Below are 121,896 nucleotides of genomic sequence, written 5' to 3' on the forward strand. Positions count from 1 at the left end.
ATCCTGTGATTTAGAGGACAGAAATCATAATGATAATATAATACCTTTTGAATTGTTAGAAAAAATATAAAAATCAAACCATTGTTTCATTGAATTCAAAAGTATTGTATTTGAAAAAAAGGTTACATCAATACATATAAAAAAACTTAAAACTATTAACTAGATACCTTAATTACATTTAGAATAAATGATACAGCATTAATTTATGATTTGCAAGGATAAGATAGCGAAAAAAAAAAACAAATAAATATCAATGAGTGAATTAAATTATACCTTATTATTACTGTCACTTTTATTTTTGTTCACTCGATCACGACGAACTAAATTAAAAACAAGTGCAGTAACTATTAGACCTGTCACTATCATTGAATATTTCACACATGATATGACTGTTGACATATCACTCACATTGTCATCAATAGAAACTAGTTCATTTGTTACATTAAAATAAATGTTATAATTACAACCAATACCATTAACATTATCATTATGATATATTTTATCAAGAGAAGTAATATCAAGCAACAAATCTGAACGGCGTATACTATGCAAAACGTCTTCACACTTAATAGGATTACCTCCGATACTTAAAATTTCCATTTCTGGAGCGTGAACGACCATATTATCTATGTCTACATATTTTATTTTATTGTAGTCTAAATAAAGTTCTTTCAACGTGCTACTTTCGTGAAAAACATGCACATCTAAAACTTCTATGAGGTTGTTTGATAAATGTAAAACTTCAAGTGAATACAACCCTTTTAAACTACCATAGCGCAGCTTCCTTAGACCATTATAGGACATGTCAAGATTACGCAAGTATTTAAGTTTCATAAATGTCCCTGGAACTAAATCCGTTATATTATTTGCATTTAAATACAATTCTCGTAAGAACTCTGGGAACATGTGGTTGGAAATAGTATTGAGTACCATATTTGATAAATTAGCGATCAAAAGATTTTCGAATTTAGCTATATTAATTAAAGAGATTGGATTGTATGATACATCTAAAATTAATAGGCTTTGGGAAGAATTTTCATCTACAATTTGTAAACTTCTAATTTGGTTATGTGATAAATGCAATCGTTTTATATTGGGTAAAGTATGTGACATATTGCTCAATAAGTCTGAAATCTTAGTTATAGTATTATTATACGCATATAAATCCTCTAAATTAGTCACGGTAACATTATCGAATTTCAAATTTAGTAAATTGTTATTAGAAACATTTAAACTGACAATATTATGCCTTTATGCCATGCCTTTAAAATTACCAAAATGAATCTGCTTTAATTTATTGCACAATAAGTCTATGCTTGTTACTTGCGACATATCAGTGAGAGCATTTTGTGCAATTGCAATAAATCCGCAATGCCTTAAATTTAGGAATCGTAATTCTTTTGCTGGGCTAAATATATTTATATCCATCACGCCTGCTATATAATTAAAATTAAAATTAAGCTATTTCAGTAAAAGTATAATTTTTGATTGTTGTTATATTTTGGCTGTTAATTAAGGTTATGCTACTTTAACATATTAGGCCGAAAACTGAGGATTTTCAAATTTCGTTCACTTTCACACAACATATGTTTAGTGTGGTTTGGAATTTTCCTTTTAGTAATTTTAAAATCTGAATCTAAAGAAACTAAATTGTAATTTATTTGTAACAATATGTTATTCATATTTAAGTTCTTGTTTTGATACAGATCCACAATTTCTAAATGTTGAGCTTTTAGAAACGAACAGGGTGAAATAAAGCTGATGGAATTGTATGATACATTTAAAATTTGCAGTTGCACAAGACTACTAAGATCACTTTCCAATAAACTTGTAAGAAAGTTGTGGGAGAGGTCGAGATTAATTAATTTGTGTAAATTTCTAAGTGAATTATTTAATTTTCTTATTTTATTTTGATTTAAATTTAATACCTCCAAAACTGTTAAATTAACAAAACAATCACGAGTCAATGAACTAATCTCATTACTTTGAAGATATAAATGAGTTAAACTAGGTGTATATAAAAATACACTATCAGTGATGTGCTGTATTTTGTTTTGAGATAAATCTAATTTATTTAAATGTGATAATGGTTTATTGTAGAACTGTGCAAATATTTTCTTTTGTAAATTGTTTATGTTATTCATCGACAGATTTAAATTTTTCAAAAAAATTAAGTTCCCAAAGGCGTTGTTGCTCAATTTTTTTATACTGTTATTAGAAAGATCGAGATGTTGACATATATCGAAATCTAAGAATAGATCAGCGGGCAGCGAAGCATTGGTCTCGGATGTAACTTTTATTATCACATTATTGATCTCGTACAAAGTAATGTAATTATTTAAATATTTTAGAACTTCAAAGTTGCTGTTAAGAATGAGAGTAATATTCTCCTTTTCAAAACAGTCACTATAGTCTAGGTTCACCTCATGGCCGGTCTCGGCCAGCATGTCTTTACGCTGTCTATCGCCACATATATGAATCAGATCGCAGGTATCCTCACCCATCTTAGTAATGCACCGCAGAGCGCCGGTCGTATTCTTCAACAGTGCAGTAATTATAAAGCCTGAAACAAAAATATTAATATATGTACATAAGAAATGTGAATTTTCTATAATTTAAGGTTAGCTTATATTTGACTATAATTCTGATAATTGATTATAATATTAAAGAAGTAGGTGAAAAGGGAAACATATCTTCAAATCTAATCATACCTATTTGTTAGTTTTGATAATGTCAAAACGCATATAAAGAACATAAAATTTAAACTACACTACGAGTAACATCTTAAGAGCATGTAAATAAGTTTGTTGATTTCATTTTTGGATGTACAAAACATTTTGAATGTATGATAGGGAGAGATTTAATTTATATTTATTTCTGCTAATAATAAATTGTTAAACTTTCTTCAAAGTAATATAATCAAAGTGATTTTTTAAGTATGCATTTGGAAAAATTTTATGCAAGGAGATACTTTTTAGAAATACGATCTTTAAATAAGCACAGTCATGAACCCATCATATTGACAAAATTAATTATTTAAGAACTCTTATAACTTAATATTTTGTAGATACATTTATTTTGTCAAATTCAAAGATACAATTTAAAAATTGAAGTAGCACAAGTTTAACCCTAAATTTGTCTTTCAGTTTAAATAATGTAGTTAATATCATCATAAAAAAAATTGTCAGTCAGCTAACAAAAATATAAAATCATCTAGTATTCATCATAGATTGCACTATAATATTTACAAGAAAAATAAATTGTAATAAAAAGTTAAAAATAGAAAAAAAAAATACTTACAGAAAATAAACAGCTTCAAGTCCATATTGATAGAACTTTTCCCGTTGTGACGTGAAGATGTATATTCGGTTTATAACTCGAGGTAACTCAGATAAATCGCGCAATTACCGAAACTTATTCAGTTTGATGTTTTTTCCATTGTCACTTTAATTTATGAGTTGGCATGAAACAGCGATTCCAAACTTCTTGCACATATAATTATGCTACAACACCGGAGCTCTATATGCGAACAAATTCGGATGCAATATGCGCTAGTTCCTACATTGTGCGATAAATTTATACCATTCTTAACGAGAATAATTTAACAGAAAACCTTTTCTTATTACAAATAGTCGATTACCTGAGTAGGTACCAAGTTAGTTGCTCACAATAAAGTAATTTAAAAATCACCAATACAACTATTAGATAATATGCCTGATAGTATGATGATCATTAAAAACAGATGCATTAGTCATTGTAATGTCATTGTATTTTATTTTGTCAAAACAAGATATCAGAATTTCTATAGGAGGCCTTAAGATAAGGAAAAAATATTACTATTATTTACTTCATACGTACGACCTACATAACTAAAATCCTATAAGCCTATTTGCCGAAGGGATAGGTAGAGGTTATTATAACTTTCTTCTTGAATTTTGGTTTCGGAAATTCCTTTACAGTAATTCGACCTTATGAACATACATACATACATACCTAAAGTCACTTCTATTGCCCTTGCGGGGTAGACAGACCCGAGAATCTTGAAAATTCTGAAAGGCCCCGTTCAACTGTATGACTTAATGATGGAATTGAGATTCAAATAGTCACAGTACAAGCTCATCGCCTAAAAGAAAAATCCAAATTAGATGAAAAAGTTTCATAAAAACTTGTTGAGTAAAAATTTGTTGATATGACTTACTGTATGAACAAAACTTATTTTAAATATAGAGTAAACAAAAATGAAGTTAGGTAATAATAAATAGGTAAGGTACGACTCGATAATTGCAATTATTTCATACATATTATCACGTTTTTTACGTGGTAGACAGAGCCAACCTTCTCGCAATGACTGAAATATTTTGTTATACAGGTTAATAATGAAATGAAATTGTGGTTCCCGGCACCGTACCGTGTGGTTCCCGGCACCAATAGAAAAAAGAATAGGACCACTCCATCTCTTTCCATATATATGTATATGGACAGAGAGTACAACTACTGGATATATATATATACTGGATATATATATATATATATATATCCAGTAGTTGATACAAGAAGACAATGTATTTAAACTCCTCAATTGTACCTACCCCTTTCAGGAATAATGTTATTCTTTACGGAACAAACTTAATACAATTTACCGAAGCCTACGAATTCCTTATAAGTTTCAGAGCTTTTCGGAAGTTTTGCACGGGTGGACAGTTTCCCCTTTGATCTCCGCTCGTGAGGGCCAACCCTTCGACCTTTTCTCCTATTTTAGTGCCGTGTGGTTCTCGACACCATTACAAATAAGAATAGGACCACTCCATCTCTTTCTCACAGATGTCGTAAAAGGCGACTAAGGGATAGGCTTATAAACTTGGGATTCCTCTTTAAGGCGATGGGCTAGCAACCTGTAACTATTTGAATCTCAATTCTATCACAAAGCCAAACAGCTGAGCGTGGCCTATCAGTCTTTTCAAGACTGGTGGCTCTGTCTACCCCGCTAGGGATATAGACGTGATCAATGTATGTATGTATATTTAACCTCATTTTGGCCATTAGAAAAGGACTACTTTGAATGTATTTATTAGATAAGTTGTACTATTTATTTACTTGTGTTTTAAATATAAGTTCCTTTACTTTTCCAATGATCTATTTCTAGAACATCTATGTGTAATAAACGTACAGCACTAACCACTGGTTCTAGAAATTTCAAATTTAGAATTTTCTATACCTAATGTGTAAATAGGTGTGTGCTAAGAGTGGATTACCCAAAATTCATGCGAAAATTTGAATTACTAGGGATTTTCATTTTGCGCACAAGACGACGTAACAAATGCTCGATTTAGGTTGCAGGTAAAAAAAATCATTTAAAATTAGACACTCATTCATTATTATTCATTGCGATAAAGACAGGCGCCCTTTTCTCCTACACCCTACACTATAAGCTAAATACTGAGTCGTTAGTCGCTCACAATTAAGTAATTTAAACAGCACAAATAAAACTATTAACTAACATGCCTGATAGTAAATGATCATAAAAACAAATGCATTAGTCATTGTAATGTTATTGTATTTTTTTTTTTTGGGATATTGAAATTACCAGTATTTTTCATTTTGCGCTCAAGACGCCGGTGACAAAAGCTCGATTTAGGTTGCAGGTAAAAAAATCATTTGAATTATACGCACTCATTCATAATATTTCACTGCGATAGAGACAGGCGACTCTTTTCCTACACGATAAGCTAAATATTGAGTCGTTAGTCGCTCACAATTAAGTAATTTAAACAGCATAAATAAAACTATTTACTAATATGCCTGATAGTAAATGATCATAAAAACAGTATATTTAGTGGATAGCTATACATATGTCTATTATCTGCATTTCTGTTAGTATATTATTATATTGTTGTCAAAAATTGTATTATTAGTATTGTTTTACTGAATTATCTAGTTCCTTTATTGTTTGCCGGTTGACTGGAAGAGATCCGTTCATGGGATAATTCCGCATTTGCAAGTGATTTGTTTTTTTCATAACTATGTACTACCTATTTTCTTGTTAATGTGTAAATTTCTATGCAATAAAGATATTACAAACAAACAGATGCATTAGTCATTGTAATATACATATATGTAATTTTATTTTTTGGAAAATTGATATTACCCGGATTTTTCATTTTGGGCAAACGACACTGCATACAATTTATGTCGCAGGAAAAAAAATACATTTAAAAATACACACTCATTCATTATATTTCAGTGCGATAGAGGCACGCACCTTTTTTGTCCTACACGCTTTGAAATTCAAAGGATCCTGTTTGATGGAATGGCGCGAAGGTACTAATGATGAATGCTTTAGCATAGTAATGAGACTGTGTAAGTGTTTGTTAGACCAGGAGCTAAACACAAATCAACGCTAGTTTATAAACAATCTTAATATATAAAGAGAGAGAGACGTGTGCTAAGCACACGCTGGCAGAAGAGAGGACGGGGCGGATGCACAACTTGTATAATGTCAGTTTATTTCTAGACGACATTTTTGGGCTGAGCTTTTAGAGGTATAAGGCGGCTCTGTTTTTGACGCGTTTGATGTGAGGACCAAACGTCATGCGACTGACTAGGGTGACTCCTAGATATTTGGCTTGTTTGGCCCAGGGTTTGGGCCTGCCATATATCTGAAGGGTGTCAACGATCGGCGTTGAGCCTCCCCAGCGGGGTATCGTGGTGATGGAGTGGTTTTTTGAAAAGTACACTGCTGTACTCTTCGTGGGATTTATTTGGATCCTCCATAGTCGAAACCAATCCTCCAGAGCCTTGATGGCCTTTTGGAGTCGTTTCACTATGGTGGCCGGTTGTCTACAGGAGGAGTAGAGTGCCTTATCGTCAGCGTAAAACGCTACTTCCACGATAGCGTATAGCGAGTATAGAGTCGGGGATAGCACGGATCCTTGCGGAACTCCTGCCCGGATGGGGCGGGGCGACGAGAGACAGCCCTCCAGATGGTAGCGGAACGAGCGGTGTGACAAGAAGTCTCGTAAGATGCGCAAGAAAGAGGATGACAGTCCCATGCGAACAAGTTTAAAAATCAAACCTTGGTGCCATACTTTGTCAAACGCCGTGGCCACGTCGAAAAAGACCGTTCCCGTTTTCCAGCCCCTGTTTTTGTTATAAAGGATGGGCTCCGTGAGGCGGTGCACCTGTTGGACGCACGAGTGTTTGGCCCTAAAGCCAAATTGCTCGTCGGGGATGAGGATTTTAGACTCTATAGTCTTTCAGCCGAGCTAGCTACGCTCGAAGATCTTGCCCATGGTGTTGAGCAAGCTGATGGGTCGGTAGGAGGATGGGTCAGCCGGGTCCTTGCCCAGCTTGGGGATCTCAATGATGGTTGCACTTTTCCATGCGTTAGGAAAAGTACAGTTTTCCAAAGCAGCATTAAAGATTTCGTTTCGAAGAGAACGTTATTCGAGATGCCGTCGACTCCGGGCGCCTATCGGGGTTTGTAGGATCTGATGATTTCCTCGACTTAGTCGAGAGTTGTGGGTCGGAGGTACTATTTCTTTGTACTCCAAAATATATAAATGCAAGATTTTTTTGTTTTGCGAACAAAGTTGTGGGCCTCAGTTATATATGGCTCTTGGGCTACAAGTTCGTGCTTACTAATGTAACAGACACGGCACTGCATTTATTTCGAGACTAATGCAAATGTAACTCTGTACATGTAAATGTAATCTTACAACTGAGAGTAAAGTATGCCCCATAATAATAAATAAAAATATTTTAATCAGAATTTGACTGCTTCTTCTTCCTAGGGTAAGGCTCCGTTACATTCTTACCTCTCAAGCCAGAGTGCGCCATTAGGTAATATTATAATCCTGGATTAGGTAAGTCAGATTTTTACACTAAGCGACTCCCGTATTACATCCGCAAATTTGGCAGTAGAACCTATAATGTTTACACATATGGTCACGTCTATATCCCTTGCGGGATAGACGGAGCCTAGACTTCAAAAGACTGAGGTCACGTTCAGCTGTAGCTTAATGATGGTATTGAGACTCAAATAGTGACAGGTTGCTAGCCCATCGCCTAAAAGAAGAATCCCAAGTTTATAAGCCTACTCCTTAGTCGCCTTTTATGACATCCATGGGAAAAAGATGGAGTGGTCCTACTTTTTTTTCTATTGGTCCACATGAGACAGGTTTGCGCAAAAAACCTAAATAACTTATTTTTTATTGTGTAACAACCAAGATTTACCTACATTACTGCTTAAAATCGATATAGTATAAAACAGTTTTTTCCATAATGCAAATAAAAATCCTTTCGGATCCAATAATCCGATTTTCATAGATTCTAATATACCTTAACCTCATACAAATACAGTTTATAATACTGGGGATATACCTGTGTTGGTATACGCAGGTCCCTTGTCAGGCATCAGGTTACTTATGAATATATCTGCTAAGTTTAAAATATGGGGCAGTAAGGTACATTTTATCTATTTTGACTTAAATAACTTGCGGAGCGGGTAATCAGATACCTACTTGTTGTGTATAAGGATGTTTTTAACATACACTACTCGCATTTTATAAAAATACATAGGTACATTATATCACACCTTTTTCCCGGAGGGGTAGGCAGAGACTACATCTTTTAAATACATATAATAATTACATACTGCAAATAAAATTCAAACAGATCGATATTTCGAGTTTTCAATCATGGCATTACTAGGGATTAAATCCAGGATCCTGTGATTTAGAGGATAGAAATTATTACGATATTACATACCTTTTGAATTGTTGGAAAAAATATAAAAATCAAACCATTGTTTTATTGAATTCAAAAGTATTATATTTGAAAAAAAAACGTTACATCAATACATACAAAAAAACTTAAAACTATTAACTAGATACCTTAATTACATTTAGAATAAATGATACAACATTAATTTACAATTTGCAAGGATAAAATAGCGAAAAAACACAAATAAATATCAATGAGTGAATTAAATTATACCTTATTAATACTGTCACTTTTATTGTTGTTCACTCGATCAAGACGAACTAAATTAATAACAAGTGCAGTAACTATTAGACCTGTCACTATCATTGAATATTTCACACATGATATGACTGTTGACATATCACTCACATTGTCGTCAATAGAAACTTGTTCATTTGTTACATTAAAATAAATGTTATAATTACAACCAATACCATTAACATTATCATTATGATATATTTTATCAAGAGAAGTAATATCAAGCAACAAATCTGAACGGCGTATACTATGCAAAACGTCTTCACACTTAATAGGATTACCTCCGATACTTAAAATTTCCATTTCTGGAGCGTGAACGACCATATTATCTATGTCTACATATTTTATTTTATTGTAGTCTAAATAAAGTTCTTTCAACGTGCTACTTTCGTGAAAAACATGCACATCTAAAACTTCTATGAGGTTGTTTGATAAATGTAAAACTTCAAGTGAATACAACCCTTTTAAACTACCATAGCGCAGCTTCCTTAGACCATTATAGGACATGTCAAGATTACGCAAGTATTTAAGTTTCATAAATGTCCCTGGAACTAAATCCGTTATATTATTTGCATTTAAATACAATTCTCGTAAGAACTCTGGGAACATGTGGTTGGAAATAGTATTGAGTACCATATTTGATAAATTAGCGATCAAAAGATTTTCGAATTTAGCTATATTAATTATAGGGATTGGATTGTATGATATATCTAAAATTAATAGGCTTTGGGAAGAATTTACATCTGCTATTTGAAAACTTCTAATTTGGTTATGTGATAAATACAATCGTTTTATATTGGGTAAAGTATGTGACATATTGCTCAATAAGTCTGAAATGTTAGTAATAGTATTTTTATACGCATATAAATCCTCTAAATTAGTCACGGTAACATTATCGAATTTCAAATTTAGTAAATTGTTATTAGAAACATTTAAACTGACAATATTATTCATACCTCTAAAATTACCAAAATGAATCTGCTTTAATTTATTGCATGATAAGTCTATGCTTGTTACTTGCGACATATCAGTGAGAGCATTTTTAGCAATTTCAATAAATCCGCAATGCCTTAAATTTAGGAATCGTAATTCTTTTGCTGGGCTAAATATATTTTTATCCATCACGCCTGCTAAATTGTTACCATGAATTTGTAAATATTGTAAATTAGATAATGGTAATGAGTTCGGTTCTATATTGGCAATCATATTCATAGATATATCTAATTTGGTTAAGTTTGTCTGATTTTCAAATGCTAAAGCAGCTAAACTTTTTATATTATTATTATTAATATAAAGTTCATTCAAGTTTGCTAAGCAATTAGCTAAAAATGAAACGTTCGATAATTTGTTGTAAGCGAGGTCTAAAATGATAATTTGCGAAGCATCAAAAAATGCGGCCGTCTCAATGTTAGAAATATAATTATTGCTGACGTTCACTGACTTTAGATTGACTATATCAGTAAAAGTATAATTTTTGATTGTTGTTATATTTTGGCTGTTAATGGTTATGCTACTTATACAAATTAGGCCACTAAATGAGGATTTTGAAAGTTCGTTCGTATTTTTATTATGATATGGAATATTCATTTTTGTAATTTTAAAATCTGAATCTAAAGAAACTAAATTGTAATTAATTTGTAACAATATGTTATTTATATTTAAGTTCTTGTTTTGATACAGATCAACAATTTCTAAATGTTGAGCTTTTGGAAACGAACAGGGTGAAATAAAGCCGATGAAGTTGTATGATACATTTAAAATTTGCAGTTGCACAAGACTACTTAGATCACTTTCCGATAAACTTGTAAGAAAGTTGTGGGAGAGGTCGAGGTTAATTAATTTGTGTAAATTACTAAGTGACTTATTTAAGTTTCTTATTTTATTATGATTTAAATTTAATACCTGCAAAACTGTTAAATTAACAAAAGAATCACGAGTCAATGAACTAATCTCATTACTTTGAAGATATAAATGAGTTAAACTAGGTGTATATAAAAATACACTATCAGTGATGTGCTGTATTTTATTTTGAGATAAATCTAATTTATTTAAATGTGATAATGGTTTATTGTAGAACTGTGCAAATATTTTCTTTTTTAAATTGTTTATGTTATTCATCGACAGGTTTAAATCTTTCAAAAAAATTAAGTTCCCAAAGGCGTTGTTGCTCAAATTATTTATACTGTTATTAGAAAGATCGAGATGTTGACATATATCGAAATCTAAGAATAGATCCGCGGGCAGCGAAACGTTGGTCTCGGATGTGACTTTTATTATCACATTATTGATCTCGTTCAAAGTAATGTAATCATTTAAATAGTTTAGAACTTCAAAATTGCTGTTAAGTATGAGAGTAATATTCTCGTTTTCAAAACAGTCACTATAGTCTAGGTTCACCTCATGGTCGGTCTCGGCCAGCATGTCTTCCCGCTGGCCAACGCCACATATATGTATCAGATCGCAGGTATCCTCACCCATCTTAGTAATGCACCGCAGATCGCCAGTCGTATTCTTCAACAGTGCAGTAATTATAAAGCCTGAAACAAAAATATTAATATATGTATGTAAGTAACGTGAATTTTCTATAATTTAAGGTTGTTGACTTAAATTCTGATACTTGATCAAATGTTTAAAAAAAGTAAGTCTAATCATACCTACTTGTTAGTTTTACTAATGTCAAAGCGCAATATAAAGAAAATTAAATTAAATCTACACTACGAGTAAAATTGTAAGAGCGGGTATATTGTCACAGAACATTTTGAATGTATGATAGGGAGAAATTTATTTTTTATTTATTTATGCTAATAATAAATTGTTTAACTTTCTTCAAAGGAATAATCTAAGTATTATTTTAAGTATCTATTTGTTAAAAATTTTATGCAAGCAGATACTATTTAAAAACACGATCTTTAAATAAGCACAATCGTGAACCCAACATATTGATAAAATTAAATTTTTAAGAACTCTTATAAGTTAATATTTTGTGGATACATTTATTTTGTAAAATTCAAAAATACAATTTATAAATTAAAATGGTACAAGTTTTCACATTTAACTAGTGTTTGCAGTTTAAATTTATAGTTAAATTCATGCATCACAAAACAAAAAAAAAAAATTCAGTCGGCTAAGAAAAAATATAAAAATTTTAGAAATCTGAAAAAATGGAAATTTTAATTCAAATATCTTTGCATTCATCTAGTATTTATAAATCTTATTTATGATCGCACTATAATATTTACAAGAAAAAAAATTGTTATAAAAAAAAAAAAAAATACTTACAGAAAATGAACAGCTTCAAGTCCATATTGACGTTGTGACGTGAAGATAGGTATATTCGGTTTGTAACTCGAGGTAATTCTGATAAATCGCGCAATAACCGAAACTTATTCAGTGTGATGATTTTTCCACTTTCACTTCAATTTATGAGTTGGCATGAAACAGCGATTCCAAACTTCTTGCACATATAATTATGCCACAACACCGGAGCTCTATATGCGAACAAATTCGGATGCAATATGCGCTATTTCCTACATTGTACGATAAATTTATACCACGCTTAACGAGAATAATTAAACAAAAAACTTACTAATAGTCGATTACCTGAGTACCAAGTTAGGCGCTCACAATTAAGATTACTTTATTGTGAGCGCCTAACTTGGTACTCAGGTAAAAATCACCAATAAAACTATTTGAAAATATACCTGATAGTATGATGATCATTAAAACAGATGCATTAGTCATTGTAATGTCATTGTATTTTTTTTTTTGTCAAAACTAAATATCAGAATTTCTATAGGAGGCCTTTAGATAAGGAGAAAATATTACTATTATTACTTCATACGTACGACCTACATAGGTAGGTACTTAGATAAAATCAGCCTCATTGCCGGAGGGATAGGCAGAGGCTACATCTTTTCACTTGACACAATCTTTGGATACTTGTTTCTTTCTTTTTTATAACTTTCTTCGTGAAAGCTAATTCCCGAAACCGGGAATTATTTTAGAGTAATTCGACCTTATGAACATATGTACATACTCGTATATGTACCCCGCAAGGGTATATACGTGATTATATATACAAATGTATGTGTCATTGTAACTATACCACTGGACCGATCTCCTTGAAATTTTGTACATATATAAGTAATGTGTACAGAGATGAAAACAGGGTACTTACTTCCCAAGCGGGTGGAGCCGCGTGCCGGATCTAGTAGTTGTTACAAAGAAGACAATGTATTTAAACTCCTCAATTGTACCCCTTTCAGGAATAATGTTATTCTTTCCGGAACAAACTTAATACAATTTACCGAAGCCTACGAATTCTTTATAAGTTTCAGAGCTTTTCGGAAGTTTTGCACGGGTGGACAGTTTCCCCTTTGATCTCCGCTCGTGAGGGCCAACCCTTCGACCTTTTCTCCTATTTTTATTTAACCTCATTTTGGCCATTAGAAAAGGACTACCTTGAATGTATTTATTAGATAAGTTGTACTATTTATTTACTTGTGTTTTAAATATAAGTTTCTAAAATTTGGCTATGATCTATTTCTAGAACATCTATGTGTAAAAACTCCTCCGTTAATGAGTAACTGACTGACAGAAAACGTACAGCTCTAACCACTGGTTCAAAACTGGTGGAAATTTCAAATTTAGAATTTTCCTAATGTGTAAACCTAGGTGTGTTAAAGAGTTGTAAGAGAGGATTACCTAAAATTCATGCGAAAATTTAAATTACTAGGGTTTTTAATTTTGCGCACAAGACGACGAGACAAACGCTCGATTCAGGTTGCAGGTAAAAAAAATCATTTAAAAATACACACTCATTCATTATATTTCATTGCGATAAAGACACGCGCCCTTTTTACCTACACGATAAGATAAATACTGAGTCGTTAGTGGCTCACAATTAGGTAATTTAAACAGCACAAATAAAACTATTAACTAACATGCCTGATAGTAAATGATCATAAAAACAGATGCATTAGTCTTTGTAATGCTATTGTAATTTTTTTTTTTTGAAAATTGAAATTACCTGTTCTTTTCATTTTGCGCTCAAAACGCCGATGACAAAAGCTCGATTCAGGTTGCAGGTAAAAAACTCATTTAAAAATACATACTCGTTCATTATTTATTTCATTGCAATAGAGTCAGGCGCCTCTTTTCCTACACGATAAGCTAAATATCTACTGAGTCGTTAGTCGCTCACAATTATTTATTTAAACAGCACTACTAAAACTATAAACTAATATGCCTAATAGTAAATGATCGTACAAACATATGCATTAGTAATTGTGAAGTTTTAGTATTTTATTTTTTGGGAAATTGAAATAACCAGGATTTTTCATTTTCGGCAAACGACGCCACATACAATTTATGTTGCAGGTAAAAAAATACATTTAAAAATACACACTCATTCATTATATTTCAGTGCGATAGAAGCACGCACCTTTTTTTCCTACACGCTTTGAAATTCAAAGGATCCTGTTTGATGGAATGGCGCGAAGGTACTAATGATGAATGCTTTAGCATAGTAATGAGACTGTGTAAGTGTTTGTTAGACCAGGAGCTAAGCACAAATCAACGCTAGTTTATAAACAATCTTAATATATAAAAGCTAATTCACTGTTTTTCTCAATTAGAGGGTTCTTATAGTTTAGCTAGACCATCATGGTTCTCCATCATATGTTCCAGTTTTCAAATCGTTTATAGCCTAATATGTTGTCCAGGACTAATAACTATGTTACAAAAAAAGATTAATTCGAATCCATCCAGTAATTCCGGAGATTAGCGTGTACAAACAAACAGACAAACAGAATGTTTTTTCATCGTAAATATATTCAAAGAACAGATTTTTAAAATTTTTATTATAATTTATGTGTTAACTAATGTCGGATCTGCCCGCGTCCAAAGTATCATTTCTTTGTACTCCAAAATATATAAATGCAAGATTTTTTGTTTCACGAACGAAGTTGTGGGCATCAGTCACATAGCTCTTGGGCTACAAGTTCGTGCTTACTAATTTAACAGACACGGCACTTGCATTTATTTCAAGACTAATGCAAATGTAACTCGGTTCGTGTGAATGTAGTCTTACAACTGAATAAATGTACCTTCTATACTTCACGTACCTCTGTATCAGACGGGAGCTTTAATTAGTAACATTTCGAAAAGGTTTTCAGAGTAAATCTTTAGAAAGATTGTGTAAATGTTATTTTAGGACAAAATGTTCGTTTGATACGAGTTGGTATAGTGGAAAAAGCGAATGGTATTGTCTTTTCAATTGATTACTTTCACGGGTTCATTATTTGACTTTTCACAAAACTAAACCTTTTTTTTTGCAAAAATAAGGTTTAGGTTTTAACATGAGGATATTCATTACATATATACATAAAATCACGTCTTTTTTCCGTGCGCAGTTGATAGAGCCTACCGTGTCAAAAATACTGAGAATCTTCAATCGGCTGTGATTCAAGTAATGACAAGTTGCTAGTCGATCGCCTAAACATCTCAAGTTAATAAGGTTTTACCTTTACTACGCCATTTTTTAAATAAAAAGAATTTGTACTTAACTAACTCTTGTCCGCAACTTCGTTCACTGACAATTTCAACACAAAAAAGCTGAGACCCTTTGAAAATCTTTTAAATTCATCTTTCGGCCATTAAGCTTAATGTGGCTTAGAAACCTCGACTTCTGTCTATCCCGTAAGGGATCAATGCGTAATATATGTGGGTTTAATAATGTGCCCATATTATGGTTATTAATTACGTCATAAGACGATGATAGATTGATTTTTTTATTGCCCTTACCTGATAACACATGTCAGCATTAAACATGCACAGATATTGTCATGTCATTATAGTGATGGCCGTGTTGTTAGCTTACATACCAAGACGTTCCGAATTCAAATCCCATCGCATAAAAAACCAATTTTTTTAAGATACTAAACTTGGCGTTATTCTTTAAGATCACAGACCTATAGAGCGAAAACTATAAAGATATACGAGTAGGAAGTAAGTCTTTTAACCGGCCAAAATAAAAAGTATTCTGCTTTACTTAGCATTTCCCTTCACCTAAGTAATTGCTGTGAGGCGTAGATCAAAGCGGGAAAAAAGCAGGGCGTTTCCACCACGTCACGTGGAAATGGGTCAGCGCGGCCGGGTAGGTATAGTTTTTAAATTCATATTAATACTGCGAATAAATAGGTGTTTCAAAACGGTATTAAGCCAGCGCAGTTGGCCTTAATCGGCCGTTGAAACAGGTCGTGTAAAACGGGTGCTGTTTCAGCTTTTGTGTTATTAGCACCATTAGGTCAAATTGGTTTTTGTAGATTTTGTTTTTGTCGTTTATTTATTAGAAATTATTATCAAGAGTATTGGCTCTGTCTACCCCGCAAGGGATATAGACGTGATTATATGTATGTATGTAAAATTGGGCAGGATTTATTAGTTGGATGGTAATCTTACATAATGAATCCTTTTCTTAGGCGATGGGCTAGCAACCTGTCACTACTTGAATCTCAATTCTATCATTAAGCCGAGTAGCTGAGCGTGGGCTATCAGTCTTTTCAAGACTGTTGGCTCTGTCTGCCCCACAAGAAATATAGACGTGACCATATGTATGTATGTGTGTTTTCCTTGAGCATTCACAACTCACAAGTTAAAATAGGCCGTATTCTGTAACCAAGCCCAAAATATTAAAATTCAAAGCCGCCTTTTGGTAACGATAAACATATTGCACGTTTACATAAAGACCCACTTTGGTGGCGTGTAATCAATCATAAGGGCTGACGTCTTTCTTAGTCCCCAATGTGAATTTTTAATATGCTGTGATACCGTGACTAACGTTTTTGCATGTTAGGAAAAGGATAGATAGGATGCGCGCTTTCCTTTCGTGTTTGAATTGCGCTTTTTTTTTAGTGAAGTTTGAGTGTGCTTTGGAATGTGTGCGAATGATGTGCGATGTTAATTTGTGTCCGATTTTCACTTTTTAAAATTAAAACGTGCATTTAAGGAATGTGCGCTGTCATTTAGTTTTCAAGTTTAAACACTTTTGTTATTATTAGTCTAACAGCAAGTTTAAATACTACGACCTAATAAGTTTTCTGTTTGGTCAGCTGGTTGACTGGTAGAGAATGCCAAACGGCATTAAGGCCACCTTTTGTACATTTTTTTGTGCAATAACGTTTCAAATAAATAAATAAACCTTCATGAGCTACATGTGTAAAAATTATATTGACTTAATACGAGACAAATTTAAAAAAGTCAATATTTGACCATGTGCGTTATATGACCTATTTCTTTTAGCGTGTTTGACCTCAAATTGCCTGATGGTAGTAAGCCAGCTCAGGTCAAATTTTAAATATGTCGTTAGTTTAGAGTCAAATTAATTTTCATAAATGCTTCACTCTGGTCATTAATTTAATAATATTAACAATTTTCCCACGAGAATTTGCTTCGAATACACTTTGTTTTTCGCTCTTTGTGTATCTATTTCATTTATGGAGCAATTAAAACATTATTTCACGAGCTAAAATTATTTGATTAGAATACATTGCAAGTTCTATTCAACGTTTGATAAAACAGTTGTTACCGTGGAAAAAAAATGAAAAAAGAGATAATAATGATAGAGAGAGATAAAATAAGAAAGAAATTGATGTGTTAATAAATTTAACGTGGTTTCGTCGAAAATTAAATCAATGTACTCGAATATCAGATGAAATATCAATTATATGAGAGAGTGAAGTTAATAAATCCAATCTGGTTTTTCTCCAATTTTGCATCAGTCTTCCCATATATAGAACTTATACATACTTTTATAGTATAAAAGCCGCCAAAATACCACGTAGGAAATTCTAGAACATAAATCAACGTATCACAGTTCTGGGCGAGTTGACTTCCGAACTTGTGAGATAATGTCGCCTTGTAACCGAAGCTTATCAGCTCTTAGCGAGTTAGTGAAAATCAGACCGCAGTGAGTAGAGCCGATCTAGGTTAGATTATTATGGACTATTGATTTATTAGACGCCGACGTAGATAGAAATATCCTGTTAGTTTCCATTCCAGAGTAAATTTCGGAAAACCCTCTCTGACTTCTAGACCAGAATCAGAAACCGTGAAGTAAAATTTCAAATCTCTAGACTCAGCGGTTCTGTGTGTTGTTTTATGATTCAAACTGTCAGTCTTCTTTAATATAATTAGGTAATTTTATAGATTATCAACGAGAGATTATGTCAATAGTATTTCAATGAAAAATATATACTAATGAAAAGTTTCAAGATCTTTTTTTTTTTAATAAGTAACCCTCTGTTTGTCTGTATATTCGTTTGTATCTTTAAAAACCTAATTCTAGGAAGCTGTATTATTCAAATCGAATCTAAACTTCTATCGCTACACCGCAACAGGGCTAAGATTATTTAAAAAAATTGGGGATCCACTCCAAGTTTTGCTGTTATTATACTTAAGACCAACCACTGAACCTTTATATTTATAACCTGGCGGCCTCTATGGTGCAGCGGTAGTACGCTTGTTTGTAACACCGGAGGTCCCTTGTTCGAATCACGGCCAGGGCACGATGAGATAAGAACTTTTTCTGATTGGTCTGGGTCTTGGATGTTTATCTATAAGAGTATCTATTATAAAATATAGCATCGTTGAGTTAGTATCTCGTATCACAAGTCTCGAATTTAATTCGAGGCCAACTCGATCTGTGTAATTTATACATACATACGGTCACGACTATATCCCTTGCGGGGTAGACAGAGCCAACAGTCTTGAAAAGACCGAATGGCCACGTACAGCTATTTGGGTTAATGATAGAATTAATAAAAGTAATTTATCCCGTATATATATATTTATTTTATTTATATTGGTCAGGTTCACTCTTATTTTGAGTAGTGCTCACACTTGTGCGATTAATCTGTCCACTATTAGAAGGAAAGAAAATCTTAACACAATCGTGGCAGAAGAACGTCGTAGAAGAACGACTGTAGAGCCTTGAACATCGCCAACTTGTAGCGAGTCTGTGCGTCTTTAACGAGCTTCAATTTGGAGCACGCACATACATACATAAATATCGCTTCTTTCCCGGAGGGATGGGCAGAGGATTTCTTTTACAATGTCACTTTAATAACATGCGAGCAAAACCTCTGATAAATTTCTGTAAAAGCATATTTCTGTGAATTTGAATGTAGAGTTACTCGTATATAACCGTCCATAGTCAAAGTACATCATGTTGTTGCCAAGTTGGAAACAGAATAGCTAAATAGGCAAGTTTGAAGCTCCAGTTAATATTAAAACACCCTCGTCTTGATCGGCCGCGTCTCAGGGAATTTGCGGGTTATGTCAGAAATTCTGTTTAACATTGTTGGAATTACAGAAATCGGAATGTGTTAGAAATGCCAAATTGTACACACGGCTCAGGCGATACCTGGATAACCCATTCTTTTTTCAAAGAGTTGGCAAATCTATCTCCTGTCCCTCGTAGCATGGCAACCGCCATTCCGTTTTTATCGCCCGAAAAACTATCGCTGTCCCGTTTCACGTCATAATGAAAAGTGAAACAGCGATATTTTCTTGCGTCTCGAGTGCGAGGCTACGGGGACTGAGCCTACCATATTTGGTACGATAGGAATTGTGCCATCGAGGAGATCAACGGACGAAGTTGAAAATCTATCTATCATCTCAGAATTGAGAAGATAGTATCGCGTGGTTCTCGGCACTTTAGGCCCACTCCATCTCTTTCCCATGGATGTCGTAAAAGGCGACTATTTGGGATTCTTCTTTTAGGCGATGGTCTAGCAACCTGTCACTACCTGATCTCAATTTCATCATTTAGCCATACAGCTGAACGTGGCCTTCCAGTCTTTTTGAATTCGTTGGCTCTTTCTATCCCATAATAAACAAAGACTCATGTATGTTTGTATGTATGCAGAGTTGAAATGGAATATAAACACGTTTGTCACCACTTAAGACGTACTTACCACTTCTATAGTTGTATGCTATTATGAATTCTATAGTCGAAGTATTTGTTATATGGATGATGTGCCTAAGGTTTTCTTTCTATTCAATTTCATTCTAAAGCTAGTTTTGGGCCTGTCAAAATTTTTGGTTACAAAAGAAATGAATTCAATAGATTTTCTCAGCTTAAAAACGAGTGAATAAATCAGATCCTTAAATTATTTGGGTGGATTAGGGTGGAAAGATATCAGTTAAGTAACGGTCTAGATCGGTGACCTTTCCACCCACAGAGCACGGAATGCCTCTTCTCTTCTTATTGACATTCTTTTCTTTGCTCTGTGTTCGTGCCAATTGTTACCTAGGTCTTGGTAAATTTATCATTCGTGTTTCTAAAGGGGGAGACCTTTCGTTTGGATATAAATGTGCTAAACTAGAAGGGGGCAATTTATTTGAGTAACGGTTTTTTTTTCAGAATAAATGTACAAAACTCAATGCTAAAAGTAATGGACTCGTAAATATACCTATACTTAGCAGTAGTAACGTAAGTAGATTAAGTAAGAACTTACTGGGGACTTATGACTCTCATCTGGATTCGTACATTAGTTTTGACTCTGGCCGTAACTCTTACGGTGATAGAGAACATCGTGAGAATGAAATTAATTAGTAATTAGTTGAGGTAGGTCATAAGGAGTTTGTGTGACTCTTGTGACTTCGATGAACAGGACGGAGTCTTCTTTGAATACATTAAGAACATTTATCTGATGTTCAAAGAAACACCTTTCTGCTTACCACGGTTCCTGCATACTACTTTTGCATCACACCAATTCATCATTATTTGATGTAGGCTCGCAATATAAGGCACTCTTTTACCAGAACGTCCCTGATGTAATTAAGGTACGTTCGTCTAGGCCTCCCGCTTCCAACGTTCAAATATCCACACTCGCAATAATGTTTACATATTTGAAATGTGCTAAGAAAGCTTTTTCACTTAATATGTCAGGAAGACTAGGATAATTAAAAAAATCTTAGAATCTCTTCATTTAGTTCCGTACTTTAAGACCCCTAGAGGGTGCTGTTATAATATAAGTTATGAGGGAACACTAGAACATCCATACATTTTTACCTATAGTCAAAAGCATAACCCTCTTTTTTCACCGTAGTCGGTTAAAAAGTAAAACAAAAACGAATATACAGCGTTTAAAGTATTGGGACATTTAGGATAACTGAAATCCAAATTCAAAAGGACGATGGATCAGCGCCAGCGCTTCAATATCTTCTAATATTCTTCAAGGATTTAAAACAGATTTGTTTAAGATTAGATAAGTACTAGAAGCGCTGTCTTTACGATTCGAGGTGTTGATTAATTTATTTATGTACTGACTGTAAAATGTAATCGGATTTCTCAATAGATTTCGTTCTCAAAGGGAGCAACCTTCGTCTGCCATTGAAGCAGACATCTTGGGTAGATATAGTCGTGTCATAGAAGTGCTAATGAACAGTGAGAACATTTTCAGATTTTAATGCTTTACCATAATTGCATCGTTTCGGAGAACATTTCGTTTTAATTTCCTTTTTTTATCATATTAGACGCAAGGTATGTAAATAGCGTCATTTATGATTCTTATAAATTATTTATAATTATTTGTTATTCTTATAAGGTAACATACCATTTGTGGTACAGTCAACCAGCTGCTACCATGAAACCCACGAACCATCAGCTTGATGTGATAGACCTCCGGTCTCTTCATACATATAATCACGTCTATATCCCTTGCGGGGTAGACAGAGCCATCAGTCTTGAAAAGATTGACAGTCCACGTTCATCTATTTGGCTTTAAGATAGAATTGAGATTCAAATAGTGATAGGTTGCTAGCCCATCGCCTAAAAGAAGAATCCCAAGTTTATAAGCCTATCCCTTAATCGCCTTTTACGACATCCATGGGAGAGAGATGGAGTGGTCCTATTCTTTTTTCTATTCGTGCCGGGAACCACACGGCACACCTATTACTTTCAGTTTATCCAAATCGTCTGACTATCAACGAGCAATGTGGCCAACGTTAAAGAAAACCGCCAGTAGCGGATAGTTGAAAGTATAGCTTTAATTTTGAGCTGTTGAATAACCTAATACAATGATAAGGAACTCAGAAAATTTACACATTTCTTGGTACATCATGGGCGCGACAAGATTAAATTTGTTCGTCAAGTTTGTGCACCGAAATAACTTAATTATTAACATTTAATTTTATTAATAATAAGATATCTGTTTTCATCTCATGTGTAAAGATAAAGTAGCATTACATCTCTAACCATACGTCTCCAAAGAATCAGGCATAATCCACGTAAGAAAGTCACTAGTCCTAATGACCTTAAAGCTCTCGATTACCAAAACTTCGTCACGACATTGAACTCCTAAATGCTGAATAATTAATGACATTCGAAAAGTAATTTGTAGTCTGATCCACGTAGATTAGACCACAAATTGAATGTTAATCAAGGCTTAGAAATATTTTTAGGCCCATAACCTATAGGTACGTGGATCATCAAACAATGTTTTTCACAATTATTAGCCATCTTTCCTTAAGATGTAATAATACAACTGAAGGTAGGCCACGTTCAGCTATAGGGTTTAATCGTCCAAACTTTGCGAGACTCCACAGACAACTTTTTTTTCACTCTATTCCACGAAGCATAGTGGCAGAGGGTGCCACTGGGAACACGCTAAGACGAGAGAGAAAGAGAGTATAAACAGTCGATGAGAGAGAAAGAGAGTATACCAGTCGCAAGAGGTTCAAAAACAATTTCAGAGCAAGAATACTTTAAAATTCTTAGCAAACTCCTACAGTGAATATTTTCAAACGCAGTGTACGATAAAATTAGGCAACTGTTATAACTAACTTGAGCTTTGGAAAGTTTCCTTTGACGGAAGTTTGCAAGCCCGAGCTTTACATCCGTAGCCTTCGCGAAGTTTCAAATTAACTCGAACTATTTATCTGCAATGTTCTTCATTTTGAAAGCTCCATTTGATTTCGTGTCATTGTTGCTTTCGTGTTGTCGAAAAAGCGAAATGTTTGTGTTTTTTTCTTTTGTACTAACACAAAAGAAAAAAATAAGGCTTTAAGATAAAATATGCTAGTTAATTTATTTTATAGCCCTTTTTTTCTTTTGCTCCTGTAAAGTGGTGATATGAGTGCCCTAAGTCATAAAAATAGGTACTCTAAACACATCCACATCACTTAGTTCTTTAGACACGAATTTAAGTTGTAACTGTACGGTGGTTAACATACACACATATAACTTTTATATCTTTTGTAAAAAGATTACCGCCTCCTTGTACTTTTTTAAAGTCAGTTATATTTTTTTCTCCTTAGTGTAACAAACACTTAAAACATTGAACTCCTAAATGCCTAGATTTCACGGTGATATAACCTATCTGTGATAGATAAGTCAACTGAATTTTCAGGAAAAATTATCTGTTCGTTCTGTAATATTCACCGAATCATCACTATTGCTTCACCATCACTTCACTGCCCCCATCACTACATATTATATAGTAAAGTCCCCAAATATTGCGTGTCCGTATGTATGTGCTATTCTCCGAAAGTAGTGGACGGATTTTATTCCTATTTGTTAAGTTGGAAAGCGGGTGTTTTAGGAGGTTTATATCTTTAAATGTATAAAAGCTACCCGTGCGAAGCCGCGGCGGGTCGCTAGTCAATGTTGAAAGATTAAAACGAATCGACAGTATTAAAGAAAAGAAAATTAAGTGTTAAATGTTTTACGGACGATACAATTGTTGGAGAGGGTGACTTGTAACGACCTTTTTGGGTTCTTTCCCCGTTTTTATGGGACCATTGTGGCCAACTTAAATCGCGGTCAAGGTGATAAGACGCAGCGATTTATGTACGTGAAATATGAACTGCTTTAGCAACTGATACTAGGATGCGCACACTGAACTAACAATTAAAAGAATCGTTTTTGTTTTTAATTGAAAACAGTATGTTGAGATGATTTGAACTTTCTTCTTCTTTTTGAGAGAATGGATGAGGACAGACTAACGGAAGGAATTTATTTATTTATTTAAGGCAGAGCTGACTGTAAAAGTGGGACAGGGCCGGCCTCGTCAAACTATCAAGGACCAAATAAGGGAGATGTTAGGAGTACCCGTAATCGTCGAATTTGCATGGAAAGAGTAATGAGTGTAGAAGAAGCGGGAGAGGTCTGTAAGGATCGTAGCAAGTGGAAATCCACAGTCTCTGCCTACTTCAATCGCCTTTCTGCGCGTCACTAAATTTAACCGGGCACCTTTTTTTCAATTCAATTCGACCATATAATTACGTTTTTATCTTTAACTGGGTAGACAGAGCCAGAGTGATCTTCAAAAAGACTGGAATATCACGTTCACTTAATGATGAAAGTGAGATTGAAGTAGAGACTATTAAACATATATTTAAACAAAAGGTAAAGGAAACCAGTTTGTCCGACGCTCTTACGGTGAGAGAAAGCATAGTAAAACTAGCAAATTTTATCACTAGTCAAGTAACGATAGTAAATTTAAACATTGAAAATACAAGAAATTGCCTTTTTAAGGAGTTCTAGCGAGCTGTTAACATTATCCCACTTTAATTACTTTAAAACCGACTCAATTAAGGACTAAGCGAGTGATCGCTATCAATTCTATCTTTCACCAAACGGCAAACTCTAAGGAATTGTTTGAAATAATTATTCCCCAGTCACTGGCGGTACATAAATCCAGAGCTGCGCCTTAACTGCGTTGTGTAGTCCCCCCTTAAGGGTGATTCAAACGAAGAATGACTCCAATTCCTTCAATGTTGCCCGTCTTTTTGATATTTTGTCCCTTCGTGTTCATTTTGTTCGAATTTTAAACGATTGCTTCTAAATTCGAATTGGGAATTCTTTTGAATACGTAGGTTTTACTTTGACAATGATTAATTTTAATTTGATGATGAATCTGCCATGCTGATTTGGTAGTTAAGAAAAAGCCTTAGTCTGTTTTCAATTTCATAAACTAAGCTATTTAGCTAACCTTTGTTCGAGTTTTGCAAATATTGACCCTGTCTACCCAATAAATGGTAAACAATAAAGTTGTTTAGATAATGTCAGTACATCGCCACAAAGATATTAAGATATTAAGAAAGACGTCAAATCGGTTTTTAGCTTTTAATTGGACTAAGTACTGTTAATAACGTAATCTATCTTAATACAAATAATAGCTTAATAACAGATGATTACGCAGATAATCTACCCCTTAGATTTTGGGGCGAGATATAACAAGTAATAAAAATAAACTACGAACATGGGGATACCTGAGCCATACGAGTTGTTTGTCGGAAATAAGGTTTTTATGGGGATGAAAACGACAAAAGTAATATAAAAAAGGAATCCGCTCCTAGATATTGGGAGTATATTTGTAAACAAAAGTTCCGAAGTGTAAGATTGAAAATATTTTTGGTGAGGACTGTTAATACCTACATACATATACACATACATATAATCACGACTATATCCCTTGCGGGGTAGAGGGAGCTAACAGTCGTGAAAAGACTGATAGGCCACGCTTGGCTGTTTGGCTTACTGATAGAATTGAGATTCATATAAAGTGACAAGTTGCTAATCCGTCGCCTAAAAGAAGAATCCCGAATGTATAAGCCTATCCTTTTCTAATTATAGGTCTCTTAATAGATGTAGGAAAATAGAATTTCTACTTTAAAGCCAAGAGCCTGAGGAGGTATCGAATCAGGAAATCGAAACCCGGTCAGGTCGTGACAGACAAGAAAATTCTTACTTACATACATACATACATATAATCACGTCTATATCCCTTGCGGGGTAGACAGAGACAACAGTCTTGAAAACACTGATCCATATTAATCGCCTTTTACGACATCTATTTAAGTCTTCTTCCTGGCGTTAGTCCCGGTAACATCCTCACCTCTCTGGACAGGAGACTGGGTTGATAATGAATAATATAAAACAAGTTTTCATATGAAGTGACTCTTGTCTGACTTCCGCATCGTTTTCAGGAGAACCTAAGAGCCTAAGAACCTCATTGTGAGAGCATCGATTAATTATGTAACTAAGGTACATAACTCATAAAAGAGCGATAGGATTTGAACCTAAACCGCCTTGGTAGGAATTCAACGACTTACCCACCGACGCTATCAAAGTTTCATATAATTTATACAATGACTAACGACCCGCCCCGGCTTCGCACGCGTAGAATTAATAGCTATATACCTTCTCAGAAAACTCTCTGTTCAACATTTTAAACAGAAATAAAACAGGGGAATTTTACTTTATAACTAGCTGTCCCCGGCTGTCTGTGAACAACCCTTACTACTAATGGGTATGAAAAATAGATGTTGGCCGATCCTCAGACCTACTCAATATGCTCACAAAATTTCATAAGAATCGGTCAAGCCGTTTCGGAGGAGTACGAAAACGAACATTTACGAGAACGAGAATTTTATATACATATAAGATGTGTAAGTGAATAGTTAAATTAGGTCTATCTCGCATTAAATTTCTCCTCATTAGCTGGCAGTCTTAATTTAATAATGAAAATTATTTCAACCAAAACACGCTTAGTATAAATATTTTAACAGCATTATCAAACAATGATAATTGCGTCGTCAGGAGGAAGCTTCAGACCAAGTATTTGCATAATTTGATGGCAGGACCCACGGCTAATGGGCCATGTTTATTTATCGATGCTTATGTTAATAAATCATTAAGGCTTATAGGCTATTAGCTCTAAGAATGTTAAATTACACTTATTACGTCTATGATATTCCTATTTTAAATATTATATACTAGCTTGTGCCCGAGGTTTTGCCCGCGTGAGGCCATTACCGTACGTTATTCTCAGGACCCCACATTATAATAAAATAAATAAATATACACGGGACAAATTACACAGATTGAGTTAGCCTCAAAGTAGGTTCGAAACTTGTGTTACGAGACTTGTGTTGCGCCACAAACGTCGTCAAAATAAATAAATAATATACATACAAAGAGAGAAAAGGCAACATCTCTTTTACATTTATAATATATTTTAGTATAAATATTACTAAGTTTATTATAAAGTCTTACAGCATCAGAAGTTTAATGGAGATGGCCGGTTAAAAAGCGTGACTTTCGAATCCTATCACGGCCACACACTTAAACAACGTTTAATTGTTAAGCGATGTTCTCACTGTGAGGGAAAACATCGGGAGGAAGTCTGCATTCAGGCAAATGGATGAGTAGCCTGACACATAAAGCTCGTGGTTGAAGGTGCACTTCGAACTCCTGTCCAAAAAGGATAAACGCAATCGGGACCAATGCATATCCCATCGAAATAATATAACCCTCAACATAATGTTTTCTTAAAAAAGAACATTTGACTTCATTTGCAAAGAAATCTCAATAACCGTAGAATAAAGAAGTGAATGTAGGGAATCATTCCTAAAATCAAATCAGTGTATCACCAGTAAACGAAAGAATGACAACAGGAATAAGGCGTCCCAATAACGAAGGATAAGGAATTACTCAATTCAATTGAACAAAAGCACAAGACAGACCTTTTGTCTCAAGAACAGTTTAAAGGGAAAATAAATTTCTTTTTTAGGCACCGGTGCCAACAAAGAAATTCTAAAGGAAAGCCGACATTTTTTTTCTTACTTTGAATTATTACTTTTGTATAGGAAACGCCTTTTTCAAAGAACGATGGAAAGTTCCGTAATTTTTTTTTTTGCTCGCTAATATAAAAATGCTTCGGATGGATCAACCTTTACTGAAATAACATTATTTTATGACATTATTTGTTCCCGCATTATAATTTCTTACGGGGTAGGCAATTTCACAATGCAGGTAAACTACTGGGTCACTAGGTTAGTGTGTTTCCAACAACACAACTTGTGATTTTTAATAATTAATATGCTTTAGACGCCTTTTACAACATAGAAAAAAATATATGAGTTCTGAAAAAAGATATATCGATACGCAATTTAATAATTCGTTCTACTTTATACTTATTTCACATCTTTATCCCTGATAGGATAGACAGAGCAAATCGCAAGTCTGAATCGGCAGTTGCGTAAAATTTAAGCATGAACATAATTAATTTATAGACCTTGCTCTGTACCAACAGCTATGACAGACTCATAAAATTATGTGCTTTTATTAAATTTACCAGATAAGCTTGTTACAACCTATAGGTACTTAAGACAACTGAGTTAGGAAACATCAAACATTCTGCCAATTTTCTCAAAAGTATCAAAGTTTGCTCTCATTAAAATTAATTTTCGACAGGAGCTGTGTAAGGGAATTATGTCGGGCGCCTCTCGGGAACGCACCACCAGCCTGGATTAAGTTTCGAGGAGAAAAAGGAACAATAAACGAATTTGCTGTGGACGAAGACCGAATAATCCTAAGTTGGGGCCGCGAAAAATGCGAGAATAAGTGGGAAAATAAATTTGTATTTTGAATATATGTGTATATTATATTTATAATGTGTATTTTGAATGAATAAAAGAAATATTAAATGAATAAAAAGCATGTCATTGTAATGGCGTCTTTAAAATAACGAGCCTATAACTTTGTATTCTTGTAATAAAATACTACATTTATACGAATTATTTCTTTAAAACGATCTTAAACAGCCAAGACTAGGTCAATCAGAAAATAAATATTTTCCATCACCTTCATTTTTAGGAATTCATTGCTTTACCAAATTGATGCTAGATTGTAATACTGTAACTGTAATATATTTATACGATAAGTTTATTATTTATACTTGTATCGTCCAAGTACAGAAATAAACTTATCGTCGACAGAAAACAGAAGTTTATTCAGCTTAGTTAGCTTAGCAATTTAGTTTAATAAAAATTAGAAATATTGTAGAACTATTAATATGCCAAACGATCGTCTAAAAACAGTTTAAAGAATAAAATTTCTAAGAATTCTCTAACTTCTCGATTCATGGCCCAACACTGGACCATTTTCGCGTCGGAACGCAGCAAACTGGATCATTAAAAGCTTAAGTCGACAGTTTTAAGTTGCTAAAACCGTGTTGCTGCAGATTAAACAGTGTTTCCCTGATAACGGCCTAACATTGTCCGTTCATTGGATCCCATTTGGTAACTGTCAAAGAAAAAAACAGAGGCTTAAATTTATATTGCCCCTAGATTCGGGGGTTGCGAGTTTTTGTTAATCCAGTTTGTTTTTATTTCACTTTGTCATATTTATTACAGCTAAGCCGGTCATGTAACGCCAATGTTGCTTACTTAGAAAATACTGTTGGACATTCAAAAAGTTACACAGTATGATCATTAATTATATACTTTGTCTCTATTTTTGTTTAACTAGACATTGAAAATTCGGCTACGGTTTAGATTAAAAATCTATCTTTGTAACGTTGACGTTAGACGTAAAAATGCTGAATTGTAGTTTGTTGCGCCGCTTCTCGTTTACTTGCGCTTTGGTTACGGTAGCAGTTATCATATTATACGATTATACTTAAGTTATGCTGACGTCATTAAGTAATACATTGTGTCCCATTAAAAAAATAATTGTCATGGGATTCTATACCAAGGTAATAGAGGTGATTTTTCACTGAGTTTGGATATGTTGATATGCAGTTGATATTTAAACTACCTAGATTTTTTTTACATTAACTCGAGGTAGAGGTTCTTTATTTAAGTTATTATAACACATACACGTATTTAGTACATATTTTTTGTTTGTTCGCAGGTAAGAAAAATCGTGCAATACTAAAGTTAAAAAAATATGTAAGGGTAAGTCAAAAACAAAATATTAAACATTCGAAATTATTAGGTACCATTTTCAAACAATCTTGTTCTATTTGAAAGACCATGGTCTTGTCATAGGAGTATCTCGGCCAACCTGCGACTTTCTTGATCCTATGTTCTTTGATAAACACTAGAGACACCCGCTACTTTAAACGAAAGATCCCAACTATTCCCATTTCCGTGGAAGTTTCGGGAAATCCTATTTTCGTGCAAACCCAGACCACATAAGGAATCCTCATTCCAAATATCAAATCTCTATCGGGTTGTGACACAGTCAGTCAGTCACTCAATAAAGCAAGAATTTAATAAAAGTATGTAATTTAATAAGGTACTTCGATTGCTGCAATATTGCAGGGACAATTTACACAGATTGAGTTAGTCTCGAAGTAAGTTTGAGACTTGTGTTACGAGGTACTAACTCAACGATACTATATTTTATAATAAATACTTATATGGAACTTATATCCAAGACCCAGGCCAATCAGAAAAAGTTCTTTTCTCATCATGCTCTGGCCGGGATTCGAACCCGGGACCACCGGTGTCACAGACAAGCATTCTGCCGCTGCGCGACAGAGGCCGTCGTCTTAATATAAAACAAATTGCTTACTTTCGAAGACCAATAGTCAACAAGTTAACGAATCCGCAAGGGGCAATAAAAATTAAGTTTATAGGCGGATCTGAGAAAAAAGTCGGTTTATCACCTAACCCACTGTTTGTTTGCTTAACTTCGTATTTTATTACTCCTGCCTGGTATTTACGATCTGACCTTTTACCTTCATGAAAATAAAAAGGAGCTATTAAACACATGGAAATAACCGTCGACCTTAAACTTAACTTATTTCTCTGTCTACCCCTTTAGGAATAACGCGTGATGGCGTAGACGTATGAAGTGTGGTTAAAATGTTGGGAATATACTATACCATACCGTAAGGGAAGGTTGAATTTAAATTGATAAATGTATACGCATGAAAATATCACTTTGGTGTAGTCAGAGTCTTGAAAAGACTGAAAAGTCACATGATGGAATAATATTCAAATAAGTAGCGACCGTTTGCTAGCCTATCACCAAAAAAGTGCCGTGTGGTTCCCGGCACCAATAGAAAAAGAATAGGACCACTCCATCTCTCTTCCATGGATGTAGTAAAAGGCGACTAAGAGGTAGGCTTATAAACTTGGGATTCTTCTTTTAGGCGATGGGCTAGCAACCTGTCACTATTTGAATCTCAATTCTATCTTAAAGCCAAATAGCTGAACGTGGCCTATAAGTCTTTACAAGACTGTTGGCCTGTTGGCTCTGTCTACCCCGCAAGGGATATAGACGTGATTATATGTATGTATGTATCACCAAAAAAATAACCTCAAATTTATAAGTCTTTCTCTATAGCATATAAGTAAGGTGGAAAAGAGATACAGTGAGTAAAAAAAATCCCAAATTCCTGCAAAAGGAAAGAATTTTTCATTTTACGCGGACAGAACATGGGGTTTATTTTAGAAATATTATATCAAATGACAAATAGCTCCATTACCTACCATAAACAAATCGTTTTAAAAACCTCTGCTTCCTTTACGTTATGGCATGATTGATGACGCAAAAAGTTAGATTACAGAAAATGTCATACAAAATCTGATAGTACACGTTGATATAACAGGTTTCAGAGTTAATGCGATGCGAACAGTCAGATAAGTAGTCGTTCGTAATGGAAAAAGTTTGGCGTATTTTGTATACTGTGAAGAATGTTTTGTTTCATCTCGTTTTTGTCGTGAATAGAGATGGATTGTTTTTGTTTGTTGTAAACGGGATGTTCTAGGTAAACAAGGAATAAAAATAGGTAAACTACTGACTAAACTTAAATTTATGGGATTCTTCTGTTAGGCGACAGTTTAGCAATCTGTCACTATTTGAATCTCAATACCGTTAATAAGCCGTACAGCTGAACTTCAGTGGTCTTTCAGTCTATTTGAGACACTATTTTCTCGAAATTTCTTGATCATTTTGACACTTTATTCTTTTGTATTTAAAGCTAGCTGTACTATTATTTTAGTACATATACCATCCATTAAATTAACTTTATATGCGTGTTTACTAAAACTAAGTGTATTTTCGCTACAAAGGCTTATTTGGTGCTGATTTAACAGTGTCTGTAATGCTAACACGTTATCATATTGTTTACATTAGTAAATGAATCATTAACTACAATGACTCTTAAAATTAAACAAATGAACGTTAACAAAATAAAATTACACAGCCAAATTACTCTCCAAGGCACTTGTTAGTGCTATTTCAAGTGAAACAATCACAGACATAGATTTAGCTAGATACCATAAGTTTTTTCACCTGTACGAAAACCAAGAGGCCACTTTTTCGCATCATCTATTTTGTTTTAAAGTTATAATAGATCATAATTAATTTTTGACATACGGGTTGGTATATGACAACGTATATCGAACGGATCAATTTCAAAAAGAGGAACAATTGCAAGGGACTTCAGTTTGCCATTTGTGTGGCAAATTGAAGTTCCTTGCATTTGTATTGTAGGTACCTATATAGAATCAAAAGTAAATAAACGTGCCCCTCTGTTTAAATAAACAAACCGTAGAGGGTTAGATTATTCTACCTTTTAACTCCGACAATTTATTTTGCTAAAGATAACAAATGAATTATTAAAAAAAACCGAAACTGTACTTACTTTGTTTGGTTGATTTGCAGTCGATATTAAGGCTATCTAGAATTTTTTACATTAAATCGAGGTAGAGGTACTATATTTAAGTTATTATTACACGTACACGTATTTAGTACATATTTTTTGCTTGTTCGTTGTTGAAACTGTACTTACTCTAAAAACAAAATAAAAAATAAACATCAGTTGTTGCCAGTAAAACCGACTCAGCATCTGTTTATGGTACTGAAGTTTTTCTTACTAACATTGTTTATCCTTAAGTTTGTAAGGATGTATTTTTGCTAATCATGCATGCGTTGAATGTACACACACTCGCGCGGTCTATCTAGAAGTACATCTGTGGGAACAACTATTATGTTGTGTGCTCGAAACCTCTGGGGCCCAAGACCTCTATGTAAATGCCTCGAAATAGTAAATTGTTAGCAAATGTTTGCTCTCGCAGCAAAATGTTTGCGATTCTTTGTGTTCGCAAAAATGTGGTGGTTAAGTTTACATTTGTAATAGTTTCAGTGGGAAATAGAAATTTTCACGCAGTTTTTTTTTTTAAGAATGGGAGGCAAATGAAATACACAACTGAATTTTTAAAGTACAATCAACATGAATCAATCTGCGATTGGAGTGACAGAGAGATAAATAAATCAATCATCATATTTATATGAGACAATTTCATTTACGATGTCCATTTTTTGGTATAAAATTCCCAAGATTAAATCTATTTACACGCCCAATATCTATAAAATCGGTCTTAGTCCTTGATATTATTTGTAGCAAACAAAGATTTAATTAATTCATGTTCTAATAATCAATTATTAAAACTTTATATTTTCTCTGCCCTATCCTTAAATATATTTTAACAGCAGATTCGTTAAATAAAATGTTTCTTTGTTACTTAAAAAATAGAAAATATATTTTATTTTATGGAATGTAGAATATATTAAAAGAAAATAGGTATATCGTTGTTTTCTCTGCAATTTTAATAACAGAATTCAGGATTTACACAGTAAACAAATAAATAAGAACTTTCTCAGTATTAATTAGAATCAATATAATATCTAAGTTTGTGTTTGCTTTTACTGAATATTACAATAATGTTTATAGGTATGGTAATATCTCTATACATTAAAAAATATCCGTTGGAAGGTAAACTCGACTATACATTGAAAATACATAATATAAATATTCGAGATTTCACTACATTGATATTGATACAAAATACAATAATGTTATTAATCCCACTGTATATTCAATTTAATCATTACGCAAAAATTACAAACTGAATTACGATGAAACTTGGTACCATTATTTATTTATTTTAAACTTTATTGCACAAAAAACAAAGAGCAGGCTTAATGCCGTTGGCATTCTTTACCAGTCTACCAGCTGCCTAGGTATAATTTAGCAATTTAGGGACCAACGCTGGGCTCAAAAAAGAACTGTTTTTACGGGATGTGCGCAAGCGAAGTCGCAGGCAGAAGCTAGTAATAATAAATACATTCATATAGCCACGTCTATATCCCTTGCGGGGTAGGCAGAGCCAACAGTCTTGAAAAACCTGATAGGCCACGTTTAGCTTTTTAAATACAAACTTTTTTACTAAAATACACAATTATTATTAAATTTATAGACAAAATAATATCTCTTTCTTGTCACGTAACTAATGCGTTATAATAATTTTGCCTGTGAAATCAATTTTGATTCTGAAACACATAAAACTGTTATATTAACGATCCACGTCAGCACTGCAGAATCTCCTATCAAAATATCATTACCTAATACGAAATTGGCGTAATTCTGCCGAGTTCGCTTTGTCGAATACGAAACGGAGAGATACGCAAAATGGCCATAAGGTGCAACTCCATTACTGACTCCAGTACAAACCGACAACGCATTTTATAGATACTTATTAAAAAAATGAATGAAGTGAAGATAAATCTTTTTTTCTGGTTAAGAGGACGAATTTGTATAATGTCCTATCATTCCTTCCGATTTTTTTAAAGTTTTTATTTCAATCTCATTTCTACTAATAATATAAATGCCTGAGCCCCCGGGCGTTGGTTAGTTGCTTAATATTTCCATGATCAGAAAGTTTATGAATGATTATTAAATTATGAATGCAACAAGGGATCGTAACAATTAGAAATCTGTAGTCTCTGCCTACCCCTTGGGTAACAGGCGTGATTGTAAGTATGTATGTAATAAGGTAGGAACACGGCATAAGGAAATTGAAATTGTATTCTTTTCAAAATGAATATGTGAGCGAAAGCAATTTGATATTTAATAATAACAACATTATGTTCATCTTAAGTTAAAATTTAAGGTGAAATTTTCAAAAATACAGCAGCTGTGGAATTGTACTCTTCAATGAGCCATAATCGATGGAACAAGGCACGCTTCGTTTACTTCTAAGTGGGCACAAGCATTTAGAAAATGTATTTCTTTGTTTCCGAGATTTGATGATTTTTCATTAACTGAGCAGCTTTTTTAATTTCAATTAGGTAAAAAAATATTTTTACATACATATATAGTCACATCTACACCCCTTGCGGGGCAGAGAGAGCGAACAGTCTAGAAAAGACTGATAGGCCACGTTCAGCTGTTTGGCTTAATGATATAGAATTGAGATTCAAATAGTGACAGGTTGCTAGCCTATCGCCTAAAGAAGAATCCCAAGTTTGTAAGCCTATCCCTAAGTCGTCTCTTACAATATATATGGATGTATGACTAAGTTATTGAATTTTCTAGTCTTAATTTTAACCAAAAAGTATCAAAAACATTTTTTGAACGTTGACGCTAGCTCATTCGTGTCACACGACAATACCTTTCCCCGAAATACCTGTACCAACTGAATATTTACTCAGTGCTAACAATATTGAGCCAATCCACGTGATCATCTTAATCCTAATATTGAGAGTCTGCCCATCAATACTTATTTGCTCTGAGATATCCATTTATTTAGTCCAATCAGCGGACATCGCTTCAGGATATCAAATGACGTGTGTGGGTCATTGTTGAGCTGAAGCGTTATTTACCTCATTCATTGCGTTTGTGCCGTGTGGTTCCCGGCACCAATAGAAAAAAGAATAGGACCACTCCATCTCTCGCCCATGAATGTCGTAAAATGCGACTAAGGGGTAGGCTTATAAACTTGGGATTCTTCTTTTAGGCGATGGGCTAGTAATCTGTCACTATTTGAATCTCAATTCTATTTTTAAGCCAAATAGCTGAACGTGGCCTATCAGTCTTTTGAAGACTGTTGACTCTGTCTACCCCGCAAGGGATATAGACTTGAATATATGTATTTATGTATGTATTGCTTTCGATTTTGTCTGAAAATTTTCTTGCCTAAATTCCGTAAAACTAAGTGTGATTTCTACAGTGGACCACAAATAAAGATATGTAACCTTAGGTCTATAATATGATGGAAATAGTTCTATATCTTCCCCCTACCGTGCCAAGAACTATTTTTATAACTTGTGCCGTAACTGAAATCAGGCCGATATTTCTTCATAAAATATTAAGGAGCCTATCTTGTCGGCCCGTACGTAATCTTTCTCCGCAATCATATGGGAAATAAAGCCACATGTTAACCCAAGCGAACAAATTTAAAAATACTGCTTCATACGAGGAATTTTTAAAATTCATCCCTATGCGGCCATTTTTATTAAAATTACTTGGTATATGGGCGAGTTTAGCCGGATTTCGCTGTAAAATTCAGTTTAGATTTCCTCTAGGTTTCTTCGTAAAACGATTTCCTAGATAAAAGTATGAAACCTTATCAACACTGTCACTAACTCATCTAGGATTACACACATACATATATACAGTCACGTCATACGGTCTAGACAGAGGCAATAGTCTCTCTGAAAAGCCAGTCAATCAGTTTCCTAGTTTATATAAGTACATATAAAAGACTATTTAATATAACACTAGTGGCCGCCCGCGACTTCGTCCGCGTGGAAACCATATCATAACGAAACACCAAATCCCGCAGGAACTTCAGAATAAAAAGTAACCTATATGTTATTCCGGGTCTTCAGCTACCTACATACCAAATTTTATAGTAATCGGTTCAGTAGTTTTTGCGTGAAAGAGTAACAAACATCCTGATATACTCACAAACTTTCGCATGTATAATATTAGTAGGACTTTTCTTTGTTTTTCGTTCCGTTCCGTTTTTATGATTTCATTACAAAACAACTGAATTAACTCATAAACTGTACGACAATAAACACATATAAGTACGTACATTTTGACGTGTAAACTAAATTCCAGCTGTATTGAGCCTCCGGCGACCACGTTAGTGCTTTAATATTATTAGTGCATCATGGTGCACGACGTCGTAATTGTTATATACAGTTTAATATCCAGACTAATAAGAGCGTGCCGTGTGGTCCCCGGCACTTTGAAATAAGATCATGTTTTTCTCATGGATGTAATAAAAGCCGTCTAATGGCTTATAAAGTTAGGATTCTTCTTGTCTGGACAAGCAACATGTCGCTATTTGAATCTTAATTCCATACATACATACATATGGTTACGTCTATATCCCTTGCGGGGTAGACAGAGCCAACAGTCTTGGAAAGACTGAATGGCCACGTTCAGCTATTTGGCTTAATGATAGAATTGAGATTCAAATAGTGCAGCCCAACGCCTAAAAAAGAATCCCAAGTTTGTAAGCCTATCCCTTAGTTGCCTTTTACGACATCCATAGAAAAGAGATGGAGTGGTCCTATTCTTTTTTGTATTGGTGCCGGAAACCACACTTTCATCTTTAAAGCATACCAGCTTATCGTAAAATTTCAATCTTTTCAAGACTGCTGGCTTTGCTACCCCGCAAGGGATATTGACGTGATTGTATGTAAAAAGAGCGTTCATGGAGAAATGAATATGGCGCTCCAGTAAAATTCGTGAACAGTGCGCGTGAAGGCACGCAGGTTCAAATCCCACTTCAGCTTTTTCTGAGTTATGTAGGTATATTAGTTTCGGCACTAATTTAGATCGTTATCGGTCAACAAGTTTGCACGATATTAAAGAACGATAATATCATACTTTTAAGGCAGGGTTCGTAACAATTTAAAAATATGTGACCTTTAGCTTCGTTCTGCCATATACGTGAAGCAAAATTGTTGACCTTTAGAAATCACTTCATAATAAGTATGTATGTATGTATGTATTATGATATCGTCCGCAGGCCAAATTTTTTGTAAGCGTGAACATCTCGCTTCTTTAATTCGAAAATTTTAATATCGGTTTTTCATAACCATTATCTGCGATATATTATGTTAAAATTATCATAACAACATCGAGTTTGGTACTGGAAATGGATCTTTTTATTCCCAAGAGGTCATCATCCTTTTCCAAAATTATAATTAAACCCTTTTCGATTTATCAAGCAATAAATTATAAACATGTTATTTCTGCTTAAGTAATACTATAAAGAGAAAGTATTTGTATGAGTATTTAGGTTTAGCTACATTTTTATATATATTTTTTGTTTGATACTTATAAGTTTAAATGATATGTTTAGAAACTTGGGATTCTTCTTATAGGTGAAGATTAGCAACCTGTCATTATCTGAAACTCAATTCTATCACTAAGCCAAACAGCTGAACGCGGCCTATCAGTCTTTACAAGACTGTTGGCTCTGTCTACCCCGCAAGGTGATTATATGTATGTATGTAAATTAAAAACTATATGTACATTTTTTCAAACAGATAAACTAGACCTATAGGAAGCTACTGTTGTTTCCCTGTTTTAAAAACAACAAATAACCACAAACAAGGCATGACTAGGTATCCTACTAAATATTATAAATGCGTAAAGTTTTTAAGTATGGATGAGTGTTTGTCAACCTTTCACTGAGAAATTTATAACACTGGTAGGATATACGTTCCTAACTTGAATAAACAAAAAATACCTATACTTTTTATCACGAAATATCCACGGGAGCGAATCCCCGGTACGCAGCTCATTAAAAACAACGAGTGTTTTTTTTTATTCGTTTATTGTTAACGAATAAAAAAAAACACTAACCTTCAATGAAATTTTAAGACGAAGTCGTTATTAAAATAATAGAGTTAATAACAATAACTTTTTACAATTCATTTTACGCGGCGTTTCCATTCCGTCTGCACTAAAATTAAAGGTATCATTTAGGGTTTTAATGAAGTGTACCTACGCAAACACCGGAATTTATTGGGAACAGTCAGCGCAATGGCTTTTCTGGGAAATTCCGAGATATTAATGTTAATTATATTCCATTCTCGTTATTTACAAGAGATAGGTTTTAATTGAAATTATTTTAGTGTTAAGTGAAACGTCCTCCGTTTTCAAGTCAGAAGCGAAAAAATGGTAAAGATGGGTCAAGGAACTGATTATAAATATATAAATGTATACGGGACAAATTACACTGATTGAGTTAGCCTCGAAGTAAGTTTGAGACTTGTGTTACGAGATACTAACTCAACGATACTATATTTTATAATAAATACTTATATAGATAAACATCCAAGACCCAGGCCAATCGGAGAAAGTTCGTTTCTCATCATGCCCTGGCCGGGATTTGAACCCGGGACCCCCGGTGTCACAGACAAGCGCACTACCGCTGCGCCACAGAGGCCGTCAATTGCAATACTGTCGTCATTATATGCATTACTGTCAGTCAAATAAACATCTATCTTTATATTAAAAGCACAAAACTGGTATTAATCGTTTATTTAACTATTCTGGTACAAAGCAAGAAAATAGAATGGCGGGGCATCCGATTACTAAATAGACGGACGGTCAGATCAGATCAATGTGTTTTTAAGTTACATTCATATTATCACGTTTATTTCCATTAAGGGGTAGGCAGAAACAACAGTCTTGAAAAGATCGAAAAGCCACGTTCAGCTGTATGGCTTTATAATGTACTTGGGATTTAAATAGTGGCAGGTCGCTAACCCATCACCTACAAGAAGTATCCCAAGTTTATAAGCATATCCCTTAGTAGGACTAAGGACTACCTTACCTTAGTCCGTCCTAACGTTGGGTGAAATCGAGCTGTAGAAGAAGACGAGGCCGGAGCCACAATGAATCCAACTTAGCATAGACAACTATACATTACATATTTTAAAGTTCCCCTATTTTCTCAGTTTGTATGTATCTTCTAATCTCAGAAAGTTGTGGGCGAATTTTGTTCCTGCTTAAAATTTTGGAAAAAGGGTTTTCTAAGGGAAGTTCATTTCTATAAATGCAACCGAAGCCGGGCGCTAGTTGTTAATAAAATGACATGAAAGGAATAAATATGTCTTACATCAAAGCTATATTAATCCATCTGATGTAATATAATATAACCTAGAATTATGTAAACTAGAATTTAAGATCTTACACCATTAGACAAGTACTGTTCCGTCTAAGATGTTTTAATTAAGGAAAATGATAATTACTTTTGAACTCGTTCCAAGAAGTATAATGAGCAATTCAGACTAATAGTATTAAGTAATATAGTTACTTAACTAATATTTTTATGATTACACTAACTTTAGATTAAAACCACTCCATACTCTTTCCATGGATGTCGTAAAAGGCGACTAAAGGAAAGGCTAATAAACTTTGGATTCGTATTGGGATTGCAGGCGATGGGCTAGCAACCTGTCACTATTTAATTCTGAATTCCATCATTTAACCATACAGCTGAACGTGGCTTTTCAGTCTTTTAAAACCAACAGTCAGCTTTGCCTACTCCGTAAGGGACATAGACGTGACTACATGTATGTGCACTAATTTAAACCGGTGCTTCGCCCGCGTGAAAGGCTATCTCTCACGTCAAAACCACTGAACCGTTCTCTATGAAATTTTGTATACATATAGTGTGAAGTCCGGATAAGGAATAGGGTATTTTTTAGGTGGACGGTATCAAGCAAAGTCGCTTCTCGCGTTCTATGTCTGTATGTATGTATGTGGCACGGCAATTCCGTGTGGTTCCCGGCACCAATACAAAAAAGAATAGGACCATTCCATCTCTTTCCCACGTCGTAAAAGGCGACTAAGGTATTAAAAACTTAGTATTCTTTTTTAGGCGATGGGCTAGCAACCTGTCACTATTTGAATCTCAATTCTATCATTAAGCCAAATAGCTGAACGTGGCCATTCAGTCTTTTTTAAGACTGTTGGCTCTGTCTACCCCGCAAGGGATATAGACGTGACCATATGTATGTATGTGTATATGCTTATATATTTGAAACTACACAACAGATTTTGATGCAGATATTTAGAGTGATCCAAGAGAAAGGTTTATATGTATAATTACTACCAGTACGAAGCCGGGGCGGGTCGCTTGTAATTTATCAAAGAAACAATTAATTTTTGCTGCTCATTTGAAACTGACGTTAAAAGCCAAGATATTTCATCCAGCTCGAAAGAAAAAGCACAACAAAGCAGAAAAAGCGAAGATCGACGGAATCCACTCTTTACTGTTGCGGCCAAAAGCAATTTCCTAAGAATTCGTCTTGTCTTGTATCTAACGTCATACATTAAGGAGTGTAGAGAAGTTACAATTGAAGAAATCCTATTAAAAAGGAAAATTAGGTAGTTAGATAGCTTCAACATCAGAATTTGTGTTTTTGCCTTCATAATGGACAATTCAAAATAAAAAAATATATTCTTTTTTCTTATTTGTGCCGTGTGATTCCCGGTACCCATAAAAAAAAGAATAGCACCACTCCACCTTGTTCCGATGGATGTCGTAAAAGGTGACTAAGGGATAGGCTTATACACTTGTGATTCTTCTTCTAGGCGATGGGCTAGCAACCTGTCTTTATCAGAATCTCAATTCTAAGCCAAACTGCTGAACGTGGCCCATCAGTCTTTTCAAGACTATTGGCTGTCTATCTCGCGAGAGATTTGAACGCGGTTATATTCCATATATACAAAAGTATCATATATTTTGATAGGTATATCAAATTAGACATAGATCAAGTGTTTATTTACCAACAGTACTTAAATGCAATATGCACTGCTCCTCTTCTGTATCCGCCTATATTTTGTGCCACCGTTTAGTAGATTTTTTGCCGATTGATTCGGAACAAAGTTTCAGAGCAATGTTATACGGGTGGCTCTATCTAGTTTCAACTTGAAATAAGCCAATTTTCTTTTAATGTAAAAGTACATGCACTGTTAAAGTCATTATTGAATAAAGAATTTTATTTTTCTGAATATAATTTTAGCACTTTTACATATATAGGTAACAGACATAAAATTACCTATGACAGAGTTAATAGTCTTGAAAGGCCACGTTTAACTGTTGGGCATTAAGATTGAAATAGTAACAGCTAGCCCATCTTAAGTCGCTTTTTCCGACATCAGACAGCTAAGGATTGTTTCTATTCTAAAGTGCCGGGAACCACACGGCACATTCACCAGGATCCATTCATTAATTCGGCAACGTCACGTTTTCCAGACTAGTGGGCCGGACGGGTCGTTACACGCGCCGATTATAACAGCACTGTACTGAAACATTATTCATCAAATATGCGACGGTGTTGTGAAATATCATTGAAATAAAAATCGTTATCGAAATTGTTTAAGGCTTATAGGGTAATTAGATCAATTATTTTGTAGTGCCGTGTGGTTCCCGGCAAAAATACAAAAAAAGAATAGGACCACTCCATCTCTATCCCATGGATGTCGTAAAGGGCGACTAAGGGATATGCTTACAAACTTGGGATTCTTTTTTAGGCGACGGGTTAGCAACCTGTCACTATTTGAATCTCAATTCTACATTAAGCCAAAAAGCTGAACGTGGCCATTCAGTCTTTTCAAAACTGTTGGCTCTGTCTGCCCCGCAAGGGATATAGACGTGACCATAAGTATGTATGCATGTATGTTAACTAAATAATTAGTCATGAACATAATAAGCAATTATATCAAATTGGTTTCAAATAATTGTATACTAATATAGGGTTATTAATTTCGATTGTACTCTTTTCGGTAATCGCTCACCTCGTCAGTTTAGAGTGAGTATTCAAAAATAAAACCCCTCAACCCTTTGTATTACAGCCTGGCCCACTAGATCCCACCATGACCCCGTTCTATACAATGCCCGTTTAATTACAGCCTCGCAAATAAACCTTGGCCCACAACAAGCAACTGATCAAAGCCACCTTTTGTTCATAGATTGATTATCGACTTAAGAAAAGAATACCTAAGGGTTGATTATCGATTTAAGAAAAGAATAAGGGTTAATTGTTGTATCAGGTTTGGTTAACTTTTGATTTTGAATTGTGTTCAAAATAAAAAGTTAACCATTTTTTGCAAGGTGAGATGTTTTTGTTACCTACTTTTTACCTGTAATGGGAGTATATAGTGATATATAGATAGAGTATATTATAGCGAAAAGAGTAGTTAGTAAACAGATTTTTCGGTAAAAGCAAGAGACACTTCTAACTACGGCCCCTGTGGCGCAGTGATATTTAATGCATGCAAGTGGGGCATAAGGTCCCGGGTTCGAATCCTGGCCCGGGCGTGATTAAAAGCTAAAATTCCATCCTTGAGTTAGTATTTTATAACACAAGTCTCAAACTAACTTTGAGGATAGCTCCATTTTTGATTTGTTTCGAATAAAACATTATATTCCCCTGACCTCCCCAAGGAATAAAAAAGAAGAAGAGGCCGCCCGCCATTGACCCAGTGGTCGATTATCCAAAAGGACCCCAAGCAAGCCCAGTTACCAGAACAACCCAAGACCTAGCAACTGATGTAGAAAAGTAAGAAGACTCTGTCCAAATACTAGGACCTGGGACTGAAAAAGATCTCTTCACTCTTATATATTAGTCAGGGTGAACGTTACCACTACCCAAGGAAGCAACAACAGGTATATTAGTAGTAACAGGTATATTTTTAAGCCTTTGTACTGTACTGATGTTTTATATTTGTAATGTACTTACACCTTTAGTGAACAATAAAGCATTTACTTACTAACTTACATTTATTTTTACCTAGCCAAAATTCTATAAAAATAATTGAATAGCCAGCCTCTCGCAAATTGTCTCTTGTGCTTTTATTTGCATTATTATAATTTATTTCAACTTCTTCGTCGTAATATGCCACTGTAATAATAAATTATAATTTACTAGAAAGATACTAGAAGTCTGCCCGCGTGCACAAATTGAGATAAATATGATATGACAGCGCGTGCATTCGGTGTAGGAAGCGGGAAAAATTCTCATGAAAATGTTATAGTATCAACATTTATATAGAATTTTCTGTAAATAACACGTACATACATATCATCACGTCTATATCCCTTGCGGGGTAGACAGAGCCAACAGTCTTGAAAAGACTGAAAGGCTACGTTCAGCTGTTTGGCTTAATGATAGAATTGAGATTCAAATAGTGACAGGTTGATAGCCCATCGCCTAAAAGACGAATCCCAAGTTTATAAGCCAATCCCTTAGTCGCTTCTAACGACATCCATGGTTAAGAGATGGAGTAGTCCTATTATTTTTTTGTATTAAAATAAATATAAAACACCACATAATTATAATGTTAATGTCAATAATTAGATGATTTCAAAGTTGGTAAAAAACTTTTTACTCACTCTCATCAAACCTTGTGGATTGGATCCACATAGATTTATAGATAAATATATTCAAGTCTTTATCATTGAAGCTCTGTTCATGTGGTGGTCACGTTCAGCTGTATGGCTTAATGATGAAATTTCTTTTTTCCCGATTTCATATGGAAATCGCGATTATTTGGTCTGTAAAAATATCTAGCGAACGAAATAGACCAGATACCTATTTTGATTTACCTGGCATGCGATTCCGTTTACCGATAAATTTTCGGAACAGTCTGCTAGTATCGTAGTCGCAAAGGCCAAGCAAAGGAATTCTGAGCACAAGTCGGAATGTATAGTCTATTTGTATGTCAATTCCGAATCTTACAAGTCAATCGGTCACTCTCGTGTTTCTCGAAAATTTTAAAAAGTGATACTTTTCTCAGTATATATTTTAACCAAAAAGTCTTTTTTATATTTTTCGATTTCCGTTGATATCGTAAAAGAGACTAAGGATACCTAAGTACTATATCTTACTTTTTAAAGGAAAATTGTAGTTATTCTAATAATGAAGTTTGAATTTTTTTTTTGTCTTGCAATCTTCCAGTTCTTACATGCAAAATCCCGCAAACTGTTATACTCTGACACCATTGATTTTAGCACAAACATTGTTTTCACTACAAAAGTTTCTATGCCAGATCGTGTTCCCAGTTTTCAATATTCCAGTAGAATGGAGATAAAAGCAGACACTCATTGTATACAACTTTGGTCTCCGACAGGTGTTAGACTTATCTCAGCAACTTGGCAACTCGCCCAAATTGGAAAGTAGGTACTTATGGATAAAACTTGTAGGAAATATGCTGACGCAAGAGTGTGTTCCGGCATTGGCAAGTTTATGCGGTTGATTTAAACCTTGAAACTGTATTTCAAGAGCAGATAAGCTTACTGTTTGCTGTCAATGGGTTATCAGATGTATTAGGATAAGACGATTTATTTGTAGAAGTTTACTTAAAAACTCTTGGTAGTAAGATCTTGACCGTGACCAATTAGAAGGGTTTAGTGAAGGGACAAGTCAGAGTACCCTAAACTGATGATATGCATGAAAATAAACGGGATAAGGTACAGTTAACTTAACTGAAGTTTTATAAAATACTTACTAAACGATATTATATTTAAGAATAAAAATCAGGCAATATCTAGAACAATGAGAAAAAAGGAGATTTCCTTTACACTCTGGCCAGGCCAGTATACTAATGCAGCGCTATTTATTTAAAACTATATTGCACAAAACAAAATGTACAAACCAGTCAACCAGCTGACCAAACAGAAAAACTTTAAGTTGGTGGTGCGATTAAGTCCACATGCATACTGAAAAATACATAGATTACAAAAGAATGTTTAAATACATACAAGATACATAAATTTTATATATTTACATAAAATATCAAATTTGGATGACCCATTTCTACACGAACTTACTCGTAAAATATTGAACAGTGATAAATGATTTGTATGTTTAAATGTATCCAATTTGTTTGATAAAATTCCTATCCATTGTTCCCTTTTAGCTTCCGTTGTCGCATTTCTTATCCTTTTTGTATTAAAAGCATTTCTTTTAACATTACAATCGTTTGATACTGTTTTCTTTAAGGCTTGTACAAATTTTGTTTCACAATATTTTCTGTTTGATTACTATGTGACATGCGATTTGTTTGTCGTTCGGAAGATAAATAGAAATGAAAAATATCTTATCAACAAAAGTGGTGATGAGTATGTTAAATTGTATATGATGAGATAATATTTATTTAATACCCGGGGCTACGCTTCCGTGAGAATTTCTAGGTATAAAAGTACATTGATATCACAAAACTACATCTTTTGTTAAGAAGTTCTTAAGAATGTCTATATCTTTATATATTTATTGTATTTGATCAATGGTATTTTACGTGGAACTGTATTAACAAAACAAACTAAAACTTTACTTTTCCTGTATATCTAATATCGAACTGTATTCAATTTCCACAAATATACATAACATATATAACTTGTACTTTTTAATAATAAAATACAATAAGATAGTAATTTTTGCTCTTAGATGTATGACGATCGTCACTTTTTTATTTTCCTATATTTTTTTTCATAATGTCTATCTTTTTTTTATGGCCAACATCAAACATAAAAAGTTGCATATTTTCCAAACAACCATCATGCATCGTTTTATTATATACATATATGTATTAATGACTGGATAGTTCTGGAACACCACAGAAAACATAACACTTTCATTCTGTTTGCATTTTGAGAAGAATTTCAATTGTCACGTGTTACTGTCTTCTAACCATCCTTAGTCGCCTCCTGTACCCACTTGAAGATTGTGTCCCACACTACATCGCCAGGAAACAAACGTTTTATTTATTTCATGAAAAGGGTAAAATTAAAAGTTCCATTCGACGAAATAAAACCAATTCATTGGTTCCAAAAGACGCATTCAAAGCTACTTTAAAACACTTAACTCTATAAATAGAAAACTAATTCAGGGACCTCTAAATACAGCGTTCTTTAAACTTATCACTAAAACGAACATAGCAAACTGTACCTTATTTGTGTCTCAATAGACTTAAGAATTGCTTGCTCGCTTCTGATCTATACAACTTTAGGTGTCACTATACAGAATTACGAATCCTTCGGGAGTTGGGAATAAAGTGGCGAAATTCAATTGATAGCCATTATTTGATTCCCTTTTCTCGACTCGATTACGTTGACAAAGTTTTTGATGAAGTATCTTTGGAGTGTTGAGATAGTGAAGATATAAATAGTCCTTTATTATAGAATTCGGATTGATATAAATAATACTGTAGAAGGGCGTTTGACAGCGTCGGTGGTAGAATCCGTAAGGCGCAGTTTCACTATTGAGATTCAAAAATCTTAATTACAGCTGAACGGGGCCCTTCAGTCTTTTTCCGATACTGTTGGCTCTATAATCATATTTGTGATTATATGTATGTATGTATGTGATTATATGTATGTATGTACGTATGAACGACGACGTTGGTGCACGTTTGGTGCAGTGGTTGCATTTTTCATTGCTTTTGAATCCACGTTCGGTTCCCGATCGGTCATGATGGAAAATGAACTTCAATGAATCTGGTTTTTGTATATGTTTATTTTCAGGTATAGCTTACTCCTAGCGTTAGTCTTCGTCACATCCTCACCTCTCTGAGAGGCGACAGCCCAGGGCGCGCCTTTTTATTTTTTATATTTATATATTTCTAACGACCCGCTCCAGCCTCGCACGGGTATCATGTATATATGTAAGTACCTTCCTCAGAAAAACCTCTTCCCAACATTTCAAACAGGAACAAAATCCGACCGCAACTTTCCGAGATTAGCGCATACATATAGCCAGATTAGTGCATACATAGGAGTATTTTATTAATACTTATGATGTAGTTATTAAATATAGTATCGTTTAGTTATTATCCTATAACTCAAGTCTCGAACTAATTTATCGGCTAGATCAATTTGTGGGATTTGCCTTGTCAAGTGAATATTTATAAAGTTATACTTCTGCATGTGCACATCTCTTATACCCATTAGGCTTCGCTCACACTAATCTCTGGAGACAAGGTATTTGTAACCATTATAATTGAGGTATATCAATATTATCAGTCCATTGTTAGAGTTAAAATTGCTTTATTTGTAAGGCATAGAGCGCGTGGTTAAAATCAAAGATGCATTAAAAGATTTAAATTCATAAGCGTGGTAGTGGTGTGATGGTATCAATGTATTTTTTTGAGTTCGTTATTTTAAATACTTTTTGCTATCCGTATGGTAAAGATAATATTCGAAGTATTGAAACTTGAAATTTATCATTTAGGTTCCTTATGTGGTCTAGGGGTGCACTAGGGGGAATAGAAGTTAACGTGATGTTTCGTCTTACGCGGACAAAGCCGCGGGCGCTCTCTAGTCCTTATCTAGTATGTCACTATTCCTATACTACCTTAGTCGCCTTTTATGACATCCATGGGAAAGAGATGAAGTGGTCCTATTCTTTTTTTTATTGGTGCCGGGAACCACACGGCACTATATTAATCTGCTTTCCATTTAAGCGCATAACTGTGTAGTTGTAGGAGGCAATACAATGACCTCAGTTGACACAGCTCAATCTGTATACTACTCGTATTATGTCCACTCTGTTTCCTAGAGATTAGGTAACATACATGAATACTGGAGTAATTATAAACAGTGATACAGTAAATCTACATATAGATTGACTGATTTAAGTGGAGTACAGTAAGAGAGAAATAATTTTTAAACTGTTATTATTGTGCTTTTCCTGGTGAGGCGAAAAAAATAAGAATTAACGAAATGTGATACAAAATATTTTTATTCGAAGTAATAAGTGATTGATTTTCCTTAAAAGAATAAGAAGTCACTGAATAATTACGATGACAAGCAGAATAATTTAAAAAAGTTAATCTTGTTTCTAAACAATTATAAAATTCCGAGGCAAAAATACAAAAGTAAAAGATTAAATTAAAATTTGCGACTTTTAAAAGTGATTTTTTAATTATATACCTACTTAGATTCTTCAATTTACACTGATCAAGTGGGTATATTCGTTCTAATTTAAATTATGTTATATTGAAATTGTAATAAGGCCAAACACTATTGACACTACTTTGGTTTTAGGTAGGTAGGTTTTAGGTTGTATTTATACATATAAACCTTCCCCACTCTGTGTATAAAAAAGAAAAAGAAAATCACTCTATCTATAAAAAGAAGTCATAGTCAATTATGCATCAAAATCCATAGTGTAGTTTTAAAGACCTAAGCATACACACACACACACACACATACATAGGGACAGACGCGGGAAGCGACTTTGCTTTATACAATATGTAGTGAAGCAATATTTACTGGCATCTTCACTCGCCCATAATCTCGCCCAATGTGAACGCTGTCCCAATTGAATTGCTAATTCTTGAAACAAAAAGAAACGAAGCGTTTGTGGGAGCTTCAAATACAAGTTCCTATTGGATCCGAAATGAGTAGGTGTTGGTTCTGTAGGCTATTTCATATGGAACGGTCAGATACAGGAAAAGGGAGGTAAAACATAGAGAGAAAACCTGCACATTCAGGCAACTGGATGTGTAACCATGGTCTAATATGGGTTAGGTTTCCATCCAGAGGTTACGCAGGTCAGTTGGGTGTCGTTTTGTATCTGCCTTACCCAATCCAAGTGGATGGTCAAAAGCGCTCCCCGGCCTCTTCTCCAGAGAGAGAGGAGGGCCTAACCGCGGGATTAAAGCTAGGAGGAAGAAGACTTGAAACACACGAAAAATAGGACCTATTTGTATTAAAAATATAATTTCGATGAATTCATTTGTTTTTATAAAATTCATCTCTAGAAATAACATTTATCTGTAGGTATTTTTGTTCGTTTAAACTGTATAATTTTATTTTTAATGATACTTTCTTAGAATGCGATAAATATACCTTTACAGTGATGTTTTTACAAAATTTCCCAGAAGAGCTTCCATTTATATGCATAAATAAGAAGCCTAATTTTTAGGTAACTATATTGTTCTTTACCATTACTACAGAATTTAGAATAAGTTATAAAGTATTTAAATTTTAATAAATTTTTTTTAAGTAGGTAATTAGGTAATTAAATAACAGATATGTTAGTGAATTATTTATGATATAAAATAAATATTACTCATTATTTCAAGGTTGAAATCCCACTACCGCCCATTTTATTTTATTTATTTAGCACACAAAACAGATTAACAACAAAAGTTAAAAAGTATACAAACACGAGCAATATAAACATGACCAGTCGCAAAACCAAAAAGCAACTGCGCATGATCATTGATCATAAATTTTAGTACTTAACAACAATTCCATTGATAATTCAATTTCAACAACACACATGTTTCTGTGACGAGTTCTCACACGTACAAACGGAAATGTTATCCTGCTCGCCCTGTAAGTAAAACATCAAAAAACAAACACCAATCCAGAGCTTTGTGCTTTATGTGCTTTATTCCAAAGCCGACAGAACCTTTGTTCCAGAAATGCGGTTTTCAGAAGCATAAAGGAGTGTGTTGTCACTAATCCGCCATGTTGTTTTGACTTGCTTACATTTAGACGTTTAATAGGTTAACTGCGTTACAGTAATTTTATTGGGAGACTACATTCATTCATATAATCACGCCTATATTCCTTGCGGGGTAGACAGAGCCCGCAGTCTCGACAAACTGGATAGGCCGCGTTCAGCTGTTAGACTTAATGATAGGATCGGGATTCAAATAGTGACAGGTTGCTAGCCCATCGCCTGAAAGAAGAATCCCAAGTTTATAAGCCTATCCCTTAGTCGCGTTTTACGACATCCATGGGAAAGAGATGGAGTGGTCCTAATATTGGGAGACTACCTTTATAATTTTTTCAGAGTTTTTTTTATTATGTCATTTTTATAATATACATATATCTGCTTCGAAGTCAGTAAAAAGTATGCCATATTTAGGCAATGTTGCCAGCTTTAATATGGTCTGTAAAAATGGTAATAATTTTTCTCTTTTATAATTTTAGTTTGTAATCAATTAAATTGCAAATAAATAAAGGTTGTCGAATTAATGAAATTTAAACAACATCACATTTATTCCTCTTAACATCCCACAAAATCCTGATTTACGCAACAGTTACTGTCACTTTTAAGGGACTTTAATTGAAAAATATACCAAGAAATGAGATACAAAACGTTGAGGAAAAACGAGAAACTTACACAATTTCCTACAAGCGAACCTCCTTCGTGACAAACTTTAATTGCGACCTCAATATAAAATACATATACTGAAAATATTGAATTCGGAATAATATGTATAAGTTACACTACCTTTCCCGGCAAACGTTGTTTTGCCTTATTATTTTTAAGTAATTTCTTTTTACTTTAAAAATGTTAAGGGTGGACAACCCTTAGCACTAAGGTGTATGAAAAATAGATGTTGGCCGATTCGCAGACCTACTCAATATGCTCACAAAATTTCATGTGAATCGGAGGAATACGGGAACGAACATTGTGACACCAGAATTTCATTATATTATAACATTGAAGTGGGAACCACTGAAGGTAGCTAGTAACCGCGAATTTGTATGTGATTTAATAAACGCCAACTATGTAGGTACTAATAATGCGATGGCACTAATACTATATTGCAATTCTGTACAAATTCATATTTAGGCCGTGTGGTTTCCGGCACTCTAGAATAGGACCACTCTATACCTTTCACATGGATGTTGTAAAAGGCGACTAAGTGTAAAGCTAATAAACTTGGACTTCTTCTTGAAGCCGATGGGTTAGCACCTAACAAACTGTCAATATACATACATACATACATAAAACCACGCCTCTTTCCCGGAGGGGTAGGCAGAGACTACCTCTTTCCACTTGCCACGATCTCTGCATATTTCCTTCGCTTCATCCACATTCATAACTCTCTTCATGCCAGCTCGGCGGTTTCGGGTACTTTTGATCTGACCCTTTACCAGGACGTCCTTAAACTTTAACTGTCAATATGTGAATCTCAATTCAATGATCACTAAGCCATACAGCTGAACGTGGCCTTTCAGTACTTTCAAGACATTTTTTTGGACTATGAGAACATAGTTTGCATGAAGGGCATTTACTATTACAGCGGGACAGTTTTAGGCGAGGGCTTGACGCTCCTACAACAGCCTTTTCTGCAAAAGCGCGCAAGGGGCTCCCAGGTGGGACTAACCTCAGCCTTGGACTATGCCTTTAAGCAATGCGACCAATGAAAATTTTCGAGCGGATGCAACCTTTCAAAACTGTAGTAATACACTGTCTACTACATAAGTATGTACGAGTATGTCATGTTTACTCGGATTATTAGAGTAAAACCTTATTCGAGTAAAACCATAACGTTTTCATTGCATTTCCATTCTGAAATTCAATTCACAGCTTCACAACTGTGCAGCAACGCGGTGAGGTACTTATTTATATTTTTATTATTTCGATTTCTGATTATCACTAGTCACTATTTTTTTATAAAGTCCCCTATTAACTCTGTCTGTATGTTTAGCTAATCTCGAAAAGTTCTGGACAAATTTCGTTACTTTTTGCAATGTTGGAATGATAATTCAAGAAGGAAGGTATTCTATATAATAATGTTACCCGTGAGAAGCCGGGGCGGGTCGCTCATTTGGAATAAAATTCCTATGCTAATAACATAAAGATGAACACATGTACTTACGCTAATTTAGCCTTTATTACCAGGCAGTAGCGGTCGCTTTGAAGAACGAATTAAATATATTATGCTGTTGATTGTACAGTCAACAACATAACTTAGTGTGCAGAGCTGTGTTATATAACAAATTATTAATAAACAGTATATAAACATAAGTCAAAACATATTTCCCATCTTTTATTCTCTAAAATGCATTTACTCAGTAGATGTACTGAGGACACAAGTATAAATGCTAACTTAGTCATTCTCATTATCTACGTTAGTTTGAGCGCTAACCGATCTCTACGATGAAAATGATAACTCTTACGATGAATAAAACAATGGTTTTATTTGTTTCTCACCATAAATCAAACATCTGATTAAGATTCCACTGTAAAGGTTGCTAAACTCAGAGAAGTCAGATTTCCGAATGAACCGATCATATTATTATATAATTATTTGGTTTTTAATACTAATTTTATTGTGGTGACTGTACCAAATAAAATAGGCCAGCGGAGGCTTTGAAAGTTATACAATACAGATTTTCACGGATGATCGCCGCTCAACGATCAAAGCGGGCCCGGCCCCACGACCGGGGGCGGATCAATCCGTTTTTTAGGAGTAGGGCCTTCGTCTGGATTTGCTTTATAAAAATCAAGATAAATAACTATGAATTTAAGTTATGATATTTTTTATGAACAAGATGCTTTGCCCGCGGGAATTTAGCTAACTCCAAAAGAATTCAGGTTCTACCTAAGCTATAGTTTTTACTGGGATCAAAGGTACACAAGTCTTTTCAAAACTGTTGGCACTGTCTACTCCGTAAGATATAAAGATGTCATTATTTGTATGTATGTATTTCTCTAATCGTGGTTCATAATGCACTATAGGAGTTTTCAGTGCACATGATAAGTGCTTCTATAACATATCTTGCAACCAAATACCACCACAGCCAAATTCCTAACCCAACACTGAAACCACTATTCCCTATAACAATACCAATTCAATTCACCAGTTTAACTATCCAATTATTTCCTAATTCTGCTTCAAACGTAGCCTTTGTACGATAAACAACTGAAAGTAGTGCAAAAACCATAATTTGAATCAGCGCACGCGATTATTTGAATACACGACGGAAGTAGCAAGTGCCTGCTTATTTGTGAATAAAACGAACTTTAGTTATGAAATGGACATGCAACTTTTAGAGGTAGAGCATTTTTACGTTAATGGCAAAAGTGCCGTGTGGTTAGTATGATTTACATATGTACATACATACCTGCATAGAATCATGCCTCTTTCACGGAGGGGTATGTCTTGGTTGGACATTTTTCTTCATCCACATTAATAACTCTGTTCGTGCAAGCTTGTCGGTTTCGGGTACTCTTGACCTCATTCAGTATGATTTATATATAGGAAAACATCGTGTTATGCTGAAAGCGTTTGAATGTGTACATGTTTTAATCCACATCGGCCATGTAGCAATGACTATTTTTGAAGTTATGTACATTAGTTTCAATAATAACCGTTACTCCTACGATGAGGGAAAACATCGTGAGGAAACCTGCACATTCAGGCAATTATGGGCCATATGATCCAATTCGGGTTAGGTTCCCCTGCAAAGGTTATGGAGGTCAGATGAGAGTCGCTTCATGTAAAATCCTGACTCACCCGATCCAGGATTCATTACAGGCGGGCCCCGGGCTCCTCTCCGGCGAAATGAAAGTTATAATAAATGAAAACACCATGATAAAATTTTGATACCATTATATTTCAGGGCAATTGAAAGAATTGGAAATTTATTATAAATCTTCATAAATTTTGATCATTTTTTAATCTTATGTGTACGTTGATCCTTAATGTACATAACTTGCACGCCACAGCAGTTTTCAGTTTAAACTTATCATTATGCAATATCTACCAATTTGAGTTGCAAAAAAAAATATTGGTTTATTGTAGACATTCAATGAAGTTTAAAATTGAATCTCAACCCAACTAATATTGTAAATGTGAAAGTAAGTAAGTCAGTTTGTTAGTTATATCTACACACGTCATCTACTGAACAAATCTTCTTGAAATTTCGCGTATACATAATAAAGAGTCTGGAGCATAAGACTTTCATCCCGGTAATAACTGTCGTTCCCGTGAGATTTGCGAAAAACCTGTATTCTTTTGTTTTAATCTGGAACAATGCCGGCAGGTCGGAGTTAGGACGATCAACTCGGATTTAGGAATAAGAAAGCGAATGATACGATCTTGATTGGCGGGCGAAATTTCATAGAGGAAATGACCTAGTATTTATAAGATTAAATACTACATTTCTGATATCTTTTGACACGTAGTCAAGAGACTCACAGACTGACTAAATTGAAAGGACTAATATAAATATTTAATAGTTCTCGCCCGCGGCTTCGCCCTTGAAAAATTCTTTATTTCTTTCTCCGTACACCGAAACCGCAACCGTTCTCCTAAGACCCGCTTCTCCTGGACTGTTCATCGAAATGACACACAATAATTTATGCTAAATTTCATGGAGATCGGTTCAGTGGTTTTGACGTGAAAGACGGACAAACAAACATGCTTACACATTTACAAAATTTAGTATGGAAGTATGCATGAACTTAAGAGCATATGTTTCTATAATTCGTTCTATTATAGCTTTCTATAATTTTTCATTAAATATCGCTCCATCAGATTCAGCGAAGTACTAAATATACAAAAAAACAAAAATTTTTTAATGTTTTATTATACCTATAGATTTTTTACTGAAGAAATTTCCTAAGGCAACTGTCAGTTAAACGAGTTTTAAAACAAAACAATTTAGCGTAAATTCTATTTCCTCACGTCACAATCGCAAAAACAAGTTCCAAATTGAGTTGGATCTAACCACAAGCAAAATTCCACGAATTTTAATAAAGTTTCCGTTAGAGGACTGTCAACTTGCCTAATTTCAACTTTGCATATTAACTTTGGATGCGCTATGTAAATAAGTTTATTTAACTTCAGCGTGTCATTAATTCGCTTATTTTTTTTTTATATGGAAACTAGCTGTCCCGGCAAACGTTGTTTTGCCAAATAAATAATTTTTAAGTAATTTCAAGTTAAAAAAAACAGTGGAGGTTGGAGAACTCTTATCACTAAGGGGTATGAAAAATAGATGTTGGCCGATTCTCAGACCTACTCAATATGCTCACAAAATTTCATGAGAATCGGTCAAGCCGTTGCGGAGGAGTACGGGAACGAACATTGTGACACGAAAATTTTATATATAAGATGAATTATGCTCATTCATTTTAACTAGATCACGTCTCTATCCCTTACGAGGTAGACTGAGCCAGTAGTCTTGAAAGACTGATATGCCACGTTCAGCTGATAGGCTTAATAGATAGGCTGATAGGCTGATAGAATTGAGATTCAAATAATGATAGCTATTGCTAGCCCATCGCCTCAATATAATTTAAATATTCTTTTAAAACTAATATATCTAAAATTATATATATTTTAGCTATATTTGTGAATTAAATTTAGGCATACGACTGCCTTCATGTTAGAATTATTAAAGGAGTAACAAAATTGGCTGCGTACAATAACCATGACCCAATACGAGTTTAGGTACCTCTGCAAAGTTTACGGAGGTCAGATGGGAGTCGCTTCGTTTACAAACCTGACTTAACCAATCTTGGGTCCTCTCCTAACACTAAAACCGGGACGACAAAGACAAGTCTCACTTTATCGTCATATCGCCCTCGACTAAAAGGGTATAGGATTTAGCTTCTTCTAAGGAGCTAAGCAACTAATAATAATTTAATTTAAAAATTAAAACGATCCGTTAAGATGCAGACATCGTGCCAAGTGGATAGATGTAGCCTCTGCCTATCAGGGGAAAAGGTATTTTATGTATGTATGTATGTATCAGTTAAAATAGGTCATACATGTAATTAGTTGGCATTATTTATGAAATATATTATTTAAAAAGAATAATTGTCTATACCTTTACGAGCGTTTGTCAAACATACGAGTAGGTAATAAGTATTTATGATCATTAACATAAGCATAGTTTATGAGTCACATAGCGTTTAAAAATTGGTTTGCGTGCCGGAAATTATGGTGAAATTAATGTGTTTGTCTATTTATTGTTACTGAAAACCTATTTAGTAGTATTTTGATTTATTTTTATGATTTTAGTGTTGATAATAGTGCGTCAGTACCAAGATTTTCGTTTTAACATAACTTGAAACTGACTAAATAATTTAAGATTGAGAAGTTGACAAGAGAACTGAGAATATTAGATATAATCACGTCTATATCACTAACGGGGTAGACAGAGCCACCAGCCTTGAAAAGACTGACAGGCCACGCTCAGCTGTTTGGCTTAGTGATAGAATTATTAAAAAAAATATTGTAACTTACATTCCGGATAATTTTTCTTTGAATTTCTAATAAGTATAATTATCTATGATGATATTGTGTGTCAAACCTGCATTGAACTTCTGCAACATTATTTAAGTATAACTAGACTTGTGCCCGTTCTTTGCTCCCGTGTAAGTACCTATATTGCTTTTTAGTATGTTAATTACAAACATATATATAAATCTTTTTCTCTTGTTAATCTATAGGGATATGTAAAAATATGGATGGATATACTTACATTCATTATTTCTTTATAGGGTAGACAGAACCAACAGTCCCGAAAATGGATGTCGAAAAATTACTTAATGATGAAATTACGATTTAAATAATAACTTGTTTTATTTAGCAATATTTAGCAAATGAAAAAAAATACGAACACTGAGAACCTTTGCACTCACAAAACCTACCCTTCTAATCATATCAGATTAATACACGGTCCATAAGAAAAACGTGTCATGTCATCCGCGCAACAAAATTATTTCCGCATCAACCCTCAAGCTCATAATGACAAAAATTCATCAGTGGGCCTCCCCGGCCCCGGGGTCAGACCACATTACGGCGGACCGGCCGGTTCAATTTATTTTAACACTGCGCCGACCGGTCGTAAATTGAATTCACAACAATGACCCCGACGGCGTTTTCATCGATTGTGTTTTTATTTTGTGGGGTCATAATGGTTATTTTGTACTCTTTATAATGTCGACTCTTTTATTCGTTAGTGCTAGTTATATCCTCGCCTCTCTGGAGAGGAGGCCGGGAGCCCGATGCGCCTTTGATTTGACTATAACATATAAATAAATATATACGGGACAGGTTACACAGATTGAGTTAGCCTCGAAGTAAGTTCGAGACTTGTGTTACGAGATACTAACTCAACGATACAATATTTTATAATACATACTTATATAGAAAAACATCCACGACCCAGGCCAATCAGAAAAAGTTCGTTTCTCATCATGTTCTGGCCGGGATTTAAACCCGGGACCTCCGGTTGACGTAGACAAGCGCACTACACTATGATACGATTAAATAGCTGGGAAAGTTAGTGTCCTCTACTTTTTATCTGAAAATTAAGGTTTTTTTATGTATTTTACCGCGTTGAATCGCCAGCCGATTTGATTTTGATTTAATTTGGCAGTTAAGATTATACATACGACTATAAGGAAATAAGTGGCGCTAAATGGAAGTAGGTGGCGCTGAAAATAATCTCGGTTCATTCTAACAAAATGACTACAATTTTGTTGTTTTTTTTTGTTACCAGACCATCACGAAAGCGGCAATGAGCAAAAATAAAGTTAAAAAAATTTGCAATACATACATAAAATCACGCCTCTTTCCCGGAGGGGTAGGCAGAGACTACCTCTTTCCACTTGCCACGATCTCTGCAAATTAGCAATATTGAGCTTTAAGCTCGTAAGCTGCTGACGGTACGCCAAACAAGATCACCTACAGCGTAACAGCTCGAATGGTTTCCTCAATACAAACTTCCCTGACGTTCGAACTTCGGAAACGAATCTATTGGGCACGTTTTTGAATCGAGACGGTCTATTTCGCTATTTAATCTTTGTTCGAAACTTTATCTACAATTGTACTCCCTCCTCCTGGCTTTTAGTGTCGGTTGCATCTCGTGCCGTGTGGTTCCCGGCCCCAATATAAAAAAGAATAGGACCACTCCATCTCTTTCCCATGGATGTCGTAAAAGGCGACTAAGGGATAAGCTTACAAACTTGGGATTCTTTTTTAGGCGATAGGTTAGCGCCCTGTCACTATTTAAATCTCAATTCTATCATTAAGCCAAATATCTGAACGTGACCATTGAGTCTTTTCAAGACTGTTGGCTCTGTCTACTCCGCTGTTACCATATGTAAGTATGTATGTATGTATGACTCAAAAAACATACACTCGTTACAAACTCGACTTAGCGATTCTATAATTCAATATTCTTGTATCGCGTGTCTATTGACAGCCCGCCGAAGCTCCGCTAACTCGAATCGATAAAACTTAATTAACCTTTTTCCAACTTTCCCCAATTATAGAACAGTCTTCGTACCAAGTTGATTTAACTCATCTTTCAATACGAACCAATTTGGAAACTCCATATTGATTCGGATATCGAAAACATGTACACTGCAATCGCTTGCAGATAAACTTGACTGTATCTCTTTGCCCTTTATATTTCATACAAAATGACCATAGGGAATAGAGTCAGATAGGTAGTTAGTCAGAAAAATAAACAAGTCACAAACACATAAATCAAAACTTTGCAGATGACGGTGACGGTTGTTTTAAGTTCTATTAAGAAAATAGTTGTTATTGAATTTAGCATCGATACGGTCTTTAAAAGTTAGTGTAAAAAATGGATAATGTTGACTTTGACAATGTACTCATTCTTGCAAATACATATAATATATAAATATCTCCAAACTAATACCAGCTGCGAACTTCCAAACTTGCATCTGCCCTAGTACGGAAGAATTATAGTTTTCACAGGATTTAAAACCAACAACATCAATTCAAGACACAAAAATACATAAATACAAACATAATCAGCAGCAGTGCCAGCAGTTGAAAAGACTTTTTCATCTTCGTCCTTTTGGCCGCTTTCAGCCTTTCCTTTAGTGGCCTTTTACGACAAAAGTATTACACAAAAAAAATATGGGCCTAATTTTTCTATAGTTTACTAACAATTTAAAAAAGATCTAAATCTACCTTCTATACTCTCTTCATTGCAACATTAATTTCGTAATAACACTGCCATTTAAGTATCTAATTTGTTTGTAGAAATTACTTGATAGCAATTTAATTTACGCTCTACTGTTCCCGAAATTGTGTGACGAGATCGTGGTTTCATTTACGGGATTCTGAAGACATTCTCACAGCTATTTTGATGTTTGTCATCATCAAAATTAATACCGTTACGGGTTTTTGGTAATTTGTAATGATTTTTGGCTTTGTACAATGATGTCGTAAGAGACAGCGTTTTGCCAGCTTCAGAGGGTCTATGGTCATTTGGGTAAAGTGTCCGAGTAAAATGCGTGAACAAAGGACGTGTAGGCACAGGATCAAATCCGGCCACGGCCACCCAAATGACTCTTGGTAAAGTTATATAAATTAGGTTCAGAGCTAACCTCTTACGAGTATGGTAAGGAAAAACATCGTTAAAACTGCACATTCAGGAATTTGGATGGAACACGCGCATCAATGATTTCCCAAACCGTAAAAGCATTAGCATAAAACCGTCTATAGTGTAGAAAAAACTACAAAATAGCAAAAACCAAAGCTCAGCAACATTAAAGTAAACATTCAATAACGTTCAACATTGTAATAACATTACAATTTCCCATTACAGTTTGAAATTTAAAAGTTATTACAACTGCAAACGACAAAAAGTCATTCTGGACCGGACATTTATTTGCTACAAAACTACTTAAAACTTGAAAACTGCTATAACGAACCGACGTTAAAAAAGTTATACGTCGCGAGACCCAATATCTGTTATTCTTTTGACATTTCAACAAGCCGCCATTTGTAACATTGTCAGTAATGTATTTTTTTTAATTATTGTTCAAAATAAAGCTCGTGCATACATGCATACATATATTCACGTCTATATCCCATGCGGGGTTGACAGAGCCAAGACTGATTGGCCACGTTCTGATGTTTGGCTTAATGGTAGAATTGAAATTCAAATAGTAACAGGTTGCTGGCCCATCGCCTAAAAGAAGGATCTCAAGTTTTATAAGCCTATCCCTTAGTCGCCTTTTACGACATCCATGGAAATAATAGGGAGTGGTCCTATTCTTTATTCTTTCAATGCTCGTTATTAAATTTAAAGTAAACATGACGTATAGAATTAAAGATTTACTGAAGTACCTAATTTGCAGTAAAATTTAGAAAGTAAGTGAACAAACTAAATATTTTAATCGCATCTAACAACGTATTAACGTAACGTACTAATAGCATTGTCTTTCAGTCAACCTTAATGTTTATCTAAATATATTTCTAAATGTGAAAATAGATGTAAATCCTATTTTAATATTTCAACCGTTCCTTGTCTGTACATTAATAAGTACCAGACAGACAGACGGACAGACAAATAGAAAACATATAGACAGACAAAAGCATTAATATATCACAATACTTTTTTATAAAAACCAAAGATATTCTTTAAAAAGTTCCAATACCTTTTTCATATATGACAAAAAAGACAGACATTAAAACCCAATTGCAGCATTAATTTATCACAATCTTAAGTTGTTCACATCCTACTAATATTATAAATGCGAAAGTTTATGAGTATGTCAGGATGTCAGTATGGATGTTTGTTACTCTTTCACGCAAAAACTACTGACCTTATTACAATGAAATTTGGTATTTAGGTAGCTGAAGACCCAGAATATAGGCTACTTTTTATCCCGGAGTTACCGCGATATTAATTCCACGCGGACGAAGACGCGGGCGGCCTCTAGTCCTATATTAAAAATACACAGCAATACTTACATTATCTAAATAAAAAAAGTCTAATTCCTTTCAAATATTTAATTGAGAATTGTAAGTGTGAGTGACGCCATTTCAGCGATCACAATGGGATATTTTGAACCTCCGTTAGCAAAGAAAATTTCAGTGTTGGAAATTTATTTATTTAAGCATTTGTATAACAACAAGGCATTTCCATTTTCATCAGATTCTTATTGTTAAGTGTAAAAGACAACAAACAACTTGAACGGACATTGTAAATATAAGCGAGTAACACAAATACATTACGAAGAAAATTTTCTTTTTATTCTGTTCTTTGAGAAGCAAATGTAGAAACTTCTTTACTTTACTAAATTTTGATGGAAATTACCATATTCTTCTAGTAAGCTTAAATGCTGATATGGTAGTGAAGAATAGTATAGTGTAATCAAGTAGTTTCGCTTCCCACTTATAAGGTTCTAGCTGTGCCCGCGACTTCGTCCGCGTGGAATAGTTACATTGGACATTATTGAAGCCCTCAAGTTTTTTTTACATTTTCCATTATTTTTTCGCTCCTTATAGTAACCGCGTGATGTTATATAACATCAACTTATATAGACCAAAGACCTAATACTACCATTAGACCATTTACCGAGGAAGGCTTTAGGCTATGAAGTCTTCCTCGATAAATGGTCTATTCAACACAAAAATTATTTTTCAATTCGAACCGATTAGCGTGTTCTAACAAACAAACTCTTCAGCTTTATAATATTAGGTCAGATTATTATATTTGTCGGCCTCTGTGGCGCAGCGGTAGTACGCTTGTCTGTGACACCGGAGGTCCCGGGTTCGAATCCCGGCCAGGGCATGATGAGAAAAGAACTTTTTCTGATTGCCCTGGGTCTTGGATGTTTATCTATATAAGTATTTATTATAAAATATAGTATCGTTGAGTTAGTATCTCGTAACACAAGTTTCGAACTTACTTCGAGGCTAACTCAATCAGTGTAATTTGTCCCATATATATTTATATATTTATATTTATTATATTATTATTCTTATCTTAAGCGATGGGCTCTGTACGTGGTCTTTGACTCTTTTAAGAGTATTTATTGTCTCCGTATACCTCGTCAGTAATAAAAACGTGCTGTTTGCTTCATAAATGATTAAATGTTATAACAATGTATGCCTATTTGTCCACAGATGAGATGGCGGCTGGCTGGCGGGGTGGGCATACCACTTGCAGTCACCGTCTTCTGCATGCTGCCCCTTTACACATCCTCCACGGGGGATATACGTGAGTTTTAATAAATTTTACTGTTACCAACATTTTGATATCAACAATAACGCAACTGGATCTGTAGATGTCGTAAGTGTCGCTTCACTTAACTTTTTAATATTAAGGCTCCATCGTTCAACAAAACGATGATTATGCATTGGCATAATCATATTTACCTTGACATTGGTCAAGGTTTAAAAATACACGATGAACCTGACAAGTGGCAATATCTTAGATCCGTGTGTAACCTTATACATATATGTAGATGGACATCATTATAAAAGTGTCGTTAACTCACTCATAACCTGACAGTTGACAACAATAGTGACATGTTTACCTTTCAGACTAGAAGACTACGCCTACCCCGTATAGGATGTAGACATCTGTATGTACATTAATAATAATTTAGCTTTAACGATGTACTACATAAACTTAAATACTTGTTGTTATTGAAGAGCGGGATCTCCTAACACAGGTAATTCCTTACTTAAAAGGAGATACATACATACATAAAATCACGCCTCTTTCCCGGAGGGGTAGGCAGAGACTACCTCTTTCCACTTGCCACGATCTCTGCATATTTCCTTCGCTTCATTAAAAGGAGATGCCGGTCACAAATATGTTTGATCTAAGTTGGTATAGAAATAAAGGAATTATTTATTATTTATTTTAACTTCCAGGTCATCACGGCACCTCCCGGGCTCGAGGCTGGCGCAGCGGAATCCAACCTTCTGCTGATGTGACCGCCAATAACTCAGTCAGCAACATAACCGCTCAGTTAGGTGGTACGGCCTACCTACACTGCCTTGTAGGGCATTTGAGCGAAAGAGGCGTAAGTATATCTTTCTTCTTCTTCTTACATATATACATACATACATATGGTCACGTCTATATCCCTTGCGGGGTAGACAGAGCCAACAGTCTTGAAAAAACTGAATGGCCGCGTTCAGCTATGTGGCTTAATGATTGAATTGAGATTCAAATAGTGACAGGTTGCTAGTCCATCGCCTAAAAAAGAATCCCAAGTTTGTAAGCCTATCCCTTAGTCGCCTTTTACGACTTCCATGGGAAAGAGATAGAGTGGTCCTTTTCTTTTTTTCCTGAAGATAATACATTGGATGAGTCAGGTTTTCACACGAAGCGACTCCAGTCTAACACTATATTTAATCACGATAAAATCTGCACTAGATGATTGTGCTTCTTTGTCGCTGAAGGCAATGGAAATCCCACGGCGTAAGTAGACTCTATAGGTCCTGAATTAAATTTCTAACGCGGATTAATATTTTCTGTACATGTTTATTTTATAAGTAAGGTTTTTTTAATAAGTGAGTTATCAATAATTTTAACAAAATTTTAATTTTTTACAATATGTACCACTAGATTTTAATTTTTATATTTTGATTTATCTTACAGCAAGTCTCGTGGATCAGAAAAAGGGACTGGCACATACTTAGCTCAGGGAAGTTCACATACACCAATGATGAGAGATTTCAGGTAAGATAATAGATACCCAACTGCAAATTCATAAATAATAAATATATAAATATATACAGGACAAATTACACAGATTGAGTTAGCCTCGAAGTAAGTTCGAGACTTGTGTAAAGAGATACTAACTCAACGATACTATATTATAATAAATACTTATATAGATAAACATATTTATACAGTGACCATTCAGTCTTTTCTAGACTGTTGGCTCTGTCTACCCCGCAAGGGATATAGACGTGACCATATGTATGTATGTATGTATGTAAAGATAAACATCCAATACTCAGGCCAATCAGAAAAAGTTCTTTTCTTATCATCCCTGGCCGGGATTCGAACCCGGGACCTCCGGTGTCACAGACAAGCGTACTACCGCTGCGCCACAGAGGCCGTCAAAAAATAGTTATTAACAATTAGTTGTTGAAGAAATGGCAGGCCATGCGCCCTCTACTTAGCACATGTAGAACAGACGGAATGAACAAATTCTGCCTTGTCGTCGCTATAAAAGAAATGCAAGCCAATTGTCTTAAAACTGAGGATGCCAAACACTAGACAAAGTGAAGAAAGAAATGACGGAAAGTAGACCCAGGACCTTGACGAAAACTAGCATGTCTTGATAAAAGACATAATGAGAAAAAGATAGAGTTGGAGGAAGAAAAATTTTAAAAATCTTGAATTTGAAAACTATTTCACTACCTATTTCAGGTATGCAGTAATGGACAATTCACTGTGACATAAAATTAACAAATGAGCGTTGCTACTATAATACCATAAAGTTAAGTTCCTCTTCGTCCGTTGAACTGATTGCGAGCAGTCGTGTACACACTTTATTATAAAATCATAACAATTTTGTGAAAAAAGTGCAAGCAGCTAGTGATACAAGTGCATTGACTTATGTGTGATTATCCCTTGAATGGACATAATACGAATTAAATATATTCCATTACGTCGAAGTAGCCGTGCGAGCTGCGGAACGGAGAAGCGAGCGCGGGGTCACTCCTCACCTCCGCGAAAAAAAACAGTCGCCATTTTTCGTCTCCTTCTAATGGCAATCTTCGTGTGAACTCGGTCTTCTACGTCAGCGCCTACAAATAACATCGGAAGTGCTACGAAGATTCTACGCATTACTACGAAGTGCTACGAGCGGCGACTCCATCCGAGCCTGCATGGGCTACGAACGCGTATAACGGTCTTAACACACAACATATTTTAACAATTATACTTTGATACACGTCTTTACGGGCGCCGTGCTACGCACCGTCTACGACTAGGTGTGATACAGTTTGCTTGCTGCGATTAACAACAAAAAATCATATAGTTAAATTTTATTAACAGCTACACTGTGTATATTTGTTTCCTAATTATAAAGCGGATAAATAGAAAAACCAACTGACATATCTATTACTTGCCGCAATGATGAACACCACTTTAGAAAAATCACCCTCTGAACCTGATCTAAGTGTAACTCCTACAAATTTTGTTGTAAGCCGAATAAAAAGAGCAAGGATGGACGACTATATTACCACTTGTGAACTTAAAACTTTTAAGGATGAAATGATGAAATCTATGGCATCTCTTTTTGACACAAAAAATTCTCAAATCCTAGCTAAGATTAATGATGTACATGCCACTAGTCAGGAAATCAGGGAATCAATTTCTGTGCTTGCTGAGCAAAACAGGGAGATGAAGAACAAAATTGAGACACTGGAGCTCCAGCGAAAGGAAGACCGTGAATATATTACCTTGCTTGAAAATAAAATTGAGGATTTACAGATGTTTAATAGAAAACAAAATTTCGAGATTAAAAACGTTCCTCGAAAAGAAAACGAATCCAAAGAAGATTTGGTTGACATGGTTATTAACTTATCTAAAACAGTGGGTTGCGAAGTGTCGAAGAAAGATATAACTGATATATACAGAGTTCGCGGGAGAAAGGAGGGAACGAAAAATACCCCTATTGTGGTCGAAACTTCGTCAACATTTATTAAAGCTGACCTAATGAAAATGACAAAAAATTTCAATATTAAAAACAGAACGAAACTCACCGCCAAGCACTTAGGGTTCCGAAGAGATGAGGACGTTCCTATCTTTATTTCAGAAAATCTCACTAGTAAAGGTGCACGTCTATACTTTCTAGCCCGCGATCTTGTTAAAAGTAAGAATTACAAATTTAGTTGGACGGCATACGGCAAAGTTTATGTCAGGAGAAATGAAAATTCACCGATTATTACCATCAAATCGGAAGCACAATTTACTGAACTTTTGAACGCGTCATGACTATTTTGTGTTTTTTACTACTTACTGTACTACTCTGTGTTGTGTCATTTAAATTGTAAAACACAAACATACATTTATATCACTTTCATTCATCAGCCCATACAAATGTATCTCATATATTCAGTAAACTCTTTGTTATCTATTAAAATGTTATGCCCAAATTCGATTTCACACTCAACAAATTCTATAAAATCTCAAAAATTTACACTAATCTGTTTTAAGAACGCACAAAATTTAGAAAAACTTAATCATGGATAATCATTTATACACTATAACAGAGTTAGACAAATTTGAAATTGCATCTGTTGTCAAATGTAACATTGAAGAACTACAATACAAAATCCAAATCAAAAGAAATGATCTTAAAATTATAAGTCAAAATATCAGGAGCGTATACAGTAACATGGATGACCTTATTATCAGCCTAACATCTCTTAAGTTCAGGGTCGACATAATCATACTTACAGAATGCAGACTTCAACGTGACAAACCAATTCCTGTTCTTGATGGTTATAATGGTTATTTCTCTACAGCTTATATTAACCAAAATGATGGTGTCGTTGCCTATATTAAAAAGGGACTTATAGCTGATGTAAAAGAAATAAAGCTGCAAGACGCGTCATGTCTTCAAATAGATTTAAAAAATCAAAAAGTTATCGGTATTTATAGATCTCCATCAGTTAGAAATGCTTTATCATTTCTTACATCACTTAGCTCACATTTAGATACAATTAAAAGCCACCAGAACATTACTGTAACAGGCGATATAAACATTAACCTAATAATAAAGGAAAATGAAACAGCATCTGATAGGAAAAATAGACATGGTTACCTTAATAATTTAGCAGCTTTTGGGATCTTACCGGGGCATAAACAATCCACTAGAGTCGACGGTTGCCTAGACCACTTCATGTTAAAATTAAATAAAAATAGTATTACAGCACAAATCGCTATTTTAAACACGTCTATAACTGACCATGCAATGACTGTTTTGATTTTATCAAACCTGAAATCTAGTAAACCTGCACCCATTTCTAAATCAGTGACTAACTATAATGATGCGCTTCTGAGTCTTAAAACAAAAAATCTTTCCCAGCTACTTTTATGTAATAATCCAAATATCCTATTAGACCAACTTACAAAAATTGTTTCTGAATCTCTGCTAGAAAATACTAAGACTAAATTTATCCCTCATAGTAAACGTACTATTAAACCCTGGATCACTCCTGGCATTCTACGCTGTATACGCAATAGGAACAAGATGCAAATAAAATTACGAAAAAACCCGAATGATGAAATACTAAAAATCACATACAGACGCTATCGCAATTTCTGTAATGCACTCATAAAAAAACTTAAGAGGTCCTATGAACGAAACCTACTTGAAAATTCTTCTAAAAACCCTAAAAGTCTATGGAAAACAATCACAAAAATAACAAATCACAAACAAAATAACACGGATAATTCACGTTTACTAAATTTAAAACAATCACCTAATGAATCAACTAATTTAATAAATTCATATTTTTCTGGTATTGGTAAGGATCTAGCTGACAGAATTAAACTTTCTACACCCCCATATGGTGCAAGTAACGAATATTCGGCACCTTTATCTACTCAGTCTACTTCTTTTGTATTATTAGACACAGACGCGGAGGAGGTTGAAAAAATCCTCATGAGTCTTAAAAACTCGAGTGCTTCCGGATGGGATGATATTCCTACCGCTTTTCTGAAAATCGCTAAAGATGAAATAGTATCTGTCTTGACCCACTTGATTAATCTTTGTTTCAACCTAAGTGTATTTCCTGATTCTTTCAAAAAGGCCGTAGTAACACCGGTATTCAAGAGTGGAGACAGAGACGATGTAGGCAATTACAGACCGATATCAGTTTTAACTGTGTTTTCCAAAATTATAGAGAAAGTTATAAACAACCGACGAATCTATCAACTGAAGATGCCATAACAGCCTTGACAACTGTAATAGTGGATGAATTAGACAAGGGAAATAAATGCTTAACTGTGTCCTTAGATTTAAAGAAGGCTTTTGACACTGTCTCTGTCCCCATTCTTGTACAAAAACTGGAACAAATCGGCATCAGAGGTGAACCTTTGGCTTTATTTAGGGATTATTTAAGTAATCGTAAACAGTGTGTAAAAGTAGGATTGCATAGAAGTGAATACTCTAATATTAACTTTGGTGTCCCCCAAGGAAGTGTACTTGGGCCGACTCTCTTTTTAATCTACATTAACGAATTGCTTAATGTACAATTAGTAAATGCTAAAATATTTTCTTATGCTGACGATACAGCCATTATCTTTACAGGCAGCACATGGGAGTCCATTCGTTTTAATACACAGAGGGGCCTCACTCGTGTAGATTTATGGCTAAAGCAGAACTTACTCACACTCAACTCTCTTAAAACTAAGTATATATGCCATACTATTAATAAATCTACTCAACCACCTCCTGAATTTTGTTTAAACATACATGAGTACAACTGTCGCTATTCAGAAAATTCTTGTTCATGTCCTATTATTGAGAAAACAGCTTGTATTAAATACCTTGGAATTTGCTTAGATCAACATTTATCTTGGCATTCACATCTTGAAATGATAAGTAACAGAATACGAAAACTAATCTGGATATTTATGAAATTGAGATATGTTGCTTCTAAATTCTTAATAAACTCAATCTATATAACTCTAGTGCAATCTATATTATCCTACTGCATACCCATCTGGGGAGCTGCCACTAAAATAAAATTTTTAGAAGTAGAGAGATCTCAGAGAGCTCTTCTTAAAGTTGCGTACTTTAAACCACGGACCTACCCTACTAATAATCTTTACCTGGATTGTGATCTGTTAACAGTAAGAAAGCTTTATGTCCTTAATACCATTTTGAAACTGCATAAAACCCTAAAACCAAATACTTCCTATTTATCAAAACGCAGGAAAATAGCAATTATAGATAAACCAGTGGTTAGGACAACTTTAGCTAGACGACAATTTAAAACTCAAGCAGCACATTTGTACAATAAAGTTAATAAAAAAATTGATATCTACTTACTAACTAAATATAATTGCAATAAACAGTTGAGTATTTGGCTAAAATCTATAAATTATGATGAAAACTAAACTAAACTAAAACCTTACTGGGCTTATATATATATATATATATATATATACAGTAGCATAGATAAGTGAATAATTAAAAAAAAAAAAAAAAAAAAAAAAATTCACAATGAGTCATGCACATACTTTCATTCATTTGTTATAATCCACATTACACATTTGTAACTAGAATTAAGTTTTTAGGTACTGTAATACCATTGTTAAGGAAGAGCGTGGCTTTCTGATACAGGTGTTTCTCACTTAATAGAAGGTCACAAATACTTGTTTATACTGTACCACTTTGTTAAACTAATAAAAAATATTTTCATTTTCATTTTTTCATTTTCATGTAACAATCCACATTTCAATTCATTTTCGGCTCAATACGATAATTCGTTGAATTGCTGGAAATTAGCAACCACAGATTAATGAACTAAACCATAGAGTATAGAGTTAATAGACCACACCACAGAATATATATAGGAATAGAATATAACATTATTGACAAATTAAGAAATCACAATGTAGTACAACATTTACACATTAACAAAGTTTAGACTATAAAAAATAAGACACACACTATTTATAATTCTGAATAACTAGAATGAGGAAACAAAACACAGCAATTTCGTGATATTGCGCATAGTTTACTTATATCTAACCAATTAATTGTTTCTGGTATAATAAAGTGCCTTACGGCTTCATTCGAAAGGTAATATTCCAAAATGATTAAAGTAAGGGATGTAGATCCAATTATTAACACCTTTACACGTTCCGACAACAAAATTTGTGACGTTACTAAGAAAATATTTTTATTCAGATTTGAATTTCTGCTTCTTTGAACAAGAAAACTTTTCTTGTCAATCGCAAATTTTTGATATTATACTTTGTTGGTAGATACGAGAACAAATTAAATAGTCCTATTTTCCTACACTTACTGAAAACCGCACGGTTGGATTCATAGTCGGATTATCCGAATGTATAGTTGGTCTATGCGCACAGATGCACGGTGCATAATTGCAGTATGGTCTGTGGCCACATTTTGGGATCAATTTAGTTGAAATGGTACGTTATCGCGAACCTCACTCTCGTGGGATTATTGGGAAACAAAATTGGAGTTCCATGGTCTGTGAATCTTTTTTTATATTTTAGATGCTTCAAACTTTAAATAATCGTTAGATTTGTTATTTGATAGGTACTATTTTTTGCACCCTTTAAGTGAGAGACTTAAAGAACAAAGAATAAATATTCATGTGTCGGTATCAAATCTAATATAATAAAAAATTGTCTTATTTACAGGTTCTTCACGGAGAAGGGTCAGAAGACTGGACTTTACAGATCAAATTCGTCCAGAAACGAGACAACGGCACCTATGAATGTCAGGTTAGTGGTTTACTTTTAAAGGATTACTGAGTTGAAGAATAAAAATAATATAATCACTTCTAAAAAATGTTAACATACGGACGGCGACGTACCCAACCTACATTTCCAAATTTTAAAACAAAAGGTATCTAAGAAAATAAATCCTACTAATATTTTAAATGCCAAAGTTTGTGAGTATGTTAGGATGTCAGTATGTATGTTTCACTTTCACGCAAATACTACTGAACCGATTACGATGAAATTTTGTATATTTTGTATGTGGGTAGCTAAAGACCCAGAATAATACATACGCTACTTTTTATCCCAGAGTTCCTTCGGGATTGATAGGGTTTCCATGCGGACGAAGTCGCGGGCGGCCTTTAGTTTACAATAATTATGAACATATAAAATAGACTATTAAATATTATAATTGTGGTACCCTAAAAATTACTGTTTGATCAAAAAATAAATATTTTTTTGTTCTTAATTGATTAAATACGAGTAATTATAAGCTCGTTAAGGGGACTCTAAACATTAATGACTTCTCCGTAAAGTATAATTTTATGTTATTTGTATAACTCATATTTATTGAGGCAAAAAAATTTTTTCTTTAAATAAACACTAAACCATCAGGTGAAATTTACATTATTAACATTCAATAGCGAACAATATACGAGTACATCTTTTCTGAAATCCTATACATCTTTTAACCTTTTTGTCCTTATTTGATGGACAAGTTAATATCTGTCACGAAATCCCAAATATTCGCGCGTGGGCAGCCTTACCCATTGTGTAACTCTGACCACGGTAGCTTTATCATCGCATCGATCATAAATCATACATTTCATCATAATATATATCTAGCAGAGTAATAGTATGTCAATCATAACGGATAAACAGTGACAGTTGGACAGTTTTTCGTATAATATTTACGTTTCCCCATGATTTTCCTCGTTCTATGATGTAAGGTCATAAGCGTCAACTTATGTCTATATAATAAAGTATTTTATTATGATATTATAGTTTCTTAGTTACTATGTTATTTTTTGGCAAAAGTATATTTGCATTTATTTATTTATTAATAAAAACATTATGGCACAAAAAAATGTACGAAGGACGGCCTTAATGCCGTCAGGCATTCTCTACCAGTTTTCTAGCTAAACAAAGAGAAAAACTTTAAGTTGGTGGTGCGAATGTATGTATTTTGCAGAATGCATGTGCAAAGTGCCGTGTGGTTCCAGGCACCAATACAAAAAAGAATAGGACCACTCCATCACTTTTCCATGGATGTCGTAAAAGGCGACTAAGGGATAGGATTACAAACTTGGGATCCTTTTTTAGGCGAAGGGTCAGCAACCTGTCACTAGTTGAATCTCAATTCTATCGTTAAGCCAAATAGCTGAACGTGGCCATTCAGTCTTTTCAAGACTGTTGGCTCTGTCTGCCCTGCAAAGAGCCAACGTCCATGTATAGACGTGACCATATGTATGTATACATGTGCAAAGTGCACATGCATGTGCACTTTGCACATGTATTCTGCAAAATACATGCATCTAGTGCAGGCTTCCTTGCTGGCTTGAAAGCAAAGAAATTTAATTGTGTTCCAGTTTCTTTTATTCCTCCATAGATTGTCTAATTACGTTAAGAGAAAGGCTTAAAATAACTTTTTTTTAGCGATCGGTTAGCAAATCTCTCATCTGTGTATTCCCGGTTTTACCTTCCACAGAAGTGTTTCGGAGCCCACGGTCCGCCGTTACTGTTCCTGAATTTAGCTATAGAGGTCAACTTTGACAATTGACTATGTCTACCCCGTGAGATATGTTACGTCTGTTAAGTATGTGTTTATTTTTTTACATTGTGGAAACAAAGCAATGGTCATGTTGATATTGTTATAAAGGAAGACATAGACAGACATAGACATATGGTCACGTCTATATCCCTTGCGGGATAGACAGAGTCTTGAAAAGACTGAATGGCCACGTTCAGCTATTTGGCTTAATGATAGAATTAAGATTCAAATAGTGACAGATTGCTAACCCATCGCCTAGAAAAGAATCCCAAGTTTGTAAGCCTATCCCTTATATTAATATAGGGATAGGCTATCCGTTATAAAGGAAATATGTACATAAAAGGACCCACGGATCTGCCCGTGTTTCAGTCAGTCATTCAGTAATGGAAGAGTTTTTAAATATGTGTGTCGTGTGGTTTTTAAATATGTGTGTAGTGCCGTGTGGCTCCCGGCACCAATACAAAAAAGAATAGGACCACTCCATATCTTTCCCATGGATGTCGTAAAAGGCGACTAAGGGATAGGCTTACAAACTTGGGATTCTTTTTTAGGCGATGGGCTAGCAACCTGTCACTAGTTGAATCTCAATTCTATCGTTAAGCCGAATAGCTGAACGTGGCCATTCAGTCTTTTGAAGGCTGTTGGCTCTGTCTACCCCGCAAGGGATATAGACGTGACCATATGTATGTATGTATGTTTAAATATGTATCTGCGACGATCCAATCAACATAAAAGTGTATGTTGCTCACATATCAACTTCACTATTTTCCTATAAAAATATTAATATAGAAAATTGGTATCGATTCCATCACTCAGTTGATACAATCTCTTTTTCCTGACATTCTTAGATCTAAACACAATTAGGAATCGAATTCCGCCGAAACCGAATTATCTTTTGACTTATAAGAGTGAGTCTTTTATTAGATCATAAAGTAGTAGTTATTTGCAATTAATTTCCCTGAATGATCCTAAGTTATTTCCTACTTTGAGTCACCTAAATGAGCTGATAACTTTGCCGACTAAGCTGAAGTAAATTGATATACTTTGCTACAAATAAATGGCTAAGTAAAGTTATCCTACGTATTTTCCGCTTCGAAAGTATTACTAGATATAAACACGATCTTCTATTTTTAACCGAATTCAAAGATGGGGGAGATTCTCAAATCGACTGTATTTTTTCATAAGTCATTGCGTTACCTGTTTTATCACTGTTACTGCTCATCACATTATGTTTAAAATTGTATGCGCACTGGCCGCTTAGAAAAAAAGTTAATATTTAATTAAAGAAAAATAGTGATATTCATTTGATAATTTTCACAATGTTTGACATGAATTAGAATTACTCACGATTTTTTAAGTTTTAAGTTTTAGTTTGATTTACCAAGGTACGTACATAGGTAGATATTTATTTTATTTTATCCCGGCATAATCTTTTAAACACATTGCAAATTGATATTTTTATTTTATGCTGTTTTCTTATTTCGTGCATTGTTGAATAATATGAGAATAAAGTGTCGTTTACTCATTAAAAACAATAGATTAATATACCTAGTTAGGTTTAAAGTATAATGATGTGTCCTTTATTTGTCGAGTCGAAGAGTCCCGGAGAACTCTAGGAGTTGCGGGATTATCCCGGATTACAGGAGCCCTAGTCAGAGGTGAGTTCGCTAACTTGTCATAGGATATTTTCGTTTTTTTCGCAGAGCAAGCGAAAATACAAAAATAGTAAAAAATATATATTTATTACTAACTCTTTTCCGTAGTTCCGGTCGATTTTATTTGAAAGTCCCTTTTCTCCCATTTACAGGAATGGGAGAAAAGGGACTTTCAAATAAAATAAGATAGTACCTAGCCTCTGAAAATTAACTATATTTAACTATATCATATTAAAAAAAATCGGTTCAGCAGCCGTTTAACCGTGGAATCGTAAGAGACAAGGACATGAATCAAGCCATACATTATGAATATCGATATTGATACTAAAAAATGAGATTTTGTTTTAAAGTTACCTTTCCGTCCTCGTGTAACTTATGTTAATCAATTAATAAATTTTACTCATACCTACATACTCTGAAATTATGCACCTATGTTAAAAGTGCGTAGTTCTACAAAATTCAAATAGATGAATATTACGCTTATTTTTTATTTTACGCAAAAATACATACATATAATAATGTCTATATCCCTTGCGGGGGAGACAAAGCCGGTTTTAAAAAGGCTGAAGGGCCACGTTCAGCTGTATGGCTTAACGACGGAATTGAGATTCAAATAGTGACAGGTTGCTAGCCCATCGAATACAAGAATCTCGAGTTTATAAGCATATATCCCTTAGTCGCCTTTTGCGACATCCATGGGAAAGTTAGGATTGCTCCTATTCTACATATGCCGGGAACCTCACGGCACAAAATCGAAAAATTACCGTTTTTTTAGATTTCACGTGGACTATTCATTCTTGGTCGAACAATTCGTCAACGCGAATCTTTTTCCACTCGAAAAATTTGTTGAAAAGCATAAATTTAAACGCGCGACCAAGTTTTCAGCAATAAATTCCCTCGCCCGGTGCAAATGGCTCGAAGTGACTCAAAATTAAAACTGATGATAGCGGAATATCGTTAAAATGTATGCTTTCGGATAAAAGCCCTTGCAACGAAAGAGCTTACTGAATTATGTATACGATGAGTGTTTTTACAATTTTACTCTCGAGCTCTTATCGACTAAACGCATTGACAATATTATTGACGAATTTGAATTTGCCCTTCTGAATACGCATGAAATGTTTATGTCGAGAACACGCGTTGTTAAGAAAATTTGAAATTTTGATTAATATTTTGCCTAATGTGAAAAGTATGTGGAAAGTAAAATATATTTTTGAGGTCGCTAAAGATATTATTAAATTTGAACGCACATGATATTCATAAAAATATAAGTCTCCTAATGCAGTTTCATAAGTCTAAAAATATAGAAGTATAAACGAAAAATCATGGACATTATGTCCATGATTCGGCCATAAAATCCGTAAAATCTTCTTTACACTATGAAAATTGTAAAACTGTGTTAAAAATTTAAAAAACACGCCAAATAAACTTACACCCGAAAAAAAATCTAGCAAAATGATTTAAAAAAAATCCTGCAAAGTTCTTGTATTTCGCTGAAGCGACGATTCGAGCTAAACATCTCGTAATAACTTGGCCTACGCCCCATTGCGACATGCCAAGATGTTGGATTCCGCAATACGGATTAAAATATTCATGCTACCGCCAGCCAAATTATTCCGCATGCGAACCCAAGAGACCTTAGGCAAGGGTTTTTATAACACCATCCTGACTGAAAATACAACCAAGTGAATTTTAAACAGAAATGTTTTAAAAATTCTTTAAATTAAGTAAGTTAAATATTTACAAAAACGAGTCGGGCAATTAAGAGAAATAAAAAATATCTATGTCTATGTTTGGAAAAGTAAAGAAAATATCAATTTATTAACTTGATCAAACCAGTGAAACCAATGAAAGAATAGATGTAACATCTCAGATTGATGAAGTTCTAGTATCTGTAGGTGGCTGTTCCTGTGTCCTCCTTAATAAAGTCGATTAAAAAGATTTTTTTTCTTTTTCATAAAGTATACATGTAGATTTCGCCAGTCAAATTATGCCACACGCGTAACCCTAAAGCCCTGAGGGAAGCGGTTTGATACCGCTGTTTTAAAAATACTACAAAGTATTTTACTCTGTGTGAATGTAGACAAAACTAGATGTTGTTCACTAAGTTTTGCTCGCGTGTTAGGCAAATAAATTGACTAAGGGATATAGGCTTACACACTTGGGATTCTTTTTAAGGCGATGGGCTAGCAACCTGTCACTATTTGAATATCAATTATATAGTCAAATATCAATCAATCAAATAGTCTGAGATACAATAGTCTACCCCGCAAGGGATAAAGACGTGACCATATGTATGTATGTTAGGCAAATACGGTAAGGGAAAACTTCGTGAAGAAATTGTACATTAACCAAGATCCAGTACGGGTAAGGTTCTCTTGCAAAGGTTGAGGATGTCAGATGGGTGTCGCTTCGTGTAAAAACCTGACTTACCCAATCCAGGATCCACGGTCAAAAGCATACCCCGGGCTTCTCTCCAGACTGGTGATGGTGACTAACGTTAGGAGGAAGGAGAAGGATGTAGGATAAAAGATAGGTAGTACTTTTCACACGCTCTGTCTTTTCTAAGATCAATTTCAACAACATAAAACAGATTTCCCGAAATTCCCACGGGAGCGGGCTATTAACTTACGGGTACATTTCCAACAGGCAGGGTTCTGTTAAAAATGTATGCCTACTTTGTATGTTATATCGCATGCGAGTCACGAATCGCATTACGGAAAGCACTACCTATATGTATGTGGCTCTGAAACATTATTTGAAAATCAGGTAAAATGTTGGAACAGGTTTTTTTTAAAAAGGATATTTTAGAATTTATTTACAAAAATAAATTTAAATATAAAATTCATGAAAATTACATTAAATTTTACAATGTATATGGGTCGCCTATTTTTTTTTTATTTTAAGCTGGTTTATCTGCTTGTAAGTAATATTGATAAAAAATACTACTAACTACTAACCGAAGCTCTTACGGTGAGGGAAAACAACGTGAGGAATTCTGCTAATTTAGGCAATCGGATATGTAACCATGATTCAATACGGGTTTAGGTTCCCCCCGCAAAGGTAGTAGTTCCGATCACCCATTCCAGGATCCATGGTCAAGGGTGAACCCCGGGCTCCTCCCCAGATTGGTGAGGATGTAACCGGACTACAGCCAGGATGAGGAAGAATATACATACATACAAAAAATCACGCCTTTTTCCCGGAGGGGTAGGTAGAGACTATATCTTTTCACTTGCCAGAAACTCTGCATACTTTTCGCTTCATCCGAATTCTTAACTCTCTTCATGCATAATTCTTCTTTCTTCATTCAGAAAGAATATCAATAAAAAATAAACACAATATTGGATATAATCACACATATTGAGGAGTCCTTATTTTATACGTTATTACGTTCATACACTGAGAAAAACAAACTATCGGGATTTTTTTTTTATCTCTGCCTACCCTGACGGGACCGAGGAGTAAAGGTAAAGTGATACAGATACCGTGATCCCGCACAAAACGCGCAAAATGAGATGATTTACCTCATTATAAAGAAGAATTCCGTATTTTCATTACACTCCAAACAGGTATCTCAAAATATTTTTTATTAAAAGTACGAGTACAAACATCAAGCCAAAAATAATATGAAGTGAAACTTCGTGACAGGTCGTCGATTCTAGGACGTTATGTAAGTATGTTTATTACTTATGTTTCTCTCTTTCATACATCACAATTAACCTCAAAGAACTCTTTCTTCCATCCTCTCTAGAGGGAGGGAATAGTGAGGTGTGGATGTGAAGAAATTTGCATCTTACTATAGTTTTTTTGCTCTGTTGCGCCAAAGAAAGGCAATTTTGATTAACCATTCAATATGTTCGAAATTACATTTGAATAATCTCTTGCTCTTTATGCATGACTTTATCCGACGTTGTTAGGTGACGGCCATAGATGTTTAAATAAATAGATGCGGCATTGTAGGATAAACGACATAACAAAAGTTTCAAGTTGATAGAGGTATAATAATTTCGGTTTCTGCATATTTTGCAGATGATAAGAACACTTAATGATATAAAAACTAACAAAACAAATATTTAAAAATGGAGATAAAAATAGATAAATAAAGAAAGCAAATCTATGTAACAGTTCATATTCAATTCCACTCTTCTATTCTAATTCTAAGTTTGAATAATTGTGAAGTTGACGTGTGCAGTAAACTTTATTTTAAATAATTTAGTTGACGTCAACCAATATTGTGAAAATTAAGATATGACAATTATTGACGTTTGAAATATCCCATAATATTGAATAAATAAAAAATTGAATTTAAATTTGAATTTTGAAAAAATACGTACGTTCACGTTTGTCAAAATTTTTTTATGAGACAAATATTTATATACTTGTAGGCGATCAGCCTGTAACAATTCACTATTTGAATCCTAATTCCATCATAAAGCCATACAGCTGAACGTGGTCTTTCAGTCTTTTCAAGATTGTTGACTCTGTCCACCTGCAAGGAATATGGACATGACTTTATGTATGTATGTTTTTTTTATAATAGCATCATGCAACCTCGATCAGTTTTATGATTCATAAATTTAAAAATATCCTTGCATAATGAAGACTAAACCTGAAAGTACTAGGAATGCTTCGTAGCCGTCATTTATTCTCCTTAACTCTGTGGTTACGACTCCAGAAAATGTGGGAAGAAAATCATGTTACGTGTTACTCAGTAAAGGAGGGAATATTTTCCATTTTGTACACGTAAGTCGGATTACGTATAATCCTAAGCGACAACAGTTGCTCTGAAAACTGAAAATGTAAGTACTTGAACAGAAAGTTTGAGGGAGCAATGTCGCTGGACCGCATTCATAAATAAATATATACGGAACAAATCCCAAAGATTATGAAAGCCACAAAGAAAATTCGAGCATGTCTTGTGGAATAGTTATAGGAATATCTTGATGATACATTATCCGTGTGATTCCCGGCTCTTTAGAATATGACCACTCCATATCTTTCCCATAGATGTCGTAAAAGGCGACTAAAATAGATAAAAACGTTGTCGCGAGTGTCATGCCAGCCCCGCAGAAGAACCTAAAAACGATCGGCTTAATCTCGTATCGCGTAACAAACGACATAAAATAAAAGTTAGTGAGTTTTAGTGCCGTGTGATTCCCGGCACCAATACAAAAAAAAAATAGGACCACTCTATCTCTTTCCCAAGGATGTCGTAAAAGGCAACTAAGGGATACGTTTACAAATTTGGGATTCTTTTTTATGCGATGGGTTAGCAACCTATTACTATTGGAATCTCAATTCTATCATTAACCCAAATAGTTGAACGCGGCCATTCAGTCTTTTCAAGGCTGTTGGCTCCGTCTACCCTGCAAGAGATAAAGACGTGACATATGTATATATGTATGAGTTTAATAACGCTTGGTTTATAAAGTATTATTTGTTATATGTAGTCGATTCAAAATACTGTGTGTTGAATTTTATGTAAACAATCGCTTCATTTCATACTACTCGTATTTGTCATCTGATTAAGTCCACACATGAAATATGATCATCACATCACATGTTACTGGCCAGCTTTTATAAGAAACATATTTTGTTTTTTTATTGAGTTATTTGAGCGAAACAATGTGAAAATGCTTTTATACATACATACATACATAAAATCACGCCTCTTTCCCGGAGGGGTAGGCAGAGACTACCTCTTTCCACTTGCCACGGTCTCTGCATACTTCTTTCGCTTCGTCCACATTCATAACTCTCTTCATACAAGCTCGGCGGTTTCGGGTACTTTTGACCTGACCCTTTACCAGGACGTCCTTAATTTGATCAAGATACGTTCGTCTAGGTCTTCCCACTCCGACCTTTCCCTCCACACTCTCCTTGTATATCTGCTTAGTCAACCTGCTTTCATTCATCCTCTCCACATGACCGAACCATCTTAACATACCCTTTTCTATTCCTGTAACTACATCTTCTTTCACATCACAACATTCCCTTATCACGCTGTTCCTTATCCTGTCACTCAATTTCACACCCATCATACTCCTTAACGCTCTCATTTCCACTGCATTTATTCTGCTTTCATGCTTCTTTTGCCATACCCAACTTTCACTCCCATACATTAATGTCGGGACCAACACGCCCCTGTGCACAGCCAGTCGAGCCTTTTTGGATAGTTTCTGACTGCTCATAAAGGCATGCAAAGCTCCATTCACCATGTTCCCCGCGTTCACTCTCCTTTCAATATCACTATCATACTTGCCATCTGATGTAAACTTTGATCCTAGATATACAAACTCTTTCACTTGCTCCACTTTTTCTCCTCCAATCAAAATATTACATGCTGTCATTTCTTTCTCCATTTCAAAAACCAGTGTTTTAGTTTTACTTACGTTCACTTTCATTCCTTTCTCTTTTAAAGCTTCATGCATACAGTTTACCATCTCCTGTAACTCCTCCGCTGATGACGCCAGTATAACCTGATCGTCGGCATAGAGCAGACATTTGACGAGTAACTCATTCATCCTTAATCCACTTTTAGACTCTTTCAAATCTGTCAAACAGCTATCCATAAATAGGTTGAACAGCCACGGTGACGCAACACATCCTTGCCTAACGCCTTTCTCAATCTTAAACCACTCAGTGTGCGCTCCGTTTATCCTGACACAAGCACTCGAATCCTGATATAAGGATTTCAGTGCTCGTATTAAGAGACTGCTCACCCCATGCATAGAAAGTGCTGACCACAATTCATTCCTCTCAACTCTGTCATAGGCCTTTTCCAGATCTACGAATGTGCAATAGACTTTTTGACTCTTGGCCAAAAACTTTTCGGCTATGCACCGCAAGGAAAAGACCTGATCAGTACATCCCATTCCCTTTCGAAATCCCGCTTGAGCATCCCATATTTTGTCATCAGTTTCATTCCTGACTCTATTAATCAATACCTTAGCATACAATTTGCCGACGACGCTAAGCAGGCTTATACCACGATAATTTTTGCAGTCCAGCTGTGACCCTTTTCCTTTGTAAAGTGGCACGATAACAGCCTTACACCAATCTTTTGGTACTCGGCCGCTTCTCCAACACAAATTGAAAAGGCAGTACAACTGTCTAGCTACGACGCCTTTTCCTGCTTTTAGCATCTCGACCGACACTCTATCATACCCAGCAGCCTTACCCGCTTTCATACTCTTAAGTGCTTCCACAATTTCAAACATTTCAATTTCGCCTTCCATCTCATTCTCTTTTTCTTCGCTATAGCAGAACTCTTTCTTATTTTCTTCCTTTTTTTCAAATAAACTCTCAAAATAGTCCTTCCATATCTTTAGCACACATTCTTCTCCTTTCACAACGCTACCATCCTGGCATCTGATCCTAGTCAGCTCTCTGGTTATAGTTTTTCCTCGGGCTGACCTTACGGATTTCCAGAATACTTTCAGATTTGACTGAAAGTCTTCTGATAGCCTTTTATCAAAATCCTCTTTATACTCTTCTTTCTTTCTAATCACAGCTTTCTTAACCAAATCTTTCATTTTTTTATATTCCTTACGTGCTTCATTTACATCTTCATCTATAACCTCTTGCATTCTTAAGTTAGCTTTTGCTGCTAACAAATCCAGCCATGCTTTCTTCTTTAATCGCACAAGTTCTTGCACATCTTTACTCATCCACGCATTTTTGTGATTTTTTCCTTTCCTTCTTCTACTTACACCACACACTTCAACAGCTACTTTCACAATTCTTTCTTTAAGTTCCTTCCATCCATCTTCAATATCGCTCATTTCATCTAAATCTTCAAATTCATCCTTCAGTCTATTAATATACTTCTTACCTACATCCATATCTTGCAAATTTTCCACTTTTACTCTTTCCAAAGCGCTGGTTTGCTCCCTTACCCTGTGCCGCCAGCGATTGAAGATACCCCTTATCCGGGATATCACCAGTAAATGGTCCGAGTCAATGCCAGCACCGCGATATGCACGGGTATCCAGCACTTTGTTCTTCAATCTTTCATCTACAATCACAAAGTCTATCATACTTTTTAAAATACCTTCCACTCTTGTGTAGGTGTGGATCTCTTTATGTTGAAACATTGAGTTCGACACAAAAAGATCCCACTCTAGACAAATTTCTAATACACTTCTTCCATTATCATTCACCTTTTCGTCACCAAACGCACCAAGCACCTTTTCATATCCATCACGCTTTACACCCACCCATCCATTAAAATCACCTAACATAATAATCTTCTCATTTGGCTTGGTAACTTTCAATACTTCTCTTACACTATTCCAGAACTCCTCGTTTTCGCTTTTTGCTGATGTTGTACCCCTCGAACCCACATCCCAAGGTGCATAAACACCTAGAACGAAGATCCGAGTGATTCCAACTTTCAGCCTAATCCATAGAAGACGAGGGCTGACACACTCATACTCATTCACGCACTCAGCCATTCGTGCAGAAAGAATTAGACCGACCCCTTGACAGCCTCGGCTGGTACTGGAAATTCCAGACCAATACGCCGTGTAAGGGCCGTGCTGCGTCGCGTCGCATCCTTTCCGCTTCGTTTCATTCACGCACAACACATCCAAACGTCTTTCATCCATCATCTGGCATACTTCCTCAATCTTATCCTTCATTCCTCCTCTTACATTCATCGTCGCAAAGCGGCTTTCAGCAGACCGCATACCGCTCCCGCCGGGAACGAGACGTGATGGGGTGCGGACACCATCGCCGCCATTTATATGCTTTTTAAGGTTCATAATGCGATTCCCACGAGACGCTAGGGAAAAATTTTGTCCGCCCCAGCAGAGCCCCGCATGCCAGGGTAAGGCTAGCCATTACCTGGGGGTCGCCCAACCCCATGGCGGAAGTGGCACGCTCGAGACTAGGCTCGCCCCTAGCCATGCATCCATCGGCGCGGCAGACCTTAGATTGGCAGAAATGGCAAATGGCAAATGCTTTTATTTAACTACTTATATGATTTTTTTGTGTGTATGTGTGTATATTTGTTGTGAAGCTCTCAGAATTGTAGTTCGAGAATTGAACACCGTGATTCAAGTATTGCATATTTTGAAGTCGTATGTTGCAATATTAAATTCATGATACCGTTGGGTTATGATATTATTTAATTGGAATAAAAACCATAGACTATACAATGGAATAGATATATGATATAGATTTCGCGAGGAAATAAATGAATTTATTAAGCTTGTAAATAAATTTATTACCTACTAGCTACTCATAGGTATTTTCAGATCTTCGTTCAACGCGTGTCTTGTCTGGTCTCTGTCAAATCGATAGTCTTTTGTTTCCTTATCAGTCAGTCAGTTTTATTCGTCTAAATGTCAAGTCAGAGAGTATTCGTATGTCTGTCAATGGAGACTGAACGGCCACAACAATTATCACAGTCCTCAAGTCTTAATTCAACATCAAGAATGGATGTCCCAAATATTTCTTATTTATTGCAAACAAACATATAACCGGTAAATATTTTTTTAACACAAATATAAAAATGATTACATAAAATAAACGAATCGTTTAAAAATAAATTCCTCCCATCCGAAATCCCGTCACGGGCACAGATAACACAGAGATCGAATGTAATTATGCGATAAAAATATGCCCGCTGGAAATATTTATTTACTCTGTGGATTGAATTTATTGGAGCTTGCCTTAATCCGGACGAAATTCAATACGAAAATTTTAATTAACACCGAAATTAAAGTCGGGCCCTTGTCCCGGCCGGCTGAATGAAAAAAGTGATTGCGCGAAATTGGATTATATCTTGGGTTTTGATTTCGTTCAGCAACGAGTTCCAAACACGATATTAAAGCTGTGAACGCACTTGCTACGCGACACGACACGACGCGAGGAAATAAATAAATAAATATATACGGGACAAATTACACTGATTGAGTTAGCCTCGAAGTAAGTTCGAGACTTGTGTTACGAGATACTAACTCAACGATACTATATTTTATAATAAATACTTATATATAGATCCAAGACCCAGGACAATCAGAAAATGTTCTTTTCTATTTATATTTCTGTATCCGTAAAGAAATGTTAATATCCGATTTTTTTTTGATGTAAAAGGCGAAATTATTATCTCATAAGCCAATCTTTACTCGAAAGAAAATGAGGCCATATAAGCCGTTTATTTCTTATCGGAATTTAATATCCTGTTTTGGAATTTAGCCATTAAATATACCTACAGGATGCTCCATAACCTTAACGGATCAGTCACGTGTAGAACGCACGTATGAGAAATAAAAATAGCTGTCAGAGCTTTTTACTCTTACTCCTAGAGCCTAGTAATTTTTTATTTAGATTTAACTACATCTACAGGTAAGTGGAAACTACATCTTTCCACTTTTCACGATCCCTACACATAGTTCTTTTGCTTCATCCATCTTCATAACTCTCTTCATGGAAGCTCATCAGTTTCGGATACTCTTGACCTGATCTTTCGTCGGATCTTCCCCGATTTGATCAAGGTACATACGTCATTCTCCTTTCAATGATACTTTATTCTACAAAAAAAAACACAAATTGTAGGTATGGACAATAGGCGGGCTTAATGCTAAAAGTATATATGTATGTAAATATTACGCCCACGTTAATCGGAAAATCCTATTAAAATATGTTCCGGTCTTAGTGCAGTCCTAGACCACATGAGGAACTTTAATGCCGCAGGTGTACTCTAATAGTACAATAATTCAATAAACATAACCCTCCTTCTTGCAGGAGGTTAAATTCAGTCATTCTATTACGTCGCAGGCGGTATCATAATCACAACCAAGTTTAACCTAATCTAATGGAAACCACATTAAATTTCTAGGATATACCTTTGTACATACATATATACATATAGTCACGTCTATATCCCTTGCGGGCTAGACAGAGGCAAGTCTTGAAAAGACTGATAGGCCAATTTAGCTTTTTGGCTTGATGATAAAATTGAGATTCAAATAGTGACAGGTTGTTAGCCTATCGCCTATAAGAAGAATCCCAAGTGTATAAGCCTATCCCTTAGTCGCCTTTTACGACATCCATGGGAAAGAGAAGAAGTGGCCCTATTCTTTTTTTTATTGGTGCCGGGCACCACACGGTTCCACCTTTCTTTTTATACAAAATACCAAAAGATTTTCCATAAACATTCATTCTGTAAGAAAGAAAGCGTACAAATACATGTTACAATACAGTCCTTTGGGCACAGAATATTCTTGAATAACCGGTGTAAATATGCTCTGGGAACTACTACGAAATAAGGTTGTCGATTTTCTATGCCATTTGCGATATTGAATTGTCCAAGACAGAATGGAACTAACTTTATAACGTCACTCAAAGCGCATTTTCAGTGCACTGGGGGGTTCAAACGAGAGATTACGTGAGTAGTTCCTTGCTGTGACGGGCTTAGAGCAACTAGTTTCTATAGAACGCGTTTGTGTAACATGTTGGGTACATATTTTTGTATCTAGATGCACTTTTGTGTGATAGAATGTGTTATTTTCTTACGGTCAGCAAAATATGTAAGTTTCTTCCATTGAATGAAAATATCACAATTACTTTTTTACATAATTGACTATTCTTAATTGTATAGTTTGAGTCATATTTTGTTTTCTTTGAAGAATAAATTGAAAATGAACGATAACGTAGAATAGTTCGGAAGGCACGGCCGCGTCGATATTAGTCTTCTTTTAAAAGAAAGAAAAAAATGTAAAAATTTTCTACTTTTATATTGTTCTAGAAAGATCTTATGCTCACTCTTCGACAACCATAAAGGGTAATGACCTCCAGGTTGAAGTGAAATATTTCATCGTTCTCGTGTAAGTTGATGACAGGATGTATTTAACTTCATTCTAGCGTCGCAAGAGGTGTAACGTTACCTTTGTAAAATGTACGTTGTGAATTGTTGCTATAAAATGAAATTACTTCTTTAAGTTTGAAGTATATTTATCGTAGTTTGATGTATCAAACTACTAAGTACTTGCTTGATTTCACAGTCATATAGATACACACATCATAGTTACACACAATTTGTCGGTTATTTCATTGTATTAAATTCGCCACATTTTTTTAGTTTACTTAATCGATGTTTATTGCGTAACTAAATATTTTTCCAAAAATCTGGTAGGAGGCGATTAAAGAAGAATAATAGAAACTTAAAATGGGGGAATAGGATACTATAGAACAAACTTTATGTCTTGTAAAGTCTAGTTCTGGATAAGAGTACCTATATATGTAGTTTCCACAGGTTACGTGAAAAGCGACCTCTAAACAGACGGAGACGCAGGAAACAACTAGTTTAGTCATAAAAGTAGAAATAAATCCATTTACTTCTCTTATTTCCTTTTTCATATATGTAAATACCTAATCGTAATGAATAATTATTTACTTCGTTTTTTGATGACTTTGACAAACAAATTTATTGTTTGTGTTTACATAATAAACTATTAGAGCAAATCTCCCTTAGATTGATAGTAATTAAAAATAAATTTATACAAATTACTTAATTACGAATTACTTAGTTTGTTTTAATTCATTTTTAATTTCTTTAAATGTCTATTAACTTTTCTTTTAGTTTGTTTCCTTTAGATTATTAGGAACTCTAAAAAAAACTATACAAGCAGATCTGTTTCGTGTCCATTTCTCCTAAAAAAATCCGATAAAAATTTCGAGCTTACAATTGCAAAGCTTCAGTTTCAAACGAAGCTTTTGAGTTTACAAAAACAAAGTTTTGTGAATCAAACACAGTAAGAATTCGGGTGTGCTATTCGGCACAGAGGTCTTTGGGCATAGAAGCACTCAGAAATTCACAAAGGCATAGCACAGAGCACAGCGCATTAATCCAGGCATATTTATTGTATTTCTCTTAGTATACTACGATATAATGCAATTTTATACACATACATACACAAAACCACGTCTATATCCCTTGCGGTGTAGACAGGGTCTGAAAAAGACTGATAGGCCACGTTCAGCTGTTTGGCTTAATGATAGTATTGGGATTCAATTAGTGACAGGTTGCCAGCTTATCACCAAAGAGAAGAATCCCAAGTTTATAAGCCTATCCCTTAGTCGCCTTTTACTACACCCATGGGAAAGAAATGGATTGGTCCTATTCTTTTATAACTTTTAGCAATTTTATCACTAAAATAAATTAAGCCGATACCTAATGCTGCAAAGAATCGGCGCACGATCAGCTAAGGGAGGGTTAAGGCTTATAAAAAGTTTGACGCACTGATTCATAATATCCTACCTCGGCTTGTACGTACTTGTTCCTCTACTCGTTTTTGAGTGTATCTCGTTTATGTATTTTTATCAGATTTTTTAACTTATTTACAAGTCCATCTGTAATAAAAAATATCTAACAATATAATATAAATAAGCTTCGAATTTCGCAAAAGTATCGTATAAAGTAACTAAGTACCATTCAGTAAGTGTCACGTACGAATGCGTACGAGTACCTAGGTATCTGCGGCGTTAAAAAAGGCACATTATCACCCAGCATTCAGACCACGTCCTTTCCGATTGTTTTGTGGGCTCTCATGTATAACACATTGTTTCTACCCTTGTATTACTCGTTCAGTTACCACTTTTTTTTACAAGAAGTTCGGAAAATAATAGAGGTTGATTCGATTAAACTATTCGGTGATTTATTCAATTAAGAGAAAGGATTGATTTTTTTATTTTTATTTTTGATTTCATAACTTCTACCATAATAAAAGGTCAGAAAAGATTTAAAAATAATTACATCCCTAAGGGTCCACACCTTCTTTTTAATTATAGCGAAAAAATAGTTTAAGTATATTTAAAAAGAGCAAACAAGTCCAAAAACTTAAAAGCATAAAATCAAACATATGAAAATAATTGTAAATATGTTTAATAATAATAATATTTTTTTTTGCTAAATAAAACTTTAATCGGACTGTTATATATACCAGGATGATGTGTCCTTAAAAGGGTTGTTATTTATTTGTTGTTTTGGGAATATATTTATGATATGATAATCAAATCTCGTGGTTCAAAAATACAATGGCTTCTCCATCTTGTTTTATATTTTTTCGACGTTAATATTTCAAAAGAATTTTGTAAAGATATTATTTTGGAGAGAAACCAAATAAGTTTTGTTTTCGAGCATCATAGCGCCCACTCCATTTTGTTATTATATCTCCTGAGTCGTGAAAATTTTGTTGCTGAAATATCTGTATTGATTTTAGCATGAAAATGCTTAAACGAGTGGGTATTTTGTTTATAAACATCTTGAGTGATGTCTCAAAGAAGTTCTTAAACGTGATTGAACTACGAATTCACAAAGTAAATTTTAAGAACCTATGTTTTTTGTTCCAAAATAACCTTATCTTAGACTTGTCAGTATTTAAGATAAATTTATTTTACAAGAAAAGCTTTTGTGTAAAAGGGCTTTGGGCTTTTGGGACTACGCGTTAACATTCACAAAAGTATATTATTTATCGAGAAAATAATATTTAGAGGGATCATGGTTTTTGTTTTTTATTCAACTGCACTGAAAAGATATGATGTAGTCCTATTCTAAACCACACGATACTAGATAGAGTTAATAATGTTCCTTATTAATATTTAAACTGTTTACTTACAGAGGTTTAAGTAGGTCAATAATAAATTATGCTTGACGAATATATAACAGTAACCGGATTTGTTTGATGTCTTCCAGCATAAGGATATGTTATAAAAAGAAAAAAAAAGAAAAAAAGTTGTTCACAGAAATCGAAATTTCAATTTGTTTTGAGCTAGTGTCGTGGTTGCAAAGAGTGCAAATCAACGAAATAAATTTATGTAGATACGTACGTATATTTATAATCTATACTAATATTATAAAGCTGAAGAGCTTGTTTGTTTAAACGCGCTAATTTCAGGAACTTCTGGTTCGTATTGAAATGCTTGTAACATTGTATTTGTACCATTAAAATTGAGAATAAATTGATTACCAAAGTACTCGTATCAACACTGGATTAATCAGACTATAATTTTTATCAGTAAATCTATAATAAGTAAGTACATTTAAAACGCAATGGTGACAGGTCTTTCCACATAACAACAATTAAATATAATAGATATTATTCTCTGCTTGTTGTCAAAAAAAGGAAAACATCAAGAAGTTTACCTAAGTAGTTCCATAGAGAATAATTTTCTCTTGTTTCATAGCTAAAACTTTGCTCACAAAGAAGACTTTTTCAGAAACGCTTTTAGTTTCTTAGTTAACTTTGAAAAAAGTGAAAAGCTCGGGCAAATAAATCCTGCATGACTTTTTTATGAAAGCAACCTTTATTATTATATTTTTTAAGTTTCAATTTGTTATCTAACTGCGTTATTTAGTTTCCTGCCTGTCTACAAAAAAATATCTAGTTTTTGTATGCCAGCTCAAAGTGAAAACTTACATACTAACTTGCTACCGACACTATATCCGAATTGAAATGTCTTTATAGACTCTGTCTTCTCTACAAGGCGTGGTTGTGTATATATGTAAAATTCATTCTAATTTACATAAGGACTTTAAAAAATCGATCTCATGTGAAAATGCTCTGCCAACCAGAGAAAAATGCAACTGAATTTTATGGAATTTGGAATAAAAGTGTCAAGACCTAAGGTGCCACATTTTAAGTAGCTGGTAACAACTGGTTTATAATAAAAAAATAGCATATTCCACGTTCAAAAACAAACAATTTTTAAAATCCTTTGCATTGGATACACAAAATTGCCAGATTATCTGAAAAGCTTCGGAGTAATATGAAAATATCTTATCTATCCATTTTATCTTACAAATGGCTGATATACTTGTAGATATCACATTTTCCTTTGAGGTTTCAAAATGGTTACATTTCTGTAAAGAGTACTTCAGAATTTCATAATATTAAATGTAAAAACAGAAACGCCTACACGCGCAGCTTTTGAGAGTTTAAGAAAAGTTTATTTTAGTCACGTATTTTCTTTTATGAAGAGATCGTATCGGCTATTGGCATTTGAAAATAATCAAAAAGTTGAATTCCACATCATTTTATTTATACCAAGAGAATTCTTCGCTCGCTCTCTTATAATTTCATACTTATATTTCCATATACATATTTACTATTTGAATCTCAATTTCATTATAAAGCCATACAGCTGAACGTGGCCTTCCAGTCTTTTCAAGACTGTTGACTCTGTCTAACCTGCATGGGATATAGACGTGGTAATATGTATGTATGTTATATTTCCGATGTATATGTATATTTGACTTCACTTCTAATACAGTTTAAGTGCTGCTTTACTTGATTCGGAAAAGAAGCCAATAGCATTAAAAGACTGACCACGCCACGTTCACGTAATGTATGTACATATATGTATATGGTCACGTCTATATCCCTTGCGAGGTAGACAGAGCCAACAGTCTTGAAAAGACTGAATGGCCACGTTCAGCTATTTGGCTTAATGATAGAATTCAGATTCAAATAGTGACAGGTCGCTAGCCCATCGCCAAAAAAAGAATCCCAAGTTTGTAAGCCTATCCCTTAGTCGACTTTTACGACATCCATGGGAAAGAGATGAAGTGATCCTATTTTTTTTTTGTATTGGTGCCGGGAACCACACGGCACATGTACATATGTATTTACACAAAATAAAAAATAAAACAATATTCCCCCATTGCAGGTGTCTACACGGACCGGGATAGTGTCCCATTACGTGCGGCTGCAGATCGTGGTGCCTGAAGCCTTTATCCTGGGCTCCGGAGAACACCACGTGGATCTCGGCAGCGTCATACATCTCATTTGCATTGTGGAAAAGGTGAGCTTCAGCTAAATAAATAAATATGTTGGGGAAATGACTTAGATTGAAGTAGGCGTAAAGTTCAACAATACACTTAGAATTAGAAAAAAACTCGTATGTATGTATTTGTATATGTCACCGGAAAATATAACAAGAACCGCAAGGATTATATAAACTCCCTAGGAAATTTATATTTTCGTAGGATGAATTTTATTATCTTACGTTCATTTTTTTTTTCAACCAATCAGAGCGCACAAATCGTTTGTTAGTGCTTACTTATTTTTTTACGAGTGAGTTCGGTAAGTTTATCAATTTACGGAAATGTGGAATAATTCATGTCACGTTTAGAATCCAATGACAGTTTATAAACTTTCTAGAAAATTTATTTAGCATATACTCGTAGGAAAAATTACGCAGATGGAACTAACAACAAACATTACAGACATTTAGTTTTTAAGACGTATTAAACTCATACATACATGCGTTATCACGTTTATATACCCAACAGAGTAGACAAAGCCAGCTGTCTCGAAAAGCTGAATCTCAATTCTATCATTAAGCCATACAGCTGAACTTGGCTTTTCAATATTTTTAAGACTGTTCGCTCTTCCTTCCCCGTAAGAAACCTTTAGAAATAAAGACGTGACTATTGTATATGATCGTTAATCAAGTTCCGTACTTGCTAACTCAGCTTTATCTCTAGGTTAGTTAGGTATGTATAAGTTAATTAGTAAACGAAATCAGCTTAATTTACATAAAACGGTGTATGATTAAAATCACTTCGTCCTAAATAACCAAAGGCTGCAACTTCATGAATAAATAAATATGAAACAGCCTTCGGTTGCTGTGAGTGGCGTATCTATATCGTGGCAAGGAGATGGGTAACTTAATGTCTACACTAAATAATTACTAAGTAAATCAGACTTCATTTGTCCAAAGCACATCAAACCTTTTGATTCGATTCGAATTAATATATAGGTACCTATATTATTGTAAAGGAAAGACAGTGCCGTGTGGTTTCCAGTAAAAAAGAATAAGGCCTCTCCATCTTTTTCGCATGGATGTGGATGGATGAATAAAAGGCTCAAAAGATAAAAAAAACTTGTCATTATTTTTATCTCAATTCTATCATTAAGTCGGCTCGTCTACCCCGCAGGGGCTATAGACGTGATTAAATGTATGTACGTAAAAAAAAAACAGAAGCCATCTGTAATTATTATCTATACAAGATATTGATGATGACATGATGATGATAATGTACCAAGTCTTCAGGTCTGTAACTAGAAGAGTTTATTTATGATAAGCTATATAAATTTACAAATTTTATCTAGCCCCAAACTAGTAGTATTTACTGTAACCAAGACCAAAATTTCACATCGAGGGAGGGCACCAACTATCAAACCCCCTAGATATAGCTACGCCACACTCGGTAAATAAAACATCAGCACATAATCACGTACTGAGCTGTATGAATTTTAACTAGCCTCTATAATTCAGGCTTCATATGCCGTCTTTATTATGTGTTTTACGAGTGCTGATTTTATGGCTTATAAAAGGAAAACAAGGTCATGTGTTGATGTACGGACTTGAGGTGATAAACAGGGAGGTATTCTTAATTGTAAAAAGTGAAGAATTCAAATCCATTAGCATTATACGTCAGCAGTAACTATTAAGTCGATGGGGATTTCCGTCTGGCAGAATCATTGATTTGCCAGCAACTAATTTTATTTGCTTAATTTATTTTTGAATACAAAAAAAAGACACTGACTAACATATAATTTTGGCGTATACCTATACAGGTTCCATAAGTGGTCTAGAGGTGACAAAAAGATATTTTTACGAAATTCCCGCAAGAATTTTACCAAGATTTTTCGTCAAACGTAGCGTAGGCGGAGCCGCCTTAATCTAGTTTACTTAAAAATTTTACAGTAAAAGCACAACTCCATTCTTAGTAACTTAAATTATTCAGTAACTCGTCGTAAATTTTTGATGCTGGCATACTTTTTCAATCAACACCTTGTAATAAATTAATGAAAAAAAAAACCTCTGGCTTTTAATCTCTTAACGAAATGCAAAAAACTTGTGGTACCAGCCTACAGAGTGAAACGAACACACAGACATACACTGATAAAAACAAACTGAAAGTAATTATTGCTTCTGTATAGAAATAAGTAGGTATTTTAAACGATGATATAATTTTCTTAGTTAAATTATCAGAAATCGTTCTTGTGTATGAATTTAAAAAATTTTGAGATAAAATTCATCAATTAGATAATAAATAAAGGCAACTGAAAAAAATCGTCAGTTGTCAATTTATAACTCATAATCCTGCTGACGACATTTAACCTTTATTTAATAAATCATTCTTCATTATTACCCAGCTTCCACCCGTCAACTTCTAAAAATATCCGAATTAAGCCATTTTTATTTCCGCTGAAGAATTTTAGTGCCGTGTGGTTCCCGGCACTTTAGAATGGGACTCTATCTCCATTCCCATGGGTCACGTAAAAGGCGACTAAGAGGATGGGAGCACATTTATCCAATGCAAGCTTCCACGGTGGTCTAGTAGCGCAGAGAAAACTTTGTGTGTGCCCACTTCTTTTCACATGAAAATTGTAGGTACTGTATAATCAACGGAGAGACTTATATTAACATGGGATTCTTCTTTTAGGCGATGATGGGTTAGTTAACTATAGCTATTTGAATCTCAATTCCATCATTTTGCCACGTGGTATTAATCTTTTCAAGACTGGTGTCTCCGTCTACACCGTGTGGGATAAAGACGTAATTGTATGTGAAGAATTATTTTATAACAGGAACAAATTCTAGTGACATCCGCCGAACAGACGAGTCGATAAAATTCCTAACGATATTTATTTTACGACGCCATAAACACTGGGGTGCTCATTGGAAACTTTTCAGTTTTATAACTATACGGAGTTCCGAACGGCCATATATTCTCCACGATACGTTTCCTGGTATTTGGGAGAAACAATTGAACTGTAAATATTGATGTTGACTTCAGACTTTAACTTCGTCTTAGGCGTAAGGCCAACCTCTTAGTAGTTCCTATGAAAAAATGGTTGCCTATGAAAAGTTATAGATATACTTATTATGAGCCAATAGTTTATACTATTTGAGCTGATTCTTGTTCTTGACAATACTAACGGTAACATCCTCACCTCTTTGGAGAATAGCCGAGTTATTCCGGTCTGATCTGAAAAATCTGATAACCTAGTCTGGGGTGCATTTTTGGTCATGATCCGTGGGTCCGATTGGGAAAGTCAGGTTTTATACACGGAACGACTGCCGTGTAACCTCCGCAACCTTTGCAAGGGGTACCTGTGGCGAAATCTATACGCCACAAGTCACAAAAATAAAAAAATAGAATTACGCGACGCTATCAATCAAAAACAGCGAAATACCTAAATCGCGCAAGCAAAGATTTCACGGATTGGAGCTATATATACAACCTCCGACACAACATCGTCGGAGCCGCGGTTCGAAGGAAGATCTTCCCTTTGGTGGCGGTCGCGCCGAATCATCGCTCCCGCTACAGTAGGTACCTAACTCATATGAATCTTGTTAACACATCCAGTTGCCTAAATGTGCAGTTTTCCTCACGATGTTTTCTCTCATCGTATGAGAAGCGGTTAGCATCCAAACTTAATATATGTTAAACTAGCTGTTGCGCGGGGCTTCGCTCCCGTGCGAAATTCTAGAAAAAAAAGGAAGCTTTTTGTCACTCCCAAAGTCTTTTCTATATCTGCGCCAAATTTTGAGAAAATCAGTCCAGTAGTTTTTGTGTTTATTCGTAACAAACATGGGATATGGGAAGATTAATACATGGCCAAAGTAGTAACTGAACCTTTTCATATGCACTTCCGTATTTCAGTTGGGCAATTAAACCGTTCGACCATCAAATGATTTTTATTTGTTCGATAACTAAAATCGATTTTTCAGTTCTTTTTATACTTATTGTTTCTCTTTTCCATCTTTCAGAGTCCAACACCACCACAATACGTGTTTTGGTACCACAACGACCGCATGATCAACTATGACGCCACCAGGGGCGGCATCACCGTGGAGACCGAGCCCGGGGCGCGGACGCAGTCTCGCCTCACCGTCCGAGGGGCGACGCTGAAAGATTCAGGGAACTATACGTGCAGTGCGAGTAATACTGAACCGGCGTCGATACACGTTTTTGTATCAGAAGGAAGTGAGTATTTTGAATGATCCAAACCTTAATTTTATCGGCCCGACGCTTAGCCACTTGGATTGCGTTTAGTGTTGCCTCCAGTAAGTAGGTGTCCTCCTCCATGAGTCTTATGACTATTTTTCCTATTCATCCCATTATGCTGGTCATCATTGTAAAGAACAAGATTTACTGTAAACCTAACTAGATTTATTTTTATTTCAATCTGGATAAGAAATATAATAACATTTATATATAACATTTTGTATCTCCTAAATAGTCTTACTTTAAATAAACTTTTAAATTTTCCAATATTCCAGGCAACAAAATGGCGGCGATCCTACGACGTAACACGAGCGCGATTCACGGCATCACATCCAGCGCCACCTGTCTTTTGCTTTTGTCATCAGTTCTCCTTCATTTCGGTCTACGATGACGGTAGAACAGCACTGATTGGTCATGGTGAATGGCATTTTGTTTTTTAGGTTAGGAATCATTCAGGAAAATAGTCGAACCCTATGGCATGCCGAATGACACCTTAAGGTGTATATCGGTATAATAATGTATTTTTCACTTGAAAAAAATCGTTAATATAGATACCGATATCCTAAAATAATTATTAAAATATCGTTTATAACCAAAAAATATAGATATACAAGACTTTTTGCCGGTTGACTGGAAGAGATCCCTTTATGGGATAAGTCCGCCATTGCTAGTGATTTGTTTATTTTATAACTTTGTACTTTTTTCTTGTTACTGTGTAAATTTCTATGCAATAAAGATATTACAAACAAACAAACTTTTTGTTCAGTGTCACTGTTCAAAGAGTTAAACGGAAGGGTTAAAAAATGGTTAAAAACGTATTCAAACCCACGCTTTGAATACATCTATATATGTTTATACGTAGGTATATAAATGGTTGCAGACGATTCAATTTATTGTGGAAATATCTACCTTTTTTAGTCTTCTTTGTGTACACGAAAAAGGGCTGATTAAAAATTATTTTTGAAAAAACTAACATACCTGATATTTAATTTACTTTATTTCTAAATACTGAAATTACTAAAAGGGGTTCCAATTTTCTCAATTGCCCTTAAAACTTTTCATATTTCAACAAAATAAATAATGTCAATAAGGTAGGAAATTTATAAATATATAATTATAAAGGGTCAGATTTAATTTATGTCCTTCAAATAATGTTATGTAAATTCAGTTTGAGCTAACGATTTTGACCTTAAAGATAATGTTGGATAGCTAACTGCCATTTGCCATAACTTTAGAAATTCAAATTCCATTATTGTTTCCATTTTATAATAAGTTAATCCAGTTTGTAATTATTAAGAATTTGTAATAATATAGTTGTATCGTGTACTTGAACAGTCGTTTAAAATTAGATTATATACTGCAGTTATAAAGTATTGCGGAACTACTAATATGACACTTCCCTTTAAAATGCATCCATTTGGTATAAAAATACCTATATGATGTATTTTATTTCCAAGACACTTATAATTACGTTCATTTTTTTTTAACAGGCACATATTATACCTACTAACGAAAAAATCCCACCGCTTACCCCTGAAAGTTAATGTTTGTATTAGTTGCACTGGAGCGATATAGGTAGAACTATATGTCTATGGTCTTAACGCTCAGCTGAAGCTGTCTTCAATTCAGGCAACTGAACGGACGGACAACGGAACGTTGCTTTTCAGACGAGAGTCGCTTCGGGTAAAAACCTAACATACCCAATCCAGGGTCATGGTCATAAGCCGCAACCGGGGCTCCTATCTAGAGAGGCGAGGATGTAACCTGGACTATCGCGCCAATAGGACGGATGACATTGACTCAAATTTTTTTTTTCAACCTTGACATAGACAACATTATCGTTTTGTTGAACGGTGTTGCCATAACATTACGAAGTGTAATAACTAAAAATGTTACTCCTCTCATCATTAAAATGTGAATTGATATTTATAAGTATTCTGTAAGTGATCCAATCACGACATAAATAAATGCAACATTTATACATAAATACATATTAAAATGTTAAGTCAATTACATCATAAGATATTATATTCGTAGTTAATTGAAGCATTTGTGCAGAAAACACCTACCACTTTTTTTAAATAGTATACCAGCTGGTGAAAATAATTTTGTCCCTAAAATGGGAATTCAAGAGATGATATAACAAAACTATTTAATAATTTACCTAAAATAAAATAAATAAGAAATTTTCTTTTGGAGAAATAAGTGGCATTGTAATAAATATTTTAAAATAGTTAAATCTTCAAATGTTAATCCAATGAAAGCTCATAAAATGAATCATTTTTATAATTTGTTGGAAAAAAATTAGGATTAGTTATGTGTATTAATGTAAATGAGGGATTTAAATTAGTTGTATTCGAATTTAAAATAGGAATTTGACTAGGACGAAAATGTTTTACTAGTTTGTCCTTACTTTCATTGAAAATGTGATGAAATATACCTTTGTAGTTAAAAATAATTTATCATCTAATGCTGATAATTATATATCTGCGGTTTCTGACTGAAATCAAAGAATAAGTTTAAACAATGTTTTTTGGGAGTGTTAAGAAAAAGCTGACCTATTGACATTTTATTCTGTTCTCAATATTGTCGAAATTTTGTCAAATCTTACTTTTTCATGCTGTTACTCCATTTGGTTTTAAACTCCTTGCTTTATATAAATAAATATACTTAATGAAACTAATTTGTAACATGTAATAAATTGATTGTAATTCTACAGTTTGTTATCTCTTGTACATACTACAATAAAGTAGATAGTTAATAGAAACTGTAAATAACTTGTCAGTGTTATAAAAATTACTGTACAAAAAATTTTGGTGATCCGTATGCAATAAATATTAAATTCTTCGGAATTACTTGGTTATTTATTGTAACTACCCAAACTTAATAATAATAATAATATATATATTTAGGGCGTTGTTTAAAAAAAACACAACAACTTACCAACAACTAACATTTTATTACAAAATAAATCAAAACCACTATCTATATCATATACAATAAATATTCGTACTCTTTTAATAAATATCGGGTCAAAATGCAAAAACCGGTACAGTTCCTCTTTTGATCAATCAAAATCATGACCTTTCAAGAAATGATTTAAGCAGAAATACCCTCTATTGGTCAACATCTCCAACATATCAAATAGCCGTTTAAGTCTATAATATCTATATATATAGGGTCATGATTCATTTAATATTTTATAGTGGAAATTTAAAATAAAAGTTAGTAATTCAATCATTGCAAAACAAACTTTTCATGTCATATTCTTATAAACTAAGAATGAACGTAACAAAAATATAGTTATTATGTACTGGAACACTGTAAGTTACTTAACAAATAATAAATTAATAAAACCCATTACGGAATATTGTGACATGAAAAAAAGCTTCAAATAAAAGCAGTCGGATACCATATAACTTTGTTAAAAATCACGATCTGTAATGATGACATACATATATTTATTTAAAGCTTGACCAGAAATATAGCATATCTCGCCTTAATGGAGATTAAAAATTAATAAAAAAAATCGAGCTGGCAATAATTATTTAAAAAAAAAGTAAACAAAGCTAATAAGTAGTCAGTCTTGTTTACGATCACGTCGGTTTATATTTGACAGTTGTGCATTACTGTCAAATTAAATGTCAAATTACTTTTTATGAAATAACACGATTAAGCCATTTGAAACGCAGAATTAGTGCCCTCATTGACAGGTGTGCTATATTTCTGGCCGAGCTATAAACGGCGGCCTCAACCCTTCTTCTATCACTCAATGTATTTGATTAACCTCATACATATATAGAAAACATAATGTCTCAACAACGGTCGTGTAAAGCCTTACAGAAATATGAACACAAAGCTCAACTCTGTGTTAATATTACACCTTTCACCTAAATTGCTACATCTAAACAACTGAACATTTATAAAAATCACACTGCAGTGACTTAGATTAATGGTTTGTGTAGCGGCCGTTCAACCTCCATGGACAAACGAGACTCTGACTTAACATTTTAGATGACTAAAACCGACTGACAGACTGTGAAAAAAAGGACAATCGACTTGGACACTAAGGAGACGACCATAAGACGACGAGACGACAAGACGTATCTTGAACGGGAAAATTCTTTTTTATTTAGACAAAGACCCAGACAGACCCTCGGCCCGTTCAGTTTGTTTTTTAATTGTGTACAATAGGCTCAGGAGATAGCTCGCAATTGGTATATGGGAGGTGTCTCAGCTTCCGAAGCCCCTTAGCGCGAAAAACTATCGCTGTCTCGTTTCACGTCATAATAAAAAGCGAAACAAATTATAGCGCGATAAAAACGGCGTCGCGCGTGCCATGCTACGAGGTATTCGAGCCGTGTATACTATAAAATATATTTCTACATAATGGCAAATAGTCTGTCATTCTATTCTATTTGAATCTCAATTCTATCATTAAGCCAAAAGCTAAACGTGGCCTATCAGTCTTTTTAAGACTGTTGGCTCTGTCTACCCCGCAAGAGATATGGACGAGGTTATATGTATATAGTCTGTCATTTAGCAACACATCACCAAGCTTGATAAAATAAAATTGATTGAAAATAATAAATAAAAACGTGAATCACATATACCACGGTAACCACATTATGCCTATTACAGCTATCTTTACCTAGCGAGATCTACCTCATAACGCCCTGGATATAGATTCCGACTCTTGGTCTTGTTGCTTGATCAGGTTCCAATAGAAGCCTTTCTGTTTCTTCAGCTGGTCATGGGTGCCCATCTGAAAATAAGAAAATTCTTTAGAAACTGTAAATACATAAAACTCTCTTTTGCATTTTATAACATGTGCTATTGACCGGGCAATTAAAAGCTATAGGATTCTTGGTTAAATCATAAGATTCAAACTTAAACCAATGTTTTATTGAGCTGCTTCTCTTTACGTGTAGATTGTAAAAGCCACTCAATGGAGATGCTTATAAACTTGGGATTCTTATTTAAGGCGATGGGCTAGCAACATATCAATATTTAAATATCAATGACGTCTTAGTGCGACTGCCGTGTGGTTCCCGGCACCAATACAAAAAAGAATAGGACCACTCCATCTCTTTCCCATGGATGTCGTAAAAGGCGACTAAGGGATAGGCTTACAAACGTGGGATTATTTTTTAGGCGATGGGCTAGCAACCTGTCACTATATGAATCTCATTTCTATCATTAAGCCAAATAGCTGAACGTGGCCATTCAGTCTTTTCAAGACTGTTGGCTCTGTCTACCCCGCAAGGGATATAGACGTGACCATATGTATGTATGACGTCTTAGACCGATACAGCTGAACGTGGATTTGATCAAAGAAAGTTCTTTGTCTGAAAGTGCAGGTTTTTTGACGATGTTTTCGCTAACCGTAAGAGCATCGGTTAGTATTCAAACTAATGTACATATCATTCGGAAATAGTCATTGGTACATTGCCTCGTGGGACTCGAACTTGTGCCTTTCTGCGCAACACGCATTTTAACCAAGCACCTTACCGATTCGGCCACCGATGCTCTATATTACATATTTTAATACGTCACGCAGTTTTTCTCTTACGTGATATAAATTCTTTTATCGGGAAGACCTAGACGAACATATCTTGATCAAATTAAGGACGTCCTGGTAAAGGATCAGGTCAAAAGTACCCGAAACCGCCGAGCTTGCATGAAGAGAGTTATGAATGTGGATAAAGCGAAGGAAGTATGCAGAGATCATGGCAAGTGGAAAGAGGTAGTCTCTGCCTACCCCTCCGGGAAAGAGGCGTGATTTTATGTATGTATGTAATATAGATTACCTCAACAATCTTCCCCTTATTAAGCACGACGATGAGATCAGCATTGATGATGGTAGACAGCCTGTGAGCTATAATCAGCACGGTGCGACCTTTGGCTGCCGTCTCCAAAGCCGTTTGTACCACCTTCTCTCCGGCAGAATCTAAGGCACTGAAAAGCAAAACAAAAATTGGCATTTATACAATTAATATTATACTAAATTGCTAAAAAGAATTAAAATTACAAAAAAGAATAGGACCACTCCATCTCTTTCCCATGGATGTCGTAAAAGGCGACTAAGGGATAGGCTTATTAACTTGGGATTCCTCTTTTAGGCGATGTGCTAGCAACCTGTCACTATTTGAATCTCAATTCTATCATTAAGCCGAGCAGCTGAACGTGGCCTTTCAGTATTTTCGGGACTATTGGCTCTGTCTACCCCTTAAGGGATATAGACATGACTATATGTGCATATGTATGCATGTAATATTATACTAAAAAGTAAATATTTGTTTGTAAACTCTTGCACATAAAAATATATATAACAAACATTTGTGTAAAGGTTTCATACAAACCCTACTGGACCAATTTTATGTATGCCAATAGCATAAACAAAAATTCAGGAGTAACACAGGCTATTATGTATAGCGCCATCTGTTGGTGTGTATTGTAATTAAAACTTAGCATACTGGTACGAGAAGTAGGACAACACAATGATTCAATATGGGTAAAAGGTGAAAGATTTATGCGTTTTGAAGGGCAGAGTATTCAATATGGGTAAGATTCCCCTATAAAGGTTGCGGAGGTCAGATGGGAGTCGATTCGTGTAAAAACCTGACTCACCATATCTAGGATCATGGTCACAGGCACACCCCAAGCTCCTCTCCATAGATCCAGTAGAACATTTCAGTCACCTCGTGGCTTCGTCCAATATAAGTACTGGAGGATTCTTCAAAACGGCCCTAGCTATGGCTATTCTCTGTTTCTGTCCCCCGCTTAGCGCCATCCCTCTCTCTCCTACTAATGTGTCGTATCCTTCGGGGAAACCGGATATGAACTCATGGGCGTTCGCTGTCACGGCGGCGTTGTAAACCTGTGAAAGATTAACATTATAAATACCTAACATTAGTTTGTTTTTTTAATGTAGACATTGTGCATTCGTCCACGATTTAGATTTAAGAGATCTATATTTGTAAATTGACGTCCGACGAAAATGCTGCAGTGTAGTTTGTTCCGCCGCTTCTTCTACACATGCGCTTTGGAAGCGGTAGCAGTTATAATTAGATTTACCTAAGTGATGTGACGTCAATAAGTGAAACCTTGTATCCAATTCTTCAAGACGGCCTCTGTGGCGCAGCGGTAGAACGCTTGTCTGTGACACCAGAGGTCCTGGGTTCGAATCCCGGCCAGGGCATGATGAGAAAAGAACTTTTTCTGATTGGCCTGGGTCTTGGATGTCTATCTATATAAGTATTTATTATAAAATACATTATCACTGAGTTAGTATCTCGTAACACAAGTCTCAAAGAACTTACTTCGAGGCTAACTCAATCAGTGTAATTTGTCACGTATTTATTTATTTATTTATTATTTAATTTTGAAAATAAATCTATTCTATTCAATTCTAAAGGTCGTCAATAAGTGATACCCTTTATCCAATTTTGAAAATAAATCTATTCTATTCAATTCTGAACGTACGCGTAAAATTATCATTGTATAGTATAAAGCAAAGTTGCTTCCGGCGTCACTCCTTACGTCTGTATGTATGCTTAGATCTTTAAAACTTCACACCAGGTTAAGATGCAGTTTCTTCTAATTGATGCGAGTGATTTAAAATTAAGGATTATATGGATACATGCCACCATAGCGAAGCGAAGTAGTACACTCTAGCAACAATCACCTCAGCATCAGTAGCATCAGGTCTCCCATACCGGATGTTCTCCCGCACGCTGGTGGCGAACAACACCGGCTCCTGGCCGATCAGCCCCAGCGCCCTGCCCCGGAGCCACTTCACATCCAACTCCTTGATGTCCACCCCGTCTATGGTGATTTGACCGCGGTCTATGTCATAGAACCTGTAATGGAATTTAAATTAATTAGAAACTGTGCTGTGTGGTTCTTGGTACCAATAGAAAGGAGGATAGGACCACTCGATGTCTTTCCCATGGATGTCGTAAAAGGCGATTAAGGGATAGGCTTATAAATTTGGGATTCTTCTTTTAGACGACGGACTAGTAACCTGTCACTTTGTTTCATAAAAAGTGACAGGTTCTATCAGTATGCCAAACAGGTGAACGTGGCCTATCAGTATTTTGAAGACTGTTGGCTCTGTCTACCACGCAAGGGATATAGACGTGATTATATATTATGTATGTATAAATAGGAAACTAATATCTAATGCACAATGGAGGCACTGGTTCCAATCAAACCTCCGACATAACAAAGACTCTTTCTTAGTTATATACATTAGTTTAAGTGCTAACCCGTGCCCAGTTTTATTAAGTATATGTAGTCGATTCAAAATGTCCTAAGAGCGTCGGTGGTTAAAAATGCGTGTGGCGCAAAATTGCACAGGTTCGAATCCCACATCACCATGTACCAATGACTATTTCCGAAAATATTTACATTAGTTTGAATCCTAACAGATGCTCTTCAATGAGGGAAAACGTCGTGAGGAAACCTGCACATGTTCAGGCAACTGAATGTGTTACCATGATCCAATACAGGTTAGGTTCACCAGCCTGACTGAAAACCTGACTGACCAAATCCATGGTTCGCCCCGGACTCTTTTCTAGGGTGGTAAGTATGTACCCCAGATCGCATACATACATACATAAAATCACGCCTCTTTCCCGGAGGGGTAGGCAGAGACTGCCTCTTTCCACTTGCCACAATCTCTGTATACTAAATCTCTGTATACTATCTCATAATATAATTATTCCGAGTTAATATGATGAATGAAATACCTTTCTAATAAGGCCACAACAGTAGACTTCCCGTTACCCGAAGTACCCACTATAGCGATGGTTCTGGCGGCCGGTATGCTCAAGGTGAAATTTCTCAGAACATTCTGGAAAATATAAAAATAACTTCATTATTTTAGTTGCCGACTATTTATTATGAGGCCAAAGAAAAGCAATACAATTAACTTTATATATTTGTGGGAACTAATGATATTATATTCACCCTATGATAATATATTTCATAAACATACTAGAGGCCGCCCGCGACTTCGTCCGCGTAGAAAACCCTATGATAACTTAACAATCAATCCCGCTGGAACTCTGGGATAAATATGTAGCCTATATGTTATTCTGGGTCTTCAGCTACCTACATACCAAATTTCATCGTAATCGGTTCAGTAGTTTTTGCGTAAAAAAGTAACAAACATCCATGCTGACATACTCACAAACTTTCGCATTTGCAATATTAGTAGGATTAGTATTACATATTTACTTCTATTCCTTCATTTATGGCCAGTAAATAAGAACATTCATAGAATTTACGACAAACTTCGACTAGACTAGACTTTTAAAAAAAAAAAACAATAAACTCACCACTTCGGGTCTAGTAGGGTAGGCAAAAGTCACGTTTCTGAATTCTATGTCGCCTCGAAACTCGTGGTATTTTATCGTCTTCGTACCGGACGAGTTCATTTTTGGTTCCAAGTTGATATACTGTAATGTTTAAATGTAACTTTAATATACTGTTAACTGCCTGGCGAGCTTGCATTAAGTGAGTAATTAATGTGGATGAAGCGAAAGAAGTATGCAGGAATCGTGGCAAGTGTAAAGATGTGATTATATACCTACTACCTACCTAATATTGAGAACAGCTGAGAAACAGAGATACAAACTATTTCTGGTTACGCGGTATCGAAAACCAAATTAAATCATTTGATTTGTAAAATTTTTATTTTTTAATTATTATTCTTATTTGACATTGAAATATTGACAAAAACATCAAAATTAGAGAAAGCCTTTATACGCTGCTTATTTAAAATATATGTATATATTTTAAAGTATTCGTAAGTTCCATTCATATCGCACTAGCGAATAGACGCTTGCTTGTAAAAGTTCAGTGGTTCTCAACCTGGTTAATTCAGTTTAATTCAGTTTAATTTTATATTATTTTTTGACACGATGTTTTGCTGTGCAAGTTGTGGTGGAAAGCATACCGAAGGTGTAATTTGTAGTGCCTGTAAACAGCACTTCGACTTCCAGTGCTCCGGTATTACGGAAGCGGGCTACAGGAAGCTCGGAGATAGAAAAAATACGTGGCGCTGCCCTAAGTGCAAATCGGGTGCGGTTTCGCCTCAACCCAATCAGATGGATAGGATGCAAGATCAGCTTGAAAAAATCATGTCTCAGCTCACTCCCTTGGCTTCACTTGTTGAGGATGTGAAAACTATAAAAAATGAAATTGGTGGTCTTAAGGACTCCTTGGAAATGGCACACGATCAAATAAAGAGCTTTGTTGATAAAGTTAATTCTCTTGAAATTAAGATCGATGAAGTGCAAAAGGTAGCAGATGAGGTCCCAGTTTTAAAGGCTGAAATCCAAAGATTAAATCAAGAGCTAGGAGAAAGGGATCAATGGGCCAGATCAAATAATGTAGAAATCCGAGGGATACCACTAAAGAATAGCGAAAATCTTTATGAGATCGTACAAAAAGTTGCCACGTTATGTAATTATCCTATAAAGAACGACGATATCAATTACATTGCACGAATACCTACCAGGAATTCTGCATCCGAAAAGCCGATTGTGATGGCACTCAATAATCGCTATAAGAAGGAGGCATTTGTGGCTTCGGCTAGGAAATGCAATGAGCTTAATTTGATAAATTTAGGATATTCTACAGCTGGCAATTTCTACGTCAATGACCATTTGACATTATCAAACAAGGAACTCTTGAGAAAGGCGAGATCAACCGCCAAAGAAAAAAAATTTCAATATGTTTGGGTCAAACACTGCAAAATCATGGTCAGAAAATCAGATACTTCGCCAATCATATTCATAAAAAACGACAAAGATTTACTGAAAATAAAATAATGTTAAAGTTTTTATTTTGGTATCTTAGAATATTGTTTAAGTGTAAAAACAGTTTGAGAACCTCGGTCAATACTGCATTCTTTTGTTTACTTGAGTTGGTTAGAATAAAAGGTGGCATCGGCCAGCGTGATAATGGCGTAAGTATTTACGCTTGCATAGGAGTGTACGCGCTACTGTTATGTGTTATTTGTATTGTTCGGGTCATTATTGCTTGTACTCGTACACGGATTGGTGAGCAGTTGTTATCGCATATGCAAATTGTATTTTTATTACTCATCTACCTTAGTAACTACGTTCTGATTCTTATCTATTTATCTATTGGCATGGACATGAAAAAGTATTATGGGTATAGTTTATTGATTGTTAATGTTATTTTTGTTTGTATACCATTTACGATCTTCTTGGATCTATACATAAAATATAACAAAATAGAAATATTGCTAATATGTTTTAGATTAGATGTAAAAAAACAAAGTTCGTCAAGTTATTTCCATGACTGGTCATTATTTTTTATTTGTTTACTTAGTATCGCTTTAGTTATTGTACTTCGTTTACATCTGTGGATAAGTTAAGTGTTTACTATCAAAATACCCAAGGACTACGAACCAAGACACATGATTTTAAGCGTAATTTATTGATGAACCATTATGATATTATTTCGTTGACTGAGTCATGGTTGCCAGACAGTATAAGTGATAATGAACTCTTTGATGATAGATATATAGTATGGCGTAGGGATAGGGATTACTCGCGTACTGGAGAAAAGATGGGAGGCGGGGTTCTTTTGGCCGTGCGTCGCGATATTACATCAGTGGGTCGCCCCGAATGGAGTTCGTCAGCTGAGGACGTTTGGGTCACTGTAACCCAAAGATTTAGTGATCGACAACAAAAAAGGATCCATTTTTGTACTATTTATTTATGCAGCGAAAATCAGGGTTATTCATTCAACTCTCAACTTCAGAATTTTACTGATAAATTATCTTATGTAGTGAATGCTTATCCAGATGATTACTTTGTAATATTAGGTGACTTTAATCTTAGTAACGTAGACTGGTACCTGAATGATGGACAGCTGCAACCTTCTGGTATATCCGGCGAAAATCAGATCTATTTTTTCGATACCATCGCGGCGTGTAATTTATCGCAGTTTAATAGTATACGTAATATTAGTAAAAATCGTATTCTTGATTTATTATTCTGTAATTCCGAATTATCGGTGACTGGTTGTGATGACCCGTTAGTTCCGGAAAATGTTCATCACAAATCTCTGAACATTACTCTAAACTTTGCCGTTACTCAGTCTCTGGAAGTCAATTCAAGGCTCAAATATTTTTTTGAGTCTGGCGATTATGACAAAATTATTTCATTTTTAAATCAGATTGACTGGGTAACTACCTTAAATGATACTAGTTTGGAGGAGGCTGTTACCTATTTTTATCAATGTTTGTACGATGCCAGGGATAAGTTTATACCTCATAAAATCATTAACCCTACTTCTTTTCCTCCATGGTATAATGCTTCTTTAAAAAAGGTACTTAAAGAAAAATATAAATTTTTAAAAAAATTTCGCAAATACCACAATTTAGAGGACTATGAGACATTTGCACTGCTTCGCCAAAGAGCTAAATCACTCTCCGAGCTTCTCTTGCTTTCAATAAAATTAAAATTAATTTTGATTTGGATTTAGATTTGTTCTTTTCCAATACTAATAAATTCAAAAATTCATTATGTAAAAGCTGGTTTGACCGAGTTTCCGAACATAGTTGGTTTTATAAATTATAGTATAAAAACATCACAGTATTGTACTGGTAGGTATAAACATAAGACATATTTTCAAGCAAGCATTTAAGAGTAATATGCGAAAACTGTATAACTGTGTTTAAGTTAATTTAATATTTTAGTAATTTACATTAATTTTACTGTAAGTTTTCCTGTTAAAATAAAAAAAAAAAAAAAAAAAAAAAATATAATTCCGACGCCTTGAGAGGTAGAATATGTGTGCACAAAAACTGTACCTAAATAATTAAGACCTATATTGTAACCATATTCAAGGAATAAATTATTATCATTATTTATTTTTTTAAATATTTATGTACAATAAGGAAAATAAGAAAAAAAAAAACTTAAAATAAAGACAAATTCAGTACAAGGGCACTGGTTATCTCTAGAGAAATTTCTAGTTATATTTAAGATTATGAAAAAAAAAAAAAAAAACAAAATTTATGAACTCACCTCGAAAACTCTCCCACCAGCACTAATTCCTTTGACAACTGAACCAAACAACAGCGACAGTTGTGCGACCGATCTCTGCACAGTTTGAGCGTTGACTAAAAACGCCATGACGTCACCGGCCGACATTTGACCGGTCGACATCAAATGGCCGCCGAGAAACATCGTGCCGAGAACCATTCTGTAATAAATTTATATATTATTAAACGAATTATAATATTATATTAGAAGTCCAATAAATAAATAATTAAAAATGAATTACTCCGTAGTGTCCGGTGCAAAGGTCTATGTATTAGAATACATAGACGGCATAAGCTAACGCTGAAATGCTATGGAAATCAGTAAGTTCAAAGAACTAACTAACTAGAAAGTTCACTTCTTCAGATAACCCACTCCCACCTTTGTTTAGGTCAGCAATTTCCACACATGCACTCTTTATCTTCCAAAAACCTAACACACTACGAATTGAGCCTTACACCCACTGAAATAAGGTCCCTTACCCATTGAGAAACAGGTTGGTGCCAGCTTGGAACAGCCCCACTCCCACCTTTGTTTAGTTCAGCAATTTCCACACATGCACTCTTTATCTTCCAAAAACCTAACACACTACGATTTGAGCCTTACACCCACTGAAATAAGGTCCCTCACCCATTGAGAAACAGGTTGGTGCCAGCTTGGAACAGCCCCACTCCCACCTTTGTTTAGGTCAGCAATTTCCACACATGTTCTCTGTATCTTCCAAAAACCTAACGGCCTCTGTGGCGCAGCGGTAGTACGCTTGTCTGTGACACCGGAGGTCCCGGGTTCGAATCCCGGCCAGGGCATAATGAGAAAATAACTTATTCTGATTGGGCTGGGTCTTGGATATTTATCTATATAAGTATTTATTGTAAAATATAGTATCGTTGAGTTAATATCTCGTAACACAAGTCTCGAGGCTAACTCAATCTGTGTAATTTGTCCCGTGTATATTTATTTCTTTTCACATACTACGATTTGAGCCTTACACCCACTGAAATAAGGTCCCTTACCCATTGAGAAACAGGTTGGTGCCAGCTTGGAACAGCCCCACTCCCACCTTTGTTTACGTCAGCAATTTCAACACATGCACTCTTTATCTTCCAAAAACCTAACATACTACGATTTGAGACCTTACAACCACTGAAATAAGGTCCCTTACCCATTGAGAAACAGGTCGGTGCCAGCTTGGAACAGCACCACTCCCATCTTTGTTCAGGTCAGCAATTTCCACAAATGCACTCTTTATGTTCCTACGATTTGAGCCTTACACCCACTGAAATAAGGTCCCTTACCCATTGAGAAACAGGTTTGTGCCAGCTTGGAACAGCTCCACACCTTTTTTTAGGTCAGCAATTTCCACAAATGCACTCTTTATGTTCCTACGATTTGAGCCTTACACCCACTGAAATAAGGTCCCTTACCCATTGAGAAACAGGTTGGTGCCAGCTTGGAACAGCCCCACCCCGAGCCCCAGCTCCGTGCTGAGGCCGGCGGCCGCCTCGCACTCGCGCGCGAACATCCGCGCCTCGTTCTCTTCGCCGGCGAACGCTCGCACCGTGCGCATGTTAGATATCGCTTCTTCGGCAACGAGCGTCGCTTTTTCTATCTGAAAAAAAAATGTTTATAGTATATTTATTCATTTATTTAGGGACACCAACAGGTGACATGAGAACATTTTAAAAAAGATGCTCACAAAATTAAATAAATTCAAGCATCCAACCCAATTATAAGTGGAACACAACATTTTTTTAAATAAATTAAGAATTACCCGGTTATGATTATATACATGTGAAAAAATACATACATACATTAAATCACGCCTCTTTCCCGGAGGGGTAGGCAGAGACTACCTCTTACTAGGTGGAAAAAATGGATTAGAATAAAACAAAAAAAAATATGTATCGTTGATATGATGACTGAATCATTATCAGTCACATCGGCTGTTAAGAAAGATTCCATACTACACTTTTTTATTGAAAATAAGTAATTCCAAGTCATCTTAGAAATTATTTCTTGTTTCTCTTTTTTTCATCATAACGTTTTACCGATTGTATTCAAAGATCCTAAAGTCCTTTAGTAGCAAGAAAAGGATACTGATTAAGATAAATTTGGTAAATTCTTTTTATTTACATACATACTGAGACCATAACATTTCTTTAGTAAATTGCATCGCAAGTTACCTCTTACGACATCTACCAGACTCATAAACCAAACTTCTCGACTTAAAAGTGAATGAATTTTACCGGGAACCACACGGCACACGGTGCCGTGTGGTTCCCAATCAATTAAAAGGTACCAATATAAAAACGAATCGGACCACTCCATCTCTTTCCCATGGATGTCGTAAAAGGCGAATAAGGGATAGGCTGAAAAACTTGGGATTCTTTTTTAGGCGACAGGCTAGCAACCTGTCACTATTTGAATCTCAATTCTATCATTAAGCTAAATAGTTGAACGTGGCCTTTCAGTCTTTTCAAGACTGTTGGCTCTGTCTACCCCGTAAGGGATATAGACGTGATGATATGTATGTAAATTTTACCTGTGACTGCGCCTCCCTGGACAACTTTCTTAGCAATGATCCGATGAAGGTGCCACCGATGACCACGGACGGTATGCACACCATGGTCAGGCCAGTCAGGTGCGGCGATATCACGAGCAGACTCACCGCCGAGCCTATCACCTGGACCCGATATCAATTATGTCAATAATTATACATTATTTCGTTTTATTATTTAAAAACAGCTGAACGTGGCGTAGCAGTCTTTTTGATACTATTGGCTCTGCCTACCCCGCAAGGGATATAGACGTGATTATATGTATGTATGAATAATATAGCGATAGGCTATCACTATTTGAATCTCAATTCTATCATTAAGTCAAACAGCTAAATGTGGCCTTTCAGTTTTTCAAGACTGTTGGCTCTGTCTACCCCGTAAGGGATATAGACGTGACTAAATGTATGTATGTAGTACAAAGTTTAAAATCAGTTTTGTCACACAAACCGAAATAATAGGTTTCAACCTGTAGAAATTGGGATTAGTATGTATGTAAGCTATGTACTGTTCCCTAGAATTCATTTGTGTCATAGAATTCTGATACAAGACTAAATAACAATATTTGCATTTGGATATAACACAATTTCAAACCATTTTAAATCATAGTAACACATTCAAGATTGTCAATCGACCCCGGGCTCTTCTTCACAGAGATACAGACGCAACTAAGATGAACAACAGAAGAAGAAGATAGTTGTCAGTGCCAAAGCATTTATACAAACTTATTATTTGTACACAATATACATATTTGTGTAATGATTTGGGTTATAAATGATGGTTAAAGTATATTTAAACCATCATTTACAACACCTATCTTTGCCTGCTTGGTTAGAAACAGAATAAAACTTATTTATTAAGATTATAATATACCTGTGTAATTGCTCTTAGCCCACCCGAAATTGTTTGTTTGAAGGAACTTTTGAAGTCTTGAACATCCACAGTTAACCTGAAACAAAAGAAATTAGACTTTATACATAATCGCCTATGTGAAGAGTTAGGAAATTATATGGACTCCTGTTTTAAAAACGCACGGGACTCGCACGACATCGTGCGTGTTCGCTGTTTCGCTTTTTATTATAATGGGAAATGAGACAGCGATAGTTTTCCGCGCGATAATAACGGCATCGCGCGTGCACTACTATGGGGGCTGGCTGGGCATATGCATCCACGCCCAACAGTCTCATCAAAAGTACAAAGCCCATGTTTTTCCTGAAGGTCTATTCTTTCTATGTGCTAAATTTTGTCAAAATTGGTTTATTACTTTTCGAGTTTTTTTCTTTACAAACAAACATACAAGTCCATACTCTTCATAGAATAGAAAAGATTTATTTTCAAAATTGGACAGCTTATTAACATCAACAAAACATTATGATAATGAAAATGAAAATACATAGGTTTTTAGTATATATTGTATAATACCTAAGTATGTATATTATACTTTATTATTATCACCCACACAAAGGTTCTCTACTTAACCCAATGGTAGACTGTTAGATAATGATATTAGCATTAAGTCTGCCTATTTTACTTTACAAATTGTAATTGTTACAATAACGAATAAATATAATACATAATAATCATTATGAATTTACCTATTTACAAGCTCTCCAGTCCTCTCCCGATCGAAGAACGTCATGTCCTGTTGGAGTATGGACACAAACAGGTCCTGTTTCATCTGACAGGCCACCTTCTCGCCAACTTGAGACAGCAAGTTGATGTAAAGGAATGTAAATGCTGCCTGAAAAAAGTTTCAGTTAAGCTTAATTTGCAGACACATACATAGTTGCAGTCAGTTTCCTACTTTCCTCTAACTTTGATTAGTAAAATAAATAGAGTAAATAGAAGATATATACATTTATCTTACCCATATTGGATCATAGCAACACGTCAAGTTGAGAATGGGCTAGCTTCATTACAATTTTATCCATCACATTAAGAGCATTGGCAACCTTCTAAACTAATGGAACTAATTAAAGTCAAAAAATTTTAAAAATGTATTTTTCATGACCATGACATTACTATTGAAGCAAATACCAATAAGTAGAATATAGAAAGAAAATTATTAAATATACCTGCCCGATATAAAGTGAGACTAATTTCAACGCAGGTAGTTTGATTTCTTCTATGAAGTCAGCTGAAGGGTTTGTTTTCATACTGGCCAACACATTGACAATGGCTCCCAACATCGCCGGTATATAAACATTGAGGAATGCCACTGCTAATGCCGACTGAAACAGTAAATAGTTATAAATAATATTCACAGTTATTGTGGCTAATCTTCCAAAGAAGTATTTTCAAATTAAAAATATTAATTTAATTCATCAAAGTTTTTAAAAGACATGATGAATTTAAGTTTTATAATAAATCTAAACCCAGCTTGTTGATACTCAAGATGCTACAACAATACATACAAAACCGTGACAACACTTATGGAGGTGAGATTAAGATTTCGGATAGAAAAGAATAGATAAGTAGAGGGTAATGTTGGACCCAGAATTAGAGTTACTCAAAAACTTGTTTATTTATTTTATAAAAACCTGAAATAATGAGCAAACTGTCACTATGTCTCTGGAACTGTTAATACTTTACAGCCCAGGATTAAAGGGCTACTAATAGTCTACTACCAACATCTGGTTAAACCCCAAATTCTTAAGAAAATGTAAGGCATGCACATTAACACTGTACTTACAGCTACAGCAGCAGCTAACAACCACTTGTGAGGCTTCAAGTATTCTAATAACCTCTTCCAGTCAAACTTTGCATTATCATCTTGAACATTCAACCGTCTTTGTATCACTCTTGTGTTTTTCTGCGCTTTACAAAAAGCTGAACTATCTTTATACATTAAACGAGCAGCTAAACCTATTCCTATACCCGTACATAGCTTCCAAGGGCTACAAATTAAAAATGAATTGGACTTTGCACTGTTTTCCAGGCTTTCTTTAACATCAGATAAATGCCTCTTAAATACATTATTTGGTTTCGCTTTCAGAATATTCGTTATATATAAATTGCTCTTAGATAGAAGTAACCTGTAAACAAAAATGAAGGTAAATAAAAGCTGTAAAAATAAATGAAATTGAAGAATAAAACAAGTGCAATGTTTACCTCTGTCTTGCTACTTGACAAGATTGTGTTTGTAACAATTGCCACATTTTTAAAAATAATAACTAACTACTAATATTAATTATTTATGTTAATATAACATTTTTGTTTAAAAAAAAACTTAATTCAATTATTTTTTGGTGAAAAAATTGATGCTATTCTGAATCACACAAGCACTTCATGCACATTATGTCATAAGGTCAAATGTCAATGTCACAAATGTTATAGATGTCACTGTCAAAGTGTGTAAAAGTGACAAATTCTTTTTTTTAAAGCTAGGCAATGATATACAAGTCAATTTATTTTTACATTATAACATTATAAGAGCCCGATAGAGTGGAAACACTTGGAAACCTAAGAACCGTAGGGTCCATCAGCCCATCAGGCTGATCGAGATATCACGTGACTACTTGGGTCAAAGACTACGTGGTAATGCTGCCAGCTTTCAGGGGCCAGGGGATTTAATAATTTTAGGGAGATACATATTCCTACTTAATTTAAATCATCGACTTTAAGTTGGTGACCCATGGCCACGGATACCTACATAATAATTTAATACTTCCAAAGGTCTTGATTGATCTTGGGTCTTGGATGTTTATCTATATAGTATTTATTATTCAATATAGTATCCTTGAGTTCTCTCGTACACAAGTCTCAAACTTACTTCGAGGCTAACTCAATCTGTGTAATTTGCCCCGTACCTATATATTTATTATTTATTAAAGCTTCTATGCATCGCGCTTCTAGCATCTTGATCGCGTTTTTCACTAGATTACTATTAAGATCACTAAGCAATTTTTTTTCGAGACAAAAAAACGGCGATACAAAATATTATGATCAGGCCTCTATCCTGATGGGGTATAATTATAATAAAAAAAATTTTAGGTAATAATTATTAATGCAAACCTCCATAATAAGTTGTGAACACATACACAACTTATTATGGATGTACTTACCTAGTTAGATACTTATGAAAACCTATTATACCTACTTAAATACATAGATTTAATCACGTCTTAATCCCTAACGAGGATTGCCAAGGTAGACAAAGCCTACAGACTCAAAAAGCTGAAAAGCCATGTTCAGCTATAACTTACCAGTAGTAAGTTCTTATTAGTTATCCCAGTGGCACAGATGTTGAAGTGGCAAGTGCTTCGATACTAGTCCTACAAGTGGAGTAGGTACTTACAGTCATACCTATTATTGTTTAACTCAAGTGATGCATAATATCAATTTATACAGTTTTTGTTTGTTTCCTTATTTATTTAGCTGAACGTGGCCTATCAGTTTTTTAAAGACTGTTGGCTCTGTCTACCCCGTAAGGGATATAAACGTGACTATATGTATGTACAAAAAACTTGAATATTACAGTATTACCTATAGGATGGTACCTATTTTGTACTTAATTTATACTATACCTATAGATAAAGAAACAGTTCGTGAAAATATATTGTGTGGATATTAGCTACCTAGTACTTAGGTAAGTAAGTACCTACTTGCTCCTCTTTTGAATTCGTCTGGAAATATTATGTAGGTATAGGTATAATTTACCGAAAAGTTTCAAATTTGCAGAATCCAGTAACATAAATCAAAAATTATAAGAAGTCATAAGCCAGCGTAAATTTATTAAACTTTCCCACACTGACCACAGCCCCATATTTAGATATTGCACCGTCATTACATTAATTTTATTTCAATCTGAATTGTAAAGGTTTTATAATAAGTATTTTTTCATCATCTGAGTACCTACCTTTAGGCAAATTCTTTCCTATTGACGATTTAAAAGGGATAATAAGTGCTTTTCCATCATCAGAGTACCTACCTTTAGGCATATTTTTTCCTTTTGATGACTTAAAAGGCGACTAAAGGAATAGACACATTCATCTAGCCAATATTGGTTAAATTCCCCGCCAAAGGTTGCGGAGATCAAACGAGAGTCGCCTCGTGTTAAAACCTGACTTACTCAATCTAGGATTATAGCCAAAAGCCTTAGGCTCTCTTCAGAGAGGTGAAGATGTAACCCCAGTTACACTTAATCCCAATTAACGACAGGACGAAGAAAACATAGTTACATTCCTACATAAGATACTAGCCGTGCCCGCAACTTCGTCCGCGTGGAATAGTTATATTGGGCATCATTGAAGCCCTCAAGGATGAATAATTTCCCCCGTTTTTTTTTTCACATTTTCCATTATTTCTTCGCTCTTTATTGTTGCAGCGTGATGTTATATAGCCTAAAGCCTTCCTCGATAAATGGTCTACTCAACACAAAATGAATTTTTCAATTCGAATTAGTATTTCCTGTGATTAGCGCGTTCAAACAAACAAACAAATAAACAAACTCTTCAGCTTTATAATATTGGTATAGATTAAATTGTCATAACACGTGGAACACCTGACCATAACCACACCAACAGGCAATCCCGGCAAATATTCCCGGATAATTCACACAGATAGCATAAAAGATCAAAAGCAATAAGATTTATAATAAAATCAATCGTTCCACCACATGTCCACAATCGTAATGATCATAGACAAATTGTAATAATGGCGGGATTCTCTTAATTCCTTGATTTATGGTTTATTTGACACCTAAATATGCATGCATTTAGTCAACCCCCAAATGAAGGGGCGTGATAATACAAAATTTTGTGGGATTATTTCGATAAATGTTATAAATTAAATTAATAATTTAAAACTTGTGAATTGTAAGAAGTGTGGTGCTAGTAATTCCTTAGGCCATTCTACATCTCCCATTCTCTTGTTTTTCGTAAAAGCTAATTACGGCTCTATGCCCGTTCATCAAGTGCAACAACATAGTCCAGATTTTATGAAGATAAGACGAAACTTTTTCGGTATTCGTCATCACTTTATCGTGGTCATAGGTCAACCTCGTCTACCCCAGAGAAAGCTCTGAAATAATAACGATGAATTAATGATGTATAGATCTCAAAACACAGATAGGGAAAACTCAATGGCACATTCCAATCCGAAAAATAGCATCAAACCTTTGGTCAGTACCGTTTGTTCATGGTCCTAGGTCGGATAAGTCAGTTTTGTACACAAATCAACTGCAGTCTGGACGGTTGGCCTTTGGAGAATAACCCAACCCATTGACTAGCTGGTACTGGAACCCAACAGTGAATAAAACAAAAGATCAAATACAGAAATGGTATTTCCAATAAAACAGTTAATCCTATTACACAGTCACTTGTTATGCGCAAGTGTTTAATGAATCGGATTATGCCAAATTCGATTCCTAGTGAATGTTTGAGGGGTGATAAAATGGCGCTCAAAGAGTATCGTACTACACATTTTGAAGGTCTATAGTGAAATTTTTTTATTGGAAAACGAATATAGTTTGCAAACACCATTTTTAAAAACCAATTTTGTGTTTGCAAACACCATTTATAGAAAGCACTAAATAAATCGTAGTATCAACGAAGATTCAATTATAAGTTCAGTTTTGAGGTTTTTATCAAATGTTTTTTCTTTAAAATTGCGGTCGGATTTGGAAACATCAAAAATTCAACGCCGTCCAGTGGCATAAAGTCGGATTTAGAAAATAAAGGTTTTTGGCTACGGCTTTGCCTCTTAATTCTAATCTTTAAGAATAAACCTCATATTATAGTAAACTGATACAATATGCACTACCTCAAAAATATTTTGAAGTGTTCAAAACGACATTTTACCGCTCCTATGGTGTCATAGCGTCAAGTAATGACCACCCGCGATTCTACTCTGCATCGGTAGGGTTTGACTCTAAATATTTTACAAAAATACCAAATCATACCCTATTTGTTTCACATTACTTATTACGAGAACCGTAAGGTTAAAAATGGCTTGATGATTGGTTTGCTAAGAACAAATTTATGTTGGGGGTTAACTTGGGTGTTCGGAGTACCGACAGATGGGGTATTGAAGGATAATACTCCACAATGGAAGTCGGTTATGATACGAAACGCCAGCTTTTATGAGGCATTATGAGTTGTTTGTAAATACTGACTTATCAAACGGAGTGATTTTTATTTTATCTGTTTGTGAACATCTGGGTAATCTGTGCTTCAGTGATGGCTAAGGAGATTTGTTTGATAAATAAGTTTTATTTCAATACGTTAAGCATTGATAAATACCTAGGTTATGAGAATTAAAACAAAAATATTTAAGCTCCAAATTGGAGCATGCCATAGAGGTAGACATGATAAAGAATTATATTTCTGGTTTCTATTGATCGTACACATAAGCACTCTACATTTCGCAGATATTTTCATATCTCAAAATAATTAAGATTGATAAACACTATCTTAGTTTGGGAGAATCCAAAGAAATTAAAATTTTGTAGGTATTTTGAGAAATTCAAAAGATAAGCAATTTTCGGCTTAAAATACTTTTGGGAGAAACACTAATCGTTTCTGTAAACTAAGTATAAACACCCCGAATCATTCTGCTCTCTATAAAAATAAGTTAAATGCTAAGCTAATAAAAGCAATACTTATTTGTAAAACAACTACAATCAGAGATAATATGTTTATTATTATTTTTTTATGTTTCTCCTTTTGGATTTCACGGGTCTATACACCCCGGATTTTTTAAGAGGCTTGCGTGGGGATATATATATCCAACACGCAGAGGCCCTTTAGAGAAGTTGATGTTAAGTTTTTTTATTTTTTATTAGGTATTATATGTTTTATTAGGTAGATGAATGAAATGCTTGCTTGGTAGCGAAAAAAAGAGACGTGTATTCCAGCTGCTTGTCTTTTAAGGCAGATTGTAAAAGTCAATCAAAGGAAAAGCAAAAAATGCGTTTCTTCTTTTAGGCGATAAAGGGCTAGCAACTTGACATGACAGTATTTGAATTTCGAATACAGTCTTTTCCAGAGCTGTATACGCGGGCATCTAAGATTTTTAAGCAACCATCATTAAAGATGATGCTTAGTTATAAAGTGAATAAAAAGATTTTTTTTCCCAGGTCATAAAGCAAGCAGTTGGATCATCTAATCCGGGGTACACACATGGCGTTCGGTAAACATTTACACTGAAGCGTCTCACCGTCTTAGCGGGATTACGAGATTTTTACTGTGAGAAGTTTCACGTGAACGGGATAAACATTGAAGTTTTGGTTTTTAAACAGATCGATTGTGTATGTAAAAATCTAAATAGATTATATCTGACCCTGCCTCGAGTTGTTGTAGATATCTTCTATACTTACTTATAAAAAAATTCCGTTTTTGAGTGACACAAAACGCACAGTCTATGCCCTGGATCTAGAGACTTGAAATTTGACTTTAAGGTCCTAAATGTTGTCTAGGCGTACTTACCTACACTACGGAAATTAATGGGATTCTTCGTTCACGCGGGCGCAGCCGCTTACGTCCTAGTTAACTAACAAGATAATAAAAGTAGGTAGATATTTCCAAATGTATAGAATCCGATGATTACGAGAGTTAGGTACAACTTAGGTAATTTCCGCCAGTCGTCACTTTGCAGATCATCAATTTTACACTTCATCTTCCCAATCCCAGATATTAATAGATATAAATATGAAAGTAAGTTCATTGTAAATGCATCGCATCGGTCTTATGTGGTCTTCTCCATATACATATGTATCTAGAGCTAGCTCTTGCCGGTGAAGTTTATATTAGTGGAATTATTTGGTATCCGGAATAAAAAATAGAATATCGTTATTAATTTAACTTCTAAACAAATTAATCGTGGACAACAACAGAACTAATAATACTAAATGTAATAATTAGGTACCTATGTCACACATCATATCGTCCTTTGTAAAGTTTAGAGATCATTTTACAACATATTAATTGCAATTATTCACTCGTCAACAAATAAAGACCAATATTTGCCACATATCATTAAAGTTGGCAGCCCACTCGACTCCGACCAGCCATGTAAAGCCCACTCCCTTTGACGCACTCCGTAACAAATTCATAATAATTTGAGGAACAATTAACCTTACCTTTGATCTCGTACACCTTTGTGGCTGAACCCATTTCGACCTATTTAACTTGGAGCGTATAATGCAGAGTAACCTCAAAGAAAAATGTACTTACAAACAATTACACCTACGTATGTAACTATGAGGCACTTGCTGGGAAGCTGAGTCAGACGGTAGGGATGGGCGAGGGGAGTTTCATTTTTATCGATAAACTTGAATTGCTTGCTGATAAAATATTGGCACTTCGGTGGATAATCTCAGTTGCACTTGCAGAAAAAGGTCTATCGTGCGCCTTTTACCCCGATACAAGTATTGGTCAGATAATAAATGGATTGATTTTCATCATCAGCATTATCTGACCTGCGTGACATTTCACACAGGAAAACCTGATATTGTATAATAATGCATCAATGTATATAATGTATGTTTTTGACCCGACATACTGGCATCTATGATTTACGTACGCTACGCCCACTTGATAGCGGAATAATTGTTAAATCGTCTTCTAAGCATAAATAGGTTCAATATTACAGAATTAAAAAAAAACTTGGACAAAACCTCATTCGTAAATAATACAATTATTATATCTTACTTTCTTGTTTTTTACGGTCCATGTATTTTCATTTAAGGGCAAGAATTGTTTTCTTTTTTTAACGTTTTATTTATTTGCCTTTTGGGGAAATTTATGTTTTTTTCTAACTAATCTATATAAACATGTAGATAACATTTAAATAATTCTATCGAGCTCTCCACATCTGTAACCGGTCACCGTCGGCCGCCTTTGTGGTGGCTCTCCAATATTCGCTTTGTTACTTTGAAAAATGTTCGCTCAGCCTCGTAATACTTTGCCGTTTAAAATATTTTCCCAACACATAAATTCATGTTATTCTCAAATATTTGAAAGCAATATAACCAAGTATATGTTTTCCTTACTTTGATAATATTATATCTGCTTGTATGAAAATATTTTTTAATTCTCACTGCTGTCAGAATTCAATTGTAATTTTTGGCTGTTGACATCGTACGGAAGCAATGTAGGTACCTACTTTTGAATTGGCTTTAATTTTTTTTAAACGTTTTATTTTGTCTTACGTTATAATGCCTTGGATACTTCTTACCTATGTACGAAATCTTAGAGGTATTAGGACTCAGACTAAATTTTGAGAAATTCTGTCTCATTTTCTCCAACCCTTTTTATCACGTAACTAAAACGACTTTGACTAGTTACAAAGTAAAAGTAGATTTTCTTACGGAGGCGAGTTCAATTCTTGTCGACTAGGACTCGACAAGAATTGAACTTTTCGCCTCACTGCAGTATTTGCCGATTTATTCACTTTAAAGTATGTGTAATCCATCCAAGAGAGTTGTGAATGTAAATGAAACGAAAAAATTACTCTATGCAGAGATCTGAGTCTCTGAGTACCCCTTCGGGAAAGAAGCATAACTTTATGTGAGTAAGTATATACTTATATAATTCATTCTAATCCGGCAACATTGACGCAAATTTTCCACAAGTTTCGCAAACATTTTGTTTACCTGCGTACCTATCGCTAACATTTTTTAGACAAGATTAATTTTCTTTGATTGACAAGACTTGAACATGGATTACAGTCTTAGTTCTAGTTAGATAATGCTAAATCCCGAGGAAAATCTTTCTTATCCCGCCCACCATGACAACCGTCAGCGGCTTTAAAAACCTTTGGATAGCATTAAAATCGGATTAATCAGGGATTGTAAGAGTAAGGCGATTTTGGATAACATTTCAAGGTTTGGTTCAGTCTAAGTAAATCTAGTTTGAAAATGATAATTAACGGATATCTACCTTAACTTATAATTAGAATGAGAATAAAGAGCCTGAGTTTAATACTAAAGGAAAGAAAGGAATGTTTTAGTTATTGTTTTACCTTTAGTTTTTCTGAATTAGCGACCCACCCCGGCTTTGCACGGGTAGCATTTATAGATATAAATAAGTAAACCTTCTTTAGAAAAGACAAGTTTATTTTTTTACACAAAACGAATAATAGATTTATAAATACGTAAACCTTCTTTAGAAAAGACAAGTTTTTTTTACACAAAACGAATAAAATCAGGAAA

At 34.8% G+C, this 121,896-nt stretch overlaps 3 protein-coding genes across 3 annotated transcripts; 2 read left to right on the forward strand and 1 right to left on the reverse strand.

Annotated features, from left to right (window-relative positions):
• Nucleotides 1–62,309: 62,309 nt before the first annotated feature.
• Nucleotides 62,310–95,500, forward strand: LOC106137256 (hemicentin-2-like). The gene is made up of 7 exons (XM_013338057.2): nt 62,310–62,403; nt 63,066–63,217; nt 63,799–63,879; nt 70,561–70,644; nt 90,745–90,879; nt 94,864–95,080; nt 95,377–95,500. Exons 1-7 carry the CDS (start codon nt 62,310–62,312, stop codon nt 95,490–95,492), a joined length of 879 nt encoding a protein of 292 aa, XP_013193511.2. The 3' UTR covers nt 95,493–95,500.
• Nucleotides 95,501–97,660: 2,160 nt separating this feature from the next.
• Nucleotides 97,661–114,045, reverse strand: LOC106137274 (mitochondrial potassium channel ATP-binding subunit). The gene is made up of 14 exons (XM_060949650.1): nt 113,856–114,045; nt 113,437–113,779; nt 112,820–112,975; nt 112,340–112,485; nt 111,618–111,693; nt 110,732–110,872; nt 109,614–109,798; nt 108,175–108,352; nt 104,446–104,565; nt 103,855–103,958; nt 102,789–102,963; nt 101,803–101,981; nt 100,912–101,059; nt 97,661–99,866 (listed from the first exon to the last, which is right to left on the reverse strand). Exons 1-14 carry the CDS (start codon nt 113,900–113,902, stop codon nt 99,768–99,770), a joined length of 2,097 nt encoding a protein of 698 aa, XP_060805633.1. The 5' UTR covers nt 113,903–114,045; the 3' UTR covers nt 97,661–99,767.
• Nucleotides 104,926–106,327, forward strand: LOC132902897 (uncharacterized). Its single transcript, XM_060949810.1, has one exon. It carries the CDS (start codon nt 105,031–105,033, stop codon nt 105,940–105,942), a length of 912 nt encoding a protein of 303 aa, XP_060805793.1. The 5' UTR covers nt 104,926–105,030; the 3' UTR covers nt 105,943–106,327.
• Nucleotides 114,046–121,896: the final 7,851 nt, after the last annotated feature.

Source organism: Amyelois transitella, chromosome 19 (genome assembly GCF_032362555.1).
Source record: "Amyelois transitella isolate CPQ chromosome 19, ilAmyTran1.1, whole genome shotgun sequence".
In the NCBI taxonomy this organism is placed as follows: domain Eukaryota; kingdom Metazoa; phylum Arthropoda; class Insecta; order Lepidoptera; family Pyralidae; genus Amyelois; species Amyelois transitella.

What these genes read in the sequence shown, in the direction of transcription:
- LOC106137256 (XM_013338057.2), top strand. Translation starts at nt 62,310, where the DNA reads ATGAGATGGCGGCTGGCTGGCGGGGTGGGCATACCACTTGCAGTCACC. An exon ending in GGCATTTGAGCGAAAGAGGC is followed by an intron (nt 63,218 to 63,798) that starts GTAAGTATATCT and finishes TTTATCTTACAG; the next exon opens with CAAGTCTCGTGGATCAGAAA. An exon ending in CCAATGATGAGAGATTTCAG is followed by an intron (nt 63,880 to 70,560) that starts GTAAGATAATAG and finishes TCTTATTTACAG; the next exon opens with GTTCTTCACGGAGAAGGGTC.
- LOC132902897 (XM_060949810.1), top strand. Translation starts at nt 105,031, where the DNA reads ATGTTTTGCTGTGCAAGTTGTGGTGGAAAGCATACCGAAGGTGTAATT.
- LOC106137274 (XM_060949650.1), bottom strand. Translation starts at nt 113,902, where the DNA reads ATGTGGCAATTGTTACAAACACAATCTTGTCAAGTAGCAAGACAGAG. An exon ending in ACCAACCTGTTTCTCAATGG is followed by an intron (nt 108,353 to 109,613) that starts GTAAGGGACCTT and finishes AATTTATTACAG; the next exon opens with AATGGTTCTCGGCACGATGT. An exon ending in ATATTGGACGAAGCCACGAG is followed by an intron (nt 101,060 to 101,802) that starts GTGACTGAAATG and finishes TTTGCTTTTCAG; the next exon opens with TGCCTTAGATTCTGCCGGAG.